A 123,396-nucleotide genomic window follows, 5' to 3' on the forward strand; every position below is an offset into this window, starting at 1 on the left:
GGCACAGGCAGGAAATTGGCCCGATAGCCTGCAGGGATAAAAGAAAGTCCCTGACAGGCAATCGGGGCCTGAGTATAGGTTCACACCTGCTCTAGTGTTCACACCTGCTCTAGTGTTCACTGTGTAAAACTATTGATAACCTGATTCTGACCCGGCTTGTTTCCCGACCACTCTCTTGATTATTCCCTGTGCATTGATCCGTCTCCCAGTACCTCTCATCCTAGTGTGCTGCGTACTGCGTCTCCTGTGTATGACCCGGCTTGACATTGGACCTCTCTCTGTATTATCCTCCGGTACCACGAGCCCGCACTGATCTTGACCCGGCTAGACGACCACGTATCCATATTTCCCTCCCTCTACCAACTCATACGGGAAACCTGACCAGGGGGCCGCGACCGACGTGTCGGGCGCCGCAAAAGCCCATATCCCGCTTGGAGGGGTCACTGGCAGAAGACCCCCGGCACGGTTAGACTCCGCGCCCCTGTGTCAGGTCACGCCAATTCCCGAGTTGGTAGCACGAGTGCGTGACAAGCCCAGCCACGGCAGTTAATTAGCGCAATTTGCAGGTTTTGGGGGAGTGGGTGGGGCTAATGACACAAATGCATAATTTTAGCCCCCTCCTCAAAGATCCACGATTCGAGAGAATTTTAGTGATGGGGCGGGGCTTGATGAAGTATAGGTCAGGCCCCCTGTGCTGGCAACTCTGTGATAGATTGCTCAGCACACATCACCGGTGCATCACTGTGTGCTGAGTAATCTGTGCTCAACTAGATCGCTCAGCAGAAAGGCATAGTCACCCCGTGTGTATTGGGCATAACTGCAACTGGTAAGCTCAGACTTGTCTTGTTTGGCAGTAAATAATAGTGTCTCTCTCTGTGTGTTCAGCTCAGCCTGACTGCAGCTTCCACATGGAGAACTAGTGATAAATGGGACAAAATGTATCTACTACAGTTTAGCAGTGAACTGTTGTAGTTTGAGTTAAAAGCTTGACAAATGGATAAGTACATTAAGGCCCTTATTTAGGTTGATTCCCAAGGCTGCTACATTCGCAGCCTTGCGATTCCCCTAGGCACCGCTCGCTACTCGCATGTCCGCCCACCCATCTTGCACACTGGGTTCATCCGCACGGCTGCGAATGGATGTTTAACATAAACATCCATTTGCAGCCTATGGGGAAACACCCACATGTGGGTGGGCGGCATGAAGTGAGGAACTGGTGCAGGTGAGTGGCGGGTCTGCTGCACACACCCCCCCCTCCCTGTGGAGCACATGAACCCAGCGCACTGACTGTGGGTCTGCCACATCCCTGTGGAGCAATTGGACTGCCCTCCCTCACTGGAGAAGGGGAGCAGCGCACCCCCTGCACTCCCCCATGGAGTAATTGAGCTGCCGGGCGACTGCTCCCCCCTCCCTGGAGCAGGTGAGCGGTGGGTCTGCCGCACCCACCTGCCCCTCCTATGGAGCATTTGAGCGGCCGGGCGGCTGCCCGCACCCCGCCTTCTGGCATCCGAACGCTGGAGCAGTGGAGTGGCAGGTTGCCAGCCCCCTCCCCCCAAGTGAGCGGCATCCGCAATCCCCCCCCACCCACCTCCATTTTGCCTGGGGCGGTGAAAGGACTTGCACCGGCAGTGCATATAATGACTCCAAAAGCTGATTCAGCTCTGCATGTTGCCACTTCTGTGTCGCATTACTAATCAATTGATGTGCTTAGTCCTTCATCAGCAGTTAAAAAATCAGTTTTAGTTTATATCCTACACTCAAGGGTGTAACTACCATAGGTGCAAGGGGTGCAGCTGCTATGGGGCCCAGAGCTGAAGGGGGCCCATCTTTGCTGTCTAAGTAATATGTTTTACATACATTTATCACCAACAGTTGCTAAATAGGGGGCCCTTACAATCTGTGGCTAATGGGCCTACGAATATCTAGGTACGCCTCTGCCTACACTTATCACAAATCATATGATTACTATTAACATGTGGCGGTTTTCAGTCATACATGGTAGCACATTTCTTCATTGTTTTCTACTGCTACTGTGCCCTCTAATATCAAATGGGTTGCAGCACTGAGTCTTGGGCCCTGATTCTGGTTGACTCAGTAATCTGCGAAGCCCGCAGTTTACCAAGTCCCAGAAGGCAAGGCCTGCCGAATCCTCTGCCACCATAGCCCCTTGCAACCATGCAAGGGGATGTGTCACATAGTTGCCGGCCATCAAATTATTTCACGAGTGGACGTAAATTTAAAGTCAGTGGAGACTGATTTATATTTGTGGGCTTCCGACAGAAGACAGGGCAGGTGTCACAACGGCATTTGCATGGAAACACCAAGTGTTTGCATAGGAATGCCCATGAAATGCTGGGTGTTCACATGTCCCATCGCCACCAACGCTCCCATCCGCCCCTGTCCCATGCAAGCGCCATGCCGACAGTACAGGTCAGCAAAGGCGCAAGCACAGAAGGCCTGCACAAGTGCATAACTAATTATACACACGCACAGGACAAAAAACATTGGTCCCCTGTGCGAACGCGAATGAGGGCCTTAATGTACTAATTCATTTATAATTTAGAAAAACTACAGCTATTCATTGATAAATTGTATTAGATTTTATTTTATTTATTTATTAACAGTTTCTTATATAGCGCAGCATATTCTGTTGCGCTTTACAAAGGAGACAGTGATACAACAAACAAGGTATTTACAGACAGTCAAAATGTAGGAGGGCCCTGCTCGCAAGATGACAATCTATAGGGAAATAGGCACTGATACATAAGGATAGATACTGTATTCTTTATTGCATCGAATCCACCAGAATGCAAGGTTCTATGACTGGTTCTGGAATTTGATAAGCTTGCCTGAAGAGATGAGTTTTTAGGGATGCGTATAGGTTTGGAGACTGGAGGAGAGTCTTATTGTGCTTGGGAGGGCATTCCACAGAGTGGGTGCAGCCTGAAGAAAGCCCTGCAGTCGGGAATGGGAGCAAATAATGTGGATGACAGACGCAGATCTTGGGAGGAGCGTAGAGGTCGTGTTGGATGATATTTTGAGATAAGAGAAGATATGTATGTTGGTGTAGATAAACTTAGTTCCAACTATCACTGGGACTAAAGGTGCCCATACACGGTACAATAATTGTATGCATTGTGGTCTAGATTGCCTTGCATTGTTATGGAGAGATACTATTATTTATTTATTTATTTATTTATTTATTACCAGAACAAGACAAGTCTGAACTTTGCAGCTGCATGGTTAGTGCATGAGTGGTTCAACTGCTGAACTTAATTTTTTTTTTTGCACCTGTTTCCAAAGGCATCCCAAAATGAAACTCATACCAAAGAGAGACTGTTTTTAACTGTATAACATACTTTATATACACAAAAATTAAAAGTAAATTCTTTTTAAGAAATTCAAGGTCAAATTAAAATCATGTGACCTTGAAATGTGCATGTCAATATTTAAATCTATATATATTTATTTATGAAAACTATGTTCCCTTAATTTCAAAACAAAGCCAACATGTAAGTTCTACCACAATTAGAAGCAAAGTTATGTTTTGTTTTTGTTTTTTAATTTTTATGTTTTGTTTAGTTGACCTTGCAAGCATACTTTTTTTTGTCATGCTTGCAAACCTGTTGCCTGAAAACTGGAGGTAACATAGTAATATAGTAATTAAGGCTGAAAAAAGACGTTAGTCCATCGAGTTTAACCTATCTAACTTGTAACTACTGACTTGAGTAAAGCTGGGTACACATATTTACAATTTCATTTTTCTTGCGACCGTTCGATCGACCGAATACACGTTCGGCCGTCCGAAACATACGACCGATCTGCGCGTACACATATGTACAATTTTACTTGCGACGTCCGATGTACTCCCGTCCAAACAATCGCAAGAAAAAGATTGTACCACCGTACACACTCTCCCGTTCTGGCTATTCGCACGATAAAAATGTACACAACATTATCATAATGGGCTGGATTAAAAGAGCATACCAAAACGAGGCGTGATCACGGAACAAAGAATCGTTCGTGTAGTACAGTGAATAGAGCCGTGACTATTCAGATCCATTGCTAGCTGTGCAGGATATACGTACGTACGTTCATCTATCGGTGCATTTGGGCCTTTTTAATTATGAGCTTGAGGAGAAGGAAGGCTCGTGCGTGCATTTTGGCTGCTATGGCCATTAGATTGCAGGCTATTAAAAAAAGAAAAAGGACCAAGAATCGGAGCTGCTGGACCAGAGACTGGCTTCTGAGGAGAGACACCTTCTCCCACATGCCATTGCTACAGGAGATACGGGAGAACAATCCTGATGATTTCAGGAATTATCTCCGTATGGATGACGCTACCTTCATGGAGCTGCTGACACTGGTTACCCCTTTAATAGAGAGAGAGGACACCTATTTCAGGAGGCCTATTTCTGCAGAGCAGAGACTGGTGGCAACGCTGCGTTACCTGGCAACAGGCAGGACCCTTGCCGACCTGAGATTCACCACCGCAATATCATCTCAAGCGCTGGGGTTGATAATACCAGACACCTGTGATGCCATCGTCCAAGTTCTACAGGACAAATACATGAAGGTAAATATGCAAATTACATACATGTCCCCCATATGTATAGCTGTGCACATACCTGTACCCTATATGTATATCTTTACAATGCCTGTTAATTTAAACTTTTACACCAGTGGGTGGGGGGTCATTTTGATAAGGCGGGTAATAGCTTTGAGGCTGCAATGGGGGAGGGCTGATGGGTCTAAAATCAACCCAACAGATTATTAATACGCATATACTTTTATATTGCAGTTTCCATCGACCAAGGAGGAGTGGCAAAATATTGCACGTGATTTCCGTGATCTTTGGAATTTCCCTAATTGTGGTGGAGCTATCGATGGCAAACACGTCAGAATCATGCCCCCTGCAAAGAGTGGCTCTTTTTATTATAACTATAAGGGGTTCTTCAGCATTGTTCTAATGGCCATCGCTAATGCTCGATACGAGTTTGTATTTGTGGACATTGGGAAAAATGGTAGAGTTTCAGATGGAGGAGCCCTGGAGAATACCTTTTTCCACGACCAACTGAAAAAAAATGAACTGAATCTGCCAGAGCGGACTGAAAATGAGCACGGTTTGAACTTTGTTTTTGTGGCGGATGAGGCCTTTGCATTGCACCCTAATGTCCTTAAACCCTACCCACAAAGGGCACTGAACAGGGAACGGCGCATTTTTAACTATCGCCTGTCACGTGCCAGGCGAGTGGTTGAAAATGCGTTTGGGATTCTGAGTAATAAATTCAGAATTTTTCACAGTGCCATCAATCTGCGCCTAGATAAGATTGACAAAGTGGTGCTGGCCTGTTGTGTGCTGCACAACTACATGCGCAGAAAAGCGGTGCACACACAACAACTGGGGGCTACAGTGGACGACAGCCAAGTTGTTGACGAGCCTATTGGTCTGACAGCTTTGGCAAATAATTTAAACACCAGAAATGCATCAACGCAAGCAAAGTTGTCAAGAGACGAGTACTTGAATTATTTCAATGGTGTTGGGGCTGTGGAGTGGCAGAATGACATGATTGCTTAAAAATGTACGTTTTTGTCATTGTAAATATATTGTTTTTTGGTGTGTACTAATCAATATTTTGCCAATAAAATTTGTATACTCACAGTTCCGCACAAGTTGTCCTCTGCGTCTTCTTGCAGCAAGGAGGGGGAGGTGGAGGCCGAATCACGGCAAGTGAGTGGTAGTACTCAGGTGCCAGGCATTCCTGGAGGGCACAATGCCACGACACCTGGAGTGCAGACTGTACCCAGTACTGGTGTTTATGTACTAGCAAGTAGTTGCTCCACCACACCTATTTCTATGCCAATTTCTCCTGGTACTTTTGTACAGTCTCCAGGAGCAATACATGAAGGTAAATATTGAAACAATATGCATGTACCCCATATGTATATCTGTGCCCTATAGTCACCCTGCATGGTAAATGATATTTTCACACGGACACCAACTAGATTAGAGAATTTTTAATTTTTATATAAATTATTAACTTATAAACTTATAACAAATATAACATAAATAACAAGTAAATAAATAATAAAGAAATACTTAAACATAAAAATATTTAAACTATATTATTAAAAAAATAATGCACTTGAATAAACTATATAAAATATTTACATATTGTGGTAAACTTGTCCCACCCCATAATCCCCTGTATCCATCGGTGGTTGGGAGGGAGATGGACTTTCCACTAAACTCTGGAAGGGGCCACCAGGTGGACCTGGTGGGAGCGTATTAGCCGACGTTGCCGGTTGGTGCTGCCTTTGCCCAGTTGGTGGCTGGAAATGTTGGTACTGGGGATATTGCACCGGGTGAAATACCGCTTGTTGGGGTATAGGAGCTGGGCTGATGGGTTGAAATTCAACCCTAGGCAGAGGGGTCTCATCGGTGAGCCGTGTGTGCCGGGACAGAGTCCCCACACGGGCCCGGTACAGCGTCTCATAAAATATGCGCTCTACCTCCACCCTTGTAGCCGGGTCCAACTTTCGCAAATTGTCAGCCAATACACTCCCCACCCGGTCCGCATCATCCTCCTCCATGGTCATCAATCTGTTGGCAGACTCCAGGATCTTGGTGGTTGCCACGTCCGCAGCATCTGGAGTCTGCCTCGGCCTTTTGCGCCCTCTTCTTGATGGTGCTTCTGCTGTAGTTTGAGCGCTTGCTAGAGGTTCAGCGCTGGTCGTGGCGGTTGGTGTGGGGGTGGAGCAGAGGGCCGGTGAAGGCAGCTGTGATGCCACCTCCAGCGATGCCGAAGATTCATCCTCGGCAAATAGCGATGGCTGTAACAAAACAAGATGATGTATCACTATCGATTTTTAAGACTTCCATATATTTTTATATCTACGCAGAAGAACGCAGCCCACACACCACTGAGAAGAACCAGAATTAGGGCCACAGAGAAGGTCAAATTGACGATGTATAACCAAAAGGGGGGGTATCGCCCCCTGCAACTGACCTCTCTGTTGTGCCCAACAGAGAGGTCAGTTGCAGGGGGCGATACCCCCCCTTTTCATTTTACATGTTCACAATTTTTATACTGTACTTGCTGTTATATTTATCTGGTTTAAAAAAAAAAATTTAAAATAAAATCCGTCTACTTACTGTGCCGCAAATGGTGTCATCAGAAACCTCTTGGTTGCACGCGGAGGTGGAGGGGGCAGGCTGGTTCCTTGCAGTGTTGCTGACCGAATCCCTGGGCAGCTCCTGGTCCACCGTGAAGGCCAGCAGGTCGTAGTACCACAGCCTGGGCACATAGACTTGGTCTGCCCCTGCCCCAGACCGCTTTGAGGACTCCACCTTATTTAGTTCCTTTTTAAATACAGTCCTCATATTAGCGATCCGAGTCCGGACCCACTCTACATTTGCTGTGGGGTAGTATGTCTGGCTCACCCTCACCAGCTCCTCCAGAGCAGATAGCCTCTTCTGCCGATTCGAATGGTCTTTGGATTTGGTATTCCAGAGACAATTCTGATCCCTGTAGGCCTCAATGAAGTCCTTCATAAATTCGACATTTTTTTCTGCCATGGTTGAATTTCTGTTCCAAAAAATAAAATAAAAAGGCATATTATTTTCTTGATACACAAAGCACACCATAAACCATTTAATGTACAGGTGTTCAGTCTGTGGGCCACTAGATATACTGTAGCTATAGTACAGGAGTTGAAACTCTGTGGGACATAGGATACACGGTCACTACAAGTCCCAGCATACCCATGGCCCACAGATTGAAGTCCCTGTCATAGAAAACTACACATTTTGTTTTAATACTCACCGAAAGAAATGTCGATAAATAGTCCGGAAAATTCGCAGCGCAGCTCCGATCACTCGAACAGCAACGACGGAATATTCTTTCGTGCTGAACGTGGCTTGAAACACAGTGATTGGATGAGCGCAGGAATCTCCGCCCCACTCACGTGCTTCGCGTCACACAGACACGGGACATCGAGGAGCCATGTCGGAGGGTCTGGCGCCACCGCATATGGGGGAGGCCAGTACAGCACCTTTGTTTTCCAATTCAGCACTGATAACAACAGATAAAGAAATCGCTGAGAGACAGGACAACAAGGAGAAAAAAGTGACGCGCGCATCCGCCATGTCATCTGCAGAGGTGGAACTGATGGTCAAAATGCTGGATAGAAGGGACTACGATTGTTCGAGAAAAACATACCCCAAGACAAATTATAGAAAAGAAATTATTATGCAGCGTGTATGCAAGGAGATAAAGGAGAAGTTTGGGAAAAGAAGGTCCAAATACCAGCTACAAAAACGGTGGTCGGACCTGAAGCACAAGGAGCAGGCCAAGCTCAAGAAAATTCGTGGAATTATTAAAAGAAGTGAGTCCAATGCCCTAGGTGGCTTTATTAATATACTGTCTTGATCCATTACATTTTGTGTGTTTTGATGACATGTTGCTTGTTTTTACTCAGAGGAAATCCAATCCAGGAGAAGACATGAGGAAGGCAGAGACAGGGCCTCCAACCTGAAAATAAAGAAGGAGAGTACAACAGGTAAGGTTTTGTACCAGCACACCAACAGAACAACACATGTTTTATACACACAACAAGGGGTAGTAATATGTCACTTTACCTTGTCACTATAGATGATATTCAGGCTGCGCAGCCGATGGAAGGGACCACAGAGGGCCACCAAGTGATTGCGATCACCAGCAGTGTAGATGGTGAGTGTATACTGCAAATCATCTTTATGGGATAGTGACGTATCATTTGTGGAAAGGTAAACATTTCTTTATCTGTACTTATTATAGATATCATCGAGATTTCAGATGTCAGTGCAGAGGGGGAGAAGAACACACCATCACCTGACACGTCCAGCGACGAAAGCACAATGCAAGAAAACATGACACAAGTCCATAAATGTCTACAAGAACTAAGCGGGAAAGTCCATACCGTAGCCCAAAAAATTACGAAAATCCAAAAAGGCGTAGCAGTAGTACACTCTTTATATGAAAAAATTTATAACGGTTTGCATTATAAAGTCAAAAAATAGTTTGTGTACTTTATTTTACTTTTTTCTCCTTCTTGTTTATTTGGAGGCCAGCAGCATGCACCTTAAAATGGTGCATGTCATGGCAAGCAGTCCCACGGCAGCAATGCATCACATGTGAGCAGGCCGGGATGTTCCCATGTGATGCGTTGCTGCCGTGGGACCGCTTTCCACTACATACACCACCATGTTCAAATGTGTTTTTATGTTTTTTGGGTGGGTGGGCTTTCCTGCTACACCTTCACACGTGGCACTTATGTCATGGCAAGCAGTCCCACGGCAGCAATGCATCACATGTGAGCAGGCCGGGATGTTCCCATGTGATGCGTTGCTGCCGTGGGACCGCTTTCCACTACATACACCACCATGTTCAAATGTGTTTTTATGTTTTTTGGGTGGGTGGGCTTTCCTGCTACACCTTCACACGTGGCACTTATGTCATGGCAAGCAGTCCCACGGCAGCAATGCATCACATGTGAGCAGGCCGGGATGTTCCCATGTGATGCGTTGCTGCCGTGGGACCGCTTTCCACTACATACACCACCATGTTCAAATGTGTTTTTATGTTTTTTGGGTGGGTGGGCTTTCCTGCTACACCTTCACACGTGGCACTTATGTCATGGCAAGCAGTCCCACGGCAGCAATGCATCACATGTGAGCAGGCCGGGATGTTCCCATGTGATGCGTTGCTGCCGTGGGACCGCTTTCCACTACATACACCACCATGTTCAAATGTGTTTTTATGTTTTTTGGGTGGGTGGGCTTTCCTGCTACACCTTCACACGTGGCACTTATGTCATGGCAAGCAGTCCCACGGCAGCAATGCATCACATGTGAGCAGGCCGGGATGTTCCCATGTGATGCGTTGCTGCCGTGGGACCGCTTTCCACTACATACACCACCATGTTCAAATGTGTTTTTATGTTTTTTGGGTGGGTGGGCGTTCCTGGTACACCTTCACGCAAGCACCTGTATGTGATACTCTGTTCAGGTCCGACCACCCAAATAAACAAAGTGTTCACAGTATTTTTTGTCAGTATTTCTTAATAAATGTTAAGTGTTTATGCAGAACAATGAACATCACATATCTATCTATCTATCTATCTTCTATAACTATATCTGTCAGGAATGCACACACAACGATTATTTATTTCAAAAGGAATGCACACACAACGAATATTCTTTAACAGCATGGCACGGAAAGTACGGGGGAGAAGACTTCCTGTTGTTTACATGCTGCGCTGATGGAGGGATGACGCAGCTAGTCAACACCCACATGGGCGTGCTGCTTTTGGGAGGAATGATCGCAGGAACGGGCTGCATATCGATCGAATGTGCGTACACATGTCACTTGTCTTTCGATATGGAGCCGTCCTGTCGGAAGAATATTAAGCAGCAAAGAACCTGCGACCGACCGACCGTGGACGGCCAAGAGCGTTTTTGGCCGTTTATCGATCGCAACAAAGGGATCGGGACAGCGTACACATATATACAATCGAACGGCCGTTCGTCCGCAGATCGGAAGAACGGCCCGACGATTGTACATATGTGTACCCAGCTTTAGTCATATCTTTAGGCTTCCCTTAATGGCCAAAAATGCATCCAGTTTTGATTTATTTCTTTAACAGTAGTTGCTGTAATCACCCACACCAGCAATGAGTTCCAGAATTTTACTGCTTAATTCAGAATGGAATTTCTTTTCCTCGAGCCTCAGTATATGCCCGCGTGTCCTAACTATGGGTCTGTTAGTGAAGAAATCATCTCCCTGTTCCATATGATTCCCAATCCTGTATTTGAACATACTAATCATATCACCTCTCAACCTCCGTTTCTCCAGGGAAAACATATTCAGCCTGGTTAACCTATCTTTGTATTCTAGTGATTCAAGACCTTTTACTAGCTTAGTCGCCCTTCTCTGTACGTGTTCCTTTTTAAGGTGCGGTGCCCAGAACTGAACACAATATTCCAAGTGTGGTCTCACCAATGCCTTGTAAAGAGGCACTGTCACATCGGCGTCCCTTGAATCCATTCCCCTTTTAATGCATGCCAGTGTCCGGTTTGCTCTTGCTGCTGCACTTGAGCAGTGTGCACTATTACCCAATTTTTCATCTATGATTTTACTCACTATGGGCCAGATTCCCTAAGCATCAAAAGTGATAAAATGGAAAGTGATAAACAGCCAGCCAATCAGCTCCTACCTGCCATGACACAGAGTGTGTTTGAAAAATGTCAGGCAGGAGCTGATTGGCTGGCTGTTTATCACTCTCCATTTTATCACTTTTGAAGCTTAGAGAATCTGGCCCTATGTCAATTTCAATATCATTAATGAATATATTAAACAGGGTGGGTCCCAATATTGAACCTTGCGGGACTCCACTTTGGACTTACCCCAGCTGTAATGTATGCCATTTACCACCACTCTCTGTACCCGATTGTGCAACCAGTTTTTAATCCAATTACAAATTGTATCTCCTAACCCTAAATTACCTAGTTTCATTAATAACCTTTTATGAGGCACCATGTCAAAAGCTTTAGTGAAATCAAGCAGTATTACATCAACAGATTTCCCTAAGTCCAGCCCCTACTGACTTCCTCATAGAAGCTAATTAAATTAGTCTGATATGATCTATTTTTGACGAACCCATGCTGAGCCTTACTTATCACTTTTTCCTGTTCTAATACATTTTGTATACTATCTCTTATTATTCCTTCTAATATTTTCCCTACAATGGATGGATGTAAGGCTAACCGGTCTATCATTTTCAGGGTTATTCTGGTTCACTCGTAAATGCAAATTCACTCTCAGATGGACAAAACCATGTGCACTGTAGGGGGGGCTGATGTAACAGGTGCAATGAGAGGTGAGTGGTGAGTTATTTTGTGTCTGTGCATGGTAAATACTGGCTGCTTTATTTTTACACTGCAATATAGGTATCAATTTGAAGTATAAACTCCACCTAACTGTCTCTGCACATGTTACATCAGGCCCACCTGCAGTGCACATCGTTTTGTCCATCTGAGAGTGAATTTGCCTTTGCAAGTGAACCAGAATAACCACCACTGTGATATCAATGAGGGCTAAATTTTTACATATGGAAGTAACCTCATGTCATTTATCATCCTACCAAATTTCATGGAAATCTGATAACGTGTGGGTTGGAAGCTGTGAGGATTTGGCATGCAATAATGACCCAGTTGCAGACACGTGTGTGTGTATTTTGAGTCACTTTTGTCAGTCTTTAAATAGACCCCTTAGTGCCAAAATCATGCAAAGGGCAGATTTTATGTAGTCAGACACCCATAGTGCCCAAATCCTGCAAAAGGTGGCTAATATTTACTGAGGAAAGTCACTAATTTCAAAGGAGCTGTTAAAGCTTTAACAAAAAAAAGTCAGATAATGAATTTTATATAGAGCACATGCAAATGCAGCATGATCTAGTTTGGAAGACAAGCCAGCTTATGCAACAGTACCCCTACCTATTGTATTGTAAGAGAAACGTAAGATTAATATATTAATAATGTGTAGATACTTAAAAATTATACATTTTACTCTGATCATCTTGTTCCACCTGTAACAGTGAGCAAGCAGTGAAAAATATGATGTTAATCATTTAAGGAAGCTTTACTTAACTTTTATATGTATGCTTTTACTGTACAGTATGCATACTACAATTAAACATTGTACTATTCTGTACAACCTTTTATTTAAGGTATGGAGCCAAAAGGTGCAAATGGGTAAACCAGATGTCTTGGACTATTAAAAACATTTAGAATTCCAGGATCAATATGTTTCTCAAGGCTAACTTAATTTTCCATGCACACTATTAATCCCTGTACTTTAAATTACTTATTTGTTAAAAGCATACTTGCCTAAATTTTGTCACTACATACTACGAGTCAGCAGAGGGGGGGGGGGGGGACGGTACAAGGCTAACGTCACCAAGCCACGCCCCCATGACAGTCAAAAGCTGCAATTCACGGGTCCGTGGTTTGGGGGAGGGGCTAAAATTATGCAAAATGACTTGAGCTTCATCATTTTAGCCCCGGTCCCTCCCCGTGGACCCACGAAATTTGGACTTTAATGCTGTGGAGAAGGGGGGTGCGGGGACTGCAGGGGCAATGTGAGAGACTTACCCACCTTCCTGGGGGCCGGGAGGTAGACCCAATTTGGGGGAGCCTCAAGGCCATTCAGGGAGGGTAGACAAGTATGGGTAAAAGGTATTTTGCAATGCAAGCCCTGTGTTTCTTCCTATGTAAAATGCAGATCAGTGTTCACATTATAGCATTTAAAATTCTATTTTTTACCCAATATTTATGTCCCACAGAATGCACTTTAAATGAACAGCAGCACTGTCTGCAACAATCTAGCTGACATGGGTTCCTAACATGGGCTGGTGGCACTGGCCATTTAATCAGCAGAGGAAAAGAAGGAAACTGTGGAGAGTGTCGATTTGTTTACTCCACCCATTCACTCCACAGGATCTTCCTTTATAGATCTTCCTTTATGGCATTGCAGGGGTCTGATGATCATTTAAGCAGCATCTGGGTTGGCCTGGTTGCATGGGGGGAGGTCAGAAGGGCATCTGAGGTGTATTTGCAAGAGATCAATTTGCCTCAACTGTCCTTGTAGCCATAGACAAAGCTGGCATTTCATACAAATCCTGCAGCTATATACAGATTTGACTATTACTGCTAGACCTAATATTAGTGGTCAATGGTCATTTTTTGACCAAAGAATATTGTATATTAGTAGTTTTGTAGTTTAGCCTCAACATCACTGTTTACATAAAATACTGTCTGGAATACACATATTAGAGATAATTTTAGAAATATCAATACAATTATTAAAATCATTAGGAATAACATCTGGAGTCAAGCTAGGGACTGGTTTGACATTCAGAATCCGAAGCCCTGGGTATTAATTGAACAAACCATGACGAGTCAATTCCCTCTTACTGATATGTTCTGGTTCCCTATTAAGGCCATCCCCGGTAGGATGGAGCTCTGTACGGCTACGAAGGCGACTCTGGAGGTATGGGCCGGACTACTGGGTAGTGTGGGAGGGATCGTTCTTCCGAGCACCAACCTCTCTCTTTTAGCTATTGCCAAATCGATCCCAACCTTAGCTTGGGCGCATGGATTGACGCTGGCATTGTAGACCTTGGACACATGGTCCGGGGGGGATCACTGATACAATTCTCAGAGCTCCGGGAGAGGTTCGGGCTTTCCAAGAACGATTTCTTTACAAATTCGGCATTGGTTAACTGCTCTTAGAGGCGGCGCGGAGCCCATTCTGCCAGCCCCCAAGCTCATCACCTCCAGGTTGCAGAACAGCTCTCACAAAGGGGGGATATCCAGGTGGTATGATCATCTGATAGCGTCAACGAAACCAGGGAAACTCCCCGCCCAGCTCAAGTGGGAGACTGACCTTAGCATCACTCTTTACGAGGAAACCTGGGATAACATCCTTTACTCAGGGTTTAAAATGTCTAAGTGTCTACTGCACTAAGAGATGTTTTCAAATTGTGCCATAGGGCCTATTTCACCCCCTTACGTCTTCACGCTATTTGGCCTGAAGTCTCTCATCTGTGCTGGAGGGGATGTGGGGAGACTGGATCTATATTCCATATATTTTGGCAATGCTCCCTCATTAGGCCCTTTTGGGAGGAGATATCTTCCCTCATCGACAATGTGTTGAGGTCCACGACCCAACTAGATCCCACGACAGCCTTGCTCCACTACACTAATGCAGTAGCAGGGGGTGACCTTTATATTCTAAGACATATACTGACCGCAGCGAAAGCTGCTAATGGGCTCCTTTGGAAGTCGTCAGAAATTCCTTCGGTACGAGGTGTTATTAACAAGGTGCACACACACTTTCTTTATGAGACGATAAATGCTCGTTACTCCTCCTCAGCCTCCTCAATACATCTGAAATGGATTAAATGGATAGAATTTAGAGAATCTCAGGGTTTATCAGCCTCCTCGAACGATCCCTGGGACGTAACCGCATTTCATTCTCCCCCTCACCTGTCGAACAGATAACATGTTTATAATCTATCATGCAATGTGCCTGTCTTAGTGCTCATATACCCCTCCCCTCCCCTCGTGTGTCTGTCTTCCTTTCTTCTTTCTTCTGTCTTCTCTTCTTCTTCTCTGCTAGCTTTTCTTTCCTTGATATTGTAACTTTGTCTCCAATTGTAATTCTATGGGGCACAGTTTAATCCGAATATTCTCAACCAGTGTGCAAGACAGATAGTACGGTTTGTGGAACTACTTTTCGACAACTTTATGTTAGAATCACTGTTTTGCCTCTGTTCTTCTTATATATGTGTTTTCCACTGTTGACCCAATAAAAATGTAATATTCAAAAAAAGAATAACATCTTATGGTTATACTTTGTGATATATATATATATATATATATATATATATATATATATATATATCTTTATGTAGGTGGATGTGACCAGTTGTGTCTCCTGTACATGGGCTGCAGCACCAACCATACATTGCATCTGAGTCTGGGAGAAGGCTTATAGAGGAAAAAGAAGTGATGCTGAATGCAGAGTCTCAGGTGCAGTGGAGGCTGTGAAACATACAGCCCAGCCGATCCCGGAGGAAAGGCAGTCAGCAAATATAGTACAAACAACTTTACATGATATAAAGGGTGAATTTCTATGGGATGAGATAAAAGCACATTTTTTATCTCGCTCCACATCGCCGCTCTTCGCACTTTCTGAAATCGCATTTTTTTGTAATAAATCGCATATTTAATGGAATGTGCTTTGGAGGCTGAAAAGTGCGATGTAGTGCGATTTGCGGCGAAGTGGTGCGATTTTATGACACATAAAAGTGCGATTTCTTCCGCCGGTTATGTGCGAGTTTTGGACCAACCGGAGTGAGATTTACAAGACTGTCTCCGCATGAAAAAGAACCCCCTAACCTATTGGCCCACCTCGGTCCCCTCCATAATGCATCACACTATGAGTGAGGAGTGGCAGAGGGAGCAGTGGCAGAGGGAGCAGTGGTAGAGGGAGCAGTGGCAGCAGCCAGCCAAGAGGAGCCAGTGGGAGAGGCAGCAGAGGACTGCTGAGGTCATCCTCCATTACAGGGAGTGGCAGCAGTGTGGCCCCAGACCAGGCCCTGGCGGACCAGCCCCAGCAGGAGGAGGTGGAGGATCCGCTGGCATCCCCATCCTATACCCAGGACCAATTCCATACCCCAGAGCAGCTGCAGGAGGGCCACATGTCAGAGGTGGAGGAAGATGGACGTGAGAAGGAGGAGGAAGACACTGGCATGGAGGAGGAGGGGTACATGGATCTGTTGCGCAGCTTCCTACCTCCTGCGCAGCTCCTCCAAATGGGCCACATCACAAATCAGCAACTCCAAACCACTCTGTAAAATCTCCATGTCTCAAACCCTCACAGGTGTCCTTAATGATGTTGGGTTATATGTAGGGGTGTTTCTGAGTGAAATTGAGCCCACTTGTGTTGAAATTAACCATTTGTGCACTTGACCAAAGTGAGTTCTGGGCGATAAAAGTGCGATTTTTTTCAACACTTTCAGTACGCATGAGTTATCGCACAGAATATGCGATATCCGGCCCTTAGCGCATCCTAGTAAATATGCGATTTCAAGGAAAAATGCGATGTCACCATTTTTTTTACTATTAATCGCCAAAAAACACAAATCTCAACCCATAGAATGTCACCCGATATGTCTTATCTGTTCTCCACCATGTAATATGTGTTTGGGGCTAAAGCCCACAGGCAGCATTCACCACTGGATGTGACCATTAATCTTATTTGGTTATACACTAATAAGATACAATATGATCATATATTAATATATTATCATATATACATTTTCTGTATAATAAATATAATAGGCTGAAATCCGCTAGTATTCCGGTGTGGTTCAATAAACAGATTATTAACCTTATCCAGAAACAGCTACAGACACTAGCATTGCAATGTGGGGATGCCAGCAACACACTGGTTTAGACCAGCCTGCAGCTGTGACATGAACGGGGAAATGGTTACCATTCCGGTGAGATACATTTGTTACATGTCCTTTTGCCATCAAGAATTGCCAGCCACAATGTATCAGTATACAAGAAGATAGTACCAAAGGTAAATTGTTAGGCGCGTAAGAGGTGCTTTTCTAAAATCAGCTGCTTAGGGGAGAGATTTAGTCAGGTCCCTTCAATGGAGTAAGGAACAAAGCCATAAATGGGAAGGAAAGCAGTGCTGATTGGGATCACTAATATTAATACAACATGTGAGAATTGTCTGTAGGAACTACTGGTACATTTAATGAATTCATACACAATAAAAAAACTATATAAAAAAAATATATATAATAAAGTTTCCTAAATAAAAGCAGTAAGAGTGTCACATTGAGGATGGCAGCAGTTCTATTTGCAATGCACAGTCAGTCTCTTTGTTCAAGATATTTAAACAATCTTTAAAGGTGATCCATACTTTCATAGAGTTTGATAGGCACTGGATTAGGTTTGTGTTATCTCACCACTGGAGGTAATGCCTTTGATGATGAAGTCCAATTGTCCTCACGATATTGCAGATATAGATGTGATGACGAAACTGATGGTGAATGTCCGCTGAAGGAAGATCGATGGATTAGATGTGGATGCTCACTTGTATCCTCACTAGAGTGCGGTGGTTAAAGCATATGGTAGCCAAGTGTCGTTAGTGATGAAGATGCAGATGACGGACCAACATGGGGTCAGTGACCTGTGCAAATGGTCGTGAGTTATGCAGCTTTTGCAAGGTGATGAAAAATGGTTTCTAATTATTTGCACTATGGCCCATGGTCTAGGGATCAATCATTACCGATGCTACATGAAGCTCAGTTGGTGCCTGGCTTCAGAAGAGGTGCTAACATTAAAGACAAGGTCATAAAGAATGTTACCATAGGGAATAGCCATGAGCATTGTGAGCGATACATCAGTGTGAATGTATTATCACCATTTTTTGTATTAGATTTAGCCCAGTTTGACATACATTTTAAAGCAGCTGGTTAATTAGTAGCCTCCATATAGTTTATTAGTGGTACTACAGGCTAGGCTTATGCTCCATACATTTGTTGGATATTAGTTAGTCTGTTGCCAGTATCCTTGCTGCTGTTATACATTCAATATGGGAAAGGGTAAATTGGGGAAAAGAACCTGTGCACCAGTACCACGTTTTATATTAGATGTATATATAATATATTTATATGAAAAAATCCACTATTTTGTAGTGTCAAAATGCTTGTGCATTAATGGGTGATGTGGAGGTGCTCCCCTGAGAGTAAAAATTGATACAACGAGAAAAAAAGGGAAAGTACTCTCTGTTGTTGGGGGCACGCTTTTGAATTTAAAACTTAACGTTTATTTATTGATTCATTCAAATTAATTTAGACATAGCAAGACAGACATACACAAAACATGTACAGATTCCTGAGACTCCAATTTTTAAGGAGTTCTCTGTTAATTGCTAATGAGTAAATATAGATAGAAGATCCGTCAATCTGAAACCAATGATGGTTCGGAACTACCTTTCTCACACAATTTTTGAGGTACCACAATATATGGAGTGGACCGCGAATATTTGGTTATTATGGTAATATACCTTATTTTACACCAATGATTCTTAGTTTTACAGGCCAGTCTAATTTTCTATTCACAGGAAAAATTCTACTAGAAATTATGCTATGTTAGTGACCCTTGATTGATATGTAATAATAAGGGAGACGAGAAAAAGGGAAAAAAAGAATGGAGAGAAAAGGGGGAGGGGGGCGGGGAAGAAGGCAGAAGTTACCAGGGAAAGGTAGGGATAAATAGAGGGAAAGAGAGAAAAAGATAAGAAGTAAGAGAAAAACAAGTTAAGTGTCAGTGCACCCCTGCAGTTTGTTTGTAATCACGGTGACTGCTGCTGATTGCTCTATCTGCCTGGCTAAACCAGACTGTGCAATTGAGCGGGTCTTACCGTGTGACAGTTGCAGATGAGGGTGCTAACTAGTTGGGCTATAGATTCTCTATCTGTTAGAGTGGGCGACTCTCTGGTTAGCTAAGCCCTTGCAGGGAAGTCCACCCTCAATCAGTGAGATTCTAAGCCCAGAAAGTGTCTAGTATCAAAAGACAAGGTTGTTGCCTTGTAAGGTGTACGTGCACGCTGCTTTCTCCCACTTGCTTTGCAGTATTGGTGGGCGATGAGCGGTGAACCCCACCTTTTAAGGACAATCTGGAAAATTCCCAGTTGTATAGAAAAGATTAGAAAGTAAATGAAGCAAGATAACAGGTAGAGATTGTGATATGTGAGTTATTTGATGTCAAGAGGATCACAAAATTGGTCCTATAATCACAGTGTTATAGTATACACCTGTATATCAAACTTTCATTTTTCACGCATAAGATTAATCACTTATATTTGCAAAAGTATAAGAAAAAAATGAATAAGTAACAAGAAAAAAAATAATATATATAAAATAAGAAAGAAAAAAAATTTTCTGTCACTATCTATAAATTTTCACTAAGGAGAAACAATTGTGAATCTCATTCCAAAAACATGCCAAATATCACTTAAAGTAGTCTTAGTAGTTTTTGACCAAACCAGGGCAGGCAGAAAAGAGGGGGAAACAATAAAACTCTTTTTTACTTCAAAATAGTAGCATGACAAAAAAGATCCGTGGGGTCGTATTCACAAATATATCTATTGGTTATAATGTGATTAGCCCCTTGATAGGGGTCTTACCACCACCGGATAGCTGCCTGCTGCGGTCTAGGGAACGGTCAATCTGCTGCAGAAGGAAAGAGATTTTTCTTAGGTCTGGACCTGTTTGTAGAAATGGGGAGTCTGGTATCTCCTCAAATGGCTCAAGGTGCAAAAAAATGGTTGTGGGATAGACAGCTGTTTCGCGGAGGTCCCGCTTCCTCAGTATCCTCTGTATCCTGCTGTTATACATCACAGACTCACTCATTTGCACTATTATTTTTCTATAGTGGCGCTCTTCTCCAGGCAAGTGCGTTGGACGCAGCAGGAGAGGCGGAGGTGGATGATGTCATCGCAACTCTGGGGACAGTGCTGCTGGGACTGTGAACACGGGGAGGTGGTGAGTATATTTAAATGTTTGTTTGTTCTTTGTACAATTGTTGTCCTGACGAAAGGGACGAATAAAAAGCTACTGAAACGTTGGCTGTATAGACCGTTGTATGGTTGTTTTTTTTTAATTGCTGGGAGTGCCAGATTATTGGGCAGCTTCAGGGACTTGTTCTCCACAACTAAGCGGTGCCATGTCTGTAGGGGGGGGGGGGGGGGTCCCCGCAGCACCCTCTCATTGGGACGCTGCTCCGAGCTGCCCACTATCTGCGAGCCCGGCACCCCGGTCATAGCACGCAGGCACTGGGCCCCCCATTCCTGCCCCCCCCTCCTGCTCCTACTCACTGCCGGCGGAGTGCACATCCTGCTGGTCCCCAAACCCCGGGACCATGACCCGCAAAAAGCATTAACGGCCGCCACCAACTCGCTGTTGTGCTACCAGTCCGTGCAGCGACCTGTGGTGCCCCGGCTGTGGGTATTGGGGGGTAGGGGGGGGAAGGTGCAGGGGATACTGCCTGGACCCCACGCATCACCTCACCTCCCCCTGTATCCTTCCTGGAATGGGGGGGGGGGCAGTGAATTTTTTTGCCCGGTGGCCCAAGATTATGTTAAGACGGCTCTGGTCAGTCATTTATATTAGTACCTGCTTCTTTGGAGTTTTTTGGAGTACACAAATACAAACTAAGGTTATTTTTTTTCTATGAAGCCAATTAAGATACCAGTATGTGACATGGTCCCTCAGCATGTATGCCTGCTGTGTTGAGCCTGAATCTCAAAAGATCCATTAAATAATTTCTTCCTGGAGCTGTCAAGTCTTGCTCTTACCATTAGTCACTGTAAGGCGAAAGTGTTTAGTATGAAAGTTTGACATTTCTGGTTCGAGATAGAAGAGTTGCAACAGCCACAGAAGAGTCCAGAAGCCACAGAAGAGCAAGTTCAAGCCAGAAGATGGTATGAGCAAAGTAAGCGGATTCCAAAGCAGCAGCTGAACATGGCTGTTATTTTAATGGCCATTATTATTTATTTACAGTTTCTTACATAATGTAGCAGATCCCGTTGCGCTTTACAATTGTAATTGTGCCTGTGATCCCTGAAAATTCAGTCAATAGGTTTGTGGCTATATAATATTCCTGGTTAGATATGCTACCCCTGTGGGTGCTGAGCCCATGCTTGCCATAGTTTGGAGTACTAAGCTCATGCAACCAGTATCCATAGCAGGACGTGAGGTGTTACCCAGCATGCATGTTCCCATTACATACATGTGCTCCTTTATATACTTTTCATAGAATTACATGAAATATGGATTTGATCATTTTATTATTCAAAATGCTAATGAACATAGGAAAATGTATTTCAATAGGATAACACAAGAAAGCCTAATGATGAAACGCCTCAATATCCCAGCAATAAAAAAAAAAACACTTCAAACAGTAAATTAGCATCTTCATTGCCTTCAATTTTATTAGGTCCTAAACCTTCTTCCACCCTCTACATCTGCTGTGCATGGCTTAGCACAGAAAGCCTGCTGCTATGCGTTGTTTCTCTTCATTAGTCATTGGTATCTCCTGCTTTTTAGTTTGCTGGACATTAAGTCAATGAAATGTGATAAAATGGTCTTTATGGTCACTATAATGATCACTAATATTTCTTTCACACCGCACTTAAGTTTTTGCTGGGTTGCTGCTTGGTTGACCCGGGTCGAGGTGCAGTGTGAAAGCACCAAACCTAATAACCCGGGTTGGCCAACCAAGGAATTCGACCAAGGTAATAAGAAGGGTTAAACCCAGTTTTTCCTGTGTATAATGAGCAACCGGGGCTAGTGTGAAAAGTCCCGGTCCTGGGTCAGAGCCCGGTCAGACTCAGGATCAAGATCCCAGGTCCCACCCAGCACTATAATGCAAAAGCGGCATATGGGAGAGTGCAATGAAGATATTTAATGGATCCCACCTGAAATCCTAGAGATTACATTAAGAACATCAAGGCTGTTATAGTAAAAAATAAGAATCACTTCACCTTTCCGAAGCCCAGTTTGCTTTAACCATGGAAGCAGACGCAGTGATTGGACAAATATATATATATATATATATATATATATATTTTTTTTTTTTTTTTCACGATAGTAACTTTTTTAAGCAACTAACAATTATGAATGCCTAGTGTTAAGTAAGGAGGATTGGCATTGTAGCACAGATACTAATTATTTCTAGCCGATCCCTGCTTAATAGAAAAACGTAATCAATTGCTTAGTAAGTGACACAGTACTGTTAACAGCAGGGTGCTCCCATAAGTGCCCACATCAGCATATTTTAGCATACTCAACAATTTTAAATTCCAAGCTTTAAATGACACTTACCCTTTTATTATACAGGTGATGAGTCACAGTTGGGGAACTACGCATTGTTTAATTCTTGTTGAAACCTGGTTTGTGATCTGTGTAAGAGAAAATAAGTATGTATGACTCATCAAAGCCTCAGTATCTAATTTATACAAGCACATACGCTGTACATTGGCACAAATGCTGTACTTCTTAATAAAGGCTTGCCAATTTTTTTTTTCACAAAATCCTCTATATAGCTCCCCCTCTCTCTGTCCCTCAACCACTTAACTTGGCAAGTTATCAAATTAAGTTATAGTTGTTTCCATATGGTTTAGTATAATTTTGTGACCATGTCAGTGAAAGCCCAGCTTGGCATTGATGTGAACAGTTCAGGCAAGCGATTAAAGCTGGCATCATATCGTGGATTGTCCGAGTGTAATGGTGTCAATAAAATTGATACTAAAAATATTTTCAATAGTTTTTCTCTCTGATCTGCAGAAGTTAAATGTAGGGAATGGTTGGGTCATCTGTGATATTCCAGTTTTCATCTCTAACCTCTTAGAGACTCGTTCAGAATTCAACACATTTTCACACAGAGGGTATACAGAAAAAAAGACATATAGAAGAAAAGCATACATACACAGGTATGTCAAGACATATTTATCTTAAGATGCATTTAACTCTTACCTTAGCATTTGCACAAGGTGTATGTCAACCACAAAGCAACACTCTGGTGTATAGCACAGAGATGTGACTTGACTATGTTGTTTGTAAATTCTAAAAGAAATGTAGGTGTTATTTAAAGTATTAAGGAGCCCATACACGGTCCGTTGTGTATGGCTCCGTTTTGTACTATGCGATGCGCGCTCCCGCGCATCAAATAGTACGGTACAAAAAGTATGTGCTGCACATACTTTTTGTACTAGCTATACATCGGATCGGATCGCAGTGCATGCACACTGCATGCACTAGGGATGCGATCCGATCCGATGTGTGCTGTTTAAGTACACAACGGATCCGATTAACGGACCGTGTATGGGGGGCATTACAACTGGTAGAACAGCTAGTGAAGATTTCTAATTAAAGAAAGAGAGAGAAAGAAAGAAAGAAAGAATCAATATAATCAGTGCTTACTATAGGGAATTATTGAAGGAAACAGTCTGTATACACTATTCAGATAGCTGCTGATGAACAGAGTATTATGGATAATATGGGCTTACACAATGGTGTATGCTGGTTAGGGTATACATTGTTCACTGACCATGCCACTCAGCCCACTGAACTTTTTTTTCAGATACAGCACTGCACAGATAGTATAGTTGTCCATGAAAAGTCCTCCAGAAGCAGTGCACTATTATAAGGGTCGGCTCTACCATTAGGTAGCTTAAGGCAGCTACCTAGGATGCCAAGATCTGGAGGGAAGCGCAGCCAAAGCTACATATCACAAAATAAAGGATGTCTATGAGTAAGACACCCTTGTTTTACTTAAAGTAGTTAGCGGCTTTGTAACTGCTAGGGCGCCATCTCTACACTTTCATTTAAAGGGCTGAAAAGGGGGTATTGTGGCAGTTTGGGGTTGGGTCAGTAGGTTGATGTTTTGCCTAGGGTGCTGAGAAGCCTTACACTGGCACTAATTATTAATTATTCCAGCTGCAGAATCTTGTTTATCCTGATGAGTTTCTGTGCCACAGCATTTTCATATTTACCTGAAATAAGAATTTTAATACTGATTGATGCATTTCAATTGAACAAAAACATCACTATTATAGTATATGAAAAAACAATCCTTTAAAACTTACATTAATTTCCAATAAACACAGTACCTTATTTGTGAGTAGTAGTAGTAACGATCTAATGGTCTCTTTGCTGCCTGGTTTACCTGTGTCTCCCTCCTTACATCTGAGCAACAGATTCACTCTTGTATTCAGTGGGATCAGGATCTAGTTCATGGATTCAGTAATAACAGCCTGAAAGGCAAGTGGAAGAGACAGGCCTATAAACAGGTTAGCTGCAAGCTAAATATGGGCCAGTTTCACTTGAGTTCATCTTCTGAGGAAACCGTCAAAATTCATGACGGAGAAACGCTTCAAGAGATTTCAAACAGTGTTCTGATATCTATTTCCAGTGGGACCTAGTCCGGTCTTTGGTCAGAATCTGGGAACCGGCACCAAAATTGTCCAGGACTGAAACCACAATTAGCGCACTAAACCCACCTGATCTGTGGCGGTGGCTTCTAACCGGGATTTGTCATCATCCAGTGTGCTGCTTGACAGGTGCTGAGAACGGGGGTCCCTGCCTCGAGCCGCCGGACCTTGTCGCAATACAAGTGCCCTCACTGAGGTGATCTCTCCCCAAGCTGTAAAGCAGAGGCTGGCAGTAACCTGCTGCTTTCAGTTGGCGGCCCAAATAAACAAGACAGCAAGACGCAAGGAACTGGTGATCCACGGCTTATATATACAGCTGGGTCTGTGATCGGTGGTGGCCAGTCATATATATATATATTCCCGGTGTCATAGAAGCCAAGTGCATTTATTTACCATATCCCTCTCCAGTGAGCTCTTTAAATGGGGTGAGAGTCGACAGTGTCAACCTTTCTCAAAAAAATCCCTGACTGTGGTAGTGTGTCACAGATTCTTTTGTGGTGTGCATCTATATTATATTGAGTATAAATACTGTGGAGGTCCAGGAGACAGAACGCTGCCTCTGACTGATTGTGGCTACGGACAATAAAATGTCTACAATTGTCTGCTGATATAAATATTTTTGGATTCGGCCAGATTGGAAAATACATGGGTTACTGCTAACCAAGTCCAAATCAGTGAAACATCTGGAATCCACAATTAACTGGAAGTGCAGTAAACCATGTCTGGATAAAAATATCCTGCAAAAGTCGACTACCTAGTTGAGATGGTCCCATTGTAATATTAATCTGGATTCTAAACTGTTATTAGGCTCAGTTCTAAGCATCCCAATTTTATTATATAGTGGTTTAATGTATTTCATTTTTACAGTGTGATGTATAAATAAATTGTTATTTTACAGTATTTAAGAATTGTGTCATATGCACTCTCTATAAACATTTGTTTAATTGTAGGCCTAGAAACACTAACTGGGTTCTGCAAGTGGGACAAGCAAGGGGATGGTCAGAGATAAAAACAAGAGATCAATTTGCTAATCAGAGACTTATGTTCTCTAATGGCCTACTTTTTAATAAAAAATACATTAAAACATTTTGATATTTATTTATCACAATAAGTGTACCAACTTTGTGTATGTTGTGACAAAACCTAACAATTAGAATAGAATAGAATCAACTTTATTGGCCATGTGTGCTTGCGCACACTAGGAATTTTTTTGTGGATATACAGCATCAAGCAGGGATGAAGGGGGGAGGCATTACATACGTTTACATTGACACTTTACATGCTGGGAACACATGCCCACCGAGCAGCACAGCTGTATAAGCAGTATAAGCAGGGACAGTACAGTACCACACAGAGAACATATACCCGCCAAGCTGCACAGCGCCTAGGCAGCCATCAGCGGCGCCACTGGTCGCTGCAGCAGCCAGGTAGGTGACAATATAAGCAGGGACAGTATAATGGCACACAGGGAACATATACCCGCCAAGCTGCACAGCGCCTAGGCAGCCATCAGCGGCACCACTGGTCACTGCAGCAGCCGGGTGGGTAACAGTATGAGCAAAGACACCGCAGTTATAGCAGAGACAGTACAGTTATCACACATGGGAAACAAAGGGGACACAGGGGTTACATGTGGCTGGGTGCACAGATCCTAGGCAGCCATTAGTGGCGCCAGTTTCCTGTAGGAGAACCAGCGTGGAGAGCCAACATGAGGGGGGGGGGGGGAGGGAGAGAAAGAGTCACTGAGGCCTGGAGGAGTCAGTGGGGCCTAGGGCTGGAGTTGGGCCCTCCCTGGGCTGAGTCCCAATAGTCTGGTCATACCTCCTCCCTGGTGGGAGGAGGTATGACCAGATTGTGAATTCCGCCACAATCAGGCCCAGATAAAATATTTATATATTAGTCTGTGCACTGATAGGCGGGGCTCTAGTTTGAGTCTCCATGGTTACATTTCATTTTTTGAGCACCCCGGGCGTTGCTAGGTGAACGAATTTGCTATGCAGTTCTGAGAACACCCGGTGGTTGTTTAGATGTTCCTATGGTGACGTGCTGATGAAGTTACTCATTAGTGCTATTGGGCTCACTCCAGACACCTGTGCTGTTTGGTGCCGGATGACTGGGAGGAGTGTGAGCTGAGCCTCTTTTAAAAGGTGAGCACTGGTTTATGGTACCTTGTTTGCACATGACCTCCTGAAGATGGGCGGATTGCCCCAAAACGTAGAGGTAATAAAGTGTTTGAATAGAGCTGCTGCAGTGCCGTGCTGATTTTCTTACCTGCGGGTGTTGGAGATTGTGGAAACTATATATATATATATATATATATATATATATATATATATATATATTTAAAGATACAGCGAGGGTGGCACTCCAGAAATAAATACAGAAGTCAGAAGTTGTGAGAAGTTGTCAGAAGTGGTTCACAACTTCTGACTTCTGTATTTATTTCTGGAGTGCCACCCTTACTGTATCTTTGTATTGGAGCGAGCTCACCCTCTTCTCCTGGGAGGGCACCCGGCTTTTTGTGCATTGATATATGGAGTGCCGGCCATTCCCTGGATCCGTTATATAAATGAAACCCATCCTGTGCAAGGCTTATGAATGGCTTGCGAAAATCACAACAATCGGCAGCTAGCTGCAAATCCATCTGCAACTCACTCACCACTGAATGATTTTCCCAGTGTGTGTGCAGTCTCTGTGTAACCCAGAACCGACACGGCCAGTGCAAAAAAAAGGTTGATTGAAGCCAGAGCTATCGTCACATGCCCACCCAGAAAATCCCTGGGCATGCCTGCATATTCTCTGCCACTCCCAGATAACGGCCAGCTACTACTCACAAACATCGGCTTCCTGTTAGTCAAACAGTGGCCAGCTTGTAATTAAAAAAATCACTGATTTGTGTTGGTTTGGCATTGCACATGCGTACTGTTATCCGTTCGCATGCACAGTTATTCCATAATCGCTCCCTGAAATTGGAATTGTAACTCCCAAAATGGCGGCTGATTTACATGCAGCAGACACTGTATGTATGAAGTATGCATAAGATGCCAGATTCTTTCAGGTATGTACAAGTTCCTTCTGGTTTACTGAAACTGACAGCAATATATTACCTTAATAAAGAATAGTTAACCCTGTAGCTGTTTGACATTATTATTATTATAGATTTGTAGAGTTTAAAATGTCTAACTCAGTAGTGGTATCGATGCATTATAAAAATGACAAAATGATAACATTTACAAGCATTCAGAGAGATACAAATAAGGGAACTTTGTAATCTATGAAATGTAGATTTGAGTTTTAGTTGTGGCAATGTGTCATATCTGTAAAGTACAGTACCACACAGATGTCAGTAGTGAATGTGTACTTATAAATAGTTTGAAGAATAGATGGGAACAGATTTCACGAAGCGGCAGAGGGAATTCATTAGTAACACTGCCATAGATCCCAATGAGTGGACTTAGTGGAGGGGATGATCCTGTTTGGTTTGCAAAAGCAAACTCCTTCTTTAATGGACAAAACCATGTGCACTGCAGGTGGGGCTGATGTAACGTGCAGAGAGAGTTACATTTGGTGAGTTACATTTGGAGAGTTACATTTGGTGAGTGCAGAGAGAGTTACATTTGGTGAGTTTTGTTTCTATGCAGGCTAAATACTGCCTGCTTTATTACACTGCAATTTACATTTCAGTTTGAACACACCCCACCCAAATGTAAAGGTGCCCACACACTAGAACGATTTTTGGGCCGATCGGTCGATTTCCGATAAATCGGCCGATATATCATCCGATGTTTACCGATAATCGGCCGAAAATCGGCCGATTTTGGTCCGATGCGCGCTCCAGTGGATCTTTAGCTGAATCTTCTGATCTTACGTGCTGCACAAAAGATCAGAAGATTTAACAAAAGAAAAGGAAAAGGAACACACACGGGATCTTAAGAAAAATCTTTGGTAAAGATGTGTGCTTTCCTAAAATCTTTTGTCCAGGACGGAAAAAAGATTTCAAGGCTAATTTATGCGCACATCTTACGATCACAGATCTTTCTAGTGTGTGGGCACCTTTACTCTCTCTGCACGTTACATCTGCCCAACCTGCAGTGCACATTGTTTTGTCCAACCAGAATCACCCCCTTAATATGCAATTTTAGTGTGTTTCATTGCCACGCATAGGGATTCAGCATGGATTTCTAATTAGAAAATGTGCAATCCAGTTGATTATCAAACTACTGCATGTGCACAGCATTCGCATTGGTCATACAGGGCTGCGATTTGCAAATAAATATCTGTACGCATAGCAGTTTGATTGTCAGGAAGCCAGCATTTTGGGGTTAATTAAAACATGATATTTTATGGGTGTGTTTTTTAATGGGTTTCTATCTTCAGCGAGGACCACTTTCAGCCTGGTTCTTCAGCGGTTTAGAAGAAGCCCTAGACTTAATCAGATGAAAAAATAAAAAGTTTATTGGATCTGAGAATGCATCGCTATTTATGATGCATTCTCAATTTTGCAAGGGGCAGGTTTTCTTTCTTTCTGGGTGGCGACTTTACGTTCGCAAGCAACTGCTTTTTCTCTAATTAGCAATCCCTGCTGAAGTAGGCCCATTTATTGACACTCAGTTGATAGAGTAGAGTACAATTTCTTACAGATATTTGTGGTTGTTGTTTATATAGGGCTCACCATACAGAACACATTTGCTTTATGGTACAATCAGTAGCTCTACCAAAGTAAGGTCTTACAATGCATCCTACTCTACACATACTGTATAACTGTACCTGTCTTGTCTCATGATGAATACAGGCTTCCAAATAATGCAAGCTTATCCCCACTATTTTGTACTAACCTACAGTATATTCACTTGTATCCTTTGGAGTCTGAACCAGCCCTTTTCCCACTGGGGAATTACCATCTCGGACTGTTCCATTGTCTGTCTGCCATGTAACATCTATCCGTGGATATTCCCATCGATAGCTTCCTCCAGTAGCTACTGGGATTTACAATTTATCCTAATTTGGACATACTAATGGATATGTAAGGTGATTTCCTTCTACACTGGATACATTCCAATAAGTGGTTATATTGCTATTGATAAAAGCACTATATGAGAGAAATATCCAGTTTATATTTGGGCTTTATATCCCCGAGATTTTATATATACATGCCCATTACCCTATTTATGTTTATTTTGGTCATTATTAATAAGATCGGGAAACATCCCGTCTCCCGATGTATATTTTAACGTTCTAACTTGTTTCTCCTAAAACTTTTAAAAAAAATTCTAACTCTGAATTTCTATGCATCCAGTGAGGAAGGGAAACATTAAAAAAATCCCCACTATGTAACATATGTATATGTAAATTCCAGCTAACTCCTGGAACGGAGGGCTGGATATAAGGAGTTGCTGGCATCAGTCAGGCCACCCCACTGATGAAGTCACTGACAAAATGCGTAGGGGCGTGGCCTGACTGACGCAATATTGGAGCAGAGGAGAGCAAAGAACCGACACCGAGAGCTGTGCCGCGTGTTGAAGCCATTACTGCACACAGCCCGTGTGTAGCAGGGGGACCATGAGTGCAAAGAACAGGTCCTTCTCTGCCCGCATTGAATGCTGAGTGCCAGTGTGGATTTTATGTTATGCCAGGTGGTTTTTCTAGTCCACCGCTGAAGGAGAACTTGGTATGCATGACATACATTGAAGCTTTTAAATATGATACTGCAATATCGGGCACCCTTTTCTTCTATTCTGTTGTAGATATATACATATGTATTTTGCTTTGACAAAGGGGGTCAAACCCTGAAACGTTAGCACATCGATCTGTGTTCGGCTGTTTTTTTACTTTGGAAGTCCGGGGGAGTGCCACTTATACGGAACCTCTACATTGATTGATAAGTGAGCACCCAGGCAGCTGTACCTAATAGGCAGGAGTGCCGGTCCCATCACCGTGATATTTTATAGAGATAGATGCATATATAGTGAGGACTCACCATCTTCATCAGAACAATCCTCCAATGGCTACTGACACCTGCATCGTATCCTAATTCAGCCATCCCACATTGGGAGGACTCATTCACACAAAGTATGAACATTTTCAAAGTGGTAACTATTACTAATATTGGGCCTTATTCTGGTCTGTGCGTACTTTCCCGAATTCTTACGGATGGCGTTTTTTAGCCGTCTGCGCATGCGTGGGGAACGCTATGTGCATGTGCCACGCATGGTCTCCGTACTTGTTCTCACTAATACCGCACAGAAATGTGCACCGCAATCACTCGGGAAATATGGGCGTATTATGGGCGTCATTCGGAAATACACAGGGGCGTAGTTTCAAAGTGGGTTAAACTGGGCGTAAACATGGGCGGACACGAGGGAGTGCACTCATTCTGGTAGGCGTGCATTCAGACAGCACACCGAATGCACGCAAACCAAAAGGCAGGAAATATGCGGTGTTCATAAGCAAGTATTGCTTTGCGGACACCACTCGTTCATGCGCTAGGCAATCGCTACGCCTAATCAGGACGGCCGCACCACAACCAATGTCAGCTGAACACAATACAATCCACTCCTTTACTCATTAATTACACGCTTGTCAGTGCTTCAATTGGAACCATTGCAGCTTAAATGGACCATTACTAAACACACACATATATGCTGCAGTTTTGACACACATTTACACTGCAACCAATGGACAGAACTTGCTATCACTAATATAAATATACATGTCACTTTTACATTCACCAATAACATCGGTGCGTACGGGCAGGTTCCCGTCCGTTCTGACGCGGTAAGACCGTGCATACGCTGTAAGACCGTGCAGAATATGTGTGTGTCCACCGCACACGCATGGTTTGGATGTCGTCCGTAAACACGCCCTCTTCTTAAAGAGTGAGTCCGTCCGAATGCGGAGGACAGGTGGGCGTTTTTTACGGACGATGTCCGCACAGCGTGGCGTGCGGACCGCTCCGAAAGAGAGCGGAAATATACGCACCAACCAGAATAACCTCCATTGTTTTATCAATTTTATCTATAAGAGGACATTTCTGTTCAGTGCAATTTTATTTAGCTAGCCATGTTTTTTATTTGTGTCTATTTGAGTTTATTTTATTTAAAAAAATCTTATACTGTATGTGTAAAGATCATCCAATTCCCTTAGAAGTGTTTTTTTTTTTAAACAATAGTGTTGCTATAAACCCTCAGGGTTTTCTTTTTTACCTCTTCCTCATTAATAAATGGGGTGCCAGAGGCCTCACCGGAAGGGATTCCGACAGTCATTACCCCGACGTCGGAATCCCGACTGCTAAAAGCATGACACACGGGCAGCAGGTATTCTCCCTCGTGGGGGTCCATGACCCCCATAGAGGGAGAATAAAATAAGTGGCAAGCAAAGCGAGCCACTGTGCCCGCAGCGTGGCAAGCGCAGCGACCCCGCAAGGGGCTTCGTTGCTCTCTCCCCAATGTCCCCAATATACTGAAAAAAGGGATATTTCCAATATCAAAAAATTATATTCTTAAAAACCTGGGACTGTCTCTGGAAATGAAGCACAATTGGCAAATAAGTAGCGTACAGAGGAAACTGAGGCATTCTAAACCTGGCATCCTGTAAGGAATTAAAGGCTGCTTTTCTTTTAATAGTAAAACAAAGTTTATAATTAAGGCCTTACTGCTTCCTATGCTACGTGTATATAATCACATCTCTACTCTTTCAACTCTATTACCAAGTATTTGTATAACACCTGGATATTATATTTGTCGGCAATCCAGGAAACACCTAAAGCAAATAACATAGCATAGATTTCCCTCTCACACAGGCACAAAGTATAACATACACAATTACACTTTTTTCTCTCAACTGTCATAGCTTCATCTTCTCCTAATCTTCACACATTTGCAAAATCCCCACTTTACCTCTATCTAACATGTAGATAACAGCAGCACTCCAGTTATTGTGGTACAGGTCGAGTATCTTTTATCCACAATGCTTGGGACCAGAAGTATTTTGCACGATGGATTGTCCTGTGTTTTGGAATATTTTTATATTTCAATGAGGTATCTTGTAGACAGAAACCATGCGTCAACAAAAATTACATTTATGTTTGATAAAGACATTAAATACGTGAAACACACAAATATATTTTATTTTTGCATGATCACTCGTAGTCATTGTAAGTCGGCCCCAGCCCCGATGGTTGGGGTTTGTGCATGCGCATGTGCAAACCCAAATACTGTACAGCTTCGGCGATTTACACACCCGTTGTGGGGAGGGAGGGCCAGGGGAGGAAATGGGGCTGGAGCAGAGGGCTGATGTCACATGATGTTAGAGCCTGCACCCTATTCGGCGGACTCTGACGTATATAAAAATCAGTTTACACTGAAATCACTCGATAGTTGGCAACCATCGAATGATTTCTCTCCCCTTCGGCTTCATGCGAGGGGATTTGTTGACTTAAATCCCCTTGCACGTTACTGAGGGGAGTCGGCAGGCTGCGTTAAGCAAACAACCGCTGCTTAGGGAGGGGTACCGAATTAGGCCCAAAGTTTTTGTACGATATCAGGCACTGAATTTGAATGCTAAGCAATAATTGTCTTGCTCATATTTAGTGCCACTTACATACCATGTTCCCAGTAGTGCCAGTTACATATCATGTCCCCAGTAGTGCCCGTTACATATCATGTCCCCAGTAGTGCCAGTTACATATCATGTCCCCAGTAGTGCCTGTTACATATCATGTTCCCAGTAGTGCCAGCTACATATCATGTTCCCAGTAGTGCCTGTTACATATCATGTCCCCAGTAGTGCCTGTTACATATCATGTCCCCAGTAGTGCCTGTTACATATCATGTCCCCAGTAGTGCCTGTTACATATCATGTCCCCAGTAGTGCATGTAACATATCATGTCCCCATTAGTGCCAGTTACATATCATGTCCCCATTAGTGCCAGTTACATATTATGTCCCCGGTAGTGCCAGTTTCATCATCTGAGTCAATCCTAAATAGTAACACTTGCCCTGGAGCAAGCAGTAGCGTGACCAGCTCCCGAGGGCACTAACTAAGACTGACGGGGGAAGTAGAAGGGGAGGAGCTGGCCACTCTGAAATTTACATAAGTGCCCATGCTCCCTGTGGTAGCCTTCTATTCCCCACTGTAGAGATCCAGTGACACCTAGTGGATGTAGGAGAAATACAGTAGGGCACCCTTTGCATCTTCCATGTACACTATTTTGGGAATGTGTTTGTTCAGAGAGGTCTGGATGCCAGGGTTTAGTAGCGTTTGCAGTAATATGTCACTATGCCCTGGAAGCCACCTGTCACACTAGAGAAGTGGTTATTAAACTGTGGGTCCTAACTCCATGTTGCTGACTCCTCTGATCGCTCAGTCAGTGATCCAAGGAGTCTGAAAAATCACTTGAATTGTTGGCTACTTCAGAATATTGCACCACTGGCTTAGATATATGAGTCATCAGGCAGCTCTGCCCCCACCTCAGTGTTCTGCCTCTTCTGTCCCACACAGCAGCCACTGCTGCCACCAACAGACTGCAATCATGGGTCATTCATCTATGTACAGATATCTATATGTGGCACACGGCTGGCCGCAAGGGCGTACCCGGGTCCTGGGGCTTCTAAGTGCAGCATGGTGGGGTTCCAGCAAGTAGCAGCAAGGCAGTATGTGGAGGAAGGAGGGGTGTACCGACCACAGACTTTATGGGATGTGTCTGTGGATTGGAGTAACAGAGGAACACACAGTGTAGTATTTGGAGGGGGACAGGGGAAATGCCCACTGACTCTCCCTAATCACCAGGGGTGAATTGACCATAGACCTCACAGGAAATATTCCCTGTGAGGTCTATGGCCAATCCATATTGCAAAGCTATTTATCAGCCAGTCACTTATTTTTTTTATCTGGCCCTGCCTGGAGTAGTGGCCCTGCCCCCCTCCTGTTTCACACACATTTTGACATTTCACAGAGCAGAGTACCCAATGCTGTAAATACTTATCTAAGGTGGGCGCCCATTTATTTATTGTAACATTTGTTAAAGGGCCAGGAGTAAGTGCTATCTCAGGGTGTAAAAATTTCTGGGGTGTTTCTGGACTCCACTGGGAAGGGGTGGGGATTATGGTAATAAGTTGTTTGTCTGCATGATGATGGTTTTGAGGTCTGTGCTCAGTCTCAGTGGGATGAATTATTTGAACTGTGAAGATATGTGCTTTGCCTCAGCAACTTAACAGTCTGGGGGAATTCGACTGCCAAGCACATTGAAACCAACAGCTTTCATCCAGGTATAGTGATGTATAAATCCAGCCTACTTTGGTGTTGGTTTCACCTAGATTTGATTTGGTACTGCCCACATGAGGCCACTTCTACAAATTTTTCCAGGGCCACTTTTAGTTCTCAATACGCCCCTGCTAGTCACCCTCTGCCATCACCATCACACTTGCCATCCTCCATTATCCACTGCCACCCTGTCATTTTCTGCCATTTCCTATTACCCACTGCCATCGTGTCACTCACTTTCATCCCCCTGCCATCTTGTTGCCCTCTGCCTCTCCATAGCAACCCCTAGAGGACAACATTGTTAACATTGTCCAATGCCTATCTTTGTCATTTATAAAGTGAGTTTTTATATTCCACAATACATCTACACAACTGTACAAATGTATACACTATGATCTTGTTTTTTATCTTTTCATTTTATAACTACATTGCTTGGAGGAAGTTATATTATTTATGAACACCAATAAGGTTTCAGGTGTCAACGAAATAGTATTGCTAGCCATGGGTGGCATAACGTGCTAGTTTCAGCAATTTTGGAGGGACCCCACTTTATTAATTTTCCTGGTTTTTGTGTGCTGACATTAGTTTTTTTTGCATTTATTTAATACTATACATTTCCGTGATTCCTGCTGACACTCAAGGAGGATGTAAGCGCAGAAGAAACACCTTCTGACAGGCGTTATCTAACCTGCTTCCATAACTCTGATGTGTGCATAATGTCTTAACTGTTAGGAACCATGATTAATGGTTCAGTTCTGTTCAGTTTGTGTTTGGCATTTGACTCTCTGGTGGCCTCCAGTGGTAGGTCTGTGCCATTACAGCTCTATATTCTGTGAGCTTAATTAATTCACAAGTCTGCGAGGTAAGGAGCTTGTTATTGCAGCTTGGGAGCTGTCTGGATCTCTGTTAGCTGATTAATCAATTGAGCCCTTCATAGGGGATTCTTTCTAGCTCTGCCCTGCCAGTGATAGCTTCAGTTCCTGAGTCCTAGCTTCCTGTTCCTTTTGCAGGTAGCTGCTAGTTCCTGTTTCCTGCTGTTCCTGTTTTCTGTCAGGTTACCGCTCTGTTAGGGGCTCACCAGCCATCTGCTGGTCATTAGTTGATTTATCCTTGCACTCAGCCCAGTGTGCAGCCTTCCTGGCCTTTGGCAGTTCCAGCCTGCTTACTTTCAGTAGCAGAATCCTGTCTGTCTGCTCCAGTCTGTCCCAGCCTGCTCTTTACCATCCTGAGCTGCTGGATGTTCCACGGTCCTGCTGTGCCTGTTCCAGGGCATGTAATGCTCCAGTGGAGCTTGGTTTTTTCCTTGTTTATTTATAAAGTCCTGGCAAGTGGCCATATTCCTTCTCTGCACCAGTGCCTGTCAGTGCCAGGGAATTCTTCCCTGTGGTGGTTCGCTGTCTCTTCAGTTGGTTCCTGGTCTCGTGAGTACCCCTGCTAGGGGCTTGGTTTATTTCCTTATTACTTGTGGCTCTCCTGAGCATATCTTTAGTTACCCACCCTCTGCTTGGTGTGCAAGGGTGTCCTTTCAGCAGTATGCTGTATCCTTATTTGCTTTTGCTGGGGTGCTAACTTCCGTTGCCTTATTCTGTGTTCAGTGTTCCATGCGTATTGTTCGTGGTGTGCTTTTTGGTGTGGTGTATTTTATTCTCTTTTGTATGCGACACGGTCGCTGGTGGTTGGCGACTAGGTCGCTGGCACAATTAGCTGTGTTAGTTAGTTTTGGCAAGTTGTCTTTTTCTTTAATTCTCAGTAAGGCTTCCTTAGCTAGATTACCTTTTGACTGTACCCTTAAGGGGTCCCTGGTTCTTTGTCCTCTCATAACACCTGGCTGCACCAGAGCTAGGGCGGGCTTAACTCGTCCTTTCAAACGTGGCGGCTACAGGCGAAGCCTAGTATCTGCAGGAACCGGTCACCTTACTTTGGGGGTCAACAAAGTCAGCGTAGAATCCCACCGTGGCTTTCCTAAACAGCAGTCCCGGCTGCGGGTGCATACCCGAAACAGTAACATTAACTGTGTCAGGAATCTAATTTTCAACATTCATTTTAAGTACTGTACCTAGTGATTCTCACATAACTATTCTGCATGTCAGATATTCTTGTTGTGGAGTTGGTGCATGGAAGTTGCCATGTTGGTTGCCTTGTCAGGTGAATGAATCTTCTCCAATTAAAGTGCTACTTGCCTCAGATGACTCTGCCAATATATAACACTTCTGCTTCATCTAAAGCCCAGTGGTCCCAGTTCCCATGCCCACAGACTAATAGAGGATTCCCCAGATTCAGGCAGGCTGAATCCTGGTACTGTATACTGTAGTTATACTAAACTAGCAATTCCCAATCCCTCTCATGATTTGGATTATTAAGCATAGAGAGGCATAGTGGTGGGATATGTATAAGTCAGTATATAGGCATAGGGCTCCATAAAATAAAAAAGGGAGGTGATATTGCTTTTCTGATACCACTTGCTTTTTGTGGCATATCAGAAAAGCTATTTCTCTCCATATTTAGTGAGATATTGGTGCCAGGACAGACCAAATGGTAATGGTCTGTACCAGTGATAAAGAAAATGTATTTACAAAAGACGTTAATTAAAACTCTGCATATGACACATGTACATGGACCTTGTCTGAGAGAGGGAAGTCTCAGAACAGGAGCTGCCCCCTAATACTGTATACAATATCCTCCACCTCATTACATTTATATCTACAGTATATCAGGGTGTGTGTGTGATGGACATATGTACGAATCTACGGTACTTATGTAGTATCTGGGCTGCCGATTTTCTGATTGTATGGCTTACCTTAAAGCATACAATCAGATGCGATTTGACGCGATTTTCGGTAAAATCTCATCGAATCGCATCCGATTTTGCATAGGATTCAATGTTAACAAGGTCCTGTTCATTTCCCCACTATCCAAGTGGGCATAGAGTTGATTTTATAAAGCGTGGCGAGTGCAGCGAGCCACCGAGCCCGAAGCGTGGCAAGCGAAGCGGAAAACATTTTACGTAATCCGCGGCCGCTCGCCATGCTTCGGGCTCGGTGGCTCGCTGCGCTCGCCACGCTATATAAAATCAACTCTATGCCCACTTGGATAGTGGGGAAATTAACAGGACTATGTTAACATTGAATCCTACGGAAAATCGCATCAGATCGCATGCGATTCGATGCGATTTTTCCGACCCGATTTTAAAATCGGACGCCCAGATACTACATAAGTACCGAATCTACAATAATATAAAACAGATGAAAAAGGCTTATGCATTTTCAGTTGTTTGGGTATATTCCCATGATTTCAGATGAAACAGTCCTATATTTTATGGGGACATTTTAATACTTATACAAGTAGAATAATATTAACAGCAATGTACTCTTTACTAAGTCAAGAGATAATCTAAATAGGCATCTCTGGGTGTCCTTCTTACAGAAGCATTCCCTCTGGTGTTCATTAGTGGATATGTTCTTTGTCATAAACTTTACTTTATGAAAAGGAAAAACAAGTCCCCTTCAGTGAAGTTTTAGACACAATTTTAATCCACAAAACAAAAAGAACAGATAGTGTAATCAAATAAAAAAGGGTGTGGATCGCATTGTCGACCATGTCTAGGTCGACATGGGACCAGGTCGACATGGGTTTAGGTCGACAAATGTGTTAGGTCGACATGGGTAAGGTGGACAGGTCGCGATGTTGACATGGGTTTTTTCACAATTTTTTTACCCGAATGTCGACAAAGTCAACATGGACACAGTTGGACGTCAACCGCAGCCCCTCCCACCGCTCGCTTTGCTCGCAATGCTTCGGGCTCTATTTTATTTTCCCACCACACCCTAGTGGATGGTAGGGCATGAAATACCGCCTGTCGACACATGTCAGCTCAAAAGACTCATGTCAACATCGCGACCTGTCGACCTAACCCATGTCGACCTAACACATTTGTCGACCTAAAACCATGTTGACCTAAAACCATGTCGACCTGGAGACCTGTCCATGTCGCCTCTGTTGACCTAGTTGCCTGTCGACCCAACGGTGTCGACCTAATGACTGTCGACCTAAGTCGGGTCGACAATATTACCGTATCCCATTAAAAAAAAGTTAAAAAAAGCTCACCCTGTCGTAGCCATAACCATTCTCTGAATAGATGGATTAGTCCAAAATTTTTTAGTGAGTAAATTGTCCATGCACAGAAGAAACCCCCCTAGAAGACACAGGGGCATATTTATTAAGCCTTGTGAAGTGATAAAATGGAAGGTGATAAGCAGTTAACCAGCTCCTGTCATTTGTCAAACCGAGCCTGTGACTTAGGGGGTTATTCTTATTTTCAATGTTGTGCGTTTGCAGACACCCACATTTGCAGACACCCAAATTCGCGTGCACCCACGGCAAACTTTCGGTTCGCCAGGTGCACGAACCCTATACGGCGTGCGGGGGGCGAAGAAGGGCGGAGGCTCCGGGCTGCCCCATTACCATACGGGAACACCCAGGCATACTCATGGTAATGAGGCATTGACACGGGTATGGGGGGCACATATCCGACCCAGCGTGCACGCATATGAAAGTGACTTGAAAGTCACTTTTATATGCGTGTACCTTCCACAACTTTCGATGTGGGAGGCTATCCGCGGCATAGGAATAGATGTTTATGCTAAACATCCATTTGCAGCTTGTGCAAAGGGAGGGGGGGGGGGGTGGTTATGCAGTGGGTGGGGTTTGGTGGATTTGCAGGGCTGCGAATTTGCAGCCTTACGAATCAACCAGAATATCCCCCCCTTAGGCTGGAGCCACACATTGCAAACAAATGAGTCCTGTTCACATAACTCCCAACTTTAGAAGATCCAGAGGAGGGCGTGGCCTATACTTGCGACCCTTCCACGAGGTTACGCCCCATTTTCGCCACTGTGGTGACATGGCTAGCGGCTCTGTGAGCTGCTGACCATGCCCCCAGCCCCCCAGGCTGCAGGAATAAATGCTGTGCGAATTCGCACAGTTTCTATTCATGAGTGACAGGTGGGGACTCCCAGCTGACGCTAGCTGCCCGCCCCATGCACCCATGTCATGGGAACGGGCATGAAATGCTGGGCGTTCCCCTGGGTGCAGTGCGTCATCACTACCCCATGCCATCCATCCGCACTGCTAGGTGTGAACAGGGTGGCGAACAAGCAGTTCGCAGCGCCTGCTCGCACCAAGCAGCACATGCGCATTTGTGCAGATTCAATGACTCAGTGGACGGATCAGATTCATACAGCACTAGCCTGCAGGAGGTAGAGCCCCGGTGGTACACTGCTCTCACTCAGGGCTCACTGCTCAATGTGATTGTGGCACACCCCCTGGAGACTAGTGGATGATCCAAACCCACTGCTGATATCTGTAGTCGGAATCGGATCATTTGGTCTACAGCTTGTCGGCCGACAAGCATTAGGTCGACATGGTTCTAGGTCGACATGGTTCTAGGTCGACATGGGTTGACTTTTACTTTTTACTTTTGTTTTATGAGGTATTTAGCATTTTATTTGGTTCCGTTACAGACTGAATGATGTGTTTCATGGCTATTATACTTTCTCTCCTGAGCCAGAGGTAATGTGAATGTTCAGTAACAGTATGCAATCATTGATTATAAATAATATACTAACATAGATTCAGTGTTAATATATTATTAATAATCAGTGCATAAGCAGCTGCCTCCCCAATATGTACCGCACAATCAGTACAGCTAAATAGCCAGCCAACTCCCTTCATGAGTCCCAGCTAGGGTTGCCACCTCACTAATCTTGGATCCCTGGAGACTTTTCCCTCACCCTCATTTATGTGCGCGCTCCGGAGAAGGGACGTGGCCTAATAAAAGGGGCGTGGTCTATTCTGTACAGTGGGCGTGGCCACTGTAATAGCTAAAAATAACCGATTTTTGCCCATTACATATATATATATATATATATATATATATATATATATATATATATATATATAGTTGAATAGCCGGCACTCCTCTGCTTACAATGTGTGATGAGCGCCCGATGCCTTCCCAAGCTCTAGCCCGGCAGGGTTGGCAAATATAAACTGGAAGACTGGCGGCTCTCAGACGACTTGAAATAACAGGAGGCCACCTTCCTGTTATTTCAAGTTGTCTGAGTGCCGCCAGTCTTATAGTTTATATATATATATATATACACACACACACACATATATATATATATACATATATATATATACACATATGTGTATATACACACATATGTGTGTGTATATATATATACATACATACATACATACATACATACACACACACACACACATATATATATATATATATATATATATATATAATGTGCTGGCTGTTAATTAATTTACCTAAGGCTGGCATGCTGGCTGGGCTGGCTTGCGGGTTGGCTGGCTTGGCTTGCGGGTTGGCTGGCTTGGCTGGCTGGGCTGGCAGCCGCAGGCAACACCAGCGGTGAGGGGTGAGCGGATAGCGGCGGGCCTGCAGACAGGCTCGCGAGATGATGATGACATCATCATCTTGCGCGCAACTGTCTCTACGCAGTGGGCGGCGAGCGGCTGAGAAGAGCATGGAGGCTTTTTCAAACACCCGAATTCCGGTAGAATCCCGGAATCCGGGAAACTGAAAAAGCCTCCTTGAGGGTTGCCACCGGATCCGGGAGATTCCCGGAAAAACGGGAGAGGTGGCAACCCTAGTCCCAGCACTGGTCTGTGTCTGCAAGCACTGAGGCTGAGATTTAATAGGGGGCGATTTTTCTTCCTTGGGCGATTTCTAGTAAATAATCACACTTTTGGCCGCAAAAATCGCACATTTTTAACTTGTCGATTTTTTTTCTAACACTTCAATTCGCATCCATATGTTTTCCCATTCTAAAATATACAATTCGCAAACTTAATAGTATGCGATTTTTGGTAAACGTTACCAAAAATCACCCCCCCCCCCCAAAAAAAAAAAAAAAAACGTTCTGACAGGCGAATTTGACAGAACCATGCACAGATCAGTGAGATATGTGCATGGTTATGTTTATTAAAATGTGTAAAAGTTAAAAAACATTTTAAAAATGGCGTGGGCTCCCCCCTCCTGAGCATAACCATAAAAATACGAGGGACATGAGTCATGACTCATGTGCCGAGACACTGGGGGTCATTGTGGTTGACCTGTAAAGCTGCATATTTTATGGCTTTGCGGATCATCTAAACGCTGCCCGCACCAATGCCCGCCCCCCCTCGCACGCATGCAAATGGATGTTTAGCATAAACATCCATTCGCAGCCTTGCGTGCTGGGGCGAAATCATTTGATGGTCGCCAACCATCGAATGATTTCTACAGTGCTCACAGACCTAAGACACCTCTCTGGTGTCTTAGATCTGTGGCGTCCCTGTATGGAAAGAGAGCGGGCAGATAACATCCGCTGACGTCAGCTGCCCGCCACCCGGCCGCATTAGCATGGGAACGGCCAGTGTTTTCATGGGGGTGCCCATGGAACATAGGGCGCTCCCATGGGCACTACCCCATGCCACCACCCCACACCCGCACTGCTCCATGTGAACGGGCTCGCGAATAATGAATTTTCCACGCCCACTGCATGTGCAGTCCCAAACCATCGCGGGGGGTGAGGGGTATACTCACCCGCACCTACTAAGTAATGATTGTAATGATGATGGCGAGGTGATGACGCCACCTCTCTCACCCAGTAGCTGATATAGCGGGGCTTTCTCTCCCCATCCTGCCGTCCTATTGGCTGGTGGGCTGTAAATTAGGTGGTTTGCCATCCTGATTGCTCACAGACAGTGTGGGGTGGGCTGTGTCTGCATCACTGCCCGGCGGGCACACGGTGGGTTTGTGCCCGTTGTGCGCCCGGTTTCAGGATGAAGTTGCCTGATGAGCGGGAGCAGCCACAGCCTGGAGCTCCCTTGTGTGTGCACTGTCTCGCTGCACATACAGTGTGTTTGCAATGCAGACACCCCCCCCCCCCCCCCCATGCAGGGTTTTTTCTTTGACATATATTATTGGTTTTTTTTATTAATATTATTTGGGGGGCAGTCTTACAATGGGAGGAGTCAGGAATGGGAAGGGGAGGAGTCAGGACTGGAGGGGGAGGGTCAAGTTTAAACAGTAAAACGCACCCCCTAGAAGAGAAGTCTAGATTCGTCACTGTCTCCATGAGGGAGAAAATACTCTGTTCCTGGACTTTCCTGATAATGTGTTATTATTGCCAGCACCTGTGGTGAAACACCTTTCTTATCAATAACATAGCTCCTCACAGATGCTAACAATAATATATTACCAGGTAAGTCCAGGAACAGAGCATTTTCTCCCTCATGAAGAGTGTCAGGTAGGCAAGTATGAGACAGTCACACAAAAAAATGTGACTATCTAGTGAAAATGGATGTTTCTATCGGGCACACAAAGTTCGAGTTACACCCCATCCACAGAACAAAGTGGCAGAGGAACATGCCACAGTGCACATTGCTAAAATGAGTTTGCAGGAAGTGCATACATCTTTTACTTTGATTAGAACATTACTACATCCTCGGCGCGAAGCAGTAATTAGAAAAAAGTAGTTCCATTGACTTTAGCAGTGTATGAGCAATTGCCTCCCCAATCCCCGCACTATGCTGCCGCACAGGGAGGAGGATGTGAGGGTATACATACTATACAGGGGGAGGGGGGAGGTCGCGCCTTCTTCCGGATCCCAATATGGCTGCAGCACAAACTGTGAAGGTTGGTGCCTCCACATCAGTCTAGGCAGGAGCCGCATCAGATTAATATTATTACGCCATCACATGGTGCTAGGGACTTCTATGGCGGGCGGGGTGTCCCGGTGATGCGTAGCGGGTCGGGTGTGTGAGTGACACAGGTGCTGCTGCTGTCATCTTTCCACAGCTCGTGCTTACCACGGGGGGGGGGGACCGCTAACGTACGGGCCGAAGTCTTACTTCCCTAGGAGCTGCCAGCCGCCTGGGGACACACGGCGGAGGTGTACAGCGTGGAAGGATATTTCAGCGCTGCTATAACACACACGGCACCCGCTGCTGTTGCGGCTGCTCTCTGCTGTAGCACGGTGACCCGTAGGACGTTATTATATGTGTTACCTATGCGTATTACATTCCCCCTTGGTTTTTGTAGTGTCAGAAAATATTAAATACATTTATCATATGTAAAGCTGCACATAAGATTAGAGTTAGGGCACACATCATAATTAAAAAACCTTTATAATGTTGCAATGTATTTGCAATAATCTGCATCATATTTCCTGTGGCCTGTTTCCACCTGCATAGGTCACTGCACATTAAGGTCCCCATACATGGTGCGATGATCGTACCCATTATGGGCTGGATTGCAATGCATGCGTTGTGCTCAGAAGGCAGTACAAAAAGTATGTGCAGCCCATACATTTTGTACTGTGAGAGGAGATGCCGGTGGGTGGGAGCGAGCATCACTGTGTATGGGCACCTTTACTTTAGTCTCCTCTTAATTAGAAGAACCATTTGCCTTATGGTAGTGTCTAGTTCCCCTTCAGTTTTGACAATTTTCCCATCATGCCATGGGTCCACGTATACCTGGAGGGGGGGGATCTAAATCTGTGGCGAGCGAAGCGAGCCACCGTGCCCGAAGCGTGCGAGCGTACAATGCAGCTAAAATAAAACAAAATAACCTACACCTTTGTGAATTACAGATAAAATAAAAAACATTGTGAGGGCATCTAACAACTTCCGCCCTCACTGAGCATCATATCCTGTAATCAAAACTGAAGGGGATCTAGTCTGTACCATTTGCTTATAGTCAAGGAAGGATACAGGGTGGCATATCGCACCTGTAGTTGTGCTCCGGTGGCAGACACTCCACTCGTGTTACATTTCATATAAGTGGAGCATAGTGCAGGTGCAATCTTAGATGGGTACAGGGTTTTTGGAATCCGCATCCATCTCACTAGTTATTTCATGCTAGCACACGCATACATTTTGACACCAATGGGTTAAAAGTGTGAGTGGTACAGGTGTTTTATTTTACCTTTGGGTGGGGGAGTGTAATTGTTTCTGATGGGTGCCCAATGGTGCAAGTGCCATGAATAAGTAATGGTGCCCTAAAAACAATTGAACTCCCTTAACTTAGGATGGGAACAATTTAGCTGACACTGCCATATGAGCTACAGTATGGTCCTGAAAAGCATGTCCACTCCCTTGAACAGGATTCTCAATAAATAAATAAAAAAAGTATTCTTTAGAACGTACAAAGTACATGCATGAAAAGAACTGTCTTATTGTCCGTGCTCACAGACAGAGCATCACTAGTTTTTATTGCCTTCATATTTTTTTTTCTGAAATGAGTGGAATTATTTTTCCGCAAGGCCAAATTTGCAGCGGTAATTACTTCTGAGTGATATATTTACTGTGCAGCATTTTTAAATGGCTGTGGTTAGTCAAGATAGTGGTGTGGCTTCATTTGGAATATGCCTGTTTTTTTAAATATCCTTTAACGTGACTCCTTTATCTCAATTCATTCACCTGTAAAGGGAGCCAGTTGCAGCAACGTGTAAACGTCATGAATGGCACTGCAATATCCCCCCCTTGTGGCCTATCTCACCTCAGATTAATGGAATGCAGCCATATGGGTCTGCAAACAAAAATCAGCAACTACAGTGGTGCTGTAAATGCAATGAATTTGCGGGTAATAATTGTATGACCCCATAACATGTACATAATTGCATAATACAGCACGTCCAGTGTAAAGCTGGCAATCCACTAGAGCGAGGTATTGCAAGAGATATCCCACCAAGTAATACCCCTTTTAGACCAAAACGCCGGGTCGCACCCGGCTTTTTGGACCCTGGTTGAAGCCGGGTGCGACCCGGCGTTTAGGGGCATTTACACCGGACGGGCTTAAACGCCCGCACCCCCCTCCCGCCCCTTCCCGGAGCTTGAAGATGACAGCGCGATGTCATCTTCAAGCGCCGATCGACGCCGCCGTACCCGGAACGCTGCTGGGGGCAGCCCAGCACTAAGGTAAGCTGCTAGGCTGCCCCCAGTCCCCGCGCGCACCCCCCGCCATTGGACAGGAGGTGAATGGATGCCGCACACAGGCATCCGTTCACCTACTCCCCCGCCGCCGCTGCTGTCTGCAGAGTATAGCAGACAGCAGCGCCGGCTGTCAGTGTCAGACTGACAATCCGTCCAATCTGCGTACGCTGCGGTCCGCAGGTTGGACGTTCCCCATTCATGTAAATGGGAGCCGGGTCATCCGACCTGGCGTTCCCATTTACACCGCCCTCTACCCAGGTCCTAGCCGTGTTCTACCCAGGTCAGGACCTGGGTAGAAGTCCCGTGTAAAGGGACACGGCGTTAGGGATTTACACCGCCGAAGATCCGGGTCTGACCCGCCGCTGACCCGGATTTTTCGGCGGTGTAAAAGGGGTATAACTCACACTGCATTTCCCGTGCACCTGGCTTATGTGGTCCTTTTGCATGCGATGTATCATATGTGTTCCCAGTCATAACTTCAGAATATGATATACATTTATGGCAACCATGACAATCTGCGACTCAGATCCAAGGAGCACGGGAACGCGCTTTGAATCCGAGTCAGGAGAAAATGACATGACCACTTTTCATCCGATCCCCCGTTCCAGAAGCTCAGATTCGGATGAAAAGTGGCCATATGGCACTAGTGGGTGGAGACCTAACAGGAAGGGTCAGTTATAACTGCAAAAAAAAAAAAACTAATTGCTTTTATATGATGTCACACACCTGCTTAAACTAAAAACATTATGGATGTTTAATAATGTCGATAAAAAATTTGATCTACATCATCAATGCAGATCTAATGCTGTGTACACATGGTGAGATTTGACATAGATTTTGACTATATAGTCAAAATCGCATGCAGATCGCACAGGTTTTTTACCTTGCGGTCCCAATGCGCGCTCCCATAACAGCACAAATCGAAACCCAGATAGACAGGGCAGCAATGACTATATAGTGCGAATCATCTAATTCAGATTGCATGAATTGTATGTAAATAGTACAGAGATAGCAAAGATTGCATAGCACTCGAATCTTAAGTTGAATAGCAATGGGATCTCACCGTGTGTACACACAATTAGTGGTTTGGCCGTATTGTGTTTTGCCATATTGTATAGCCAAATTGTACAGAGTTGGGTTTCTTGAATAACCAGTTTTCTAAAGGTTTATTTTCTCCAATAAGCCAATGATTATATACAGACCAGTCCATTCAGTGGCGTAACTACTGTAAGGCAGCCCCAGCTGCCGCTTGGGGGAGCAAGCCACAGTGGGGTCTGTGTGGGCGCCGGCACCCGCCTGCCGCTGTCCACTGGCTGAGCACCAGAGGCTAGTCAGACACATCGCGGGTGCGGCCATGGCAGAGATGACAAATCCCTCCACTGATTCAATTGACTGTACACAGAGCTGGCTATTGGCTACTGTGTACAGGATGGGCGGGCGGATGGGCGTGCTAGAGCCAAGGGAAGCAGCAGTGTCTGTTGGTCTCTCTTCCTCTCTCCGGCTTCAGCTTCTCCGTTATGCGTGTGACGTCATCATGTCACACGCTGGGGAGGAGTCCGAGGGGGCGCCACAATTTTTTTGGCAGGGGGGGAGCAAAATTTATAGTTATGCCACTGAGTCCATTGATGGACTGTATTATCTCTGTCAACCAGATGAAAAATTCTGTTTGATTCAATCAGATATTTATTGGACTATCTGTTTATTTGAGGCCAATAAACCCAAGCCAGGTCAGTTTGCTCATTTTAGAAATCAAAATTACATTTAGCTAAGGTCTTTGTTGGCCTGCATGTCCGGCAACTGTTTCCCCTATTTGAGGACCTCATACAGAAGGTTCCACCCAATGCTATTCCAGTTCCTTAAGAATTTCTGGCTAAAATGACATTTTATTAAGATAGTGCAATTGTATTCGGTCACACTTTGCAATTGGGAACATGTTTATTAAACAATAGGGCAGTGGTTCCCAAACTGTGCGCCTGGGGTGCCTCGGAGCACTTGCAGGGGTGCCTCAGGTTGGTGGTCCAGTACCAATTCAAATTATTTATGGCCCATGAAACAGCAAAAATCCGTGCTTGGGGCTCCCAATTATAAAATATGTGTGGAAACAGAAGTGAATCGTGATCCTCACCACATAACTTGACCTAAGGATGACATATAAGCACAACTTATTTCATTTAATTTTTTTTTTTTTATTCTTGGTAACAAACTTTGGTCTAGGGGTGCCCTGAAAAATATTCTGATACACTAGGGTGCCGTGATTCAAAAAAGTTTGGGAACCTCTGATATAGGGTATTAATAGAGAGAGAGTGTTATGATGCCCATGCTTGCAGGAATTTGTTTCATGATGTTCATTCATTGTAAGCAGCAATTTTGGCCTGGAATCAGGGGGTTTAATCCCGCTGTGCACCTATGTTTGTGGCAAAATGCAGTGTTTGTGTGTAAGAAGGGATTTGTGCAGACTGAGGAAAGGAATTAAGTGGCGTGAATGCATGCTGGCCTTTGTGGAGCAATGCAAGACCATGTTTTATGTGGAGAGAGGTTACTGAAGCAGGATAAAGGGGTGGAGAGGATGAATTATTATATATATATATTCCTTGTTGTACTAAGAGGAGAATGTATATTGGGCCTAATTCAGACCTGATGGCAGGGCAAACTTGTCCTCAATATGAGCAAAACCATGTGCACCACATGTACCACCATGTAACGTGCAGAGAGTTCGATTTTGGTGGGGTGTGTTCAAACTGAAATCTAAACTGCATGGTAGAAATAAAGCAGCCAGTATTTACCCTGCACAGAAACAATATGAAACCCCTTTTACACTGAGCAGCAAATTACTGCGTTAAAAATGTCAACCTGGTAATCTGCTGAATTACACAGGTATTTCTTCAGTGTAAGCATGGCCAACCCGGGTTGCCGAACCTGCTTTTTACCACTTACACTGAAGAAATACCCGTGTAATTCAGCAGATTACCGGGTTGATATTTAACTGATATTTAAATTGATATTTGCTGCCCAAAATGCCAGGTAATTGCCGGGTTGCATGTCATGTGAGCGGGAACACACACCGCACCCGTTAATTGCACCATGTATGGGCACCATTAGGCCCTTTGTCACTTACAAAAATACAATTTTGGGTTATGAAGAATTTAAATTCTGGGGGAAATTTATTGTAAGCTAAAATGTTATCAGTGGATGAAAAGTATGGTGCCCATTTACCATTGAATATTTGCAGCTAATTCCCCACAAATACCCGCTGCAATCCCTCCTGTCTCACCAGCAGCCTCATCCACCACAGCTTTCTGTGGGGGATGTGATGCTGCCCAATGTGCCAATATCGGGCAGCATTGCATCAGGTTCCGGGGCTACTGCCATTCTGAGATGGCGGTAGCCCATTTTAGACTATGTAAGGACAGAGAAAAGGAAAAGTTTGTCACGGTGTGGTGCACCTTTATAGACTCTCACGAATAAAAGTTAACTTTTATTAACATAATTTTAAATATAGCGAAATATAAAAACACACGAAACAAAACAACATAAATGTGGTGTGTTAAAAAATGGTGGCTCACTCACTTAGCACAATTCATTAGCTGTATAGGTATACACTGTCGACAGGTAATTCCCGTTGACACTAATGTATTAAATCAGTCTAATATTTTATATAAAGGTGTCTAATTCGGGTTATGCCTTCAATTGGGGGTACAAAGTACTGTATGAGGTCTCTTTACCATATAATGATCTTAATATATAGGTTCAAAAGTTGGGTACCCCTGTAGTCAAAATTGGACAGGTGGGTTCCAATGGTTATATCATTAGTTATATTTCTGCCAAACAATATGGTGAATATTAGCAGTGTGCCATGACCTATATAGGTAGTTCTATGTACTGGCACTAGTGCATGTTATTGACCTTTAAGATCTTATGAAATAAGGACATTACAGATAGTTAATGATGTCAAAATTGGTCACCCTAATTATCCCCCAAAAAAGGGGGGTAATAGTGACATTGATTTGTACTGAAATCATGTGTGTGGGCAGAGATTAATCCACTATACCAGGGGTTCCCAATCTTTTTTTGAATCACGGCACCCTTGAGTATCAGATTTTTTTCACGGCACCCCAAGACCAAATTAACATAATTAGATTGGGTTTATATGCGATTCTTAGGGTCAGTTATGTGATAAAGGGCAGGATTTGCTTCTGTTTGTACACATTTTATGATTGGCAGCCACCAGCACTGGTTTTGCTCATAAATAATTAACCATTAATAATTTGAGTTGGTCCTGGACCACCAACCAAAGGCACCCCGGCATGTATTCTGAGGCACCCCTGGGAGCCACGGCACACAGTTTGGGAACCACTGCACTATACACATCCGTGAGCAGTTCAAGATACACTATGTTCTATAGTGCTGTTTAATAAGGATAGACTGGTGTCCTATAAAGCATTACACAATGTAACAGTATATATGCATAATAATATTCTGCTTCACCAAAAGGGCTCTTGAAACATTGTATAGAGTAAAGATAACTCTCCAGCTTACAGAATCCACATTGTTTCTGTTACACTCCAGCACTATGCCTGGGGAGGCCTTCTGATAAGCACTACTCAAAACGGTCAACACGTGTGTCGACTAATGGTTAATAAATGGCTTGAAGATTAATCAGTGGTAATCTTCACTCACCTCATCACTTAGGTGTCCCGTAAAAGAAACCTTTATGCACTGATCTTCACCTTTTTCCTTGTGAGTAGGGTACGCTCACTTATCCTGTTGAAAATTCACTGGAGCACTGCTTCACTACTGTTCAATTTTTATTATTTTTTCATATGCACTACATTGAAAGAACTTGAAAACTGAATCCAGCGCCATTCACCACTTCCTGTCCCTTAAGAATATTTGTGAATTTGGAAGATGTTTTCGAATTATAAATTGAGTTTTATTCTATTTTTTTATGAATCAGATACCTTGTGTATTTCCGGAATGGGGAACTTGGGCTTGATTCAGCTTTTGTTTGCAAAGCAAAAAAGCACATAACTGAGTAAAACCATGTTGTATTGCAGGTGGGGCAGATGTAACGTGCGGAAAACGTTAGATTTGGTTGGGGTATTTTCAAACTGAAATCTACATTGCAGTATTAGAATAAAGCAGCCAGTTTCTCGCTGCACGTGCTACATTAGTCCTCCCTGCAGTGCAATAGGGTTTTTGCCAAGTTGTGTTCTTTTTTGCTTTGCTAACCAAACTGAATCAGGCTCCTAGGTCACTGGTTCCCAAACCTTCTTGAATCATCCAACACTGGGGTATGAGCACTTTTTCCCGGCACCGCCAGACCAAAAGTGTATTTTATAATAAATTGAAAAATTATATAAAATTAAGTAAATTGTGCTTACCTGTACCTTTTTAGGGTCAGTTATGGTAGACATACTTGTGGTTTAATTGTCCACATATATTTTATGATAGGCATCCAACAGCAATGGTTTTTGCCTATCGCATTGACTAGTAAAATAATTAACTTTGGTCCTGAACCTCCAAACAGTCACCTCTGCACTTATCTAATGGTCCCCCTGGGTGCCTAGGCACTGAGGGGGCAGATTTATTAAGCTCGGTGAAGTGATAAAGTTTCTGGTTTTTATCACCGGCCAATCAGCTCCTACCTGTCATTTTTCAAACCAAGCCTGTAACTTCACAGGTAGGAGCTGATTGGCCGGTGATAAAGTACCAGAAAAAGGAAGGGGTGGTGGAGCGCTAAATTAATCTAAATAGAATCAATTGGGTAGTACAGTATTAATATTTTTAATTAATCACATAAATTTAAAACACATATAGACATGTATTATTAGCAATAAGTGACTGTCACAGTAAAATATATAATAAAAAACGTAAATATACACAATATTGATGGCTGGACTAGTGAGGTATTTATATTGTTAACCAGAGTTCCAGTGATAGAAGGATGGTGGCTTACTGATTTTGTATTGGTACGGTCCCTGGTGTAGATCCCAAATGTAGATTCAATTTTGTAGGTGAGTCCATAAAACCTGCAGGAATAGGTTCCGCTGGAGGGAAAGATGTAATCCTCACCAAAGAGGCGTCCTCACGATTATGCGATCCGTATGTCCTGAATGTTGAGCAGGTGGTGGTGTCCCAATTGCAACAATTGCATGCGATCTTGGCAGGGGATTAGCCAGGAACCAAAGTGTAAAGCCAACTTGGATAAGAGTTTAGGATATCCGGTAACTCCTCAAGAAGTCCAACAGATTAAAATCAACAGATGCTTCCCAACATGTTTCGCTGCTCGCTGGCAGCTTTATCAAGGGCAGCTTTATCAGCTTCATCCCTTGCTAAAGCTACATGTGAGAACAAACCGCTTTATTGTCAGGATGCTATGGTAGAAGATGAAGCCATAGTCTTGGCAGTAATAAAACATTTATAATTAGATTTGATAATTCTCCTATTCTGCTTTAGGTTGGAATTATTGGTGGGTCTGGACTGGATGATCCTGATATTTTAGAAGGCAGAACGGAGAAGTATGTTGATACACCTTTTGGCAAGGTATGTGCTGGTATTAGCCCTCTAGTGTTTTTAGGTCTTTTGGGCTACCCCAAAGTGTTCACTTAAAGCGGTTCAGCAGGCACATTGTGACCAAACTGCTAACTGATTGTTTACTGGGGAAGTCACTATCAGTCACAAAAACTGACATTATCCCCTCCTCATTATACGTGGCACTCGTATGTCAGCAACCTTCCCCTCTATTCTGAATTGTGGAGGTCTGCATTTGCAATATTATCAATCATTTTTAACTTCTATACAATTGCAACATTGGGGTGTATTCAATGCTTTTTGCGATTTCCCCCTTTTTAATGTTATAATACATGCAATAATTATATTAAATTGTTTATGGAACCATCGTATAGTCAGTCGATTCATTTCATTTTTGCTCAGTTACAGACACTTTTGAATGTCCTGATAAAACTGAAATGCATCCTTGTGTTATGTTAAAATAACAGTTCCTAATAATAATTTATTAATGGTCAAAATTAATCTAATTGACTTTGAATAAATATATCTTAACATTTCATAGAGAAAGTGACTAATATACTTATTACTATATACTCGTTTTCCACTAGATGTCACTATAAGCTATAGAGAATTGCAGATCACATTCCCAAGCGATCATAAACCTGCTACTCAAGTGTTTAAAAAGCCATTCAATCCATAAGCACCTTTGCCTTCTTTTAGTGATGCCATACACCTAGCTGGCTATGGTGGTGCAGCATGATGTCCAGTTGCTGAGTGAAAAAAGCTGAGATTTTCTTTCTGTATACATATATCTGTATCGAGCAGTCCTTCACTAGGATACAGGTCACTCTGAATTATTTCTCAGTCCAAATACAGTAAAATGTCACTTGCATATAAAGTTACTGCAATGCTTTTTTACTTAACCCTATTATTTATTTACAGTTTCTTATATAGCGCAGTATATTCCATTGCGCTTAACAATTGGATTGGTCATGTTGCACCACTTAGATGTGGGGGGAGGGAGGGATCGTTCTTTACTGTTATAGTGTGAGGCGAAATGGATTCAGCGACTGGGAACAATGTCTCCCGGTGGTCTGAACGAACAAAGGGGACTTAATGCATTTGTATGACGAGGTGTCATTCATATTTAACTGCTGGTACTATACCTATGCAATTTTTGACAAAGGTATACGATAACTCTGGCGTAGGTTCTATCTAAATATATTGTAATTGTGTATTCATGTTTGTTTTGTATTATTTTCATTTCCTTTTTTTGTGTATATTATTGTATATGTGTGTCTCATTGGTCTATTCTAGTGAGCATGTATATTAATAGTATTGTTAATGTTACTGACAACATTGCTGCGGCTTCATAATGATGATTATTTTACTTCTGTAAATATTCATATATGGTCATATTGATTATGTGTGAATGTGTGAGATTGCCTTTAAATTCATCAGCATAAGTGCTCAGTGTGTTCCAGCCTGCCGGATCGTCCTTTTGTACATTGTATGTTAGTATTTGTTGCCGGGCAACAGGCTCCGGGAGTAGGTGACGTCACTTGTGGTCGTACATAGTGTTCATTCTAGCACCCGCTATCTTTGAAAACCCTTGCAGTTCCTCTTCCCTGCCTGGGGTGTCGCTGTCTGGTCTGTATATCAGCACTGATATTCAAACCAGACCTGTGCTAGAAACACCACAGCAGACAGTGACACCCCAGGCAGGCAACAGGAACTACATGGGTTTTCAAAGATGGCGGGTGCTAGAATGAACACTAGTACACTTCCAGACGCCGCTGCGCTGGATGGTTCGCGGGAGCACAGGTGCAACATCAGTACCCTGTGAAAGGTTGTTTTCTCTTGCTGGTCATATTGTGCAGAAGAGGAGTTTGGTTATCATCTGAAAATGTAAATAACTTGGTGTGTCTTAAGGTGCCCATACACTGTACAATTGTGCTGTGCGATCCACGCTTCCGCGAGCATCCCATCGCACAGCACATAAAGACTGTGCAGCCTGTACTTTTTGAACTAGCTCCCGATCGCATCGCATGCATACACCATAATTCCCGTGCATTTTGAACTAGATCGTATCGCATCGGATCACATGCGATCCGATGCAATCTAGTTCAAAACGCACGGGAATTATTGTACCATGTATGGGCACCTTTAGCAACTGGCTTGGTGCAGATTACTAAATAACAATAGAAGCAAATCAGGCTCAAAAAATAAAACCGGTTAAACAAAAATAACCATTTAATTGAATTTTGTATAAATGCAGCTCCCAATTGTAATCTGGAATATTACTAATTAGTTTAAAACAAAGAGAGTATAAGAGAACTGTGTCTCAGAGAGCTCAATAGTTGAATGATTAATAATTAATCATTTCATCAGAGTATAAATAAAACAGCACAATTCATAAAAAACAAAGATAAAACAAATACATATATAATTTAAAGCAGCCACTAATTTCCACAGGAGTATGCAAATCCTTTTACGTTAATTACTTTTGACTTATTTATTACTTGAATACCGGCTGGCCAGCACTTGAAGTGATGTCTGATGTTAAGGGATAAAGTACCTCCTTATTCGAATTGAAAGTGCAAAAAGTATCCAATAATTTGAGTGGTAAAAAAACACCAGAAAGGTTTGTTCCAATTGATATATCGGGGCACACTCACAAAAAGCCAGCACTGGGTTAATATCACTGATATGAAAGCTGCTATCCTCCGTAGAGATGTTTGCAAGACATCAAGGGGAAATAATTACGTCAGGTCAGCTCAGGGGGTCACTGATGTGGAAAGGTGGACAAACCAGCCGGGGAACCTGAGTGTGCACGGGTAGTTTGATGGTGTCACTGCAAAGCGCCCCCAGCCGTGACTCACCGGGTGCTCATTCAGCACAATTCAGAAAGAGAGATTCGGTAAGAAATCTCCAGTTTTTTTAAAGCGGAAATCATTTATACGGCAAAATCAAACTGGTTTTACAGTGTAAATGATTGCCGCTTTAAGTAAGAAATCGCCAGTTTTTTTTTTTACACTGCTAATCCAGTTTGATTTTGCAGTGTAAATGATTGTCTCTTTAAAAAACTGGAGATTTCTTACCGAATCTCTCTTTCTGAATCACTCATCCTATTAAATTTCACCCTATGACTGGGTACCATGGTGATGGACTTTGAACGAGGAGAAAGAAAATAAATCAGTTTATCTTTGTTCAAAGTGCGTAAACATTAAATCAGGGGGCTGCACCCTAGCAGGCCAGGAATTATATTTGGATAAAACTCCTGGCAGGCGGGCATCTTAACCACCCACAAAATAACAAAAATTATCACTATTAAATTTATGGTGCGGGTCTTCCAACCCCTTTCTCTCCAATACCATGGTGATGGGCCTACATGGACATCACACTGCAGATTATTGGAGCCTCATGCTGAGGGGCTGCCGATTACTGTAGGGAGATCACAATGAGAGGGTGTCCCAATGTATAAAGTAATCATGCAGGGACTTCGGAAATACTGCCTCCTGCTTATACCGCTATCAGCCTACAGACTCCAAACTCTTAGGGGGCCATTTATCATTAAATATTTAATATCTCCCCATTGTATGAAAGTGGGGACAGCATGATTACTGTGATCCCTCCATTTCCGACAGATGCTTCAGCCCAATAGGTTTAAATGGGGGATGCTGTCAGATTTACCAAGCTTCGGCATGCATTTCATTAATGCCCTCTGAAAACGTATGAGCTACACATTTTGGAAAATTAGCCTGTAGAGAGGGTTCCTCTGGAACCTTCCTGAGAAATAGCCACTGCCTATATGCAGAAGTCATGCTACGGCTTTGATTTTGGGCTGTAATTGCATTGAGTATGCGATCATTGATAAATATACCCCTTATGCCACCCATACACGCAGGGCCGCCAAGAGAAATCCTGGGCCCCGGTACAACAACTTCCTGGGGCCCCCACAGACAGAGCTCCTCTGCGGACCTGTTGTTACGCCACTGCTTCCAAGGTGGATACAAGGACAAAAATTTACACCGTAATGCCTATTACACATGTCACACACCCATTACATATTCTACCACATGCCATAATGCTCATTACATTTTATGCCACACACCGTAGTGGGAAGTACACATTATGCCATACACCGTAATACCTATTACATATTTTACCACATGCCATAATGCCCATTACACATTATTCCACACACCGTAATGCTCATCTCATATTAGCGGGTTAAAATGCTCGTTGCCATGGGATTAACCTGCTCTGCCAGGTGTAACATGCTCTGCCAGGGGTTAACATTCTCGTTGCCTTGGATTTACATGCTCTGCCATGGGTTACATGCTTTGCCAGAGGTTAACCTGCTCTTGTCATGGAGTTACATGCTCTGCCAGGGGTTACATGCTGACTTCCAGAGTCGGATCTCAGCCCCAGCAGCATGCAAGGAAGCAGCAGACACAGAGCAACCAGCCACACACCTTCCACCTTGGAACACCGTGACCTGGACATGGTTGGTGAACCAGGTCTGGGACTGTTGGGCTGGAGACATGGCACTGTCACCTGCTGCTGGTGGTGGCGGCTAGGATGGGAATGTGGGGAGCAGGGTGGGCTGGATTCTGCGGAGTGGGTGGTACTCCCGCGTGAGGTGGCCTCTCTCTGACCCAGGGACTACCTACTCTAAGTATCCTCCTTTTACTGAGCCAGGGTAAACTCACAAGTCATGTGGCAGGCCCTGGAGTCGGAGAGCAGAACAATGCTCAGAAGGACCTCTGTGATGCTGCTGCCCCCACGTCCGCCCACATCCGCACTCCCAATGCCGCTGCTGAACAGCTGACTCAGATCCGGCGTACTCGCCACAATTTTTTTTTTAAATGTGTGTCCAGACCAGGCCCCCCCTGACAGGCCCGAGCCTGGGTAAACTGTACCTGCCCCCCTCTCTCGGCACCCCTGCATACACGTTGCAATGAGTTGTGCGTTCCCGCACACATCCCATCACACAGCACATAAAGTGTACTTTTTTTAACTAGATTACATTGCCTCTAGTTCAAAACGTGCATCGCACAGCGTATGGGTGGCATTAGTCTGGCTCTGCTGATATTTCTCAGCAATGCTGTCTTCCATTTCCTGCTTCAAGGAAAATAGAACCACAGCACTAGAGGAGAGAGATACACAGGAGCCTCTCACACTGAGCCCTGCATGCCCTACAATATAATACTTGTTTAATTATGCAGAATATAAAAATGTCAGTTTTCCCCATGAGGTTTTTTCACAACTGTTTTAATGGAAAGAAAATTGGATGTCACAGCTCAGCATGGCGTCACCTCTTGATCAGTTACTAAAGCGGAGTTTACCCTATGCCGACAGACTGGTTGACATAGCATCTGATTGGTAAGCATACACACTTACCAATTGGCCGGTCGATGCATATATCCTGATGTCGTAATTTACCATCCAACTGTGATGTCCGTCCCTGCAGCAAATGTATGGGTCACCAGTGCACACCACCAGATGGGTATGGGTCATAGGGTCGACAAGGCGAAGGTCGATATGTATCAAGGCTGACAAGTGGTTAGGTCGACAGGGTCATTAGGTCAACGTGGGCTAGGTTGAAGGTGGACATGGGTTTTCACACTTTTTTAGGTGCAAAAACCCATGTCGACCTTCAGGTGTGTCTACCTTGATGCATTTCGACCTTCAGTGGTTGACCGAATGCATGTTGACCTTCCTACTGTCAACCTAGTGACCGTATCCCCACCAGACATTTAGGCTTCTATTGTTACCCATCTTCATCATCTGTACATATATTTTCAGCTCTGATCTATTACAGATAATGGCTGAAAATACATGCCACCTCTGAACTTTAAGTCATCAAATATAAATTTTACTGCGCTAATGAAAAATGAGTGCCATAAATGAACTACAATATTAAACCAACTTGTGTATGACTAAAATTTATTAAGTTACTTAATATAAGCAATCGATTAAAAAAATACTTCTGTATAATAAATGAGCTATCTTTCGTGGAGGAATGAATAAAATATAGATCTAGAACTTAGATTACTATTGTATTATATAACTGATTGGGCACCGTGTCATTTGAATTCTGCTTTGTACAGAATATAAATGTACAATAAATAAACATTAGTTTAAAGCTGTTAAGCTCACAAATGTATTAATTGTGCTTTAATCTTGTTCTGAACCCCTGAGGGTGTGAGAGAGCACTGTTGGCGAGTTGTAATTGATCCTAGTGAAGGCTACAGATGTAGCTGGCCACATCTTTGCGGGGGATGGCGATTCTACTGCCAGGGGCACGCGCGCATGAGACGCTCGCGCGCCCCATAGCAACGAAGCTTGGCGGGGGTCCCCGCTGCTACCCCCGCCGTTGCCATCGGTCCCCCTCGCCGCCCCGACTCCCTCCCGAACTGGGCAGGGTCTCCCTGAAGCGGAGACAGGCAGGGAGACACTGCCCAGCCGCCATGATACTGGGACGCACGTGCGTGTGAGACGCACGCGCTTCCCAGTCTCTATCGCCGGCGCTCGCCAGTGCAAGGGATCTGCCGAGCGTCGGCCAAAGATAAAGCCGGCTCCATCTGTATATGAAGACAGAAAAGGAAAATTATACTAATTAATTGTATACATCAATGTTCTCATTGTATCTTGAAGTTATCCATCTTAAAAATGATTAAACTTTTTATCAATAGTGGCTATCTAAAATCAGCAAAATATTAAAATCAAGTGTTAAGTGGTGTGTGTGTACATGTGTAATAAAGTTAATATTATTAAAAACCGTCTGCTGTGTATATTTATTTTATATAATGAGGTGTTTTATCTTAGAGAAGTACAAATATATAATTGCTCAACCAAAAGGATATTAGTTGATGGAATATTTCAGGGATATGATCATTGTGGATCAATAACACTTCTCAATCCATGTAATGTATTTTCACCTCAGTATTCTAATAAACAATATTTGTGATTATCTCTGTGAAACTGTATACTCTACTTTCTCACTGTAAAGCTCTGTACACACGGAGCGGTTGGTTGCCCAGTGACCATATTGCTGAGTGTCTCTTTTTTTCGTCAGTGACGAGCGATGGTCACTGATGAAAACTGAGTCACTGCAGGAGAAAGGCACTGGAACATGCTCCAGCGACCAGTAATGGGTTGGTGGTGGGAGCGTGCTCTTAGTGACCGTTGCCTGGTACACACAGAGATAGGGCCAATCAGTGACCATATCCCCAGCAATTATCACATGTGCACAATGCACTGTTCACCAGCGATTTCTAGTCAAAATAGAATAGAGGTTAAAAAAATAAAAATAAATTTTTATAGTGCATATGCTGCACTAGTTAACTGTGGGATAACTCTTTTTCAAATGTATTACTAAGGTGCGCTAGAGACAACCTACCGATTAACATTCAGCGTGGCTGTCCCCTTCAATCCCATAAGCAACTAGCGGCACTGGGCGATGTATTAACAGCAGGGCTGCCATCACAAATTGCAGGGCTGCCTTCACAAATCAGGACTGACCAAATTGGCAGGGCCCCCATAGGGGAAGGGTGGGGCGCATGGTAGAGGCACCTGTAAAAAATGAATATTGGTGCAGCTTTTTCATTGATAATAAGGGTCCTTGAGGTGTACTAGGCTATCCCTACCTCTTGGCGATTTGACAGTTCGGGGGTTGCCTGGAGTTAGTGCACTGCTCCCTGCTGCCGTGTCCTTCCTTTTGCAGCACTGGCTGCCGTCGGAGTAGTGCTTGGTGGGCTGGCAATTTGGGTATAGCAGGTAGCTGGTGACCTTGCAGCTGTGGCCATTGTGTTCCCTGTGATGTGTCCTCCCATGTGCAGCTGGGACTGCTGTCAGCGAATAACGTCAGATGCAGGGTAGAGTAAAAGGAGCCACCAGGGACCTCACAATGGTCGCAATGCCTCGTCTCATGCACTAGGCACTTTTTCTTGATACACTGGCAGCCCGGTACTAATAACAAAGCTGATACCTTGGCCCCATTTCGGTCTGGGCCTGGGACTCAAGTACCCCTAGAACCCCCTGATGGCAGCCCTGATTAACAGCCACCTAGGTGTTAATCTGCCCTGGACGCTTTGCCAGTCCAGGGCTAGTTTTGTCCGATTCCCACTACAGGACAACGCTAGCCCTGCTGCTGGCTTCAGGCTGCACTCGAGATCTCATGATAATAGCCTTGGACATGGGACAGTTGGCCCACTTGCGCCGATAAGGAGAGCCTTGGACACGGGACATAACGGCTCTTATTATCGGTGCAAGTGCGGTTAATACATTTGGCTTTTACCAGTGCCCACTTCTCTTTGTTATGCAGGAGAAGCAGGACCTGTTATTTTCAATATGCTAAGGCAGCATTAATACATCTGCCCCAGAATAGCTTGCAATTTTCAGCCAAAATGGGGGGGGGGGGGGCGCTGGACTGGGGGGGCACCCGCGGCACTCTATGCTGCCTGCTGTCTAATTGCCGGGGGGGGGGGGGGGGTGGCTCCTGCTTAGGGGAGAGGGCAGCCCGCTATTCTTGCTGTCGGCGCCGCTGTTCCCCGTAGAGATGGGACGTTCACGAACGAAGCAAATCTTTTGGAAGAATCCCATGAAAGAACGAGTGAGTCGCCGATCCCAAAAAGGTGATCCGTCGTTCTTTTACTTTCAGTTTCGTTTTTAATAATAATGCATTTGCCTGATCTCAGCACTGCCACCTGTGGCAGCTGAGATGTACTGACTCCAGAGACTGAGTTCAGTGCTGTGACTGCAAGTAAAAGAAAGATTAATAAGGCTGCTGCTGCTAGGGATGGCCATCGGTGCAGACGCCATCGATGGTGATTCTGCACCCAGCCACCGATCAGTGTGTTTGTTCAGCGCAATTAATTTTTTTTTTTTTTTTTGTAATAAATGATTGGAAGACAAAATAAGCTTTGTTATTAACAAATTACCCCTTCTTTCAAAGTGAACCGTTGACCTACCCAAAAGATACGGATCTTTTCACTGACTGTTCTGCTGGATCCCAGCTCTCGCTAGTGACCCGTTCTGCCCATCTCTAGTTACCTGTCAATGCAAACAGCGGAAGCCAGCAGGACCAATGATATCGCTGGGTGGGTGCACGCCCACCCAGTGATATCATTGGTCCTGATGCCGGCTTCCGCTGATTTGCGCCTGTCACACTGACCGGGAACAGCAGTGCCGACAGCAAGAAGAGCGGGCTGCCCTCTCCCCTAAGCAGAAGCCACCCACCCCCGGCAATTAGACCCCCCCCCTGCAATTAGACCACCAGCAATTAGACAGGGAACAGCAGCGCCGACAGCATGAAGAACTGACTGCGCTCTCACCCAGGATGAAGGCCATCCCCCTGCCCATTCCCCATTCTACATGGCATTTACAGCCAATCCCCCAGCTTCGCGCCAGAAGCGGTGTTTAAACAACAGATAATGAGGTTACATCGCACTGCTGGATGCTGTATAGTGAGTGGGTCCTGAGTTCTGAGGCCCTGCATGTTGATGAACTAACAAGGGGAGGGGAGGGGGGTCCGCACCAGTATGATTTTACACACATTACCTGGTACTCACAATTATTACTGTATTCCTGGAACAAATGACTTCTGGAGAAACTCTCCAATTTGTCAACAACCACCATAGACAGAATGTACACTGGTGGTTTTGTACAGTATGTGACAGTCAGTGGTGCACGAGTAGGGGGTTTTTTGTTCACTTGGGAGAAGCGAACCAAAGAGAGAAAGAAGCTTTGTGGGCGCACTCTTATTGTTAGTAAATATGATATTAATTTAAAATGTAACTTTTATTAAGATCCTTATTAAAATAACAAGAGTCGTTACATAGAATAGAAAGACAGATAGATTTGATGGAGAAAAGATTTTTTTATTATATAATGTAGTGTGCTAGCGCTAATTGCTTGTTCACACCTTAATCTCCATTCAGCGCATTAGTTCCTTGTCATCATTGGTATATATACACAATGTGATTGTAGGCGAAGTTGAATGGTTTGTATCCCTCAAATGGGTGGCTGGAATTGCCTTGGGGGATATTGGTTGCCCCAGCAGCGGAGCTTTTTGGTATTTATAGCTTGTATTGCTCATGCAGTAGGCGTATCCAGTGCAATTAAATTGTGGAATAAAGCTTGTCCAAATTTTAGATACCACACCAGTGTTTCTTCAGGGGTCTCCCACTAAAATACTGAACTGGCCCTTCACTGCTTTGCTTCCAAGTTCGGGAAGTTTTTGGGCAGTTCCAGTGAGGTATGATGGTATACTTAGGACCAAATTCCCATTCAGCAATTGCCTGGTTAACTGCAGTTAGAGCATTTATAGCTATCTATATACCATGTAATTTTCTGAAATCATGAGAACCAGTAATGGTAAATTGCAACTGTATATAGAAACAGAGATTTACCTTTATTGTAAACCGTGGGTGCCCTTACCGATACAGAGGTAATTAACAGGTAGAGGAATAATGTATATACATGGGAGAGAAAAGGAGGGGGTGGAAAAAAGGAGGAAGAAAATTATTAAATGGGGGGGGGGGGGGGGAAGAAGAGAAGGGAAAACAATTGAGTGAGAGACAGAGAAAAAGGAGAAAGAGAGAAAGGGGGAAGTAGATCAAGACGTTAGGAATGTTAGATTTAAGTCACAATGCAGGTGATGAAATCACCAAATTATTGATCGCCTGTGATCAAGCAGTGGGATATATAAGTCACTTGTTGGAAAAAACAATAAATGAAATACTCAAGAAAAAATTCAAGAACAAATTCAAGAAAAAATTGATGATGTTATATAAAGGAATTAAAGTCACTTTGTCCTGGTGTAGGCACTTATATCCCCTGACAAACAGAATTTCACAATGGAGGTTGCTGCATAAAAGCGAAAGCACAGTGAACCTATGCTGTTGCCAATGATACTGGCAGTCCTTATTCTGGAGGGTTTCAGGAATAACTGGTGAGTAAATTTATGTCTTAAATATATTAGCACTGAATTGTGCGTTTCACTGCAGACACAATAGACACAGTGACCCTGCCAGTAGACACAGTGACCCTGCGCTGTTACCAGTTGTACTGGCTTCAACGTATCTATAGAACACTCTAATGTCTTGAACAGGTTTAGCACTGTATTGTGCGTTGGTATTGTATTGGGTGTCACTCTGCCGCTGAGCGCGGACAGGAGGCACCGGTACCTGCGACGCCTGGACCTGGCGTTTAGATGTGGGGGGACCTCGGGGGTCCGGTATTGAGGGATGAGGTGTCCAGGCGGGTGGGAGAGCTGTTAGGCACTGAAAACGCTGCTGCTGCTCCGGCTGGGGTCCGCTAATACACGTGTTTCGCCGTTGGCTTCCTCAGTATGCGCCATTTTGTTTGAGGGCAAATGCCCTTACTCTTATTGAAATGTAGATCCAATCATCGTCTTGCTGTGTTTGATTGACCTCTCCCATACCCAATGAATGGGGAGTGTTTAGTTTATGGAATCAACGAATGATATTGGTCTATTTTCTGGTGATGTCACCATGTTGACTTCCCTATATACAGCGTGTCTGCTGTTTTTACATTGATTAAGTTGCATTAAGATTTGGCAGAATTAAGTTCTTATATTGCTGATAATGGGATTTCAATTACTGGAATAAAGACATAAGGAAAGGGGCCATGATATTGTAAAAATATATATATATATATAACAAAATAAAAATAAATAATAAATAAAATCGGACTGAAAACATTGGTTGACTCAATGTCGACCATTGTGTTGACACTTGGTTTTGTTGTTCTATTATTGATTAAATTTATTTAAATTTGTTGGGGTTACTAATTACAGTTAGATAAATATATGGAATAAAATGAATTATGATAAAAACTAAAATTATAAACTTGATAATAAGTGAAACTTGACCAGTGTGTGTGCTGAAGTGCTAGTAGTGCCTTTACTGGGGTGGAAGTATGGTGTTTGGGGAAGAGTTGGGGCCAGGTGAAGGGAAGTGATGTGAGTGGTGTGTTGATGTGTTAAAAGGTAGTTAGTGGTGAGGTGATGGTGCTGATGGTGAAAAGTGGTGGTGGGGATAGGGTCTTGTGCTAAGTGTCTCTAGGTGGGTGCCGTTGGGTCTATTGAGGGTGATTATAATAATTTAGTGACGTAGGTGAAATAAGTTGGTGAAATAAGTTATCAGGAGGTGGATAACATTGTTGGCTATATTAGGAGGCCAATGGTTTATAAAAAGAATAAGGATGGTGTGAATTTATTTGAGAAAAGCTCCATATTTTATGTCTTCATTGAGGCCATGTGGAGCCAGTGAACCTAGACGAAAAATCCACTTTCCCTCTTTTTGAAGAAGTGTTTGATTAAGATTTCCGCCCCTTAAACCAAGATGGATCTGTTCAAGGCCAAAGATTTTGAAATTCGCGGGTTTGCCTCCATGTTGCTGATAGTAATGTCTGGCCACGGTAGTCAGTTGTTTCATTTTAATTATATCGGTGTGGGCATTACGTATATTGCCCAAATGTTCAAGGGCTCTTTGTTTCAGCATGCGACTGGTCATTCCAACATATCGTATACCGCAGTCGCACATGATGCAGTAAATTATGTTCTTGCTCTTGCAGTTGAAATACCCTTTGAGGGGAATTGCTTGTCCATACTTATCGTTGATTACGGTGACTTTTTTTACATATTCACAAGCCTTGCACCCTCCACATGGGTAGCTACCCTGGGGGAAAGTGTTTTTAGTCTTTGGGCCAGAATAATGGCTATGTACAAGTTGGTCCTTTAGGCTTGGTGCTCTTCTCCAGCTCATGTCAACTGTAGAGTTTTTGGGCTAAGTCAGTGTCACTCAGAATGATCGGCCAGTGTTTCTGAATGATTCGTTTTATCTCTCTCCACTCTGTGCAGAAATTGCCAACAAATCGGATAGTCGAATCTTCTTTTGTTGAGACAGGTTCATTTTCTTTGAAAAGCATTTGTGACCGGTTAGTCTTGGACACCATCTCTCGTGCCTTCTTAATTGATCTTTTTGAATATCCTCTTTGTTGGAGTCTGTTGCTGAGGTCTTCGCAATTATTTTTGTATATTTCCTCACTGGAGCAGTTTCGCTGCAATCTTAGAAATTCCCCTTTGGGTATGTTGGCAATGGTAGGTGGAAAATGGGCGCTGGTGTTGTATAGTAGGCTGTTGGTTGCTGTTGACTTCCTATATATTTTAGTGTTGATCATATTGTCTTCTCCTCTGTATATCCTCAGATCCAGGAAGGTTATGGTGGTGTTGCTGTGGTCTGAAGTTAATCTGAGATTGAGATTGTTATTGTTTAGGTGATCCATGAATTTCTGTAACATTTCTTCTGTTCCGTTCCATATCATGAGGACATCGTCTATATAACGCATCCACAAGGTTATAAAACCTTCGAAAATGTGGTTGTTCTCATGGAAGACATGCTCCCGCTCCCACCATCCAAGGAAGAGGTTAGCGTATGTGGGCGCACAGGCCGCCCCCATCGCCGTACCCCTCCCCTGGATGTAGAAGCGGTTGTTGAAGGTGAAGTAATTTTTATGTAGTACAAACTCCATTAATTCCACAAGGAAATTCTGGAAATCACCGGATCCTTCCATTTGGAGGAAGTACTTCACTGCAGCAATGCCTAGGTCGTGTCTGATGCACGTGTACAAAGATTCGACATCAAGGCTTACTAGGATCTCTGTTTCTTCTAAGCGCACATCATGTAATTTTCTTAAGACATCGGCTGTATCTTGTGTATATGACGGCAGGGTGGTAACATGTTGTCTCAGGTGTGTATCAAGAAAAGTGCAAGCTTTTTCAATCAATTTTTTAATAAGGATCTTAATAAAAGTTACATTTTAAATTAATATCATATTTACTAACAATAAGAGTGCGCCCACAAAGCTTCTTTCTCTCTTTGGTTCGCTTCTCCCAAGTGAACAAAAAAACCCCTACTCAGTTACAATACTGAATTTTGGGGCGCACCACCAATCAATGACTATCAGAATTTACTACAAATAGTCATCCATATTGGTTCCTTGATTAACACCTTTCTATATCTCTCAGTCTGTGCGGGTTCAAACACACCCCTCCTACCAAGTCAGTGGTGCACCCCAGAGTCAGAAAAGCAACTATACTGTATATTGGTCTGTATCCAAGAGAGTAAAAAGAAAGAAAGGACTCTGTTTGGGGGCACCCTTATGTCCCAGAAGATTACTGCTATATGGCTATTTAAGTTAAGACATAGCTTTTAATTAAAAAAATAATAATAATATTGGTTAGACTTCTGTGGCATGAACTAAATGAGATATATTATAAATTCCCTCAAATCCTCAAATATTTTGTTGGGTTTGTTCTTAGATATCTGTGAGGAGTGGGAAGATAATAAAAAAATGACCATCAAATAACCAATTCTGCAATGTCCGATAATTGGAGTGTGTGCAAGGTTAAATCATGGGTCATTTTGGTATACCTCATCACGTTCCTCAAATAGACAAGTGTTCTCTAGAGTCACTCTGTAGTGAAAATTGTAGAAGTCCATAATTATGGGATTAGGGTATTGAAGGGCTATTGCACATCTACCTATCATAAATGAGTATCTTGTGCTATATCAATTGTGATAGTTGGTGAAAATAAAGAGAACTAGACCTAATGGGACAATGCCACTTCTGCTGTTCACCCATCTTGTCTACCGACAGCGGACGAGGAATGAGAGAGTGGAAGGCCCTGGGATTCTGGTTGAATGGATAGTATTTGTAGTAGGTGCTGGGTTCAACACCAGTCTACCCTGATACTAATAAGCAGTGCAGGGTACACTCCTGGGTTTAGACTAGCACTTTACTGCACTTAGCTGATATTAGTTATATTTAAAGTTAGTAGAGGGTACCAAGAACCAGGCCTTTCAGGACTATGCCACTTCTGCTGTTCTCTTGTCTTCTCACTCGACAGAGGATGAGGAATGAGAGAGTGTGAGGTCCTAGGTTTCTGGTTGAAAGGATAGTATTGTTGGTGGGTATATAGTGCTGGATTCGGTACAAGTTGCCCTGATACTAATAAGCAGTGCAGAGTATATTCCTGGATTTAGCCCAGCATTTAACCACACCAGAAAGAACAAGGATAGATCTGTTCCAGATAGAGTTATTCTCTGAATTGAATAGATTTTTTCTTATGTGTGTGCCTCAATCTCCCAACCTGTACTTATAATAGCAATAATTGTAATAATTTATTGCTTAAAAAATTGTTTAGCAGGGCTGTGTGCCTTTGGTGCCCATGTTGACGGACTGGCCAGACTTGTCCCGAAAAGGCAACGCAGTAAGCACCCGGGTAAGGTAAGGTGACGAGCGTGGCCACGGCGGACATGGCTCCAGATTCTCCCTTGCTTTAGTAAGAAAGCCACATTCAGCTTGCGGTATATACCTGTGCAGGTAGTGGCCACAATGATAGTGTAACTGGTTGGGTCTTCTGATCTATAACGCGTTTCTTTCCTGGTGGGAACTTAATCAAACAGTTCGGTCATTAGTATTGTTATATACATTTTACTTATTGATAAACTGCCACATTTATTAATTACACTGGCGGTGACAGTGATTGCTGTGATTCCCTCACTGCCAATGTCACACTCCACTGATATTCTATTCCAGTGCGTGTAGTCTCCCTGGCTGTATGGAGCGGTTGCCCAATTGTACAGTTGCAAATGTGCCGGCAGTAGCAGTGTTGTTAGAACTGGTCAGTGGATGGCAGCGTGTGTTTCCCTAAGCTGCCGAACCCTATATCTGCTGATGTTTTGGGGTAAATTTACTAAGATGGGTGTTCTACTGAAGATAGCATGTTGTTCATAGCAACCAATCAGATTCTACTTATTTATTTAGCACCTTCTAGAAGATAATAGAATCTGATTGTTGCTATGGGCAACAGCCCACCTTCAATAGAACTCCCATCTTAGTAAATGTACCCCTCTGACTGCACACAACTTATTCTGCCGGCTATGTGAGACAGATAGTGGACTATAGTTCTGTTGCTTCATTATGTGATGACTGTATTCAAAATGACTAATAGCAATCTAACCCTATGGTTTCCTGAGTTGCCGATATTGCGGTCAGCTAAGGTTATTCTCACCTCAATGCAACACACTACAGCAGACACATCTGAGTGGCCGGGCTGGACACGCTATCCATGTGAGCCGCTCCCACATCCTTCTGATCAGGGATGTACGTTTCGCTGTAGCTTAGTCATAGCTTCAACCTGATGTTTTATTGCAGTGGGATTTTATTGCAATTGTGTACCAATCTTCGTGGTTTGAATTTGAAACATTTAATTACCAATCATACTCTATCACAGTGGTCAGGGAACTCGGTCCTCATTACCCCACGCAGTGCATGTTTTGCAGGTCTCCTCACAGAATCACAGGTGAAATAATTAACTCCACCTGCGGACCTTATAAAATGTGTCTGAGTAATTAGTACACCTGTGCACCTGCTGGGTTACCAGCAAAACATGAACTGTGTGGGGTAATGAGGACCGAGTTCCCTGACCACTGCTCTATCCGCTTTGTTATTGGTTCCTTTCTTGTTTCTAAATATCTATTCCTCTGATTGTTGGAATGATTTTGATTGACACACAAGTGGGCCAATGACCATATACGACAGGTTCACATAGTAATTGTCATATTTAGAATATATGGAAAGAATGGTGAGAATGGTGTATTTCAGGGGTTCCCAAATTCAATCCTCAGGACCCCACACGGTTCATGGTTTCCAGGTCACCCGGCAGGTGCATTCATTACTCATTGACACATTTTAAAAGATCTACAGGTGGAGCTAATTATTTCTCTTGTGATTCTGTGAGGAGACCTGCAAAACATGCACTGTGTGGGGTCCTGAGGAATGAGTTTGAGAACCTGAAGTATTTGACAGCAATATATCAGAATTTAAATGGGATCCTTAGATTGTGTTATATGTTCCATGTGATATTATTTTTAATTGTTATATATATGTTGATTCCGTTTCATCTTGCTATAATCCAATATAGAGGTATTGGTTCAAAATGAACGGGTACTTAATATTATTAATTATGGATGCAGTGCGAGTTTACTCGCCTTTAATTTATTGCATACATTTGATTTAAGATTTTATTAGAAGATGTTGGTTTTAATATTTGAAATGTACTAATGTGTGTATTTTGTGGATATATATATATATATTTGTTGTAACAACACATCTAGTTGCAATTGTAATGGTGTGTACACACTTGTACAATGTGCATCAGAATTTTACTATATAGTCAAAATCTCATCTGGATCGCATGCAGATCGCACAGGTTTAAACCCTTGCAATCCCGATGTGCGCTCCTGTATAGCAGCCAGAAAGTCTTGGCTGCATAGACTATATAGTGCAGATCTGCACTATATAGTCTAAATTGTATGCAGATAGTCTAAATTGTATCCAGATAGTCTAAATTGTAATATAGTCTAAATTGTATTGTATGTAAGTAAAAGTATGTAGACACCATAAGACTAAAGGTGCCCATACACATTACAATTATTGTATACAATATCGCATCTCATCGCATCTTGGTTTTGCGATAAGATCTAGTACAAAAAGTATGTGCTGCACATACTTTTGTACTAGATCTCATCTCATTGCAAAACCGAGATGCGATGAGATGCGATATTGTATACAATAATTGTAACGTGTATGGGCACCTTAACGTTATTGTGTATGGGCCAAATTGTGTTGTGACTTTGATCAAATAAAAAAAATATAAAATAAATATAGAAATGAAAAACATAGTGATTTGCGAATTGCCAAGTGATTCCATAAACACATTAATAGTATACAAGTGTTGAAACTGTTAAGCAGTTATTTGTGGTGTTTATAGAGGGAGATTATCATATTTGTATAAATGTTGTGTATGTGATTAAATACTTCATGAATGCTAGGTTGATTTTAAACTAGGTATGATAATGAAAAACATCACTTAGTGAAGTGTAAAATGTATAAAACATAGATGTGAAAAACTAATTGTTGAATAAAACAAGAGTGAAGGAAAAGGGTAGTATATATGACGGTAGAGCAATATATGCCTGTATCTCTTACTTAATTGTGTATATTAAATGCCTATGGCCAGCTGTGACGGCGAGCAGTGCAGATAGCTCTCCGTCACAGCTTGTGGGTCAGCGAGGTGGAAACGGCGAGTGCGTCCATCAAAATTATGAGGGTCATCCCTATAAGCAGCGGGCTTGCTGCTATAGCGGCGAATCTTGCCGTTCGGGGGAGAGGAAAATGAGGATTCCCCTGGAACATAGAATAGGGTGAGCAGCCAGCGAGGGGGTTAAACGGCGAGGATGGCTGTTTTCGGTGATCCTCTGCAATTGGGCTTTATTATAAAAAGCAGCTCCATTTCGCATTTTGCTCCACCTGGGGCTTTTTCATCCATCCAGTGACAGGGTGTGTGACACAAATACCCATATCTGTGTGTGCCTGATTCTGGCTGTGGTTTGACAACACTAGTAATAGCTAAGCAGAGCTGCTCCATGTAAAGCATATGTTTAGTTTTGCATATTGTATGTGATTTTGTTGAGATTTTGCAAATAATCATTCGCATTTGTTTTATGTCTTTAAGCCATCAGATGCCTTGATTCTGGGAAAGATTAAAAATGTTGAATGTGTTCTGCTTGCAAGGTAAATGTTATTGGTAATAAGAATACATAAGGAATTCAGGGGTAAATGGATGAAGCTTGGAGAAGTGGTATCCAGGGCCGGTGCTAGGGGGTTCGGCGCCCTCCTGCAAACTATAAATTTGCACCCACCCAAGCTTCACAAAGGGACAGCGCACACCAAAAGAAAAACGTGTAATCTCACAAGGAAGGGGAATGGGCACACAATAGTACTCTCACACCAAATTACACCACATAGTAGCACAATTTTGGTTCCATGAGTTAAAAAAGAGGGAGAATTCGCGCCATAGGCGCGCTCAAAAATGTAGGAGCGTGGCTTCATGAGGAATGGGCTTGGTCACATAAAAGTTCCAATTACACCGTAATCCCCATAACACATTATGCTTCACACCTCAATGCCCATTACACATTATACCGCACACAGTAATGCAAATTATACATTATGCCACACATCTTGATGCCCCTTACATAACATGCAGCACACCATAATGCCCATTACACATTATGCCACACACCCTAATTCCCCTTACAAAATTGCCATGCACCATAATGCCCATATGACATTGGCACACATTATGCTACACATAATGCCCAAGTACTCCTGCATATGCCCACATTTGTAGCATTGCTTATTCATAACGCCCACACCAGTTGCCAAAAGTAGTTGCTCTGCTTATACATAGTGCTCACACCAGTTGCCGACATTAGTACCACTGTGCAACCATATGACCACACCAGTTGCCGACAGCAGTAACGCTGCCTATACACATGCCCACACCAGTTGACGACCGCAGTAGCGCTGCCTATACACGAGCCCACACCAGTTGCTGACATTAGTAGTGCTGCCTAACCATATGCCAACACCAGTTTCCAACATTAGTAGCACTGCCTATACAAATATACCCACACCAGTTGCCGACATTAGTAGTGCTGCCTATACACATGCCCACACCAGTTGCCGACAGCAGTAGCGCTGCCTTTACACATGCCCACACCAGTTGCCGACATTAGTAGTGCTGCGTAATTATATGCCAACACCAGTTGCGACATTCGTAGCACTGCCTATTCAAATATGCCCACACCAGTTGCCGACAGCAGTAGCGCTGCCTATACACGTGTCCATACCAGTTGCCGACAGTAGTATACAAGTGCCAACACTAGATGCCGACATTAGTAGCACTGCCTTTACAAATATTCACACACCAGTTGACGACATTAGTATCGCTGCTTATACACGCGCCCACACCAGTTGCCGACAGCAGTAGCACTGTCTAACCATATGCCCACACCAGTTGTCGACATTAGTATTGCTGCCTATACACGTGCCCACAATAGTTGCCGACATTAGTAGCGCTTTCTACACACATGCTCACAGCAGTTGCCAACATTAGTAGCGCTGCCTATACACGTGCCCACACCAGTTGCCGACATTAGTATCGCTGACTACACACGTGCCCACAGCAGTTGCCGACATTAGTAGTGCTGTCTATAGACGTGCCCACACCAGTTGCCGACATCAGTAGCACTGCCTATAGATGTGCCCACACCAGTTGCCGACATTAGTAGCGCTGCCTATACACGTGCCCACACCAGTTGCCGACATTAGTAGTGCTGACTACACACATGCTCACAGCAGTTTCCGACATTAGTAGTGCTGCCTATAGACGTGCCCACACCAGTTGCCGACATTAGTAGCGCTGTCTACACACATGCTCACAGCAGTTGCCGACATAAGTAGTGCTGCCTATAGACGTGCCCACACCAGTTGCTGACATTAGTAGCACTACACTCACACTTGACTCTCCTGGCAGCTGCTCATCCTCTCCTGTGTATTCGGGCTGACTCTTGCTCCCTCATAGCTCCGCCCCTTATGTTCCGTGTAGCCCCGCCCCTCAGGCCGTGTAGCTGCGCCCCTTTTCGCACGTACTACTGCTGCGTGCTGACCTGGGCTCGGCTGGCCTGATCTGATCTTTAGGTACGGGTAGGAGCCTGGAGGGAGCTCTCAGTTCTGTGCCTCGGCGCTGCTTCCTGTCATGAAGTGTGACAGGCGCAGCAGCAGCAGCCGGCAGCCACAGAGACAGACAGCAGAGAATGCAGAGCAGGACAGCGCCTCTCCTGCCCGGCGCCTACCTGCTTTGCATCCTCTGCTGAGCGGGTAGCGCCGGCCCTGGTGGTATCTATCCCCATAAAGAATGTTATGTGCAAAGTGATTATGCAACCGCAAATTAGCTCCAATATGTCAATTGGCAGTTAGGGGCTGATTGGCTGGAGCATTATCACCTTGCACATTACCCTACATTTTCCACTGTTTTTTTTTATCCAAAGAGTAAATTTATGTTACAACCCGCTGCCTGAAAATCACCTCATGAATATCTGTAATTTGGGGTCATTTTCAGACAAATTTTCTTATCTCTTGTCTCTACATTTCTCAGAATAAACAATATCATACTAAGATACAAATTTTTAGGAAGTTTCAGAGTTGCAACATAACTTCTGTGTTTGTCTGAAAATTACCCTTCAACCCTATACAACAGAATAATAATGAAACCAGGTTTCCGGATTATCTTCAGCTATTAAAGAATGCTGCAAATTGCATGTACAAAATCTCATTATTGCTGCATTTTCTCAATATTTTTATTTATTTGTGCTTTGTTGCAGACATGGCAGGCAACATACAATAGCTCCAACAAATGTTAACTTTCGGGCAAATGTTTGGGCTTTGAAGATGGAAGGATGCACTCATATCCTGGTGACCACAGCTTGTGGATCACTGAGAGAAGAGATCCAGCCTGGAGATATAGTTGTGATTGACCAATTTATTGATAGGTGAGAAAAAGATAATTTGGTCACTCTTGAATTTTGCGTATTCTCTTATCAATACTTATTTAATATTTTAATGCCATAGCAATTGGTTAGTGATCCTTTCATGTAAGGAAAATATTCCTTTGGTAATTTACATATAATTTGTGCAGCTTAGTCAGCTTCTACTCTGAATTAGTGTACTGCCAGAGGTAATATTTGAGCTCAAAATAAAGAGGGGGGTACAGCAGCACACACACACTATTAAATATATAAATTGAGAAGTATATTGGATGATCTTTTACACAAAATTTAATGCAACCTAATAAAAGGTGAATTAAAATACAATAGTGTATATTAAAAAATGGTAATAATGACACCCACACAAATACTTGAGAGTCCAGTAGCGCACGCAGGGGGGGTTTCTGAGTACCCAGAAACCCCCCAGGAGTCTAAGGGGCCTATGCTGAAAGCTGAGGGTCCCCTCTTTCCATGGGTACAAGAATTTAAAAAATCGGCCCTTGGAAACCGGAGATATCTGACTTCAAAGCAGTGGTCCCCATCCAAGCTTGTTAATTGCTCTTTCCAGTCAGATATTTCAGGTTCAGTCTGACTTATAGTTTTTCTGAGGGTATATTCCAAAAGCTGGGACTCCACTGATACCGCTGAGCTGGTACCGCTGAGGAAAACTGGCTGGTTGCCAGTTGAAACGGCTGTCGGGTCAGCCGCTGTATACCTTCGTTTAACTAACTGTAATGTACCTTTAATACACTTTCGTTTTTTTTGCCAAAGCGTGTGCTGGTTCTTTTCTTTCCTGATTCCAAGGGAGATAACAGTTTGTATCAATTTCCGTATGAACCTTGCACCGCAACTTTGATATAACCTCTCAAACTGTGTGCCACCTTGCTCCAACATATATATATATATATATATATATATATATATATATACATACATACATACATACATACATACATACATACATACATACATACATACATACATACATACATACATACAGGTCGAGTATCCCATATCCGTTATCCGAATTATTCCGAAAACCAGACATTCCAGAAAGTGAAAAAAAAAATTTTTTTGCTAAAAACTCACTGGGGACATTTGTAACAGCATCACTGGGGACATGATATGTAACTGCCACTATATATGTGCAAGACAATGATTGCTTGGCATTCAAATTCAGTGCTGAGATAGTACACACATTTTGTTTCACGTTTTGAAACCTTGTTTTTTGAACAAATAAAATATATTCGTGTGTATTTTATGTGGTAATAAAATATATTTGTGTGTATATTATGTGTTTATACAGCATAAATGCAAGATACTTCAAAATACATCATTGAAATATTAAAATATTCCGAAATACGGAATAATCCGTTATCCAAAATTCTTCTGGTCCCGAGCATTTTGGATACGGGATACTCAACCTGTATGTATGTATATGTATGTTTGTGTATATATATATATATATATATATATATATACATACATACAGATCATAGCTAAAGTGGACATGTGTTTTTTCCTGGTTTAAAGCTCACCTGCCAAGTGCCTTATGGCTTTTAAAGATGAGGCAGTCACCTAACACAACACCAGACTTAGAATTAAAGGGGCAGCTGTCACAGGTTACAGATAAATTAGCTCATCTGGGGTGAAAGAGAAAGCTATGATCACAGTAACAAAGGTTAATTCAAAATGAACCCACATATATACACATACAGATTAACACAACACTCGCCATCCCTGCGAATGGGGTGCAAGCAGCACTCGTCATTCCCAGGTTGGGGTGAAGTGGCCTGTGACCACATGCTCTAATAAATATAAATACAGGGACTCAACACTCTCCATAATTAACTAACTGTGATCATAGCTTTCTCTTTCACCCCAGATGAGCTAATTTATCTGTAACCTGTGACAGCTGCCCCTTTAATTCTAAGTCTGGTGTTGTGTTAGGTGACTGCCTCATCTTTAAAAGCCATAAGGCACTTGGCAGGTGAGCTTTAAACCAGGAAAAAACACATGTCCACTTTAGCTATGATGTGTCAGCAGTTGGCAGGCTCTTGAGAGACAATTGTTAGTGTAGGACTTGCAGTGAAATGGGGTCCCTTGGCGATGGGCTGCAAGCTTAAATGCATTGATCAATTCATGAACTAAAACCCCATTATTTATTTGATTAATTGTATACTAAGGTGAGTTAGTTCATTATGGAGAGTGTTGAGTCCCTGTATTTGTATGTATATATATATATATATTTATATACATTTGGTCTATCTATAATACTTTAACTGACCCGAGCTATACTGGGTCACCTAAGTGTCCATCTCCGTGCTTTGCTCCGCCCCTCTCTGGAAACCCCCTTCTGAAAATCCTGCGTTTGTCACTGCAGTCAGTTCCTAGAATACCCCTGTATAATAAAGGGAATACGGATATAAGAATAGTTACCACCCTTAATAGGGTATATGCATTGTCAACTTGTTTCCATGTGGTCGGCACAATGCTAGTATAAATAACTGAAAATCCACTGGAAGTGAATTGGCAATATAGTCAGCAGATGGAATTGCGGATGTGCCTTTTCCAAGTTGGATGTAATAATAGCCATGAGGTAGTGGTTGATATTGGATCCTTCAACAGGAGGTAGTTGTTTTAAGTCCCAAGGGATTTGTTCGGACTGCAATCCGGAATTATTGTGCTGTTGGTGGGTGTCCAAGCAGCTCACTGATGCATTTTGCCTTGCTAGGTAGCTTTATCAAAGGTGGGTAGCTGTCTGATCTGAGGCTGGATATATATATATATATCTCCAAATAGTACAGTTCACATGACCAACCAGTCTCAGCTGAGATCATTCAATCAAGTACATAATATAATAAAAAATAATCAATAGGAGGCAGAATAACTAGTTCATATGTAAAATTTTTATATAGAAACACTTACATTGTTTAGGCCCAACATCTGACCGCACCGAAAAATCGAATGCGATTTTATAGGGTGCGATGCCATTGACTTTGCTATACATTAGTATGAGATGCAATGAGATTTTAGCGTGGCAAGCGGCGGCGGAACGTGTCCTACTGACCTTTTCATACCCTTACTATCCTCGTCGCGTGGAGTCTATTTTATATAGTGCGGCGAGCCACCGAGCCCGAAGTGTGGCGAGCGCAGCGAGCCCCGCACAGGCAGGCGGATTACCTTACATGTATTCCACGTCCCCTCGACTCCACGCCGACGTGGATAGTGGGGGTATGAAAAGTTTTGGAGGACTCATTTCGCTTCGCTAGCCACGCTTCGTTGGTGGCATGGATAGTGCGGTGGTGCCTAAATCTCATGCATCTCATACTAATGTATAGAAAGTCAATGGCATTGCACCCTATACAATCGCATGGGATTTTGCGGTGCGATGCGATCGCATCGCACCCGTGGCCAGACTGAAGTTAATAAATTACATAGGAAAATCGCATTGCACGCAAAAATCGCATGCGATGCGATTTTCTTATGCAGAATCGCCCCCAAAGCAATTTGCTTAGTTGGCGCCCTGCTACTTAATAAGTACCGGCAATCATTTACACTGCAAAACTAGTGATTTTGCAGTGTAAATGATTGCTGTTTTAAAACAACGGGTGATTTCTTAACCAAATCTCTCACTTTTTGAATCTCTCATCCTATTGAATTTCACATATAGCCTTCATTACCCAACTTAAAATACTGGCAGGGTTAGATTTTAAAACAAAAACTGCACTTTTCTGGGCCAGAGCTATATCTTATACAGAGTCGAGGCATAATATATGACCACCTACATTTTCCATCGGCAGCATGTAGCCCATGAAGTTTGTCATGTGTCGTGCTCTCGCTTGGTGGGTATATAAGATGTGTGATAGGCCGTCTGCACACATATCACTTGATGCTGTAATGGGTAAGATGAGTTATTTATCAGAGTTGTAATAAGGGATGATTATTGGCTTTCATGCCATGGGTGGCAGCATTTCTGAAATGGCTCAGTTTGTGAACTGTTAATGTGTTGCTGTGGTGGACGTGTTTTGTGACTGGACACATGTCACCATTGTGAATAAAGGATGCAGAAACTGTGCAGCACCACATACTATTGATGTGAGCGGTGAACATCATCAGCAAGACAATTCAACATGTCACACGGCTAGAAATGTCACCGTGGTTGGATGAGCACAACCAAGATTTCCAAGTACATCCCTGACCACCTAATTCCCCTTGCTTGAACCTAATTGAGCATCTGCGGGCACTCGATCAACGTGTCCGCACCCTCCAGCAGTTGTAGGAGGTCCTTCAATCAGCATGGCTCCAGGTCCGGATCGAACACGTTGATCGACTGCTCGCAGATGCTCCACTTTATTACACATGTGATAACATTTATGTTTATATGCACCCCCCTCCCCCACACAACATGGTCGGCTGCTTTTGCCTATTACTTCACCTAATTCTTATACTCTTTAGAACTTGTTGCACTCCCATTTTATATAATTATTAGCCAACTGTATCTCCCTGCCTACAGTCCTGGGCATGGCCACAGCAACTGGCCTTAAACTGGCTACAGGCTTGTGAAGCTGCACAGGAATAAGTGAGAGAACCATGCTGCTCACTGCCTCCAAATGCTTAAAAATTGTACTGGATTGGGAGGCAGATGTCTCCCTGCCACCCAGCCTGCCATTAGTTCCAGTACACGAGACCACACAGACTGCAAGTGCTGCTGATCTTCTTGAGAGAGAAAAAAATGTGACAATGCCCCCACCCCAGATCAACCTATAGCCCCAACCCATCCTAATTTCCCAGCGATGTGTGGCATTATCTTCTCAATAGTACCCACTTCTCTAGGCATTCCCCTGGGTGGGGGAAGGAATTCTTGCTAATTCTTTAATGTCCCAGACCTTACTGGATATAAAGAAAGTTACAAGTGAAGTTATTCTGGCAAATTTAAAGTCTTTGTTTAAAAAAAAAATGTAGTTAGCTACACCTAAAATGTGTAGAAAAACCTTCAGTACTATGAAAATAACATAGAAAACAAGTGCAATATCGGGTAAGAGCTTCTTTTGTCAGTTATATATTTGAGAACATTCTAATGATTTTAAAAAAAAATGTTTTTTTTTATTTCTTCACTGGGCTGTATTTGGATTTTGCAATATTTCTAACAGGCAAGAGTTGATCTTGTGACATGTCTTTTTGTTCCTCTAAAGCAGGGGTTGCCAAACTGGTCCTCGAGATCTACCAACGGTCCACGGTTTTCAGGTTACCTAGCTTGTGCACAGCTGTAGTCATTACTAACTGTCACATTTTCAAACCTGCTGCATTCATTACTACTATAGATCCACAGGTTGCCTGGAAAACATGCACCGTTGGTAGATCTTGAGGATAGGTCTGGCCCAGTGGCGGGCTGGGCCGGGGGGGCAGGGTGCCATGTTCCCCCGGGCCACTCTGTTACTCCGTGTTTTGGGCTGCCGCCACTTCGAGTCACATTCACACACCCCCGCTCCCCTCTCCCCTCCTGCGCTCCCTATTACAGGCAGAACGCACTGTGTAGCACAGGCTTCCCCCACCCCAGTCAATTAGCGGCTATTTAATATGTGGCACCGGCCGCCAGTCAATCAAAACTCGTGTTCTGGCAGCCGCGGTGATTGGAGTTCTGAGAGGTGGCCACATCTAACAGCCACCCCAGCCCCCGCAAGACCAGGTAAACACATGGCTCCGCCTCCTCTACTGTACTTACTCCTCCTCCTACCTTACCTGCTGCTACAAGGGATGTGTCAGCATTGCAGCAGTGACAGTCCCCTCACTCTCTTTAATGAGTGGGACAGTACCCAGCTTCCTTATGTTCTGTGCCAGCCTACTCCTGCCTTCCCCAGCTCCCACCTAGTCTGTCCTGGCTTTCCTCTAACATGCAGCACTCCTCATGCTAATTCAGTACCAGCCAATTCCCCCTTTCCCCGGGTTCCACCACAACCTTCTTATATCTGCCCTCCCTAGCACCCTACATCTCTCTAGCGCCCTGCATCTATCTGCCCTCCCTAGTGCCCTATGTCTCTCTATCCCACCATAGCACCCTGCCTCTCTCTCTATCCCGCCCTAGCACCCTGTGTCACCCCACCGTCACTGTCCCTGCATCTCCAACTATGCTGTCCCTGCTTCCCCGCCGAAACTGTCCCTGCGTCTCTCTACAACCACGCTGTCCCCGCATCCCCGCCGACACTGTCCCTGTGTCCCTGCCGACATGGTCCCTGTATTGTGGCCCACTCCATGTGGCATAATGTTAATTTTGCCCCCTACTGCACAGCATAATGTGAATTTTGGACCATTCCGTTTGACATAATTTAAATTTTGAGGCAATCCATGTGGCATAATGTGAATGTTGGTTCAGTCCATGTGAATTTTGGTTTATTTGTGTGGCATAATGTGAAGGACATGCCCCTTTTTTGATGGCAGTCTTAATATTTAAGAAAATAATGTTTTAAAGGGGCTGCCCCCACATACATACATATATATTATATATATATATATATATATATATATATATATATATATATATATATATATATATAATTAATATATATATATATATATATATATATATATATATATATATATTTATATCATTTTTTTACTGAAAACCTCCATTTTGGCCTTTACTTATGGGCCGGTGCTCTGTACTTGCCCCCCACCCTAAAAGTTGCCAGCCCCTGGTTTGGCCACCCCTACTCTAAAGCGTGTCTGGTATGTCTCCTCGCCACCCCAGCCCCCGCAAGACCAGGTAAACACATGGCTCCGCCTCCTCTACTGTACTTACTCCTCCTCCTACCTTACCTGCTGCTACAAGGGATGTGTCAGCATTGCAGCAGTGACAGTCCCCTCACTCTCTTTAATGAGTGGGACAGTACCCAGCTTCCTTATGTTCTGTGCCAGCCTACTCCTGCCTTCCCCAGCTCCCACCTAGTCTGTCCTGGCTTTCCTCTAACATGCAGCACTCCTCATGCTAATTCAGTACCAGCCAATTCCCCCTTTCCCCGGGTTCCACCACAACCTTCTTATATCTGCCCTCCCTAGCACCCTACATCTCTCTAGCGCCCTGCATCTATCTGCCCTCCCTAGTGCCCTATGTCTCTCTATCCCACCATAGCACCCTGCCTCTCTCTCTATCCCGCCCTAGCACCCTGTGTCACCCCACCGTCACTGTCCCTGCATCTCCAACTATGCTGTCCCTGCTTCCCCGCCGAAACTGTCCCTGCGTCTCTCTACAACCACGCTGTCCCCGCATCCCCGCCGACACTGTCCCTGCGTCCCTGCCGACATGGTCCCTGTATTGTGGCCCACTCCATGTGGCATAATGTTAATTTTGCCCCCTACTGCACAGCATAATGTGAATTTTGGACCATTCCGTTTGACATAATTTAAATTTTGAGGCAATCCATGTGGCATAATGTGAATGTTGGTTCAGTCCATGTGAATTTTGGTTTATTTGTGTGGCATAATGTGAAGGACATGCCCCTTTTTTGATGGCAGTCTTAATATTTAAGAAAATAATGTTTTAACCCCTTCACGACATTTGACGTATATATACGTCATGGCCGGGAAGTACTTCCCGACACATGACGTATATATACGTCATGACTTTAAACTGTCACTGCGTCTCGAGACGCAGTGACAGAGGGACGATGTCTGCTGTCCCTGACAGCAGACATGTCCCTGCATGCCCAGGGGGGGCTGCGATGTCGCCCCCCCGTCGGCGATCGCTGTGATTGGCTGTTCAGTGTGAACAGCCATTCACAGCGTTTTCCTGTGTTACCAGCGAATCAGACGCTTGGTAACACAGGTGTCAATCACCGCCGGGCGTCAGGGGGCATGAGGGGGTCATCGGTGACGATGACACCTCACCCCACCCTCACCCCACCTGCCCCCAAGGCTGTGATTGGTCCGTGGGACCCACGGACCAATCACAGCCAAGGCGCGACATTTAAACTAACGGTGACTGCGCTGCAGACGCCATTCCGGTCTGGAGTAGCGTGCAGAGCGGTCACCGTGCCTATCTGCCGTGATACTGACCTGATCCTTGCTAATACTTACCTGATCCTTGCAAATACCTTACCTGATCACTTGATCACTGCTTGTAGCGTGCTGGACGCTTCCTGGATCTGACTTCCTGAGACTTCCTGCTGCTGCTGCAGTGTGATAGAGAGATAGAGAGAGAGAGATAGAGAGATAGTGACAGAGAGAGCTATATTTTGTGTCTGCTACCCCCCCTTTTTGGGGGTGCAGGGGTTTTTTATATATAAATAACTGTCGCTGCTGCTGCAGTGTCATAGTGATAGATAGTGATAGATAGTGAGAGATAGTGATAGATAGTAATAGATAGTGAGAGATAGAGAGATTTGTGTCTGCTACCCCCCCTTTTTTGGGGGTGCAGGTTTTTTTTATATATATATAACTGTCAGTGCTGCTGCTGCAGTGTCATAGTGATAGATAGTGAGAGATAGTGAGAGATAGAGAGATAGAGAGAGATAGTGACAGAGAGTGATAGAGAGTGTATATTTTGTGTCTGCTACCCCCCCTTTTTGGGGGTGCAGGTTTTTTTTTATACATATAACTGTCAGTGCTGCTGCTGCAGTGTGATAGATAGTGATAGATAGTGATAGATAGTGAGAGATAGTGACAGAGAGTGATAGAGAGTGTATATTTTGTGTCTGCTACCCCCGCCTTTTGTGCTGATCACTATATCTGAGGTGATCAGCAACTTTTTGGGGGTGCAGAGGTTTTTTTTTTTTATATATACCTGTCAGTTGCTGCCAGTTGCACCAAAGGTTGTGCACCTGCTGCCCCTCACTGGTAATCAGTGTCGCATCACTGATCACCTTTTTTTTTTTTTTTGTGGGTGCTGTGTGGTCTTTTTTTAATTTTTTTTTTACACACACTGTGATTTTGTGGGTGTCCTGTGGCCACTGTGCGCTGATCAGTGACGTACATCACTGATCAGCTTTTTCGGCACAGGGTTGATCTATTTTTTTTTTTTTTGATCAAATTCCTGTTGCCTTTGAGCGCTGTTCAGTGACAGACGTTACTGACCAACATCTGTGCTCAATTTTTGGTGCAGGACCTTTTTTTTTGTTTTTTTAACCCCTTCAATTTTTTTTTTTTTTTTAACCCCTTCAATTTTTTTTTTTTTTTAACCCCTTCATTTTTTTTTTTTGTATAAAGTATTTTTTTTGTTCTGCACTACATACACACAACACACTACATACCCCCCGGGTTGAAATAAAGTTTTTACCCCCCCCCCTACACTATACACGTGTTGAAACATTTCACTACCAGTAACACAAAAATAAAAATGTCATCCCAAATGTCATCCCAAATGTCATCCCAGTCATCCAGAAGAATGTATTCAGTGGAGGAGGCATATGCCATGCTTGCCTCTGATTCTGACACAGCCAGTGAGGCAAGCGGGGAATTTGAAGGATTCGTCTTAAGCTCCTCTTCCTCCTCTGGTGATGAGGGACCCCCTCAAAGACGCCCCCGTAGAGCAGCTGAGACCCCCCCCCCCAATAATTGATCTCGTATGGACCCCACCACCAGACAATTTTGAGCCCCAGGTTCCTGAGTTTTTGGCCCCGAAACGTTGGTGTCATACTTTTAAGATAAAGTCAACTTTTTGAAAATCCTCTGAGTGCCGCCTGTTCCTGCGTCGACTACCACTACATTCTTTGGAAGGCACCGGGGTACGTTTCTGGAGAGGGGAGAGTGCCGGACCGCACAACCTGACCTTACCCATTGAACTTATTCGAGTTCCCCGGAGTCAAGGCACCCCCGGATTGAAAGGCAATTCTTGCCTCCCACGGTGAATTACCCACCACCTCTACCTCCTTCACCCCTGTTCCCAGCACCGGAGCCTGCAGTACTGCACCACTGTACTACGTATTTCAGCTGTTGACACACAGCATGTCGACCACTGCACCGTCCACATCTATGGACAGAAACACCATGACCATGTCTAATGCCAGCACTCCAGGCTTCCAAGGGCTCACCCTGGATAGGAAGGAACACTTCAGTTATTCAGAGGGTGAAACAGCCAAAGCCTTGTTTTCTCAGAGCCTTTCTAATATGGAAGAAACCCCTAATACAGAGAACTTATATCGGCAGTGGTACAAAATTAAAAAACGCGAGGTGGATTTCCTCCTACATGGAGTATCTCTGTCTGACTACCTACGAGATGGCATGATACCGCGCGGATTTAGGATCCGGAACACTCCCACGATCGGTCGACACAATGTCGACTTTTGTCGAAAATGGATTGGCATTTTAAACAAATGTAGCCATGACCTTATGGTTCTCGTCGTGGAGGAATCTGGTCGAGAATTACTAGCAGCCAAGGACCTTGCAACTAAGTTTGAAGCTGAATACAAAATCACGTTGACTACTGACACAAGTCAAGATTGGATCAATAAACTGCAAAGTCAAATTGATGCATACCAGAAACAACTTATTCAGTTCAAACGCAACAAATACCAAATTGTTAAAGAAGATTACGATCACAATTTGGTGTATAGATGGCTGACAGGTACCTCCGCGGACCGTCCATATAACCGTACACATAGATCCAAGCCGTTTAGACGTACCCAAGGCCCTACATCGAGACAAGCTGTGCACTCGTCCAATAGTGACAGCGAGTTTCAAGTGGACTCTGATGCTCCCGAATCAAGGGACCCTTTAGGCGCTGCCGCCAAAAAAACCAACAGCAGAAAAGCAAGCGGCCGACCACCCGTAGGGGAGGCCAATACGCGAGGAGCAGCAGCAAAAAAAGTGGGGGTAATACCGAATCCATAGTATATAATCTCTCTGACAGGCAATTCACTGACCTGGAGATGCAGGTATTAAACCATGGACTTTCTTTTGTTCCGACTACTAAACATCATGAGCTACAATGGAAATCTGACTTAAATCGGTTTGGGAGAAATCTTAGACTCAGAGAATATTTTCATCAAACATCTGTTAATAATACGAGTGTCCCCTCTGTACAACAAGAATTCATAAAAAAACGTAGCCAATCTACATTTGATCCCCCCTCAAATAACGCCTCCATATCATCCTACCTTCGGTTAGTAGATGATTCCATGACCAGATACCATCAAGCAGCACATCCTAAACATCATAATTTGAACAAAACTCAACAGGTGGCCCTCAAACAGTTGGGGGAATATAAAGATGTCACCTTTCGTCCGGCGGATAAAGGGGGAGGCCTTATAATCCAGAATCTTGTGGATTATAAGGCTGAAGCCTACAGACAACTGCTTGATGAGAACATCTATGAATTGCTGAGCCATGACCCCACTGACAGATACAAAAAGGAGGTTGATGCCATCCTGTTAAAAGCCACTACAGATGGCTTGATCTCTGATAAATTGTGTAAAGCTTTATCTCAAAAAGCACCCAGGGTACCGATATTTTACACGGTCCCCAAAATACATAAATCCCTGCAAAATCCCCCAGGTCGTCCTATCATCAGTGCCTCCGACTCCATCTGTCACCCTATATCTCAGTTTTTGGACTCCATCGTTCAGCCTATCATTACCATGCAACCATCTTATATTAAGGACACAACAGCATTCCTTAATTCTCTGTCCACCATCACACAGATACCGGATAATGCTAGACTGGTCACCATGGACGTGGCCAGTCTATACACCAGCATTCCACAAGAACATGGCTTATCAGTGATGGAGCAGTTCCTTAAAGAACATAATATGCAGGATTTACAACTGGAACTATTTATGAAATTGATGGAGATAATTTTGACCAAAAACTATTTTTTATTTGATGGCAAATTTTTTCGCCAGTTAACCGGGTGTGCTATGGGAAGTCCTATATCGCCATCATTTGCCAACATTTACATGTTCCAACAGGAATATGAAATGTTCTTCAGTGATGCAACTATTTCCAGCAAAATACTGACCTTTAACCGGTACATAGACGACCTGTTTATGATTTGGACAGGCACAGAGAATGAACTTCACCAACTCATGGCAGATATCAACAACAGAACGTCCACCATTAAATTGACATACAATCAGTCACTCAATGTCATCAACTACCTAGATGTATGTGTTAAGATTATCAACAATTCCATTCAAACTGAACTTTACGTCAAGCCTACAGATAGAAACACTACATTAAAATCTAACAGTTTCCACCCAATGGCCCTAAGAAAATCGTTGGCCAAATCACAAATGATTCGGGCAGCAAGGATCACTAGTCAAACTGATCAATTACCTGCAGTGCTGGACACGTTTATAACCAAGTTTCAACAAAGAGGATATCCTTCCAAGCAACTGCAATTACAAAAGGCAGAGGTTTTAAACATGGACAGAGCCACGCTACTCACCCAGTCGTCCAAAACCTCCCACAAGGACCGTGAGGAACCCATGCCGTTTGTCACCAAACTTACCCCGACTAGTAAGATTCTTCCTAGAGCCACCCGAGCTCTATGGCCCATAGTCAAAACGGATAAACAATTACAGTGCTTCCGGAATAAACGCCCAATGTTATGCTACCAACGGGGCCGAAATATCAAAGATGTAATTGTACATACTGACATTACCGGACAGGACCATCTACAGCAAGCCAGTCATAGTAATATCTTGACAAAACCAAATGGATGCTATAAATGCATCAAATGCACAACCTGTACCGATATGATCACAGGGCCGGCTTTTGTACATCCAAGCACCAAGAAAGAATATCCTATCCGCCATATCTTAAATTGTATGTCCTCATACATTGTATACATCATCCAATGTCCATGTGGACTAATTTACGTGGGCAAGACTAATAGGCCCATGAGGGAGCGCATGGCAAATCACCGGTCTTCTATTAAGAAAGCGCTAGCCGGGACTTCAAAAAACACAGATCTACCAGTGGCCAAACACTTCAGTATTGCCCAACATAAACTGGCTGATTTACAACATATGGCCATCGATCATGTACCTGCATCCATTCGCCGTGGAGATAGAGATGGAAAATTACTGCGGTTGGAAGCGACGTGGATTCATCGGTTGAATTCCACTAAACCCTTTGGACTTAATGACAAACTGCCTCTTTCAGTTTTTCTATGAACCCTGCTGTCCCCTGATGTTTTCTTGTCTATTTTCCATTCATTTAATTTTTTTTCAGTCAGTATACTGCCATTAGCTCTCTTGCTATAGTATTATAGGAACCTGTAGACATTTATAATTATAATGTGCATAAGATGACATGCTTCAATGTGTTCAGTATACAGCCATTATGAATACTATACAGCGCTTCACAGCGTATACAACTGGTTTTAGTAATACCAGTTATTGCAAATTAGCACAATGAATTACAGTTTATCCAGTACTTACAGTGCCCCTTCTGTATATTCTACAGAATTTAAATCTACTTACTATTACGTTTATTATCGTTCACAATGTTCACATATAAGATGTTTTCCCTGTCACTTATTTATATCATGACCTTAGCGATCATGTCATCATGCTGCACGTTTTTTTGTTTTGATTATTCCATGCACTTATATGTAACGTTCTTTTCTCCCTGCAACAGACGGGCTATCTCGCTCAGCTGAAAGTGTCAGCATCATGCGCTCCACGCAGTCCAGCCAACTTCCTGGCTTGCGTTCCAACTGTATCCAGGAACACAACCTCTGTTGTTTCCGGCGCTAAGCGACACAGCAGACAGCGGGAGAGCCCGCGCTGTTTGCAGAGAAGGAGGGGCGGCGTTTTTCACCTTACTTAAGGTAAGACGTTGTATGTATTCTTTATTCACTGTTCATCACCTTGACAAAGGGGCGCATGCCCCGAAACGTTGGTGTCATACTTTTAAGATAAAGTCAACTTTTTGAAAATCCTCTGAGTGCCGCCTGTTCCTGCGTCGACTACCACTACATTCTTTGGAAGGCACCGGGGTACGTTTCTGGAGAGGGGAGAGTGCCGGACCGCACAACCTGACCTTACCTATATATATATATATATATATATATATATATATATCTATATATTTATATCATTTTTTTACTGAAAACCTCCATTTTGGCCTTTACTTATGGGCCGGTGCTCTGTACTTGCCCCCCACCCTAAAAGTTGCCAGCCCCTGGTTTGGCCACCCCTACTCTAAAGCGTGTCTGGTATGTCTCCTCGCCACCCCAGCCCCCGCAAGACCAGGTAAACACATGGCTCCGCCTCCTCTACTGTACTTACTCCTCCTCCTACCTTACCTGCTGCTACAAGGGATGTGTCAGCATTGCAGCAGTGACAGTCCCCTCACTCTCTTTAATGAGTGGGACAGTACCCAGCTTCCTTATGTTCTGTGCCAGCCTACTCCTGCCTTCCCCAGCTCCCACCTAGTCTGTCCTGGCTTTCCTCTAACATGCAGCACTCCTCATGCTAATTCAGTACCAGCCAATTCCCCCTTTCCCCGGGTTCCACCACAACCTTCTTATATCTGCCCTCCCTAGCACCCTACATCTCTCTAGCGCCCTGCATCTATCTGCCCTCCCTAGTGCCCTATGTCTCTCTATCCCACCATAGCACCCTGCCTCTCTCTCTATCCCGCCCTAGCACCCTGTGTCACCCCACCGTCACTGTCCCTGCATCTCCAACTATGCTGTCCCTGCTTCCCCGCCGAAACTGTCCCTGCGTCTCTCTACAACCACGCTGTCCCCGCATCCCCGCCGACACTGTCCCTGCGTCCCTGCCGACATGGTCCCTGTATTGTGGCCCACTCCATGTGGCATAATGTTAATTTTGCCCCCTACTGCACAGCATAATGTGAATTTTGGACCATTCCGTTTGACATAATTTAAATTTTGAGGCAATCCATGTGGCATAATGTGAATGTTGGTTCAGTCCATGTGAATTTTGGTTTATTTGTGTGGCATAATGTGAAGGACATGCCCCTTTTTTGATGGCAGTCTTAATATTTAAGAAAATAATGTTTTAACCCCTTCACGACATTTGACGTATATATACGTCATGGCCGGGAAGTACTTCCCGACACATGACGTATATATACGTCATGACTTTAAACTGTCACTGCGTCTCGAGACGCAGTGACAGAGGGACGATGTCTGCTGTCCCTGACAGCAGACATGTCCCTGCATGCCCAGGGGGGGCTGCGATGTCGCCCCCCCGTCGGCGATCGCTGTGATTGGCTGTTCAGTGTGAACAGCCATTCACAGCGTTTTCCTGTGTTACCAGCGAATCAGACGCTTGGTAACACAGGTGTCAATCACCGCCGGGCGTCAGGGGGCATGAGGGGGTCATCGGTGACGATGACACCTCACCCCACCCTCACCCCACCTGCCCCCAAGGCTGTGATTGGTCCGTGGGACCCACGGACCAATCACAGCCAAGGCGCGACATTTAAACTAACGGTGACTGCGCTGCAGACGCCATTCCGGTCTGGAGTAGCGTGCAGAGCGGTCACCGTGCCTATCTGCCGTGATACTGACCTGATCCTTGCTAATACTTACCTGATCCTTGCAAATACCTTACCTGATCACTTGATCACTGCTTGTAGCGTGCTGGACGCTTCCTGGATCTGACTTCCTGAGACTTCCTGCTGCTGCTGCAGTGTGATAGAGAGATAGAGAGAGAGAGATAGAGAGATAGTGACAGAGAGAGCTATATTTTGTGTCTGCTACCCCCCCTTTTTGGGGGTGCAGGGGTTTTTTATATATAAATAACTGTCGCTGCTGCTGCAGTGTCATAGTGATAGATAGTGATAGATAGTGAGAGATAGTGATAGATAGTAATAGATAGTGAGAGATAGAGAGATTTGTGTCTGCTACCCCCCCTTTTTTGGGGGTGCAGGTTTTTTTTATATATATATAACTGTCAGTGCTGCTGCTGCAGTGTCATAGTGATAGATAGTGAGAGATAGTGAGAGATAGAGAGATAGAGAGAGATAGTGACAGAGAGTGATAGAGAGTGTATATTTTGTGTCTGCTACCCCCCCTTTTTGGGGGTGCAGGTTTTTTTTTATACATATAACTGTCAGTGCTGCTGCTGCAGTGTGATAGATAGTGATAGATAGTGATAGATAGTGAGAGATAGTGACAGAGAGTGATAGAGAGTGTATATTTTGTGTCTGCTACCCCCGCCTTTTGTGCTGATCACTATATCTGAGGTGATCAGCAACTTTTTGGGGGTGCAGAGGTTTTTTTTTTTTATATATACCTGTCAGTTGCTGCCAGTTGCACCAAAGGTTGTGCACCTGCTGCCCCTCACTGGTAATCAGTGTCGCATCACTGATCACCTTTTTTTTTTTTTTTGTGGGTGCTGTGTGGTCTTTTTTTAATTTTTTTTTTACACACACTGTGATTTTGTGGGTGTCCTGTGGCCACTGTGCGCTGATCAGTGACGTACATCACTGATCAGCTTTTTCGGCACAGGGTTGATCTATTTTTTTTTTTTTTGATCAAATTCCTGTTGCCTTTGAGCGCTGTTCAGTGACAGACGTTACTGACCAACATCTGTGCTCAATTTTTGGTGCAGGACCTTTTTTTTTGTTTTTTTAACCCCTTCAATTTTTTTTTTTTTTTTAACCCCTTCAATTTTTTTTTTTTTTAACCCCTTCATTTTTTTTTTTTGTATAAAGTATTTTTTTTGTTCTGCACTACATACACACAACACACTACATACCCCCCGGGTTGAAATAAAGTTTTTACCCCCCCCCCCTACACTATACACGTGTTGAAACATTTCACTACCAGTAACACAAAAATAAAAATGTCATCCCAAATGTCATCCCAAATGTCATCCCAGTCATCCAGAAGAATGTATTCAGTGGAGGAGGCATATGCCATGCTTGCCTCTGATTCTGACACAGCCAGTGAGGCAAGCGGGGAATTTGAAGGATTCGTCTTAAGCTCCTCTTCCTCCTCTGGTGATGAGGGACCCCCTCAAAGACGCCCCCGTAGAGCAGCTGAGACCCCCCCCCCCAATAATTGATCTCGTATGGACCCCACCACCAGACAATTTTGAGCCCCAGGTTCCTGAGTTTTTGGCCATGCCAGGAATCCAATTTGATTCCACAGGTCTCAGAGAAATTGACTTTTTCAAATTATTTTTCTCTGATGATTTTATAAATTTAATGGTGGACCAAACTAATTTATATGCCCAGCAGTTTATTGCTCAAAACCCCACGTCATCATTTGCTAGGTGGACCCCTGTAGATGCAGTAGAGATGATGACGTTTTGGGGTCTGGTGTTTCATATGGGCATAGTAAAAAAGCCACAAATTAGGCAATATTGGAGTACAGATGTTCTGTACAGCACCCCATTTTACCGTATGGCCATGACTCGGACTCGTTTTGAGGCAATCCATAAATTTATACATTACACCGATAATGCACAGTGCCCACCCAGAGATGATCCCACCTTTGACCGGCTATTCAAAGTCAGGCCGGTCATTGATCATTTCAGTGCCAAATTTGCAGAGCTATACATCCCTGAAAAATTTATTTGTATTGACGAGTCCCTTATACATTTTAAAGGAAGGGTTAAATTCCGCCAGTACCTTCCCAGTAAGAGGGCAAGGTATGGCATAAAAATGTATAAGCTGTGTGAAAGCACCACAGGGTACACCCACAAGTTTAGGGTATATGAAGGGAAGGATTCAAGAATTGAACCGCCAGAATGCCCCCCCTCCCTCGTAGGTGTTAGTGGCAAAATTGTCTGGGATTTAATGCACCCCTTCCTGGATAAGGGTTATCACCTCTATGTGGATAACTTTTACACCAGCATCCCCCTGTTTAAGGCCCTTGGTTCAAGAGGTACAGCAGCTTGCGGTACTGTGCGCAAGAACCAAAGAGGCCTCCCCAAAACGCACATTGCCCAAGTAATGAGAAGGGGTGAAAGCAGGGGAATATGCACCGAAAATATGTTGTTGGTCAAATATAAGGACAAGAGGGATGTCCTTATACTGACAACAATTCATGGAGACAGTACCACCTCCATCCCTGTACGAGGTACCAGTACCCACACCTCAAAACCAAATTGTATCCTAGATTACAATAAGTACATGGGCGGAGTGGATCTTTCAGATCAGGTACTGAAGCCGTACAGTGCCCTGCGGAAAACAAATATCTGGTACAAGAAGCTGGCCGTGTATATCATCCAGATGGCACTGTATAACGCTTACGTGCTATTCCGTTCTACCGGCCAGAGGGGGACATTTATGCACTTTCAAGAGGAAGTCATAAAGGGCCTAATATTTGGGAACCAGCAGGCAGAGGGCCCCAGTACTTCTAGTACTGGCCCCCGTATTGTACCAGGGCAGCATTTTCCCAACGAAATCCCCTCCACTGCAAGAAAGGGCAGGACACAAAAAAGGTGCAAAGTTTGCTATAAAAAGGGAATAAGAAAGGAAACTATTTTCCACTGTGAAACTTGCCCCGACAAACCCGGCCTATGTATAAAGGAGTGTTTCAAAATATACCACACATCGATGGATTATTAGGTTCATCATTTCACCGTGCATCGGGGGTCTTGCTAATGCCACATAGCACCCACCATTCATTCCACCAGAATCTGAGCTGCAAAATCCAAAAATCACTCCTTCCCTTCTGAGTCCTGCCATGCACCCAACTGGTATTTTTTGGTCACATGTGAGGCATTGCCGTACTCTGGAGAAATGGGGGCACAGATTTTGGGGTGCTTTGTCTCCTTCATTCCTTGTGAAAATGAAAAATTTTGAGCCAGAAGTACATTTTTGTGTAAAAAAATGTAATTTTTCATTTTCACAGCCCAGTTGTACCAAAATTGGTGAAACCCCTGGGGGTTTGAAATGTACACTATACCCCTAGATGAATTCCCTGAGGGGTGTAGTTTGCAAAATGGGGTCACTTGTGGGGGGGTTCCACTGTATTGGTAATGCAACATAGCACCCACCATTCATTCCACCAAAATCTGTGCTGCCAAATCCAAAAATCACTCCTTCCCTTCTGAGTCCTGCCATGCGCCCAACTGGTATTTTTTGGTCACATGTGAGGCATTGCCGTACTCGGGAGAAATTGGGGCACAGATTTTGGGGTGCTTTGTCTCCTTCATTCCTTGTGAAAATGAAAAATTTTGAGCCAGAACTGCATTTTTGTGTAAAAAAATGTAATTTTTCATTTTCACAGCCCAGTTGTACCAAAATTGGTGAAACCCCTGGGGGTTTGAAATGTACACTATACCCCTAGATGAATTCCCTGAGGGGTGTAGTTTGCAAAATGGGGTCACTTGTGGGGGGGTTCCACTGTATTGGTAATGCAACATAGCACCCACCATTCATTCCACCAAAATCTGTGCTGCCAAATCCAAAAATCACTCCTTCCCTTCTGAGTCCTGCCATGCGCCCAACTGGTATTTTTTGGTCACATGTGAGGCATTGCCGTACTCGGGAGAAATTGGGGCACAGATTTTGGGGTGCTTTGTCTCCTTCATTCCTTGTGAAAATGAAAAATTTTGAGCCAGAACTGCATTTTTGTGTAAAAAAATGTAATTTTTCATTTTCACTGCCCAGTTGTATCAAAATTGGTGAAACCACTGGGGGTTTGAAATGTACACTATACCCCTAGATGAATTCCCTGAGGGGTGTACTTTGCAAAATGGGGTGACTTGTGGGGGGGTTCCACTCTATTGGTGCTTTGGGAGTCTTGCTAATGCAACATGGCACCCACCATTCATTCCACCAAAATCTGTGCTGCCAAATCCAAAAATCACTCCTTCCCTTCTGAGTCCTGCCATGCGCCCAACTGGTATTTTTTGGTCACATGTGAGGCATTGCCGTACTCTGGAGAAATGGGGGCACAGATTTTGGGGTGCTTTGTCTCCTTCATTCCTTGTGAAAATGAAAAATTTTGAGCCAGAAGTACATTTTTGTGTAAAAAAATGTAATTTTTCATTTTCACAGCCCAGTTGTACCAAAATTGGTGAAACCCCTGGGGGTTTGAAATGTACACTATACCCCTAGATGAATTCCCTGAGGGGTGTAGTTTGCAAAATGGGGTCACTTGTGGGGGGGTTCCACTGTATTGGTAATGCAACATAGCACCCACCATTCATTCCACCAAAATCTGTGCTGCCAAATCCAAAAATCACTCCTTCCCTTCTGAGTCCTGCCATGCGCCCAACTGGTATTTTTTGGTCACATGTGAGGCATTGCCGTACTCGGGAGAAATTGGGGCACAGATTTTGGGGTGCTTTGTCTCCTTCATTCCTTGTGAAAATGAAAAATTTTGAGCCAGAACTGCATTTTTGTGTAAAAAAATGTAATTTTTCATTTTCACAGCCCAGTTGTACCAAAATTGGTGAAACCCCTGGGGGTTTGAAATGTACACTATACCCCTAGATGAATTCCCTGAGGGGTGTAGTTTGCAAAATGGGGTCACTTGTGGGGGGGTTCCACTGTATTGGTAATGCAACATAGCACCCACCATTCATTCCACCAAAATCTGTGCTGCCAAATCCAAAAATCACTCCTTCCCTTCTGAGTCCTGCCATGCGCCCAACTGGTATTTTTTGGTCACATGTGAGGCATTGCCGTACTCGGGAGAAATTGGGGCACAGATTTTGGGGTGCTTTGTCTCCTTCATTCCTTGTGAAAATGAAAAATTTTGAGCCAGAACTGCATTTTTGTGTAAAAAAATGTAATTTTTCATTTTCACTGCCCAGTTGTATCAAAATTGGTGAAACCACTGGGGGTTTGAAATGTACACTATACCCCTAGATGAATTCCCTGAGGGGTGTACTTTGCAAAATGGGGTGACTTGTGGGGGGGTTCCACTGTATTGGTGCTTTGGGAGTCTTGCTAATGCAACATGGCACCCACCATTCATTCCACCAAAATCTGTGCTGCCAAATCCAAAAATCACTCCTTCCCTTCTGAGTCCTGCCATGCGCCCAACTGGTATTTTTTGGTCACATGTGAGGCATTGCCGTACTCAGGAGAAATTGGGGCACAGATTTTGGGGTGCTTTGTCTCCTTCATTCCTTGTGAAAATGAAAAATTTTGAGCCAGAACTGCATTTTTGTGTAAAAAAATGTAATTTTTCATTTTCACTGCCCAGTTGTATCAAAATTGGTGAAACCCCTGGGGGTTTGAAATGTACACTATACCCCTAGATGAATTCCCTGAGGGGTGTACTTTGCAAAATGGGGTGACTTGTGGGGGGGTTCCACTGTATTGGTGCTTTGGGAGTCTTGCTAATGCAACATGGCACCCACCATTCATTCCACCAAAATCTGTGCTGCCAAATCCAAAAATCACTCCTTCCCTTCTGAGTCCTGCCATGCGCCCCACTGGTATTTTTTGGTCACATGTGAGGCATTGCCGTACTCGGGAGAAATTGGGGCACAGATTTTGGGGTGCTTTGTCTCCTTCATTCCTTGTGAAAATGAAAAATTTTGAGCCAGAACTGCATGTTTGTGTAAAAAAATGTAATTTTCCATTTTCACATCCCAGTTGTACCAAAATTGGTGAAACCCCTGGGGGTTTGAAATGTACACTATACCCCTAGATGAATTCCCTGAGGGGTGTACTTTGCAAAATGGGGTGACTTGTGGGGGGGTTCCACTGTATTGGTGCAACATAGCACCCACCATTCATTCCACCAAAATCTGTGCTGCAAAATCCAAAAATCACTCCTTCCCTTCTGAGTCCTGCCATGCACCCAACTGGTATTTTTTGGTCACATGTGAGGCATTGCCGTACTCGGGAGAAATTGGGGCACAGATTTTGGGGTGCTTTGTCTCCTTCATTCCTTGTGAAAATGAAAAATTTTGAGCCATAACTGCATGTTTGTGTAAAAAAATGTAATTTTCCATTTTCACATCCCAGTTGTATCAAAATTGGTGAAACCCCTGGGGGTTTGAAATGTACACTATACCCCTAGATGAATTCCCTGAGGGGTGTACTTTGCAAAATGGGGTGACTTGTGGGGGGGTTCCACTGTATTGGTGCTTTGGGAGTCTTGCTAATGCAACATGGCACCCACCATTCATTCCACCAAAATCTGTGCTGCCAAATCCAAAAATCACTCCTTCCCTTCTGAGTCCTGCTATGCGCCCCACTGGTATTTTTTGGTCACATGTGAGGCATTGCCGTACTCGGGAGAAATTGGGGCACAGATTTTGGGGTGCTTTGTCTCCTTCATTCCTTGTGAAAATGAAAAATTTTGAGCCAGAACTGCATGTTTGTGTAAAAAAATGTAATTTTCCATTTTCACATCCCAGTTGTACCAAAATTGGTGAAACCCCTGGGGGTTTGAAATGTACACTATACCCCTAGATGAATTCCCTGAGGGGTGTAGATTGCAAAATGGGGTGACTTGTGGGGAAGGTTCCTAACTTTTAGCACTTATGGTGCCTAGAAACCTACATGGTGCCTAAAAAAAAAATCTCATAAAAAGGAGGCTCCAAAATCAAGTAGGTGCTCCTTCTATTATGAAGCCTGTGGTTTGGTCAACGTGCACACTAGGGCCACATATAGGATATTTTTGAAAACACAAGAATTGGGGGAATCAATTTTTAGTCACATTTCTCTAGTAAAATCTACTGTATTTGTTAGAAAAATGTATTAAAATTGAAACTCTGCAAAAAAAAAAGAAATTTTGAAATTTCACCTACACTTTGTTTTAATTCCTGTGAAACACCTAAAGGGTTAACAAACTTCCAAAATGCTGTTTTGAATACTGTGAGGGGTGCAGTTTTTGAAATGGCATCATTTATGGGGGTGTCTCACATACAAGTCCCTCAAAGTCACATCAGAACTGAACTGGTCCCTAAAAAAATCAGTGTTTGAAATTTTCTTGAAAATTTGAGAATTTGCTAGTCATATTTGAAGCCTCCTAGTGTCCAAAAAAATGAAAAGGGGGTTGAAATAATGATGGCAACATAAAGTAGACATATGGTCTATGTTAGTTATTAACTATTTTGAGTGGTATGATTATTTGTCTCACAAGCAGAAAATTTAACATTTTGCATATTGCTAAATTTTCCATTTTTTCACGATATTTTGGTATTTTTCACAAAAAAACACAGACTGTATCGACCAAAATTTACCACTAACTTGAAGTACAATGTGTCACGAGAAAACAATCTCAAAATCACTGGGATAAGTAAAAGCAAAAAAAAGTTATCCCCACTTAAGTGAGACATGTCAGATTTGAAAAAAAGGGCTCTGTCATGAAGGCACAAACTGGCTCTGTCATGAAGGGGTTAAAGGGGCTGCCCCCCACATACATACATATATATTATTATATATATATAACTATATATTTATATCATTTTTTTACTGAAAACCTCCATTTTGGCCTTTACTTATGGGCCGGTGCTCTGTACTTGCCCCCCACCCTAAAAGTTGCCAGCCCCTGGTTTGGCCACCCCTACTCTAAAGCGTGTCTGGTATGTCTCCTCGCCCTCTATCAGTATACAACACATGAACATCGATCCATGATGTTACTTTATATTAAAATGCTTTTATTAATGGTGTCATATTACTTGCAATTTAACAGGCTCTAAATCTTCAAAGACAAAAATACCACAAACTTAAATGTGAATATGAACAATGAAAGTGGTAAAGTGCACTGATTTATGTTGACCTTGCTTTTCGCTATAGCACTTTTAGAAAGTGAAGCGAGCAGGGGCTATTTAAGAGATGAGAGCCTGTGTGCAGGCTCTGAGTGGGCCCTGTCCTCTCCTTTTTATTCAGTCATGCAAAAAATGTGCTAAAATTGCAAGATTAGCCATTATATAATATAAGTCCAATTTATTAAATGTGGAAGTTTTGGTCTTGTGTAGGAGCTGTTCTAAAATATTGAAATGTACTTCTTTGACTTTCGTAGAAAGTTTAGCTGTGTCTACTGTCCAGGTGTTTCTCACTGTAAGATTTCAGTGCAATTTAGTACCAGAACCATAGCATATTAACCCTTTGAGTGCCAACGCCTCAAAATCTATACGTTAAAAATGCCAGCACCGCTCACAGCGACCTCTTTTTTTTTTGGGAGGTGCAATATTTAGCTAAACTTTAATTGATTGACTTGGCTGCATTTGTATTTATTTATACGGTACTCTTTACCTAGCACGGCGCCCACGATTTTGATAGTGGGCATCGCAGGTAAAAAAATCGCATGCATTGAATGCAGTAAAAATCGGGTGCGACGCGACCGACGCGATGCCCGCGATTTCCCATAGGGAACAATGTTAAATGTCTCAATTGACCCGATTTTCATGTTCAATGCCTCAATTGACCCAATTTTTCCATAGGAAACAATGTTAAATGGCCCACAGAGGCCAAATAGCCACCCTGAAGTGTGAAATGGCCCCCACAAATGTTAACGCAACCCCACGATCAACGTCAACCCGAAGCGTGCCGAGCGCAGCGAGCCCGCGAGGGGCGGCGGTACGCATCCTACGACCTTTTCATACCCCCACTATCCACGTCGGCGTGGAGTTGAGAATAGAATAGTGTGGCGAGCGCAGCAAGCCACCGAGCCCGAAGCGTGGCGAGGGGACGCGGATACCTTCACAGGTAAACGCGTCCCTTCGCGGGCTTCACAGGTATCCGCGTCCCCTCGCGGGGCTCGCTGCGCTCGCCATGCTTCGTGCTCGGTGGCTCGCTGCGCTCGCCACACTATTCTATTCTCAACTCCACGCCGACGTGGATAGTGGGGGTATGAAAAGGTCGTAGGACGCGTACCGCCGCCGCTCGCCACGCTTCGGGTTCACGTTGATCGTGGGGTGGCGTTAACAATTGTGGGGGCCATTTCACACTTCAGGGTGCCTATTTGGCCTCTGTGGGCCATTTAACATTGTTTCCTATGGAAAAATCGGGTCAATTGAGGCATTGAACAGGAAAATCGGGTCAATTGAGACATTTAACATTGTTCCCTATGGGAAATTGCGGGCATCGCGTCGGTCGCGTCGCACCCGATTTTTTTAGTGCATTCAATGCCCACGATGGGCGCCGTGCTAAGTAAAGAGTACCATTTATACTTAAATAACAGTCGCTGTGAGCAATGCTGGCATTGCTAGCGGATGTTTTGAGGATCGTTTACAGCAACGTTGGCACTCAAAGGGTTAATGATAGTAGCAGGGCGTGCAGCACAGACAGGGCCCCGAGTCAGATGGCCCTGCGCCCATTATTCTACACTGTTGCCTACACCTGCATAAATCAGTACCGTTAATATATAGCATCAGCGTGGCTTTGTGGCATTGCCCCCTCTGCTGCTGTAAATAGCAGACTCCTGGACATTAATGGTTCAGCCAGGATTACCAGACATACTTTCCAATTCTCCCAGAAGTCCTGAATTTAGGGGGTATCTCCTGATAGAGTTTGCCCATCTTCCTGTGCTGTACACTTGCTGACTGAATTGGGGAGGCCTGGAGGTTGGATTACTCAATTCGCACACCCACAGCAGGACAGCAACAGCAGCGCTAGAAGAATTAAACTTGCTACTAACATAAGGAGCGGTCTGTTGTTGAATGTCATTGCACAACTGTTTGTGGCTTGTGATTGGCAACTAAGCTACTTCTCCACTGCTAAGAATACTGTACTTCAAATGTTTTGACACATACATTCTCTATAGCAGGGGTTCCCAAACTTTTCTGAATCACGGCACCCCTGAGTATCAAAAAAAATAATAATTCATGGCACCCATAGGGCAAAGGTTTCTCATTGATAAAATCTGAAAAAAATATTAAATTAAGTCCATTAAGAGAATCTGGCCGATCCAATGCGATTTTTTTTACCTGTTCATAACACCACTATCCACTACGCATGGAGTTGATTTTATATAGTGTGGCAAGCGCAGTAATCCGCGTCCCCTCACAGGGCTCCCCACGCTTCGGGCTCGCCACACTATATAAAATCAACTCCGTGCGTAGTGGAAAGTGGGGTTATGAACAGGTTAAAAATCGCATCGGATCGACCGATATCGCATCCGATCTATCGGGCGCCGTGAAACTAAACAAGTACCGGGTGTTGTATAGGGTTCCGACAGTTGGGATCCTGACAGTCATTAGCCCGACGTCGGAATCCCGACTGGCCGGACTCAGACAGCATGGCGAGCGCAACAAAGCCCCTTGCGCGCTCGACAGGCTGCGGGCGTGGTGGCTCGCTACGCTTGCCACCTATTCTATTCTGCATCTATTGGGGTCGTGGACCCCCACAAGGGAGAATAGCCAGTGGCCATCGGGAACCCGTCTGTCTGTGTTTTAACAGTCTGGATCCCGACGTTGGGTAAATGATTGTTGGGATCCCGACTGGCACCCGCTGGAAAGTGGGCTGATTGCAATTGAAGGAATTTAAACCTTTTTCAGTCTGCTGCTCAGGGTGCTGGTGCCAAAAAGTTGTCAGTTCGTAAGCCCCAAGTATTGTACCACTAATGTCTTGGACTGTCAGTGCCTGGAGCAGAGCCGGATGGAGGGGTGGGGGTGGGGGGCGTCTCTTAGAGGTCACAGTCACCCTGCAGGTGGATGTCTCATTCTCTGCAGGGTCCATCCAGGGCCTATGCAATTACCTGCCCATTATATGCTTAGTGTGTTTGTGTGATTATTTAAGACAAGGTGGGTCCCTAAGGACTAAGAACCCCAGGCCCCCTGGAGCCTTAATCCAGCTCTGTCCTTGAGGAACTAATGCCTGGTACACACCAGGTCGACTAGGGCCCGATCCCCTCAATCTAGATCCAATTCCGACCAATTGGATGTAGATTGTAGGTAGATTGGGCCCTTTTTTTTCCCTGTTCTGGTCCGATTCCAATCCGATGCGCGGCCCCGCGGGTCGGTCGTTATTCAGATCCTACCTGCTGCAGGTAGGATCTGAAGAACGACCATACAGCCGGGTGCGGGTCGCCATCGGATCGGACCCGCTCACGGTGCACATCGTGAGCGGGTCGTGTCCCCCCGCGTCACCGTGAGCGGGTCGGACGAGACACTGACGACCCGCTCACGATGTGCATCGTGAGCGGGTCGTTGTGGTGTGTACCCTACATTAGATACAGCGCACAGAGCATTGTGCAGAAGTATACTGTATGTTTCTTTGGTTTCCCATACAAAGTTTTGTTTGCTATAAAGTAGCATGAATGACATTAAATGCTTGCACAAACACTGAAACCTGCCTGCATTTTCCTCTTGGCTGTTACCCTGTTACAAAGGCTTATAACTGAGATGTCTGGTTTTTATTTTGCAGTTAACTGTACATTGATTCTTGCATTACTTACTCAATGCTTGGCTTTACCACAGGACCACTAAAAGACAGCAAACGTTTTATGATGGGACACCTACCTGTCTAGCTGGTGTTTGTCATATCCCAATGGCTGAACCTTTCTGTGACAAAACTAGAGAAGTAAGTATAAAATGGCAACAGATGACATCATAATTTAATGCACCCTCACGGCCTGTATCCCCATTTTTTAAACTGCAAAATGCGGGCTGCACTGTTATAGGAGGCAGTTCCTGCACGTAGTGTTACAGTGCAGCGGCACTAGGCTCCTGTCACTGAGCACTTTGGTGACACCTGGGTTTAAGCCGCCCCCACCACACACACACACACACACACACCCCTTAGTGACGTCACTGGGAGAAAGGATTGTATTATACGTGGTAATGCTAGTGATGTTAAAATTTGAGGATTTTATTTTTTTTTCAACTAAAAATAATAAAATTCATTCAAATGTGGTGCATCTAATAGCTCACTACTATGTAAACTATTGCTTCCAAATCTCCAAAACCACAATTGCCACTTAAACTTCCTTTGTAACAATGCCATTTTGTATTTTGCAGGTTTTAATAGACATTACTAAGAAACTTGGCATAAAGTGCCACTCAAAAGGAACCATGCTCACCATAGAGGGCCCGCGGTTCAGCTCCAGAGCGGAGAGTAACATGTTTCGTCTCTGGGGAGCTGATGTCATCAACATGACGACCGTTCCTGAAGTAGTTCTTGCAAAAGAAGCTGGTATCTGTTATGCAAGTGTTGCAATGGCTACTGATTATGACTGCTGGAAGGAACATGAAGAAGCTGTAAGTATTGTAGTTTATATTTCGCAATAAGTAATATTTACTTTTTATTATCACTATGTCGGGATATCAGCAGCATGGTGTCACCTAATGATAGTGTGACACCATGTAATACACTTTTGGATTCTGATGAAGCCGCTGAACAAATTTTAAAAGCAGGGAAGCGCATTAATCAATTGAGAGTACCTTGTTTGCTGGCCGGAAATATACCGTGCACAGGCTGGAGACTCCAGAAAAGGCTATGTTAATCTGAAGCATCAGTAGCCGAGAGCCCCCCAGTGCGAGCCGGAGGACAGCAGGACACACACCAAAACCTATCTCTGTGGTGGAGCCTCTACGAGTGGTACAAGTTCGTTCTCTCTCTCTCTCTCTTTTAATATATATGTCCTTATTATAATGCTATGGATGGTTGACTGTAAGGACAGAGGGGTAAAGCAGTGATAAGGAAGGAGAAGTGATAAAATGCCTGATCCTTTTTTTTCTAAATTTAGGAAAGTGGCACTTTGTATGCTGAATGTCATGGAAACTTCACAATGTTCTTTAATGCAACACCCCCATCCATACTCAAATTGAGGCAAATGTCTTTATTGCAGGATGTTTGGGAGGTATGGGTTGAATATAATTTTTTTTTTTTTACAAAGGCAACTTCAATTTATATCCATACACAAAATTAAGGCATGCTATCAACAGCACCTGGTATGCTACCCTAAGCAGCTAAACTAAAAAGAAGAATGTTGGTACTTGATTAAAGGAAAATATGAACGGTATACAATTTATTAAAACAGGTTAGTAGAAAAATGCCACAATATAAAAATGAATTAAAAAACTTTTATACTAAAGGCAAAGCATACTGGTTCACTCCTATGCATTATCAAATACTGGGTGATGACCTACACCAAAGTGTACCCCTTAATTAGCAGCAAGGTTTACCTTATTTGAATCAATCCCCATCAATCTATTAGGACTTGGTAGGCAGATATTGGTGTTTTAAAGTGGTTACTAGCATGGTATCCAATAGCTGTACATTTCAGTTCTAGTGGAGAATAAATTGGTCCAAAGTGTATACAGAATCCAATTCACTGCACTATAGGCACCTAGCTTTAACAGAAGCATATGTTGTGAATAGTCTAGAAGCCCATATAAATACATAATCCATAGTGGCATAATGCTTAACACCTGAATGTCACTTAGGGCCTTATTTTGCAAAGTTCATTCTTTCTGACAAAATCCTTCTTAGATGGGCAAAACCATGTGCACTGCAGGTGGGGCAGATGTAACATGTGCAGAGAGAATTAGATTTGGGTGGGGTTTTACTTCAAAGTGAGATCTATATTGCAGTGTAAAAATAAAGCAGTCAGTATTTTCCCTGCACAGAAATAAAATTACTAACCCAAATCTAATTCTCTCTGTACATGTTACATCTGCCCCCCCTGCAGTGCACATGGTTTTGTCCATCTAAGAAGGATTTTGTCAGAAAGAATGAACCAAAATAAGGCCCTTAGAGACAATCAAACCATCAGTCAAATTGTTCATTCCTTAGTATTTTGGCAGTCTTATGCTGGGTACACACCAGGACGACTAGGGCACGATTCTGTCAATTTAGATCCAATTCCGACCGGTTGTATGCAGATTGTATGTACTATCGTGTGTTTTTGACATTTATTTGATCCGATTCCGATCAAATGCGCGTTCACGCCGCTCGTTTGGTCGCATCTTTGGTCCTACGTGCTGCAGGTAGGATCTGTCAATCCCAGGCCGACCGACCGTCAATCGTATGCAGATCGTGAGTGTTTTTTGCCGCCTCCGTCGTCCGTCCGTCGGTGCGTCCGTCGTTTGATCCAGCCTATTTGAGTGGCATTTCCTAAACACTCCCCCGGCGCCATGTTTTTCCACATAGCAAACAGCGCTGGCGCAGCAGTTGGACTCTCCTTCTTGTCTCATCTCCCAGAACAACAACCTGGTATGTTTGCACTCCCAATGCTCTTCTATGCATGCCCACTGTTGCCACCAATGTATATAGTGTGTATAAAGCACTGGTTTGGCAACCGTGCACCCGACCATGTCACTGTTTTTTTTGGGTGGGCCCCATGTCTGTGTGTATACATATAACCAATGTCCACCATTGCAGTATTCAAAGCACTCCTCTCTGCTAGGCCCCATTCACCTGTGTGTGTGTGTTTGTGTATATATAGATATATATACATAAACCATTGTCCACCATTGCAGTATTCCAAGCACTCCTCTCTGCTAGGCCCCATTCACCTGTGTGTGTGTGTTTGTGTATATATAGATATATATACATAAACCATTGTCCACCATTGCAGTATTCCAAGCACTCCTCTCTGCTAGGCCCCATTCACCTGTGTGTGTGTGTTTGTGTATATATAGATATATATACATAAACCATTGTCCACCATTGCAGTATTCCAAGCACTCCTCTCTGCTAGGCCCCATTCACCTGTGTGTGTGTGTTTGTGTATATATAGATATATATACATAAACCATTGTCCACCATTGCAGTATTCCAAGCACTCCTCTCTGCTAGGCCCCATTCACCTGTGTGTGTGTTTGTGTATATATAGATATATATACATAAACCATTGTCCACCATTGCAGTATTCCAAGCACTCCTCTCTGCTAGGCCCCATTCACCTGTGTGTGTGTGTTTGTGTATATATAGATATATATACATAAACCATTGTCCACCATTGCAGTATTCCAAGCACTCCTCTCTGCTAGGCCCCATTCACCTGTGTGTGTGTGTTTGTGTATATATAGATATATATACATAAACCATTGTCCACCATTGCAGTATTCCAAGCACTCCTCTCTGCTAGGCCCCATTCACCTGTGTGTGTGAATAGCAATCTGCACAATAAAATGTATAGTGGTTTTCATAAAAGTTTATTAACATTTTAAATACTTAAAACATAAGAACTAGGTAAACTGGTAACTATAACTATAAAAATTTAAATATGAAACAAAACATGGGTATAACTATAACAACTAAAATGGTTTTATCTTTTTACAGTCCCAATGTCCAACGCAAAGGAACAAGAGTTTTTGGAAGGGTTTATTGAAAAATATCGTACACACGAATGCCTGTGGAGAACCAAATCCAAGGAGTATTCAAACAAAATGAAAAGAAACCAAGCCTTGGAGGAGTTGGCACGCTACAGTCTTCCATTTCACCCAGAGGCCAATGTTGAATGGGTGAGGAAACGCATCCAGAATATGCGCACGGTGTTCTTAAAGGAACACAAGAAGATGGAGGCTGCAAAGAAGTCTGGTGCTGGAGTCGACGAGATGTATCAAACATCGCTCTGGTACTATGACCGGTTGACATTCACCCTCAGCCAGGAGTCGATGAGGACAGGAGTAGTCCTTATGGTCGAACAGGAAAACCAAGAAGTCGCGGCGCAGGAGGAGGAGGAGAATTCGCAGTCTGCATCGGTGAGTCTATTTTTTTGGCTATCTAATTGATTCCTCCTGCCAATCCACAGCGCCCTCCCCATTAAAGTAGGCCATGTACTCTTCCCTCACCTGTTTGGCTCGTGCACTCCCTGTGTAGCGTTGTGTTGGGGTTTGCAAGGAGGATATCTGCACTACCTCCTCTGGCAGTTCTTGGTCTTCTTGGAGTGCTGTGCCTGTAGCCCTTTGCTGTGTGGCTTTTCTGCGGAGCAAATTGTGCAGGACACAGCACGCCGTGACAACCCAGTCAATTTTGTCCACCCTCAGGTTAATGGCAGTGTGAAAAATGCGAAACCGGCTTGCCAGGATGCCAAAAGCATTTTCCACAACACGCCGTGCCCTGGATAGCCTGTAGTTAAAGATCCTTTTGTCATGGTTCAGGCCCCTTTGCGCATATGGCTTCATGACATGCTCGTGCAGGCCAAAAGCCTCGTCAGCCACAAAAACAAAGTTAAGCCCCTGTTTAGTTTCCTGGACAGACGGCAAGTGAAGGGTGTTCGCTATGAGCCTTTCGTAGAACTTTGTGTCCTTGAAAGTGCCACCATCCGATGCACGGCCATTCCTTCCTACATCCAGGAAGATAAACTCATAGTTGGCATTCACCACAGCCATTAGTACAATGCTAAAATAGCCCTTGTAATTAAAATAGTAGGAACCACTATTGATAGGCTGGGCTATGCGGACATGTTTGCCATCAATGGCTCCACCGCAATTTGGGAAGTTCCATCGCTGTTCAAACTCCTCTGCGATGACTTTCCATTCATTCACGCTGGTAGGGAACTGAAATTAGAAGTAAATAGAATTGATTAGTAAACATGTTCAATTTTTTTACAGCTTGGTGACTACCCACCTGCAACCCCAGACCTATCTGTCCTATCTGATAATGCATGCACATCTAACGAAGTTCCTACTCCGGCACGCACTCCGCCACCCACCCTGGAACCCACTCCACCACTCCCCCGTGCCAAAAAAATGCGTGGCAAAGGAAAAAAAGGAGAAGCAGCGGCACATGAAGAATTTATGATGCGGGCACATCAAGTCCTGCAAAGAAACCCGGACAAACATGACAACTACTTCACTTATGTGGCAGAGTGTGTTCGCAACATGGCTCCTGACCAGCAACTTACTTTTGAAAAGTTATGCATGGAGTTGGTGTATAATGGCAGTTTAGGGTATCTCAACAGTGGCACTAAAATAGTTGGCATTGGTAGTGCACCAGACACACCACTGTCATTAGAATCACCAGTGCCTACTCCGCCTGCCACCGTAGCAGGCCAGTCGAGCACAATTCCAACACATACCCAGTCAACACCTACACAGCCTTCTCAACCCCCCCAGTACCGTCAATTCTACAGTTCTTTACTGATAGAAGATCCAGAGTGTCCTGTTTTTGAGGATCTGTCTTAAAAAATAGGCTACTTTATCATTTACCATCGACATGGTCTCAGCTGCAGGTATGTGATGGCCACTGCTCACATGGCGTATGGCGCACATCAATGTGGCCGGGACCATTGCATCTGCGCCATGCGCCATGTGGGCCGCAGCCTTTACATATCTGCAGCAGACATCCTCTGCCACACAAGGGCCACAGTGTGTATTTTTGTTTATTTATATGCTGCTACCTGTACCTGCATTACCAGAGGGAGAACAGGATTCTCCTCAATCTGGATAGCAAACTCCATTTATTGCCCTTTTGTCTTTACCAATAGTATGGGGTACTGTGCGGCAGACATGGTCTCGGCTGCAGGTATGTGATGGCCACTGCTCACATGGCGTATGGCGCACATCAATGGGGCGGGGGCCATTGCATCTGCGCCATGCGCCATGTGGGCCGCAGCCTTTACATATCTGCAGCAGACATCCTCTGCCGCACAGTACCTTATCCCTACTGTTGTAAGGGCATGTTCCAGAAGTTACCAGAGTGTCTTTTGTCTTGGTTTTCTACATATATGCTGCTACCTGTACCTGCATTACCAGAGGGAGAACAGGATTCTCCTCAATCTGGATAGCAAACTCCATTTATTGCCCTTTTTTCTTTGCCAATAGTATGGGGTACTGTGCCGAAGACATGGTCTCAGCTGCAGGTATGTGATGGCCACTGCTCACATGGTGTATGGCGCACATCAATGGGGCGGGGGCCATTGCATCTGCGCCATGCGCCATGTGGGCCGCAGCCTTTACATATCTGCAGCAGACATCCTCTGCCACACAGTACCTTATCCCTACTGTTGTAAGTGCCTGTTCCAGAAGTTACCAGAGTGTGTTTTTTGTTTTTTTATATGCTGCTACCTGTACCTGCATTACCAGAGGGAGAACAGGATTCTCCTCAATCTGGATAGCAAACTCCATTTATTGCCCTTTTGTCTTTACCAATAGTATGGGGTACTGTGCGGCAGACATGGTCTCAGCTGCAGGTATGTGATGGCCACTGCTCACATGGCGTATGGCGCACATCAATGTGGCCGGGACCATTGCATCTGCGCCATGCGCCATGTGGGCCGCAGCCTTTACTTATCTGCGGCAGACATCCTCTGCCACACAGTAGCCCGTACTTATTGGGAAAGTTTAAACTGGGTCATACATACTTAAATCTTTATATATAGTGTGTGTTTTTGTACAATATCTTTTATATATGGTATTATAATATATTTTTGTTGACACAATCTATTTACTATTTTACATGTTTTAACCATGAAAGGCCTAAAAAACCTGTTTCTGTCCTAGGCCTAAATTATAAATAAAAATATTTTGTTTGCACAATAAAGTGTACAGTGTATATTTCATCCTTACCTTGCAATACTGGTACTGCAGCACCTTCACAATGGCTTTGCAGGTCTCCGGGATGATGAGGCCCAAAGCTTGCGGGGAGATGAGGGATCCAAACTTTAGGTCAGCAAGAGACCGTCCTGTCGCCAGAAACCTCAGGGTGACCACCAGCCGTTCCTCAGCAGGGATAGCCATGCGATACTTGGTATCCTGCTTCTCGATGTGGGGAGTCACCAGACGCAGCAATTCCTGGAATGTGGCATCATCCATCCTCAAGAAGTTACGGAAATCGTCTGGGTTATTCTCCCTGATGTCCCTGAGCAGTGGCATGTGCGAACGAGTCTGACGCTGAAGTAGCCACTGCTTTGTCCAGCATGATCTTTCTCTCCTGCGCTGGGCTCTCTGACGCCTGAGCTTCAAAACTGCATAATAGAGCAGGTACTGTTGCTGGTGACTACCCATCACTGCATTCTCCATAGTGCAGGGTTAAAAGACACTTTGTAATGGCAGGCAAAACAAAGTAATGTGTAAATAGCTATGTCCAGCGTTCAGCAGGTATAAACCAAGCCTCACTAGTAACAAAGCAGAAATACACTGGTTTAAAATGGCTGCTGCTATTCCTATCCCCCTCTGCTAGTCCTCCCCCTCTGCTAGTCCAGCCCCTTCATTCAAATTTCAAAGGCCCATCTGACGACGGTCGCATGTGTTCTTGCAAAAAAAACAAAAACCAGCGATCCGACCGTCTTAACGACCATCGCGGGCGCATCGGGATCGGATCTAGATCGTTCCGCAAAAAAACACAATTTTTGCTAATCGTTTGCTGGGGACTGCCTGGGAGCTCCCGGGAAGTCCAAGGGAAATCGTTCCATGGTCGTCTATCGGTCGTGAACGACGGTGGTCGTCCTGGTGTGTACCCCACATTACTATATTCGATTGAATCTTACTATATTCCATTTTACTATACATTAGTTTATTTAAATTAGTAGTACCTGTCATGTTAACAAAAAAAAAAGTAAGATATTCTCATAGTATAAAGCGTGATTATGTGACTAGTTTGAGTCCCATGATCTTAGGTAGACTAGGTCAGTGACTGAGGGCCAGCTTCAAAAGTGATAGAATGGAGAGTGATAAACAGCCAGCCAATCATATCATACCTTCCATGTCACAGACTGTGTTTAAAAAAATGTCAGGCAGGAGCTGATTGGTTGGTTTTTTATCACTCTCCATTTTATCACTTTTAAAGCTTAGTTCATCTGGTCCAGTATCCGTTAAGGTTCCAATTCATCCTACCTGGTCATGCGTTATAAAGCGAACCTTGTGGCCAAGAAGTGTCTGTACTTACAAACCTATAGAGACAATTGAACCCATGCATCACATGTCTCGTGGTGTAATCCCACCTCTTCGTGATGTCACGTTGCCATGGTATTGGGATGTAAAATAGCTCTATTTCCAATGGTCTCTCCTAATCCTGTGGTTGCACCAACACAGTGTTACATTGTGATCATGTGATCTAAACAAATTATGTTCATAATGTAATCATGTTTTTACTCACGTTTCAAATATTGATGCGCAGTCATGAGATATGAATAATTATGCAGGTATAGCTAAACATAGTTGGTTCACCCCGCAGGTAAGTATGTAAGTAAATAGCTTGGAACCGTCACCTATTTTAATAAACTTTAAAATAATATAAATCTGGTATAATGTATTTTTATGTTACAAAAACCTAATAAAATTATAGTTCTCTAATAGAATTGCATTCAGTAGTTTTACTTACTTACCAGGGTGAAGAGAGAAACTTTTTAACCCTTAAGTGCCAATTGAATTTGTGAAAATTGGCAAGAGAACATTTTATTCATCATAATGACCTGTAATGTTTACCTTTTTTACACAACATTTTTTTATTTTTTATTTGAATTTATATAACAAATGTGAGCGGAGCTGGCACTTTCAGCAGATATTTGCACATCTCACTGGGCCTTATTTTGGTTCATTCTTTCTGACAAAATCCTTCTTAGATGGGCAAAACCATGTGCACTGCGGGTGGGGCAGATGTTACTTGTGCAAAGAGAATTAGATTTGGGTGGGGTTTTACTTCAAAGTGAGATCTATATTGCAGTGTAAAAATAAAGCAGTCAGTATTTTCCCTGCACAGAAACAAAATTACTCACCCAAATCTAATTCTCTCTGCACATGTTATATCTGTCCCCCTGCAGTGCACTTGGTTTTGTCCATCTAAGAAGGATTTTGTCAGAAAGAATGAACCAAAATAAGGCCCACTGAGAGGTTGGCACACAAAGGGTTAACATACAAATGTTATTCCTATTCCCATCGCGAGGTGTGGGTGCAAAAAGTTTAAACAATGTTTAGGTATTCCATTCATTTGTTTATATTTGCCCTAAAGCTTGCTTTCTCTCTTTTGTTTGTTTTTTTCACACATGCCTAATGGTGTGTACACACGGTCAGATTTACCGTGCTATGCGATCAGATCGCATCGGGACTTGCATCGCACGGCATGCATGGAGTGGCACAATTTAGACTATATAGTCTTGGCTGCCCTCTCTATTTGGCTGCAGATTTACGCTCACATGGGAGCGCGCATCGGCAGCGCATCGGGGTCGCAAGCCCTAAAAAAGCATGAGATCTGCATGCGATATGGCTTACGATGTTCACTATATCAGAACATCATCGGAAGCCATATCGCCCCATGTGTACACACTATAAGATTTGCTGTACTCTATAACCCTCGGATAAGTAAAAAAAAAATTGCTGTCAAATGGGTGAAATAAAAAAACAGTACAGTAAGATAGACTAATTATAAGGGATAGGTAATACATTCAAATCTATACCTACATTGATTTGGAGATATATATCCAAAATAAATTAAAGCAAAGCCTATTGTGGATTGTGCAAATTGTGGACCAAATATATATATATATATATATATATATATATATATATATATATATATATATATATATATATATATATATATATATATATATATATATATATATATATATATATATATATATATATATATATATAGCTTGCAGAGTCTGGCACTCTCACGGTCTTAACAGCAATGAAGACGCAACACAGCAGTAGTGGGTCAACGTTTCGGAAGTCGGTTTACTTCCTTTTTCAAGACAAAGGTGCACCTTTGTCTTGAAAAAGGAAGTAAACAGACTTCCGAAACATTGACCCACTACTGCTGTGTTGCTTCTTCATTGCTGTTAAGACCGTGAGAGTGCCAGACTCTGCAAGCTATTATAATGAGCAGGAAAAAATTTGGATTTAGCCCTAAAAGTGGAAGATTCTTGGACTTCCAGTTGTTCCTTATTGTGAAAAAACTTTGGTACTTATGTAGTATCTGGGCTGCCGATTTTGTGATTGTATGCCTTACCTTAAGGCATACAATCAGATGCGATTCGATGCGATTTTGCATAGGATTCAATGTTAAGAAGGTCCTGTTCATTTCCCCACTATCCAAGTGGGCATAGAGTTGATTTTTATATAGTGTGGCGAGCACAGCGAGCCACCGAGCCCGAAGCGTGGCGAGCGAAGCGAGTCCCACGAGGGGACGCATATTTCTTAAAAAGTATTCTGTGTCCCCTCGCGGGGCTCGCTACGCTCGCCACGCTTCGGGCTCGGTGGCTCGCTACGCTCGCCACAGGTTTATATCCAACTCCATACCCACTTGGATAGTGGGGAAAGGAAAAGGACCCCTTTTTCCCATGGAATTCTATGTTAAAATGGACTCAGACCATTTTAACATTGAATCCTATGGAAAAATCTTGACCATCGCATCGCATACGATTTGGTCGCATGTGATGCGATCCGATTTCTAAATCGGACGCCCAGATACTACATAAGTACCAAAACTTTTTTAACGTTAATTTTCTCACGTACTTCTGTACGTCGATAAAGGCTTGAAAATGGTCCATCTATCCAGTGGGGGCAAATTTCAAACCCCTTTGTAGGACTGACTCCTCTTCCTGCTCATTTAAAGGGACCATATGTGGAAAGTTTCACCAGATCAGTGTTGGACGACTTAGAAACTCTAAATCAGAGCAAATATATACAAAAGTGGAATTTGACAAGAAAGGAAAGAACAGCCCTGAAGGAATTACAGAGTGACAAAACCATAGTGATCAAACCCTCTGACAAAGGGGGAAGTGTGGTGATCATGAATAGGGACTGGTATGAAAAGGAAATCATGCGACAGTTGGAGAGCACCACATACAAAAAGCTCAAAACTGATCCCACCTTGAGAATTAACAGTACCTTTGAAAAATGGCTGAATGAAAATAGAGCAAAGGAAACAATCACTCAAGATGAAAAATCTTTCCTACATCTACCACATCCCACAGTACCAACGATCTATATTCTACCGAAGGTACACAAAGATGCCATCAATCCCCCTGGACGTCCGATAGTTGCAGGTGGTACCTGCAACTATCTCAATATATTGACCACCATCTACAACCTCTGGTTAAACAAACAAGATCCTATCTTAAAGACACCACAGACACTTTAGAAAAAATCAGTAACATCATTTGGAGTGAAGACATGATCCTAGTGTCAACGGATGTTACCTCTCTCTATACCATCATCCAACATGATGATGGTATAGAGGCCAACAGATGGTTCTTGGAGAAATCCACCATTCCGAACACCAAAAAAGATTTCATTTTAGAAGGGATGAATTTCATATTGAAAAATAATTACTTCCACTTTAATGGGGACTATTTCCTACAGGTGGTGGGGACCGCCATGGGTACCAGGTTTGCCCCCAGCTATGCCAACCTCTTCCTAGCCAAATGGGAGGAGGATAACATCTGGACCAACAATAGCTGGGAGGCAAGCCTGGTATCCTGGCATCGGTATATCGACGACGTCTTGTTTTTTTGGAGAGGATCCGAAGAGGAACTTGAGGCTTTCTGCAATCATCTGAACAATAACTCTTTAAATATTCAACTCACTTTTACCAGGAGCAAACAGGAGATTCATTTTTTAGACCTCACCATCTACATAAAAAACAATAAATTAGAAACCAAAACATACAAGAAACCCACAGATACCCACAGATATATCCTATATTCATAAAGAAAGTCTACACCTCCCAAGATGGCTCAACAGTGTACCCAAAAGTCAGTTCCTTCGGGTAAAAAGAAATTGTACCGAGGAAGAAGTCTGCAAAGATCAACTAGATGAAATGGCACTTAACTTCAGAGCAAGAGGGTACGACTCTGGCCAGATCACTGCTGTAAGAGAAGAAGTGGCCAAAAATCGATGTAAACACCTTAAGGACAATCACAAAAGAAAGAAAGGAGAAGAAATCAAAGCAAACTTCGGAATTGGCTTTCATAACCAAATACGGTCCCCATCAAAAGAAATTAGAAACCATCCTAAAAAAGCACTGGCCACTTTTAAAAAAAGATCCCATCTTGGATAGTATTTTACCAGCACAACCTGAATTCATTTACCGCAGAGCAGACAATCCACAAACCAGATTAGTGAAAAGTGCACTACCGAATACTGATATATCTCGGATACGCACTAAAGGTTTTCATAGGTGCGGCACATGTGGCATGTGTAAAACAGTAAAATCAAAGAAATCAAAGAGGGACACTTTTACAATCAAAAATAAAGACTACAAAATTTCACAATTCATTACGTGTCACACACCTAATGTTATTTATTTAATTGAATGCTCTTGCGGTTTATTTTATATCGGACGTACTAGGAGAGCGATGAAAACCCGGATGACGGAACATCTCCGCAATATTAAAAAAGGAGTACAAACCCATTCCTTGGCGGAACATTTCAGCACCATTCACAATTGCTCTAGTGATCATATACGGGATTTTATGGCAATAGAAAATATTAAGACCACTTGGAAACACCGAGACTCTGAAACCATGTTGGCAAAAAGAGAGATGGAGTGGATTTTTAGATTAAAAACCCTAGTTCCACATGGTCTCAACAAGGACTTTGAGTTAAAGTGTTTTTTATAATTTTTCATGAATTTTTTTAACTTCACAATCCATTTGCCCTCTTATCAATTTTTAAATTAATTTTTAAAATTAATTTTTAAAGTATTTATCCTTCTTATTGGTTTATCAAGTTGTGTGCATTATTTATCTAAACAACTTCTAAAACAATATCTTTCTTTTATGAGGTTATATCGTCTTATTGAATATGGAAATTCTGGGTTCCCACATCAAAGATGGCCACCGATGTCTATATTACTCCCCGACAAGGTGACCACCGGCATACGTCTGTTGAGAAATCCGAAAGTCAACAAAACATCAACATCCGGCCTCACAGAGGAAGCGCCGGAACTAAGATGACTAGGATCGTTTAGCCGGCGGGACAGGAAGTGACGGACGTACACTTCCGCCGTCCGCACTTCCGGAAACCGGAAGTCATGCGGAGGCTCTCATCCACAAATAGAGGAACAAATCCCCTATACAGACACACGAACCACCAATGAATGAAGCTGTGACTGTTTCCAACGAATAGGAGATACATTCTCTCCTTTTAGACACATTGAACCACCAATGGATACTCAGTTCCGGTATTCGGACTTAGATCACGCCCATTATTTTTCCCGCACTTTTTCCTCATAAATAGCAGCACTTCACAGAACCACATCAGCCTTGACAAAGATTCCCAGAGAATCGAAACGCGTTGGCCCAGGACTGCTGCTACTACCCAAGGACCCAGCCCAGTGCTAAGCCTGTGGAGCCTGCAGGGTGGATCTATTTTTTAGGACACTCTGCCTTTGCCATCTGTGGCTCCACCACCGACACTGGGTGAGAGGGATTAATTGTATCTTTTTACCTCTGTATATGTGATGTTTTTGTTATCGTTTTTATTCTAATAAACACCTTTTTGCGCCCAAGGAACCTTTCAATTTCTTCACTACCACTTTTTATGTCTTTGGTTGCATGCATATACAATACAATCTGAAAAAAATGGTGCCATAATAATATGTGCACTGCCACAGCAACCAATGGACATTTACCCTGTTCCTTAACAGTGCAGAGACTGGGAAATGTGGCCATACACTGTGACAGCTCTCTGTATGGCTACAATATCTGATGGATGTCAGGCTGCCAGATAACATTTCTGTCAGTCTAGCAGGCATTTTATGTGACTGCCTATGCCCAGAAACATAGAACATTGACAGCAATTAAAAAACGCTTGACAAGTATATTCACACACACACACACACACACACACACACATTAGAGGTAATTTCTTATACTGGGTGCCAATTAACCCATCAGTGTATTGTTTTGGGAATGCAGGACGAAACTGGAGTACTTGGAGTAAACACACACATGCATGGGAAGAAATTATACCCTGAGGGCTATGAAGCAGTAATATCCATTTGTCGATTTGAGTCATAACACACAAGGATATTCAGTTTTACAAAACAATAAATAAGAAAAATGGAGAACTTGCAGAAAAGCCTCGGGGCTAGTAACCTCTAGAGAGGAACAAAAAGTAAAAATATAAACAAGTTTTCTTCAATCATGTGACTATATGTAATCTCGAACTAGCCTTACAGTACGTTTTATCCGGAATCGCATAGTTCAGTCACAGATCTGTACATATTTTAATGGCCAAATCTCAAACTGCAACTTCCTCCCCTTACTCCCCTCTTCTTGTTGTAGCTGAGATGAGATTAAATTGAAGCTAAGAGTGTAGTTACACCATCTGTACTGAAAATTATAAAAATAAATAAAACATTGCAGTATAATCACTTATTGTAATATGAAAAGAATCACTAGTGTATACACCTGAAAGTTAATTTCCTGTTTGTTTAATCATTCTGAAAATCTCAAATTGGACAGATTGTGAGTGGTGTTCAGATGTGTACCTAGCATTTTTGTAAGTCCCTACAACATCATTGGGTAGTAAAGGGATTTTGATACATTTATCTCCAAAATGCCCCAAAAAAAACCTTTATTTGCAACATCGCCGTTTTCAGCTGGAAGTAACATGCAACTGATTGTACTTTTAATCTGTAGGTATCTGTAGACAGAGTGTTGAAGACCCTAAAAGAAAACTCCAATAAAGCAACCAGTATACTTTTGACTGCAATACCTCAGATAGCGACCATGGATTGGACTGACACTATTCAGAACATGAAGGTATTCTTGAACAGGAAAAAGCAGTTTGATTAAAGAAATGCTATTTTCAAAACCGGAAACTAGGTCCATACACACTGGGCGACTATGCCCAGCGTGTATGGACAGCGATGATCGGTATCATCGCTGGCGGGAAAGCCGCTCAATGCATACACACTGAGCGGCTTTCCCCCTGCCCGGCGTTGTCAGCGGGGGGGGTGGACGGCTTTACATAGCGCAGCGCTATGCAAAGCTGTCCTCAAAGCCGCTCATCTGCTGGTATTACCAGTAGATGAGCGACTTTCCTGGCGATGATGCGGGAACGTGCACCGCCAGAGCATGCACACTGGGTGGCTTTGAGCTCAAAGACTCTTAAACTTGCGGCTTTCAGCTTAGTCACCCAGTGTGTATGGGCCTTTACTTGCACTCATCTACTAAATTGGATACATGCTTGTGATATGCCTTGCTTTGCAGAAGGATTCAAGGCTGGTAGCACGTCATCAAAACAAATGTTAAAATTAATGTTGTCATTTTCTGTATAATGATAGTGTCCTAGTAATGTGTTTTTACATGTTTTTTTCTAAGAAAAGACTTTGGTCATCCTTGGTTTGCCAAAATAAGCTTTATAGGTATTGACATGGGCATAACTATAGTGTGCATTCAAGGGGTACCATTGCTATGGGGCTCAGATGATTAGGGGGGCCTGTACATAGGTTATAAAGTTTCATACCAATTTGCCTGCTAAGCAATTGGGTCTGATCTGTTGCCCAAAACTATATGACCTTACATTTTCAGTGGAAGGAGTGTGTAGTGAATATTAAAATTGTAAGCAGGCACAGTAATGTGGTATATATAAACTGGAGAGCACTGTAATGTGTCGTAATCTGATCTGCTAATTGTAATGTAAAGGGCACTATAATGATACATCATATGAACTGGGGCATGGTAATGTGGAATAACTTGACCTGGAGGGCAATCTAATATGGTACAGAATGAACAGGCCACTGTGACCTAATAATTGTGTTTACTGTGTGTGTCACAATGTGTACTGGCACCCCTTCAATGTGACATAATATAAACTAGCAAACTATGGTGGTTCATAAAATAAACTTAGGGCACTACTATGGGGCATATTAATTAGGTCATTACTGTGGTTCAGAAAATGAACTAGGGCACCATTATGGGGTGTAAATTTAATATCTACTGTACTGCAGATAAGTGTCTCTCTAGGACAGTGGTTCCCAACCTAGGTCCTCAAGGACCACCAACAGTTCATGTTTTCCAGGTCTCCACGCAGAATAGCAAGTGAAGTAATTAGCTCCACCTGTGGATCGTTAAAATGTGGCACCTTCAATATGTTGCTATAGGAAAGTTCTGGTTACATCCCTGGTTGTTGCCCCTTCTCATAGCTATTACAGATTTCGGTACTTGTTTCCTATCTGGGCGCCCGCTAAGTTAATTGCGCACCATGCTATTCTCCGTAGAAAAATCGGATCGCATCGCATCGTACACATACACGATATTGAACGATGCGATGCGATCCGATTCGATTTCCCATAGGAAACAATGTTAAATGGATCAATTTACCCAAATCAGCATAGGGAAGAATGGTAAATGGGCCAGAAACCCCAAAAAAACCCACAGAGCAGTGGAATGTCCCCCCAAAAGTAGTTGACGCCACCCCGCCATCAACGTGAACCCGAAGCGTGGCGAGCGCAGCGAGCCCGCGAGGGGCGGCGGTACGCGTCCTCCGACCTTTTCATGCCCTACTATCCACTAGGGCGTGGAGTGAGAATAGAATAGTGTGGCGAGCGCAGCGAGCCACCAAGCCCGAAGCGTGGCGAGGGGACGCGGATACCTTCACAGGTAAACGCGTCCCTTCGCGGGCTTCCCAGGTGTCCGCGTCGCCATGGACACCTGGGAAGCCCGCGACGGGACGCGTATATCTGTGAAGGTATCCGCGTCCCCTCGTGGGGCTCGCTGCGCTCGCCACGCTTCGGGCTCGGTGGCTCGCTGCGCTCGCCACACTATTCTATTCTCACTCCACGCCCTAGTGGATAGTAGGGCATGAAAAGGTCGGAGGATGCGTACCGCCGCCCCTCGCGGGCTCGCTGCGCTCGCCACGCTTCGGGTTCACGTTGATGGCGGGGTGGCGTCAACTACTTTTGGGGGGACATTTCAATGTTCAGGGGTGTTTTTGGCCCATTTACTATTGTTCCTATGATAATTTGGCTAAATTGAGCCATTTCACATTGTTTCCTATGGTAAATCGAATCGCATCGCATCGTTCAATATCGTGTATGTGTATGATGCGATGCGATCCGATTTCATTACGGTGCCGTACGTAGAAAACCTGGGCGCCCAGATAGGAAACAAGTACCCAGATTTCAATGGTTTCAACAGACTAGAGCAAAAAACACAGTGGTGGCATTCTATATTCGGTACACCATCCTTAATACATTCTCCATATATGTGAAAAATAAGGGCTAGGTCACTCTACTACAGTGTATATGGGAAGTGATAGGAGTTATATTTGCTTCATAGGCCATTTATTATAGAACAAGTCCTCCTGTCTGTCTTCATGTTCGTGGCATAACCCTTTGCATATGAGATGATTGGTACAGATTCCGCCTTTTTTTTTTTTTTTGTATGTGAAAAGAATTAATGTAACAAAGTAGTGTCCATCCTCATCTTATACATGGTGCATACCCTCTGCTTGTTAGAAAAACGTTCCACACTGACTATTCTCAGCCACGACTCGGCTACAACAGCTGAGTCGGGGGAATCATAGGATTGTGAAGCATGCATGCTTCCATTCGTAGGCACACTTCCTGTGACTAGCTTATTCCAGTATTTTGTTTCCACTTGTAAAATAACAAGTTTATATTTTTGGTAAATATCTGGTTTCGATTGGCCTACTATTAACAGTGAACTGCCTTGTGTTTCCAGAGCACAGTGCAACTTTCAGTCATGTTGCCAAAACATTGATTGATCTCCGGTGCAGAAGAGAACCATTTCCCCATCAAGGTGAAACAGTTATGCCAGCAACAAAGGAGAAAAAAACAGCAGCGTTCGTGTGTCCATGAAGCATGACCAAAGAGGCTGTTATTTGTGTTACCTTATACTAGATGATGTCCACGCTCTGTGTACACAGAATGTATTACTGATGCAGTTTCTGCAGCACCAAGATATGAGTATGAATATATCATTACAAATACAGTATATGAAGACAAATTGCTGCCTTTCTGTACAAAACTGCTTGAAAATAGAAATATGCTTTTGCTAATATAATGCCTTATTAGTATGCCAGTAAAACTTGAGAACAGGTACCCCTGTATCTAAATAAAACCTTTCTGAGACTCATTCATACCGTCTTTGCCGCTTATTTGATGGGGTGGGGGTTGCTTAAATATATTATTCACTGCTTTAAAATGGCCACCACATGGGTGTGGGATGGGGAGGACCAATGAGAAGCTTTAATAGTCATATTTGTGACTTTTAACATACCTAACTTAGTGCCCGATTCAGTCCCAATTGCTGTACTGCGATTTATCGAACGACCGCACATGCGCACGGTCCACAGTGTGCATGAGCGAGCCGTCCCTGCCAGTGATGGCTAGTCATTCGCAGGTTGATTGAAGCGTTGCGGAATATGTATGCGCTATATAAGAAACTGTTAATAAATAAATAAATTGACAGGAATCAGCCGTTTTGAGATGTATAGAGGCGTTTTCTGGGAGTGCCTGGGAAAACCCAGGTATTGCCCAGATCTTTTGTGGGATGGCCTCCTCCCCAGGGTGATCGCATTGCCGAGTATGACTTTGGGGGGGGGGGGGGGGGGACTCTTCGATTGCGAAAGGTTTTCCCCTATGTGCATGGCTGTGAAGGTATTGGAAGCCATGCACATGGGCGGGATTTCACGTGTGCGGGGCAGCGTTTCCCTGAATGCTGGGCTCCAAACACTTGCAACCCAGAGATCAGGTCTGAATTGGGCCCTTACTTTCTGGTTTACTGCAATAGTACTACGATAGGCAGCAATTGGTTGTCAGCCTTGATGAGTTATTTTCTTCACAGCGGGTGCCTGACAGGGTCCCGACAGTAGGGATCCCGACAGGCAATCACCCGATATCGGGATCTCGACTGTCAAAACACTGACAGCCGGGTTCCCGATGTCAACCTGCTATTTTCCCTCGTGGGGGTCCACGACCCCCATAGAGGGAGAATAGATTAGGTGGCTCGCGTAGCGAGCCACCGCGCCCGCAGCGTGGCGAGCGCAGCAAGCCCTCAAGGGGCTTAGTTGCGCTCGCCATGCTGTCTGGGTCCGGCCAGTCAGGATCCCGACATCTGGATAATGACTGTCGGGATCCCGAGATGTCGGACCCCTATACCACACCCTCCCTGCATGTGCCCTACAGCACCCTGTTTGGGAATCACTGTATTTTTATAGCATACATTTTTTTTGCTTTTGTAGTACTGTTTAGGAAAGACAACTATGGGAGCTCTACAGCTGTCTGGACATACCTCTTGCTATTTCAATCTTAATTATTTAGAAATAAGAAGTTGACAAATCTTAACAGAAGCATTCTGAAAGTACTGCGTGACTTACACCTGTGTTAATAGATGTATGCAGCTGTTTTATGTTAGAACATCTTTGTCTGGCATAACTTCCTGAAGACTGCATACTCTGATGTTAGCAGAACAGTTGCATTGTTGTTAGATAGAGGAGCAATAATTTGTAAGAGAAAGGCGGTAGTCCATATCTGGCTTCCAGTCACTAACATTGTGAGTCAGTGTTAGTCATTGCTAGAACAGGATTTAAAACAAGAGATTTCCCGTGAATTCCCTGGAGCTATATAGTGCGCACACACTGAACAATTTAACAAATGATAAAGATAACAATATCATTTTCTTTAATAGTGACCATCTTGTTTTATGAAGATATAATTTTCGTTACCATTCACTGCGTTCACACTGAATGAAATGCACCTTGTCGTCACCCACCTAGGCAAAATTTGATTGCATTTTCAAATGGCGGGGGTCTTTATCAACATGCAGGAGAGCACATTGTTAATGTTATAGTGGGTACACACTAAATTATATGCATGTTAGACATTATATTAGAGTATGTACCCAGCATTACTCTCCACAATTGTGAACCTAGTAATATAGGACCGTTAAAGGTAGTGTCAGTATTTAGGATTTCAATGACCCATTACCGATACAAAATCTTGCCTGTAATAGGCAAATTGTCTCAGACCATCGATCATATAAAACGTGCTTGGTAGAGGCATAGGAGTATCCTTAAAGTATTCTTAAAAGGATCAATCTGGGTTGAGGGTACCAAAAGGTAAAACCTGGGCAGACTTGAGTCATGTGTAGTAAATTTGTTCACAATAAAATTTTAATTAAAAATAAGTGTGATTTCTAAATATTATGAGCTGAATTCCACTATAAAATAATTAGCAATGTGAGAATCTGACCCCCAAAAAAAGGAAAACTAAAGTTTTAAATCATTTGATGCTATATTATTTCATATTCATTTCATGTACTTAGCATGGAATAGTTTGGCATCACTAAAAATGTTCTTGTTTTTTTTGTGATGCATTGCAGAGGTATAACGCGAGTAATACTAGCAGTAGTAATTGAATGCCCTACAACTTCTATTATCACTGCCCTACGTTTCCTCAGCTTCTGTAGCCAATGCAATGTTCTCCCACGACTGTCGGGACGTCCGACAGCCGTGACCCTGTCCCGTTCTCTGTCCGCTTGATAGCAAATCGGCAGGTGGTATTCAATGTCCTGCTTGCGAGTGCCGAAAAGAGGGCATGGCTGCGAGAAACGGCTGTGGATCGTTGAGATCCACTGTGAGCTCGACAATCCGCGCCCGTTCTCGTCAAAACGAGCCCGACTGCTTTAAAAATCTGGCTCGTTTTGCCGAGATGCCTGTTCAGTGCTGTTGGGAAAGACCGCATTGAATAGGCACCCATCGCTATTTCCCCCCTCGGAAATAGCAGTGGAGGATTGACTACCCTCCTGAGTCTATGGGAACATGGCACCAACAAAGCTCCCAGAAACTATTCTATACTGTTTTTTTGCTGCAGCGCCAACACAGACTAAGGGAAGGTAATTTATTAAACATGGGTGCAGTGTGAGCCCCTCTAGACCCAGGGGCGGCCCATTTGCACAGCAAATACTTAACACATTATAGAGAACGCTTATGCGTATATAGTTTAATCATCTGTTAGGGCTCTGACCTGTACATTTAGGCCTAAATATAATAGATTCCAGTTTGATGAACCTGATGTGATATTGGGGGTTATTCAGACCTGATTGCTGTTCTGCAAAATTATGGAGCCCTGAGATCAGGTAGCTGCTGTCCTGTCAAAGTAAAAACCCGCCTGAAAATCACTCCAGTCAGCATACTGCATTAAATCTATTCGAAATTCACTCACCATCAAAATATTTTCCTAGCATGTGCAGTCTGTGCGTAACCCAGAACCTACTCTTCCTGTGTGATAGAAACCGGCTGATCGAGGCCGGAGCTGATGTAACACGTTTTCCCGGAAAATCCTGGACATGACTGCATTTTATCTGACACTACCCGATACCATTGGCTACCACCCCCAATCGCCAGTTGTCTGTCCAATCAACTTGTGTGAGGATAGCGATCAGAAAAGATGCTGATGTTTTTGTTTTTTTTTGCTTTATGGCGTTGCACATGTGGACTAGAATGTGTGCCCAGGCATTCAATAATTCAATAAACATGTGAGGAAAATATGTCTAAAGAAATTCTTCAAATCCAATGATTTGGGTGACAATGAGGAGATACAATCAGGAACCCCGTTCAAACCTAAATCAATATTTTTTCCGGCCCACATCAAAGGCAACTGGGTAGAATCCTTCAGCCAGTTGGTTCAGGAGGATGTAAAGAAAATGGATCTTAAAAACAAAAAAAACTAATCTCACTTATAAAGAACGTACTGCCCTAAAAAACTTAAAAGGAAACAGGGAAATTACAATAAAACCCGCCGACAAAGGCGGGGGTATAGTTATAATGGATACCCCCTGGTATGAAAATGAAATATTAAGGCA

The 123,396-nt window shown here is 43.6% G+C and overlaps 1 protein-coding gene across 2 annotated transcripts; it reads left to right on the top strand.

Moving 5' to 3' along the window:
- The first annotated feature begins 43,469 nt into the window (after positions 1-43,469).
- On the top strand, positions 43,470-119,667 carry MTAP (methylthioadenosine phosphorylase). Of its 2 annotated transcripts, XM_083185143.1 has the most exons (8): positions 43,470-43,594; positions 52,348-52,434; positions 71,015-71,073; positions 73,728-73,895; positions 101,147-101,249; positions 101,687-101,926; positions 116,206-116,328; positions 119,254-119,667. In XM_083185143.1, the coding sequence occupies exons 1-8, from the start codon at positions 43,571-43,573 to the stop codon at positions 119,290-119,292; spliced, it is 843 nt and encodes a 280-aa protein (XP_083041269.1). In that variant the 5' UTR covers positions 43,470-43,570; the 3' UTR covers positions 119,293-119,667. The 2 variants fall into 2 exon arrangements, with proteins under 2 accessions (XP_083041269.1, XP_083041279.1); XM_083185153.1 differs by lacking the exon at positions 71,015-71,073.
- Positions 119,668-123,396: the final 3,729 nt, after the last annotated feature.

The sequence above is a fragment of the Crinia signifera genome, chromosome 1 (assembly GCF_055691185.1).
Source record: "Crinia signifera chromosome 1, ASM5569118v1, whole genome shotgun sequence".
NCBI classification, from domain to species: Eukaryota; Metazoa; Chordata; class Amphibia; order Anura; family Myobatrachidae; genus Crinia; species Crinia signifera.

What these genes read in the sequence shown, in the direction of transcription:
- MTAP (XM_083185143.1), top strand. Translation starts at nt 43,571, where the DNA reads ATGGCTGCAGCACAAACTGTGAAG. An exon ending in TCTGTGACAAAACTAGAGAA is followed by an intron (nt 101,250 to 101,686) that starts GTAAGTATAAAA and finishes TGTATTTTGCAG; the next exon opens with GTTTTAATAGACATTACTAA. An exon ending in GGAAGGAACATGAAGAAGCT is followed by an intron (nt 101,927 to 116,205) that starts GTAAGTATTGTA and finishes TTTAATCTGTAG; the next exon opens with GTATCTGTAGACAGAGTGTT.